The 144,179-nt window shown below is 40.0% G+C and overlaps 2 protein-coding genes across 5 annotated transcripts; one reads left to right on the top strand and one right to left on the bottom strand.

Annotated features, from left to right (window-relative positions):
* The first annotated feature begins 41,605 nt into the window (after positions 1-41,605).
* Positions 41,606-123,010, top strand: L3MBTL3 (L3MBTL histone methyl-lysine binding protein 3). Of its 4 annotated transcripts, XM_084889617.1 has the most exons (23): positions 41,606-41,770; positions 45,628-45,701; positions 66,591-66,709; positions 71,172-71,283; positions 71,651-71,725; positions 73,135-73,294; positions 74,921-75,059; positions 77,077-77,161; positions 78,699-78,790; positions 80,611-80,715; positions 81,278-81,413; positions 83,371-83,462; positions 86,043-86,194; positions 94,398-94,474; positions 98,259-98,344; positions 99,392-99,502; positions 100,735-100,849; positions 102,545-102,647; positions 105,748-105,897; positions 113,015-113,091; positions 117,423-117,592; positions 117,806-117,868; positions 122,180-123,010. In XM_084889617.1, exons 3-23 carry the CDS (start codon positions 66,608-66,610, stop codon positions 122,321-122,323), a joined length of 2,346 nt encoding a protein of 781 aa, XP_084745743.1. In that variant the 5' UTR covers positions 41,606-41,770; positions 45,628-45,701; positions 66,591-66,607; the 3' UTR covers positions 122,324-123,010. The 4 variants fall into 4 exon arrangements, with proteins under 4 accessions (XP_084745743.1, XP_084745745.1, XP_084745744.1 ...); XM_084889620.1 differs by lacking the exons at positions 41,606-41,770; positions 45,628-45,701 and having other exon boundaries at positions 66,593-66,709; positions 74,927-75,059; XM_084889619.1 differs by lacking the exons at positions 41,606-41,770; positions 45,628-45,701; positions 71,651-71,725 and having other exon boundaries at positions 66,589-66,709; positions 74,927-75,059.
* A 2,695-nt stretch (positions 123,011-125,705) lies between these two features.
* On the bottom strand, positions 125,706-143,121 carry SAMD3 (sterile alpha motif domain containing 3). Its single transcript, XM_084889641.1, has 11 exons — positions 143,043-143,121; positions 142,692-142,795; positions 141,834-142,023; positions 138,815-138,922; positions 132,001-132,186; positions 131,667-131,751; positions 130,562-130,729; positions 128,521-128,721; positions 127,415-127,586; positions 126,498-126,658; positions 125,706-126,359 (listed from the first exon to the last, which is right to left on the bottom strand). Coding segments are annotated over exons 1-11 (1,662 nt in total). The 5' UTR covers positions 143,045-143,121; the 3' UTR covers positions 125,706-126,074.
* Between the last annotated feature and the right edge of the window lie 1,058 nt (positions 143,122-144,179).

The following is a 144,179-nucleotide window of genomic DNA, read 5'->3' as shown; positions in this document are numbered from 1 at the left end:
CTCACAGCCTTTGCCCAGGGTAGTACTATGTTAAAATTTTTTACTCATTGAGATTTTCAACTTTTATAATAGCCTTGATTGCAAAGGAAATGGCCCTTCAGTGTTATCAACTGGCATTAGTATTTCATGATTAAAGTGACAAGTACGTAGCCTTTATCATACTTCAGTAAAATTTTACATTTCTGTTGTACATTTAGCCTTAAGAGGTCCTTTTTCAAAACACTTTTAGCACCTATGATATATTCATGGTTTTTCTCTTGTAATTTATTGATGTAGTGCTTATAGTGAAAGATTTCCTGGTTTTGAGTCATTCACACATTCCTGGAACAAATTTCTTGGTTGTGTAGCATTCTTTTTTATGTACTGCTGTCCCATTTGTTAATAATTTATTTAGAAAATGTGTACCTATATTTGTTAGTGAATTTGGCCTATCTGACTTTTGTTCTTGTTGCTCTGTATTAGGTGTTGGTATTAGACTTAAATTAGTTTTATAAAATAAGACTTATTATTAATTTAAGGTTAATATTATCAGTTTTTTAAATGCCACTATCATTTGAAAATTAACTGATGCTTTCTAAATGGTTGTTTTTTATCATCTTTCTAAATGCTTACAAGCACTTTTTGCTGTTCAAGTTTCTATTTTTTCTTGGTCAAATGTGATAGATGTATCAGTCAGAATAGGCTATACTCAGGTGCAGTAACAAAACACTAAATATCAGAAGCTTAATACAATAAAAGTTCTTTTCTGACTCGTATCATAGTCTGAGATAGATCAGACAGTTATCCTTCAGCTTGTAGCTTTGCCATCTAAAATATGAGTCCTCTAAAATCATTACATAAGGGCACTAGAGAAATGAGTAGATGTTTTAGGTGTCAGGCCTTAAAGTGGCTTATATCACTTGTATTCTCACTCCTCTGGACAGATCTCAGTCTCATGATCCCAACCTAACAGGAACTTTCTGTGTCCATGAAGAACTTTTCAAGTCTAGGTGAATTGTATCTCTCACTATTAAATAATATCTCATTTCTGTTTAATGTTGTTGACCTTGCTGTTATTGATATTTTCACTTCTCCAGCTGTATTTGCTTCATGTATCTTTGCCCATATTATTTTCAACATTCCTTTGCAACTTGGTTTTAGATTACTTCATTTTTAAATTGTTTTTTTTTAATATGGCAGTGATAAAAAATTTAGTGAGAATTGACATACTTTTATTTGATTCTACCCATTGATATGTTTTCTTTATATTTTACTATCTTGTTATTATTTTCTCTCTTCATTGCCTCATCCTCCTCTGTCAAATTTCTCCTCATTGCCTTTTCAAATTTGGCAATTTAGAATTTCTTCTCTCAAATTCTGCTGGTTGTTAAACCTGGAGTTAAATTTAAATTTACCTATTATAACAGAAAAATATAACAACTGTATCTAATTCCTTATACCTTATTTTTCAACTTCTCTCTTCCCATACCTGAGAATGTTTTTACCTCCTCTCTCTCCCACGTGTTCTGTTTTTCTGTTTTGTGAATCTTCATTTTTAAACTTCAGGAATTTCAATATGATAATCATCTCTAGGCAGTCAGTGGAGACATTCACAGAGCTCACCTTATTTGTCTCCTTTTCCTCAATGATCACCGCTGTTGCTCATGTATTGTCTGGCTTTCTAGTGAGTTATTTATAATAACATGGGAGAGAAAATCTAGTCCCCGCAATTCAAGCACTGCTAGAAGGGAAAGTGTGTGTCTTTTAAAAAAAATAATCTTTCCTAAGATATGGTAAAGCCTATTCATTCATACACTTGCTACTCAGGGAAATTTTATCTCATAATTTAATTTTTACTTCCAATTTGCCTCCTTCTGGGTTCCACATGTTGAATTAATTCCTTGTTGGCTTTCCTAGACCGGCCCTCTATTTTCTTTTCCTTCATTAATTCCACCTCTTAGCACTTAGCTCTGGGTTCTGATATATTTTCCCCAGTGGATTTTCCACACTACCAATTTGCTTCTCAACAGTAACTGTAGCCCACGGGGAGGGGAGTTGTTTGCCTGATTGTGGTGTTGGGTTTCCAAGGCGCCCATGCAGGTCAGGGCGCAGGTCTAAGGAGCCTCATAGGGTGCGAGGCAGAGCAGAAACTTTCTGTCATAGCAAACAGCAAAAACTCCTTTCCAGACAGGGAAGAATAAGCGGAAAGTGGGGGCGACTGTCCTTTTGGAGGCATTAACTTCTTTGTGAAATCCCAAGGTGTAGAGTCTTGTGGGCAAAGCACAGCTCTCAGTTTTGTCCTCTGAATGAGCTGAGAAAATATTGAATGTTTCTGCATAAGGAACAAATGGGTGTTGTGCAGGATATAAGTCTTCTAAAGTAAGCTAGCCCAGTAACAGGGACGGCGAGGGGTGAAGTAGAGTGGAAAACTCTCAAAGTGATGATATTTATTCACAATAGGCAAAAGGTGGAAACAACCCAAACATCCACTGTCAGATGACTAGATGAAGGAAATGCGGTAAATATATACTACAGAATATATTCAGACTTTAAAAAGAAGGCACTCGCTCTAGAATCAATGAAAAACCTATCCTCAGATGAGGATTTTTTTAAAAAAAAAAATCTGACACATGCTAACCTTGAAAACGCTATGCTAAGTGAGAAAAACAAAAAAAACAGACACAAAAGGACAAATAATGTATGATTCCATGTATACAAAGTACGTAGGATAGTCAAATTAATAGAAACAGGAAGTAGAATGGTGCTTTCTAGGAGAGGGAGTATGAGGAGTTGGTGTTTAATGGGTACAGAGTTCAGTTTAGGTTGATGAAAAAATTCTGGAGAGGGGTGATGGTGATGATTGCACAGCAGTGTGAATGTACTTAATGTCCCTAAACTATCCACCTAAAAATGATTTAAATAGGAAATTTTGCTTTGTTTATTTTACATATATACATATTTAGGGAGAATCTGGGAACTTCCTTCTGTTCAGTTTTGCTGTGAACCTAAAACTGTCTAAAAAATAGTCTGTCTTTTTTTTTTTTAAATGACAAGGAATATGCAGATGATGACCACAAAGGACAGAGATATGTGTTGGAAAAAGCCTAGGCGTGCTAAAGCAATTAACTGGGAAAAGGAACAAAGAGACGTAATTATGCAGATACATAGTCGTTCAAGGCTATTTGACATTGTTTCAAGGAGACAGTGTCAGATCCTGGTATGAATGGGAAGGAGAGCAGGATCAAAATATGTTTTCCTATTAATCTGCAGAGTTCACTGTATGTGTGTCTTTTAAAAAGTAATAGATTTCAACAATAAACAAAAACAAAAAAACTTTGAAAAGCTCCCACATTTTTTAAATTAAAAAATAAAATAAAATAAAATCATCATCCCCTCCCCGAAAAAAAGAAGTAGTTTTATTGAGATATAACTGATGTACAAAAACCTGCATATATTGAATGTGTACAATTTGATGAATATGGACATATGCATACAGCACAATCAAGGTAATAAGCATACCCATTACCTCCAAGAGTTTCTTCATGCTCCCCCACACACACCCTTTTTTCTGTGTGTGTTCAGTAAGAATACTTAATGAGTTTTACCCCCTTAATAAAAGGTTAAGTGCACAATACAGATAAGCACTATGTTGCATAGCAGATCTCGAACTTATTCATCTTGCATCACGGAAACTTCCCCATTGAACACCAACTCCCCCCTTGCCTCTCTACCCCATCCTCTGGCAACCACCTTATTACTCTGTTTCCATGAGTTTCACTACTTTAGGTACCTCATATATAACTGCAGCCATGAAATATTTGTCCTTCTATGGCTGGATTATTTCACCTAGAACAAAGTTAGGATGGCTATTGTGAAAAGCACAAATGATAAGAGTGTCCAAGGATGTGGAAAAATTACAACTCTTGGTGAGAATGTAAAATGATGCAACAACTATGAAAACAGTACAGATATTCCTCAAAAATCATAAATAGGGCTACTATATGATCCAACAATCCTATACCTGGCTATCTACCCAAAATAATTGAAATCAGAAGCTCGGAGAGACCTATGCACACCCATGTTTACTGCAGCACTGTTTATAATAAGCAAGATATGGAAAAAACACAACTGACCATTCATTGACTGATGAATGAAAAAAGAAATGTTATATATTTATCTATCTATCTATCTATCTATCTATCTATATATATATATATCTATATATCTATATATCTATATCTATAGCTATAGCTATATATATATATTATTCAGCCACACACACAAAAAGAAATTCTGCCATATGCAAAAACAGGGTGAACGTAAAGGGCATATGTTAAGTGAACTAAGTATGTCTTGACTATTAAGGCTCTGCACAATTAAGGCTCACCAGCATTAGGCATTGATTCTAATATGTGGATAGGGCGGGGGTGGGGGAACTTATCCCTCCACCCCTCTCTCCCTTCAAATCTGATCTTGGCTTTTTCACCATTTGTAGATAATGAACTCAAGTCATGTTTAGTCAACAGAGCAAATGCATTTTAGGTTAAAAAACGCACAGTTCAGTTTCCAAGCTTCTTTTAAAATTAGAGCTGCTTCCCCACCCAGATTAGGCTCCCTTGATCACAGAAGGCTTCCCCCTTTCCTGTCTTTCTCCTTTCCTTTGCCCTACTAAGCCGTAAGCTGGGAGTAAGGAGAGGTAGAAAGAGTAAGGAACAGGAAGATCCTACTAGACTGACAGTAATGTCATCAGGCATGGTGCCCGCAGATGGGGCACATTCCCAATGTTGACACTGTCTCTCTTTTAGTCCCAAAACAAAATATCACAGCCTGGGTAACTTATGAACAACAGAATTGTATTGCTCTGCTCTGGAGGTTGAAAATCCAAGATCAGGTGCCAGTATGGTCAGATGAGGGCCCATTTCCACATTGCAGACTTGTCATTGTATCCTCACATCATGAGAGGGCTAAGCAACTCTGAGGGGGTCACTTCTATAAGGGTGCTAATCCCATTCATGAGCACCCCATCCTCATGACCTGAGTACCTCCCAAAGGTCCCACCTCCTGATACCATCATATTGGGCATTAGGATTTCAACATATGAATTGGGGAGTGGGGGAACACAAACATTCTACCGTAATATCGTCCAGGGGAGTGATTTTCTAGATTCCTTGGAGACACTCTGCAATGGAGGCCTCCCTCTGCAGTCACCCAGTTAGAGGCCATGCCTCCAAGTTTACAGGCTATATGCACTCCACACCTTAGTCCCAGCACATCACCAGAACTTCCTTCCAGCCAGTGCTATTGAACCTGATTCAACAGGTCTCTGGCCAGCTTCCTCCCATGTGGCCTAAAGCCAGTCCACCAGGAACCACTCACAAACCATTGTCCGCCATCGCTGGCAAGCAGTTGTTCTCAATACAGCCCTTTCCCCTCTTGCCCTACCACCTTTAGCCGCTCCAGGCACAACTTCTTCACCAGGATTCATGCCCCAGAACTCCCGGAAGCACTGGTCAAGGTCCAGTTGGTTGAAGGGGAGGTGGGAATGCCAAGATGTATTCTCCCCTCTCACAAGGTATGATTGGGAAACCCCAGTTAGGAATCGTCTCCAAAGAAATCCTCTTTCTCTCTTTTTCTCCCTCCCCCCATCTTTAACAGAATAAAGGTTTCAATAATCAGTTTTTATAGGGCTGATCAGACAGCTTCTTTTAGAACATCAGAGATTTTGGAAACCACTGTCTTATTGTTGGTCTTTGTTACCTCAGCTAAAACTAGGACTATTTTTTAAAAAAGAAGCAAACAAAAACCTATTTGCACAATTATCTCTACATGAAGTAGGATGTTTTAGTTATATATATAAATCATTGCTGCTGTCCCCCCTAACCCCTCACCCCCCGCCCGCTATAATGTTTGTGACTTGGGAAATGTCTGAAAATTTAGAAAAGAACAGGAGGATGCTAATTACCTTGTTGCAAAAACAACCAAAACAAAAACCTCTTTCTCTCTCTGGCTTGACAAATCACTCACGAACGCCACTGTATGAGTCAGGACAAGTGTTGTATTAGTAAATACAAACATAAAAACACAATTAAGTCGTGCTTAACTAGCATTCTGAATGAGCCACTCTGCTAAATTGAATGTTCAGGTTAAGCAGCAGCCCCTTCCTGTTCCAGTGTCTGTGATTAAATATCTTCCTCAAGTTCCTTAGCTGCCATAAATTCCTCCCGGAATCAGGCAGCATAGAAATGAAATCAAATGAAAGATATGTCATTTTCCCACCTTAATAAGGCTGATAGGAAACATAATTTAATATTTGAGATTGATAGGAAATATCAGATAATCCTTCTGTCTCTGGCCTTCCTCCTCAGCTTGATTACATACCTCTGGGCCTGGGGACACCCGCATCACAGGAAGGTGAACCAGCAGGACAGGGGGGCATCATACCTGAGCAGCTAGGAATAAAGTCAAGGACGCAGTCTCTGGCCAGGTGTTGTCTTGCATGTGAAAATGGGAAGAACCCAATTTGGAACAGGAACCAGAGTCCCACCCACTTGGAGGACACCTGGATGGGGAGCATGGCAGAACAATGTACTGCCAAGTACTGCCCATTTGTTTATTCTCCCGTATTCTTCTCTTATGCTATTTCATTCAAACAGGCAGCCAGGCTTTTTCATTCTTTGAGCAGAGATTTTGGCCAAAGATGCCTATGGTTGGCAATATTTTAGTAATGCCCATTGAAGAGATTGTGCAGTGTGGCTACGGAGGAGAAGGAGAGTGGTTTGGAGAGGCTGACAGGAAGGGCAACAAGTTCTATAGATTGTGAAGAAGAAAGGGGCCTGTGGGTCTCTTGGCAGTTTCTCATGGTGGGAGAGGGGTGTGTGTGTGTACGGCAAAGAAAGGTGTTTGCACAGTATGCTTAGGGAAGTGGGACTCCAGACATGGGTTTCTAGCTTAGGCAAAGACGCTCATGCTTTCTCCAAGATTAAAATTGAACTTTTAGACAGAATGGGACTATATGAACAGGGACAGTGAATATCTTGAACAAAAACCAATACCATTTGACAACCTGATGGGCTTCCAAATGCTTCGTGTCACCTGAGACCCCAGAACCTTTGCACAAGTTGGCCTGTGAGAGTAGACAGAAAAAGAGATATTGAAATGACTAAGCCTAGCAGGATAGACCTCACAGTCATAATTAAGTGGCTTTAGAGAACTAGGAAACTTGATGCACTTTGAGTATATGGGTTAAGATTCCTTTGTTCAGTGTCTCTAAATTGAGTGAGCTCAGGGTCCATGGTAGCTTTTATTCATTGTTGAACTCTCTAGGCCTATGTTTAGCACCTAGAAGAAGCATAGTAAAATAGAAATATACAAACTCTCCATAAAAATCTGTTGTATGTGGCATTGAATAAAAGACCTATGAATTGTTTGATTCGATTCTCTCTAAAATGTTAAAAGGAAATTTCAGAAGGTTGTCATGTGAATTAAATGGAAAAAAAAATAGTCACTAGGCAGACCAGATGAGGTTCCTTTCAGTTCTTCCACGCTTCTCTTTGAGGCTTTGAAGTGCTCACTTTGTCCCGCTAGGAAGGCTTCACAGTTGTAATATAATCTCACAAGTTTCTGAAACTAAATTTGTCTGTCTTTTTCTAGGTTTCCCCTTGAAGCCATGATTACTGCCTGCAAGGTCCCGAGGTAGGTGCTGATGTCAAAGATGGGCATCTACTAGATGGCTAGTCAGTAGTCTGTAAGGTCCTGAGTATGGAATGAGATGTACCCCCAGCAGGGGCATCTTGTTCTATATGGTGAGTAAGTCCATTGAAAGCTCTGCCCTGGGGATTTTAAATATAAATTACTGGAGTCAGTGGTGAGTAATAGAGGCAGGTGTTTATCCATTCATTTATTAGAAGACACTTCGTGAGCTTCTACTATTTTCCAAATGCTCTTCTGGATGATGAGAATATAGCCTGCCTTCCTAGTATTCATATTCTGGTGGGAGAGACAAACACATATGATATTTAATTGATTTGAAGATGTGCGTTTTTTCACATTTTTAAATTTCTGAAAATGGAACACATCTTACAGTCCTGGCATCTTACAACTACGATCTTAGCCAGATGGCAGTCACAGAGTCGTTTTCCTCTGCGAACTTAGTTATATCTGTTTATAACCACAAACACAATTGAGTTATGTGCCTTGTTGGTACTATACATGTAGAGTTTCAATACTGTTTAAACTGCCTTCAAATTATGGTATTTTTATATGGCTGAAAGGGAAAAATTATTGCATAGATATCAAGGCTCAGAAATAGAGCAATGAAACATAAATTTGCTATTAGAGAAGCAAGTAATATCATTTGAAGAATGACCACAATTCCATATTTCTTGTTTAAGAGTTCTATGAAAGGAAGACACCCACAAGTAGATAAAGTGTATTACATTTTATTAGTAAGATATTGTGTAGAAAAACACTGACATTGAGTATCAGTTGACGATATATCAGAGTATTAAAATCTGAATGTAAAGATGTCTTAGGTATAATTTAATTGATTTATTTTGCTTATGGCTTCCTTTCTCAGTGAAGGACATGCTTTTTTAAAAGTACATCTAAATAAGTCTAAAAGCTCTTCCAATAAGTATAAATAAAAATTCTAAGTGATAAGAAAGATGATGTGAATTCTGTTTATCAGAGTTTCTTTTTTTCTTTCTTTTTTTTTTTTATGGATGTGTAAATAATGGCATATGTTTCAACTGTTAACATCTCAGGAGCTATATAATGTCAGTGCTAAGTGCCATAAAGAAAAATAAAGCAGATAAGGGGATAGAGAGCAATGGACAGATTATGCTATTTTTGGATGTGGTGTTCATGGGAAAGCCTTTCTTCTAAAGAGACATTTGAGCAGAAATCTGAAAGGAGCAAGAAAGTGAGCCAGGCAGTTGTCTGGGGGAGGGCTTTTCCATGTGGAAGGAACTACAAAAGGAAAGGTTCTGTGGAGAGAGTATGTGTGAAGTGTTTGAAGAATTTAAGAGTTTTCTATGGCTGCAGCATAGTGAGGAAGGGGGAGAGTGAAGGGGGAGAGGCAGCAGGGGTGCACATTATGGAAGACCTTGTAGACCATGCCAAAGACCTTGGATTTTACTCTAAAATAAATGTGGTGGAAAGTCATTGAGGTGTTTTAGCACTCTGAATATTGCATGAAGAATAGCATAGGGAGCAAGTTAGGAGAATATTGCAATAGTCTGTGAAAGACGTGATGGCAGTTTGTACTACAACATTAGTGGTAGAGCTAATTGGAGTTTGCATACATTTTGGAGGTAAAATTCATAGGATTTGCCGATAGGTTATATATGGAAATGTGACAGGAAAAAAAGAATTAAGGATGTCTCCAAGCTTTCTGTCCTGAACACTTCATTAAAAGGGATCTTACAGAAATAAGTAAGACTGAAGGAAAATTAGTATCTGTGGAAAATGATGGGGAAGGAATTTCTAGATTAAGACTTTGATTTTGGACATGTTTAAGCATCTAAGGAAAAGATAAGTACACAGTTATATATAAAAATATTGTATTTGGTCAGGGAGAGGCTAAGGCTTTAGAAACATATTTAGGCCCAGCAGTGTGGCTCAGTGGTTGAGCATCACCCTATGAACCATGAGGTTACAGTTCAATTCTAGGTCAGGGCACATGCCCAGGTTGTTGGCTCAGTCCCCAGTAGGGGGCATGCAGGAGGCAGCCATTCAATGATTCTCTCTCACCATCGATGCTTCTATCTCTCTCTTCCTCGTCAATAAAAATTAAAAATTAAAAAAATTAAGAACTTTAGCCGAAACCGGTTTGGCTCAGTGGATAGAGTGGCTGTCTGCGGACTGAAAGGTCCCAGGTTTGATTCCGGCCAAGGGCATGTACCTTGGTTGCGGGCACATCCCAGGTAGGGGGTTGTGTAGGAGGCAGCTGGTCGATGTTTCTCTCTCATTGATGTTTCTAGCTCTCTATCCCCCTCCCATCCTCTCTGTAAAAAATCAATAAAATATATTTTTTTAAAATAAATAAATAAAATAAAAAATTAAGAACTTTATAAAAACAAAACACATTAAGTAGTCCTGAGAATATGGATCGTATTCAAAGCCACTCGATGGGATGAGATCACCACAGGAGTGCGTAAAGGAGGCTAGGAGAGGCAGGCAGCCAGTGACTTCAGGGGAAATCAAGATAATTTAGAAGTTAAGTGAAGAAAGTGTTTCTTGAGATGAGACAGTGTCAAATATTGCTGAGAGGTCAATTAAAATGAGACTTGAGAATTGGCCATTGGGTTAAGCAATGTGAAGGTCATCGATGGCATTTGACACGAACAGTTTCAATGGAGAGGTAGGAACACAATCTGACTAGAGTAGATTCAAGAGAAAATGAAAGGTGAAAGGTTTATGTCTCTGTGCAGATTAGCAAATGGCACCCTTCCACTAGCCACAGCCATCATACGCACTGCCTTGTACAGGTTATGTCTGCACAACACTATATTGTAGTAACCTTAACCAGATGGCTTGTTTTCTAAAAAGTAGGTTTGGGGCAGGTATTATTTTTGCATATTTGCTTGCTTTAAGTAATGAGAGTTTTTCTAGATATGGCAATGAGAAGCAAGAATATGGACTTCCATCCTATGCCAAGACCTAGTGGTTTTGGCCCTAGCCAGTTTGACTCAGTGGATAGAGTGTTGGCCTGCAGCCTGAAGGGTCTCGAGATCGATGCCAGTCAAGGGCACATGCCTGGGTTGCGGGCTCAATCCCCAGAAGGGGGCGTGCAGGAGGCAAACAATTAATGATTCCTTCTCATCATTGATGTTTCTATCTCTTTCTCCCTCTCACTTCCTCTCTGAAATCAATAAAAGATATATATATTTTAAAGACCAAGTGGTTTGTGGAGTACAGGAGAATAAAGAGTCAGCACTTGTCAGGGCTACAGGGGAAGCTGAATCTTCATGGGAGAGTCAGGCTCTAGTGAGAAAAACAAGGTTCAGAGGAGAGTATCCAGACATAGAGTATTTAACTGATTGTAGACTATGAGTACCAGACAGTGAAATGGGTAGATGTAATTCAAAACCTTTTCAGAGCCTTTTGTGATAGATTATGTCCTATCAAAGATGCGCAGTGCTACAAAATTACTTGAATTGTCTGTACTGTGTGATTTTTTAAATTATTTTGTTATTTATTTAGGTTTATTTCTTTCTATTTACATACTAATTAATGACTTGCTTTTTTACCCTTTTAGTTTAATTTCACATTTTGAATACTTAAAATATCACTTGGTTCATTTGCCCTGTTCCCATCAACTTCTAAAGGAAACAAACTTTATAAGTTTACGGTTTATTCTTTCTATGTTTCTCTTTGCAAAAATAAGCAAATACATATATATGTCCTTATTTCTCTTCTTATAAAATAAGTAGTATTCTATGCATTTTCCATTTTTTAGTTAGCTTTATTTCATAGAGATCTGTGTATGGATCTTCCTCACTTTTCTTTGTAGGTTCATAGTTCTCCATTGTGTGGTTGTGTAATAGTTTGCTCAACCATTTCCCTGTGTATGAGCATTTAGGACATTTCAGTATTTTCCAATTGCAGATAATGCTGCAATAAAGAACATTATACTCATGCATTTATTTCTTTTTATAGGGGTAAATTCCTAGAAGTGGTATCTCTGCTTCAATGCAATACTCCCTAAGTACTTTTTTTTTTTTTTAGATATAGCTTAATTCTATGCTATAAAGCTTACATTATTTTTCATTCCCATGAGCAATATATGAGTGTCCTAGGCCAACATATAAGGCAAGTATTTTTCCATCACCTGAAAGATTAAGTCTATTAGTTTAAAAGGGAAAAAAAATGAGTCAGGAGAGGAAGGCTTCTATGGTGGTCTTCACTAAGGAATAGTGAAAAATGAAAAAAGAGATAAGGGTCAGAAATAGACCAATGTATTTGTTGAGTAAAACATAAATGTGACATTTGAAACCTATGTGGAAAAGATAGATCTTCCTTAGTTGTTGACTAAGTGGTTAATCATTTGGTGCGGGGGGGGGGGGGGCAGAGCCTGGATAAAATGTGAAAAAAAATCTTCCTAAAAATATAAAAGATATAATAAGAAAGCAAAAAATTTCAAGGCCTAAACTGAAAGAAAATAAAAACCAAGGTAGTTCTGTTAACTCAAAAATGCCTTTGCCTTTAGAGCATTTTCTGATCTTTGAAAGGTAGTTTCGTTTTAACAACTCATGGGGGGAGAGGAAAGAGATCAAAACCCATAACTCATTCAAGATAGGAGTCCTTCTTACAATCACCTGGCACCCCTATGAGCTAGCACATCAAGGTTAAAGTGAACCAAAAGTTAAAACAAAATGAAACTCTGAAGTAGATTTAAAACCCAAGTCCAGATTACTTGGAGTGGTGGTTTAGTGCAGCCTTAGTCTGGCAGTGCCCCCAAGTGTCTGACATAAGCAAGAATAAATCCTCTCTGGACAAAGGTAACTTCATTGTAGATCTCAGATTATTTTGAAAAAAATTTTACAACTATAAAATCCAACCAACAAAAAGGAGGCAAATAAGAAAATGAAAATCTATGATTGAGAACCAACAGAAGCAACAAACAGCAGAAAGAGATACCCAGATACTTCATGTATTAAATTATTAGACACAAATCTAAAGCAACAGTGTTCAGTATGTTTAAATAATTATAAAGAAACTTGAAGATATCTGTAAGGAAGAGAAAGCTATAGTAAGTGATATTGTAGGTTCAATAATGGACTAATAGAATTTCTACAAATAAAAAAAAAATAAGCAAAATTAACACTAAATAGAGACCTATCTCACACGACATACAAAAATTAGCTCAAGAAGAATTTAGACCTGCATAAAAAATTAGGTGATTTTTTTTGTAATACTTTTATAAAAACACATATGACAATATATTTGTGATTTGATAGTAGGCACAATTTCCTTAGGTCATAAGAGGCAGTAAGTATAAACTAAATATTGACCAAATTAATATTTACTACATATCAAAATACATTGTTAAGAAAATAAACAGGCAAACCACAAATGGGAACGTGTTTCCAAAGTATATAAAGGCTTCATAGTCATCATCTATAAATAACTCTTACACGTAATAATAAAAAGATAATAAACTCAATTTTTAAAATGAACAAAAGGATTTTAAAAAATAGCAGCTAAGAAAAGAGATAGATGAATGGCTAACCACTTAGAATTCTACAAAAATATTTCACACCAAAGGAAACATGTTTATGCAAATAAACTTTTATAAACATAGACATACAGATGAATGAAACAGAATATAGAATCTAGAAGGAAATTTATACATAAATGATCAGTTGATGTGTCTCCAAAAGTAGTTTCATTAAAAAAATAATCTTTTCAAAAAATAGTGTTGAAAAATTGAATATTTAAAAAATGAAACTTGATCCTTACCTTGTGCCACATACAGAAATTAACAGGTCATAGAAAAACTGAAAAGCATAAAAATTCTGAAGGAAAACATAAGTGAAAGACTTCATGATCTTTTCAATAAGCAAAGATATCATTTACAAGACAACTCACTAAATATAAAATTAAAAAACTAATTTAGAAGACTTCATCAAAATTAAAACCTTCTGATATTCACAAAACATCATTTAAATTGGTTCTAATACTGCTAAGTCTGTGTAAACCTCCTAAAACTCATCCTCCCATTAATAACAGTGATGAACTATAAACAAAATATTAAAAACAACTACCTGAATGCTCTGAAGAATAAAAGAAAAGCATGCAGATTGTGAGAGCAATCAAACTTAGAGAGTGATTGGCACAAGGGTAAGTGTACTATGGCTGGTGGGATGAGTTTACTGTGAGTTTTGCTGTTGCTGTTGTTGCTCTTTGAAGATCTCCTAAGATAAGGTCACAATCATGGAAAAGTGTGACAGCCAAGTATCCCAGGAAAGATGGAAAGTAGCCTAAGCGAGCCAGAATATGAAGAGGAATCTTGAGCAATAGAGAGCTGGGGTAAGGAATCACCTAATTTTGCTTCCTAGAACTATATATGTTGAGAACAAACCCAAAACAGTAATGGCAAAGGCTCAAAAAAAATAAATTGAGATTTGGATAACCCCTCAAAATGATAAAAGGAAGTTACCATGTGAACCCAACTAGATAATTAATTGCCTGCTAAAATAAAACTAACAATATTCTCTAGAGGATTATAAGAAAACCCAAAGTCTACATCATATGAGTCATAATGTCCAAGATATAGCACAAAATTACATGCCATATAAATAACCAAAAATATATGACCCATTCTCAGGAGCAAAAACCAATTATCAAATGTCAATTCTGAGATTATCAAGTTATTAGAGTTATCAGGCAAGGACTTTATAGTAGTTACAATTTTCAATGAGGTAAAGATCAACATATGTTTAATGAATGAAAAAGAAATCTCAGCAGAGAAATACATTGAAAAAAAAAAAAAAACAATAGCCAAATGGAAAGTTTTAGAATTAAAACACAAAAGTAATAAAATTTCACTGCCTAGTCTCAATAGCAGAATACAATTGACAGGGGGGAAAAAGTTAGTGAACTTTAAATTAGATCAATAAAAAGTTTCCAATCTAGAGAACAAAAAGGAAAAAATGATAATAAATAAATAATAGCCTTTGAGTGCTATAGAAAATATCAAAAGATCTAATATATTTGTAATTCGAATACAAGTATAAGAAACAGTAGAACAGAAAAATATATTTGAAGCAATAATGTTCAAAAACTTCCTAAATCTTCTGAAAGACATAAATTAATAGATTCAGAGAACTTCAAACAGGATAAATTCAAAGAAAATCATAGCCTGAAAACATTATGAACAAATTGTAGACAAAGATTTTTTAAACTTAAGAGAAGTCATTTTTTAAAAATTACACATTTATAGAGTAGTAATGATTTGAATGACTACAGATTAGGCCAAATGACATATAACAGTATCTTTAAAGTACTGAAAATTAAAAAAATTATTAACCCAGAATTCTATATCTAGCCAAAATATCCCACAGAATTAGGCAAGATGAAGACAGTTTTACTTAAAGGAAAGCTGAAAGGATTTTTTTTGCCAATAGTTCTATGTGGTAATAAGACCTTAGGGTCCTACTTCAGCTGTCAAAACTGATATCATATTGGGCAAATAAAACTATCCTTAGGTTCCTCACCTATAAAGCAAGAGATTTAAGTTATGTTTCTTTTCAATTCTAAGACCTATGTATAGAAAAATGTCTCAAGTCCTTTTCTGATTTTCAAAATCATTCATAACATACATTATTTCTCCCACTAATTCTGGATATGTTATTAATCAATTATAGGTCCATATGTATATAAATTTGGATTCTGAATTATTATATTAAACAGAAAATTATGCTCACTCAATATTTGCTCATTCAATATTTACTGGGGACCCTCTAGGTATGAATGACTATACTAAGTTTTAGGTATAAAGTGGTGATCAAAATAATTTTTGTCCCTGATATCATAGAATTTACTGGGTGTGGAAGGTAGGGAAAGAGTTTTCTGATTTTGAAGGAAAATAAATAATTCAATTTTGATAGATTAAGTTAGAAATATCTGAGCATATTCCAAAGGAACTGTCATGTAATATAAATTATGGAAAAACCATCAGATAGATAATATTATAAACCTAGATGTGGTGAACTTAAAGGAATTTATACAGTATGAAGAAAAGAGATCACAGAGGTCTCTATTTTCAGGAAAGTTAAATTTTAGCCATTAGGCATGGGAAGAATTGCTAAACACAGAAGTCTAAGAAGAGATGGGAAAGATGGGATGAAAATCAGAATGTAGTCTATCAGGTAAAAGGAATGGCCAAATATATCAAATACAAATTAAGTGAAAGAAGGATCCATTGAATTTGCAAAAAGTAAAGTCATTGATGTATTTTTCAAATACTGTTTTAATGGGCTGGTTGAAGCAAATTGGAAGGTGTTGCAAAGTAACAGAAGGTAAAAATGTTGAGGCTATGACTGGACAATATAATAGAGAAAACCTGTAATAGCTAGAAAGAAATATAGGTTTGACAGATTTTGTTGTTATTATTTATTTGCTTTTTAGTGTGATTTGTTTTTAAGATGAGTGCTATCAGGTCTTTACGAAGGCTGAAGATGAATAAGAGAGAAGAAAATTGATGAATAAGAGCTCTTAAATGGTAAGGAGTGGTGGAAATGGAAGAGGTGGTGTGGTCTTTGACACTTTAAGAGGCTAAAGCGGTGGAAATATGAAAATGAGATAGATTTGTACACGATGGAAAAAGGTAAAAAACAGCATGGTTGAAAGTTTAGGAGCCAGACTATAGAATAGGCTCAAATACAATTTCTTCCATCCACTGGCTTGCCCAAGTCTTGCTCTTTCTGGGACTTTAATTTCTTCATCTGTGAAATGAAAAAATATATATCCAAACATATATATATGTTTGGATATATATATAGAGAGATAGATAGATAGATAGATAGATAGATAGATAGATAGATATATGTTTGGATATATATATATAAGTTTGGAGATATATATATATATATATATATATATATATATATATATCCTATGTTATCATTTGTCTTACAAATTTTTAAATCAGTTAAAATTTATAAGGCCACTTCACAAATACCTGACACATATCAAGTACTATAGCTATTATTATGTCATTGTGGGATGATAACAAAAGTCCTATTTGATGGCTTCTATTTTCTCCATGAAATGAATATGAAAAAAAAATGTTAATCTCTCTAAACCCAAAGTCATGTAAATACACAATGAAACAACTTTTTTTCTGTTAAATTGCTAAAAGTTAAAAAACTATAATGTCCACTGTTGGTGATGGTGAGATGATTCTGGACGGTTTCTCCACATCTGGCAAAAGCATAATGTGTACATCCTCTCCAAGTGGCAATGTGGCCAGGTGAATCCCAAGATTTTATTACACGCAGAGGTCCTCAGAGGAGAAGTGTGTGCTGCAAAGAGAGGGTGGAAAGTCCTGACCCCTGAAAAAGCTAGCTAGTTAACATTTGATTCCATGCCCCTCATCCTGACTGGTGAAACTCCCGCAGCCTGTTCATTCCCTGGGTCTATACTAGGTGGTAATTGGCCTCAGGCTCCTGTTTGCAAGCTGTCTTTGTTTCTCTTTCCAACAATTCAGCTTCTCCAAAAGAAATCCACTCAAAGGGTTGGAGTCATATCCTTGGAGCACACAGTCTTATTTTGATTTCTCTCTGTTCTCTATCCCATCCCCACCCCCACTGCCTCTGGAGGCTCAAAATTCTTCTCTGTGGTGTAGAGCATTTCAGCTCTCCCAAATTTCTAATTCCAAGGTTGCATAGTAAGCCCTTCAAGGCATCCAGGAGAGCATCCTAAGATGTTCTTAGAAGGGTTACCAATGGCAAAATTTTACCCCTGCCTCAGCAAATCCACTTCTAGAACTAAAGAAAGAATCAGATGCTCATTTCAGTACTTTTTAATCACAAAAATGTTGTAAACAATTTAAATACTTGGCAAAAGGGTTAATACATTATGGTATAAGTCACATGACAGAATGTTATACAACTATTAAAATATGGTTTTTAAAAGCATTTACTAGGGGAAAATTTTGGCAATACATTTTTTAAGAATACACTGAGGTACAACAAATAAAAACAACAAAGAATGAGTAAACCCTAATCTCTCTCCCCATCAACACTTTAATAAAGAGTAATGCATATATTAGTTTAAGGTTTCAAATTTTAAATAATGCAGAAAGTTATGAAATGGAAAGTGATAAGTCAATTCCCTTCTCCCTTTCCCCCACCACTCTCTCCAAGGGAACAATTGCTTATTATACTTCCTAATTTAAAAAAGCATAAATCTGCATAAATTCACATCTATCTTGCTAAGATTTTACACAAAGGGAGCATACAATTTACATTGCTTTATACCTTTTTATTCTTATGATACATTTTAGAGATCTTTCAATATCACCATATATGTGTACGTGTGTATATATTTTAATATGGCATAGGTAATATTCTACCTTATTTCATCATATCAACATCATATCATAAACATATCCTATTTTTGGAAACTCTAGTTGCCATATTTTTCTTCCAAAAGATTGCTCCAATTTACACTCCAGTGTACAGAGTTTTTCTAAATTTTCATTGCATCTGTACTGCGTATCATTAAATTTTATGTGTATTTAACAATAAAGTCATTTAACTACCAATTAATGAGAGCCTACATGTGAACTTCAAAATCATAGTTAGAAATATTAGTAAAATGTGATTCTCAGTCTCTCCTCAATCTAATAATCCGGAGGGTAGGAGGGAGATGGAAATAAGTAACAATACAAAAAAAAAAAAGGATAGAAAACAAAAACAGAGTAAAAAAAAAAAAAAGAGGAAAATAATTGCCACATAAAACTAAAATGAAGAGTAGAGCATGGAGGAAGAAATGATTTACTTTCACTTGGAATTGTGACTTTATGACACAGTTGCCACTTTACTTGGGATTTAAAACTCGTAACATCTACTATTTGTTAATATTTAGTACTAACAGGTACCAGGCACTATGCTGATTTACTTTAAGAGCATTTTCTAATTTAATCTCCATAACAATGTGAGGTAGATAAAGATTTTCATAGACATTTTATAGGTAGGAAAGCAGGAATATGAGTGAAATTAAATGCTTAACTTCATAGCTGATACCATACACCTTCCATGTACAACTCATTTAATTGTCATACGTTCCTATAAGGTAAGCACTATTATCACCCTTTTTACAGGTGATAAAAAAAAGTAAGGCACAAAAAACAACAACGTTAGTTTTTGCTCAAGATCACCAAGGCAATCTCAGAGCTCAAGTCCTTTTTTGGTTCTGTGGGAGGAAAAGAGATGCTGAGGGGTCAGAGGAGAGCGCTGCATAAGCAGATCAGTGTGGGGGGTGGGTTGGCGGAAGCACACCGAGGGAAGGAGTTGTTCGGGACTGGACAAGGCCGGTGAACATGAGGATGAAATAAGAGAATGGGGATGAGACACTTGCAGAGGCAGAATGGCGAAGACTTGATAACTAATTGGATGCCCCAGTCAGCCTTCACATCTCTAAGCTAAAGAGTTTTACCCCTTTTAGTCCGAACCCACAAACAGCCTTTTACTCTTTCCTTTTGATTATTTTAGAGGCCTGTGTCTGGATGCTTCTGTTAAGCGTGGCGATCATTCTTGTGTAGTGTGGCCTGGAGAAGAGATGATGCTAATGAGCTTTGCAGTTCAAAAGTACTTCTCCCTCCCTCAATCAAACACAAATCATGAGGTTAGGAGAGTGCGTAATCAAGCAGGCTGCGGGAGCAATAGCACCCACCCTCCAGTAGTTTCTAACATGGAGAGCTGAGTCCAACTGACCTTTCCCAGATATCCTAGCACTTCTCTCTGCAGCATTCGACTCTGCTGATTATTCCCTCCTTGAAGTTCTCTCTGCCATGAACTTTTGCAATACTACCCTTACTGATTTTCCTCCCATCTCTTTTGACCTGCTTTTCCATAACCCTAGAATAGTATCTGTTTCTTGTCCTGCCTCTGGAAGGATCACGCACCCCAAGTTTTGCTCAGCATTCTTCCATGTTCCCTCTGTTCGCTTCCGGTACAATATCAAATAAATTTACGGTCAGGTCACAGAAATAGGAGGTTCACGGACGGCTGGAATTGCTCAGTGGTTGAGCATTTACCTATGAACCAGGGGATGATGGTTTGGTTCCCCTTTGGAGCATATGCCCAGGTTTTGGGCTTGATCCCCCAGTAGGGGGCATGTCAGAGGCAGCTATTCAATGATTCTCTTTCATTATTGATGTTTTTTATCTCTCTCTTCAATATATATATATATATATATATATATATATATATTTCAGAGAGGATATATATATATATATATATATATATATATATATATATATATATATATAAAGAGGGTCAGATCACTGCTTCTATTCAGGAGAGACTGACTCCCTAGCGTATATGCAACTTGGAATGGACCTTTGTGGCTGCCTTACCTCTGCCTTCACTCCTGTTTTATGAATGGCACAGTGACTTACCTTCCCTTTATATCTAGAGGACAGTGAGTCTATGGCTTCTCTCTCGATCCATGACATGTGCTCCAGACTCATGTATATCAGAAGCCAGGCTATCATATGCACTTAAAATGCAACCTGTCCAAAATTGTACTTACTAAAGTTTTGTTTTGCTTTGTGTTTCTTTTTGGGCTCACCCAGGGGAACAGCATCCTTATCTACTACACGGGTATACAAGTCTCAGCTCTAGCCAGCAACTCTGACTGTGCTTCTCTTAACCCCACAGCCAGCAGTCACTCAGTTCTATCAATTCTTTCTTCAGTCTCCCTAGCGATAATTTCCTGACTGCTGATCTCATGTGGGTTTTTTGTTTGTTTGTTTGTTTGTTTGTTTGTTACTGCTGCTTAAAAGAACTTTCTAAAATGCAAATCTGATTTTGTTACTACTCTGCTTAAAATCTTTTCATGGCTCCACCCTGCCACTAGGAAAAAATGCAAACATTTTAGCATACAAAGCCTTTCCTGACTTTTGCCTGCAGCCTCATTCCACATGACAAAGTTTCCCTTTCCTGTGAGCCACCCGAGGCCCCACTCCGTACCCATTGAATCAAATTCCCCGGAGGAAGAGCTCAGATAACTAATATTTAAAAAGCACTATGCCATTCTGCTGATCACACAAGATTGAGATGCGGAGCCCTCAGACACACCCATTTCACTTGTCACTTCAGAAAGCCTACCTGCAGGAAGCAGGTTGAATATATGAGAATTTACTGTGGTGTTTGGCTGCCCGTCCACCTTGCTCACTTCGGCTATACCCCCAGAGCCCAATCTTCAGGTGGCACTCTGTGCGCCTCCAGTATTTCTATACCTTGTGCCCACCCCTATTCCGCCACAGTCATTGTTATTTTCTTGTCTCGCTTCCTCACTAGAATTTGAATGCCTTGATAGTGAATACAATGTCTTGCTTTTCACTTTTTATCCCCAGATTCTAGTACAATGATAAATGTTTGTTGAATGAATTACTAGAAAATTAAAATGGATGGATCATTGTTAAACAAATAGGGTTGACAAAAGACTAGAGTTAGCATTACAGACCACTGTCAGAATTTGAATTTAAAGCTGGAGGCCCTATACCAATACGTTAAAATACAAGTAGACATGCACAGAGAGAATCATACTTTTAAGTGCAGGATCAGTCAAAGTTTTTATTTTTTATTTCTCAGTCAAAGTTTTAAATAGACTCAATAGGGTGGTGAACACACAATAGAGATGATGTATTGTAGAATTGCATAACTGAAACCTATATAATTTTATTAACCAATGTCACCTCAATAAATTCAATAAAAATGGAAAAAGTTTTAAAAACAGACACTAATGTGGGCTGATCATAACAGAAAAGGAATTTATTGAAGAGTTGCTGGAATGCTACAGAAATCACAGTAAGACTAAAAATGTTTGGGAAACAGAAACAAAGGAAGGTCACAGAGCTAGCCTGGCTAAGCAAGGGAGGCGGCAGGTCCCCACCTGTCCCCACCAGCACAGGCCACCGAGTCTGCTGTTGAGACTGTTTGTAACGACTGTTGCTGCAGCTACTGCCGCTAGTATGAATGCGCCACTGACCCTGGTTCTATGCCTCGTGCACTCCGGATTCAAAGCCGAGTGATTCAATGACTGGCCAAGTCCAGGCCTCGGTGTGTGAGACATGGAGACTGGGAAAGCACTCTTCTGCACTGCTCAGCACCTGTGTGCACATGGAACAAGGGCGCTGCTTTTGAAAATTCCTCCAATAAAGGCAGACGTATTTAGGATGTTACTATGCCAAAGGTGGAGTCACCAGAAATCCCAGAGGGCCATTTTAAATGTTTTTGATGGGACACAGTGGCCCCACATGCAGAAGCACCGAATCTGTGGGTGTGCACCGTATGCCCAGACACATATCCAGTTGGTTTGATGAAGAAGTATTTCTCCTATGACTGGGCCACACTCCTGGGGGCCCTGGGTACTGGCCAAGTACTGGGCATATAAGGCATTGGTTGGCTTCCCTTGGATTGCCCTCCTTAAGTCTAACTGAAGCTCAAAGATCACAAAGTTTTTATTATTTTTTAAATATTTTATTTATTTTATACAGAGAGGAAGGGAGAGGGATAGAGAGCTAGAAACATCGATGAGAGAAACATCAACCAGCTGCCTCCTGCACACCCCTCACCGGGGATGTGCCCGCAACCAAGGTACATGCCCGCAACCAAGGTGCATGCCCTTGACCGGAATCAAACCTGGGACCCTTCAGTCTGCAGGCCAATGCTCTATCTACTGAGCCAAACTGGTTTTGGCAAGTTTTTATTTTTTAAAATATATTTTTTATTGATTTCAGAGAGGAAGAGAGATAGAAACATCAATGATGACAAAGCATCATTTATTGGCTGCCTCCTGCATGCCCCTTACTAGGGATTAAGCCACAACCTAGGCATGTATGTGCCCTAACCAATATTCAAATGGTGACCTCGTGGTTCATAGATCAGTGCTCGACCACTGAGCCATCCTGGCTGAGCCACAAAGTTTTTATGTTGGAACATTTCTTGTGATGGACTAGTATGTTATCTTGCAGAGCAGTGTGTCTGTATGGTTGTCTGAGCTCCTGTCTCTCATTAACAATGTGAAAGCAAAACAGAGCTCCCTTCCTCTGTAGTTCTCAAGTTTGCCTGTGCTAATCACAACCTTCAAGCGAGATGTGGACCTGTCAGGATGCTGAGCCCCTTCAATTTGGGAAAGCACCTTTAATTGTCAGTGATTCTTTCCCCTCCACTGAGGAGTTAGCCTTGGCTGGAATGAGCTGCCTCGATGAAGAAAAACAGGTCAGCTGCACTGGAATCCTCTTTAGGCCCAAATGGTATTTACAAAGATATTGGAAAGTTAATTTAGATCAGAGATGTCAAGATCTGAGCCTTTAGTGTGAAATCAGCCCACAGGCACATTTTCTTTGGCCAACATAGTGTTTGTCTACATACAAAGACAGCATACTGGTATCATTAAAAGAAGTTATCTTCCAATTAGTTGCTTATTTTTTAAAAATGAGGAAATATCCCATAACAACCCAGATTTCACCTTTTTATAAAGTGAGCAATATGAGCCCTAGCTGGTTTGACTCAGTGGATAAAGCATAACCTGCGGACTGAAGGGTCCTGGGTTTGATTCTGTACCTTGGTTTTGGGCTCCTCCTTGGCCTGGGCTGGTCAAGGCAGATAGAGGAGGCAACCAATCGATCTGTTTCTTTCACATCAATATTTCTCTGTCTTTCCCTCTCTCTTCCACTCTCACTAAAAAGTAATGGAAAAATATCCCCAGGGGAGTATGTATAAACAAACAAACAAACAAACAAATAAATTTATAATAATAAAAGCATAATATGCTAATTAGACTGGAGGTCCTTCTGGAGGACCTTCCAGATGAAGCCAGGGTCCTGGGTGCCAGAGAGAAGCCAGTGTCAGCAGCCAGGGGAAGGTAGGCCTAATTCTTGCATGGATTTCGTGCATCGGGCACCTAGTAAATAAATGAGAATCAAATGAGCGATATGAGCTTCATGCCAAATGCAATTTCCCATGGTAACTTCAGATCCAGGAGAGCCAAGGAACGGGTTTCCTGTTGACACGACTTGCGTTCTCCAGTTCGCAGGGTCCCCACCAGTTACTATCCTTCCCTCACAGAGGCCAGCTGTCAGTTCCCATGTATTGTCACACGCAAACTTTTGTTTTCCTTATGGGAGAATCAGGAGGAACATGACATAATTCCTATGTTCTACCTCTATCATAAGTGAAAATATGCAAGATAAATTGAGAGAACAATGGCTTTCCTTTTCTTAGCCTGCTTTATGCATTGACATTACCTGCTGGGAGCCTCTGGGCTTCTGAGTTTGTGACTGTTGCTTTAGTCTAGATGACAGAAGGGCAGGCTGGGTCAGGTAGGCCATGATTAGGATGCAGGTTAACATGATGTTTAGTGTATGGAAAAGGGACTCTCCTGCTGTGTGGCCACTACTTAACCTTTGTCCTGTAGATTTATTGCTTCGGAGTAGGAATGGGACTATTGGGGAAAGAAAAGTCAGTGGCAATCGGGATCTATTGAGAGTTCTTAATTTTTGCGATTTATGGTTTATTCTTCATGCCTGAAATGTACCAATTAGTAGTGCTTTTTTTGTTTTTAATATATTTTTATTGATTTCAGAGAGGAAAGGAGAAGAAGAGAGAGATAGAAACATCAGTGATGAGAAAGAATCATTGATCAACTGCCTCCTGCAAGCCCCACAGCGGGGATGGAGCCCACAACTCGGCCATATGCCCTGACCAGGAATCGAACCGTGACTGCCTGGTTCATTGATCACAGCTCAACCACTGAGCCATGCCAGCTGGGCCCAATTAGTAGTTTGAGTGTAAGCCTAACCAGTGACTCCAGGCTAAGCCTCCTTGTGAGCCTCAATTCCAAAATCATCTGAGTGCTGTACCAGCCACTCCTTTGCGACTATGCAGCCATGCAGAATACTGTCCTTTTATGAGTTCAAGTTGTCACCTCACTTTTCTTGGTCCAGCTTTTACTTTTCTTACGCTCTTTAAGATCATTTTGAATTTTATTTTGGAATAGTTAATATATTCCCTTCATTCAAATTCAAAAAGTAAAAAGCATATGTAGTGAAACATCTTCCGTCCACACCTGCCCCCTATTGAAGTGCTCTTCATTGAAGGCAAATAGTATTACCCATTTCTAATATATTCCTCTAGAAATTGTCCATGCCAATGTTTATCAAAGTGTGATCTGTGGATCTGTGGGGGTTCCCCAAGATGCTTTGAAAGGGTCTATGACAGCGTTTTTCAACCGCTGTTCCACGGCACACTAGTGTGCCGCGAGATGTTGCCTGGTGTGCCGTAGGTGCAGACAAGACAAGAATTTTATAATTTTTCACTATTTTGTTTACTTAATATTTCATAATAAAGTAATTATAAAATACTTTCTTTGTGTTTATTTGATTCCTATTCAAGAGAATTACTTTATATATAGTCAATATAGGCACAGAGTTAAATTTTTTAACATTTTCTAATGGTGGTGTGCCTCGTGATTTTTTTCATGAAACAAGTGTGCCTTTGCCCAAAAAAGGTTGAAAAACACTGGTCTATGAGATCAAAACTAGTTTCCCAATGATAGTGAGACATGGCTTGCCTATTTGCACTGGTCATTCAGAAATAGGGGTGGATAAAACCACTGGCATCTTGACATGAATCAAGACAGTGGCATATTGTATTCTTTCTGGCCACGTGCTCATGGATAAAAGCATTAGTTTCACTTAAGAATGTCCTCCACGAAGCAGGAAAATCTAATAATTACTCTTGAGTACCTTTTTAATATTCTCTCTGACGCGCAGGGAAGTACATATTAAGCACTTTGCTGCACACCAAAGAACCAGGTTGTCTCGAGGAAACACACTTGAGTGGTTGTTGAAACACAACGAGCTGCATTTTTCATAGAGCACCGTTTTTTCTTGAGAGAATGACAGAGTATGGTAATTCGTATGAACGTTTGGCAAACACTTTCTTAAAAATGAACAAAGCTGCCTGTTACTTCAAGGAAAACAATGACAGTATGAGCCACAAACTATAAAATTTGAGCTTTTAAGTGAAAATTAGAATTTTGGAAGACATATATCCATTACTGTGAGCTCAATAGCTTCCCCAAATCTAGAAACCCCCTGATGAAATTGGTGGTGATACAGCAAATAATTTTTTTTTAATATTGTGAAATGACATGTTAACATTTAAAAAGATTTGTATAACTCAGTAGACCAATATTTCACAAATGACCAATGCATGACCTTAAAAAGTCATGCATGGGTAGAAGAAACATTCAAAGTGGAAGGCAGACCAGTGGGTTTCAATGTAACATGGTATATAAATAGTTCTTTGGTATAGTTTTAAAAACTATGTTGAAATTAAAACTTAAGAAATGACTAGTTGTCAAAAACAAACAAACAAATAAATAGAAACTACTAGTTGTCAACTTTTGGTATAATATTAAAGAAAAATAGCTATAATTTTCTGAAAAGGCTTTTAAAATATTTCTGTTTTCCAGCCTCTTATATGTGTGAAACCAGATTTTCTTCTGATACTTCTACCAGAACATATCACAATAGATTGAATGCAGATGCATATATTAGATTTCCAAATGTTTTCTTTTAAGTCAGATATTCAAGATATTTGCATAAATATATACCTCTTAATTTTTTATTTAGGAAAATCTAAGTGTTTTTTTTTTTTTCCCCATAAAAATGTTATTTAAGTTAACATGAATGTGTTTATCTTTGCTGTGTCCTCACATGAGTCTCTGTCAAGGCACTACCAGGGGTCCTCAAACTTTTTAAAGTGGGGGCCAGATCACGGTCCCTCAGAGAGCTGGAGGGCCGGACTATATGAACTACTAATTCCTACTGTAACACCTCGGCTGCGCTCACTGCCCAAAAAACCTGGCGGGCCGGATCAGACTCCTCTGCGGGCCGCATGTGGCCCGCGGGCCGTAGTTTGAAGACCCCTGCACTAACCCATTCCTAAGGGCTCTGCCCTCAAGGTCCAATCACTTCCCAAAGGTCCCACCTCCTAGTACTATTATATTGGGGGTTAGGTCTGCACAGACAAAATTTAGAGGACACAAACATTCAGTTCATGATAGTATATTTATGTCTTCTCCTTTTCTTATACAAACACTCTGTACACTGATCCTGCACTTTGCTTTCTTGACAACATGTTTTCAGAAACATTCCATATCAGGATATATAGACTTTCCTTATTCTTTTTATGGCTACATATTATCTTCTTCTATGAATCTGCCACAATTTTGAAAATTAGGCCATATTGATGAATGTTTTATTTTATTCTTACAGACAAGGCCGTGGTGAATAACCTTGTACATATGTCATATCCCACATGTATGTGAAGGTCTTTAGGACAGTAATAGAAATGCTAGTCAAAGATTTAACTGTGCTCTATCCAGTTTGGTTCAGTGGATAGAGTATCAGTCTGTGGACTGAAGGATCCCAGGTTCGATTCCAGTCAAGGGCACATGCCAGGGTTTCCGACTTAATCCCCAGTTAGGGGCATGCAAGAGGCAGCTAATTAACGATTCACTCTCATCATTGATGTTTCTATTTCTCCCTTCCTCTCTGAAATAAATTTTAAAAAATAAAAATAAAATAAAAATCAATTAAAACAAAAATATTTAACTGCACTTACAATTTTAATATATGTTGCAAAATGTATAAGCTTCTGCTTTTTTATATTTTTTTCTTCTCCCCTCTCCTAAACTCATGTTTTTTTTTAAAAAAAAATAATAATTATCTATTACAACTTTTCACATATAACTACATCAATGTTGTATGTAAGTTGTGGTCAGGTGAATATAGCACAGTTGAATGGTATGTCCATAAACACAAACCTTACATGTTTGGGGCAAAAATTGATTTTTTTTAACGTGTAGAATTTTTAAAAATATATTTTTATTGATTTCAGAGTGGAATGGAGAGGGAAGAGAGATAGAAACATCAAAGATGAGAGAGAATCATTGCTTGGCTGCTTCTGGCACTCCCCCCAACTGGGGACCGAACCTGCAAGCTGGGCATGTGCCCTTGACCAGAATCAAACCTGGGGTCCTTCAGTCTGCAGGCCAACGCTCTTTCCATTGAGCCTAACCAGCTAGAGCCAAAAATTGATTTTTTAAAGATAAAATTTAACCTGTAAAGTTTACTATAATATATAACTGTACTATGGATTGTCCATAAATGTCCTATATCATGAATGCAATTTGGGAGAGTCATACATTTTTCTCATTTGTTTGGTATGGAGTTGAAATGATTTGGCAACTTCCGCCAGAGGCCCTGAGCAGCTGGCACTGACTGCACCAGTGAACACAAAGTCCCGACATTTGTAAATTCTTACTTCACAGTGGCCAGTGGAGGAGATGGTGCTCGTCATTACACTTCAGAGCCAGGTGTGGGTGGATTCCAGGCAAAGACTGTCACAGATAAGCAAGATCCGTTTTGGAGCTCTTGCGTAGACTCTGCAGGTAAGTGCTTGTGTTTCATAGACAGGAGCTGGTGATTTAGTGAAGCACCTGTGTGTATGGGGATGGATGTTTTTTTAAGTCTTAACATTTTCAAATAATTAAAAGAAATGAGAAGCTTCGGTTACTTTCTCTCTGTTCCCAGATAACAACCACTGTTTTTTGGAGGGAGGGGGGTCTCTATTGATCTGTTGCTCCTTGCAGGCTGTCCCATCTCTTCCATTCTCTCTTCATAGACCAACTAAAACGTCAGCTCCTTGGGAAAAGCTCACAAGTCTGCCTTAAACTCAACAAAATTACTTCCCTTCATATTCTAACAGCACTTTGTACTTTCTCCACCATAGCATACATTACAATCCATTATATAATAAAAGCCTAATATGCAAATTGTTCAACCACTCGCTATGACATGAGATAGCCACCAGGGGGCAGTGCAAAACATGGTGGGCATTGAGGATATGGCATTGGCAGTGGGCAGCAGTGGAGGTGCTGCTGGCCCTGATGGGCCTCGAGGAGAGCAAGACCATGGCGGAATGGTGGAGCAGGTGAGCGGTGGCATCAGGCCAAGGCGAGTGTGAGCAGGGGCTCAAATCACCCAGCTGATTGCCTCCCAGATGTTGACCAGTGGTGGGGGCAGGGGCAAGGCCACCGCCCAGCTCCCACGTACTGAGGGAGCCAGGTGGGGTGCCAGGCGGGGCTGCAGAGCTGTGAGGCTGAGGGTGCTAGCTGGGGCTGCGAGGCTGGGGTTCCAATTCCCTCAGGCCACCCTGGGAACCCCCACCCATGCACTAATTTGTACACTGGGCCTCTAGTGTCTTATAATTGCCTATTTATTGACAATATCTGTTACATTTTACATCCTAAGGAGAATGATAATGTGTCTTATTCAATGCTTTATTCCCAGAACCTAATACAGTGCCTGGAATATTTAGTAGGTACTCAATAAATATGGGTTGAAATAGTGAACGAATAGAAGGACAAATTTAGCTGGAATATGATCTCTGGGTATATGGAAACTTAAAAGTCCCAAATCTCTCAGCAACTACTTTAAACAGTGCTATTTTTAATATCACTTGAGTTACTGCTTCATATAAAATTTCTAATGATACAAATACACATTATATTTCCAATGTGGAAATATACTATGGCTTGATGCTGTATAGAATGCTATTTTCTCTACTTCTTTAGTGATATTAGTGCTAGTTATCTTTCCGGCCATCAATGGCATCTTCAGCCTAAGAAGAACTAAAAGGACTCGCCAAGGAATGATATGACAAATCACATAAGAAAGTAGCAGTCAATAAACTGTGAAAGGATGTTTTCGATGGCATTACTCAGGATGAAACTATTTCTCTACATTTTGACCAAAATTAATTTATTTTCCTTGGTTTCCAAACAGCCTTAGTTCAACCAAAGAAAACAGAATCTCAAGGTGTGGAGTAACTTATCATCTGTTAATTCTGAAAAAAAGCTTACTGTGTGTCACTGACAATGAGCAAGGATCTAGGGAGGAGAAACTCACATAAAAGTCCCCTGTGCTCCCTCACCTCCTCATGTTTCTGTAAGGCCAAGTCCTGTTTATTTCCTTAGAGAAGACTTCTCCAGAACCCCCTTCCATTGACGTCCGAATTCATTATTCCCTCTTCCATGAACCCCTTTACTATTATCCCATATATTATCATAACTTTGTGATTGTTCTGTGTCTTCTACTAGAAATTGAGTTTCTTAGGGGCCCACACTGGGGGTTTTTTTCAAGCCATCGCACACAGTCACTGCAGTAAGCCAGTGCCCCGTGGATGTTTGTCAAATGCCTTAGTATCCCTGCAGTGACTTGCCCCTATTGCTGATAAGGTGTGTGATGTAGAGAACTAAGGCATTTGGAACAGGCGAAAAGAGGAAGCTAGACAAACTCTTAAAAAATGAAGTTTTGGAGAGTACAAGAAGATTTTAGATGAAGAAGATACAAATTATTGAAAGAATATCGTGACTTAGTGTAAGCACTGGTGATAGGCCAGTTCGAATCTTGACATTACCATTTTAAAAGTTTGTTAATGGGTAGATGGCTTAACCTCTATAAACCTCAGTTTATTCATTTGTAAGATGGGGGTAATAAGAGTAGCTATTTGTGTTAGGCAAAATTACAAGTTCCTCTCAAAAGCCTCCCCCTAGTTGCTTCTCCTTGACTATGGGAGAGACCTGTGATGTAATTTTACTTTGGTGATTAGATTATGCTATATGATAAAAGGGGAGGGATATCTTCAGATTTGATTAAGGCTATGAATCACATCCTTTGATTTAATCATAGGGAGGTTTTTGTTTCTTTGTTTGTTTTTTTACCTGGGTGAGCCTGACCTAATCAGGTAAGTCCTTGAAAAGAGGTCAGGGTTTCTCTGAAGAGATACACTCAAAGTGAGATTTTCCTGCTGGGCTTGCAGAAGCAAACCGCCATGTTGTGAGAAGCCTATGCTTAGGGTCGTGTGGCAAGACCTGCAGGGGCCTTTAAGAGCTAGTATAGGCAAACCCACCTGACAGCCAGCAAGAAAGAGAGACTTCAGTTCTATAACCACAGGGAGCAGAATTCTGCCAAAAATCACGTGTGCTTGGGAGAGGACTCAGAACCTCAGGTGAGACCTTAGCCCTGGCCAACTCCTTGACTGCAGCCCTGGGGCACCCTGAGCTGAGGACAAATAAACGTGTGATGTTTTCAACGGCAACATTTGTGATCATTTATTATTTAACAATAGAAAACAAATATACTACCTCATTAGGAAGATTTTTTTTAGGTTATAAGAAACTGACTCTGGCTAATGTTAGATTATTTTAAGGCAAAATTCACTGGAACAAAATTTACTACATCGAAGATAAATGCTCAGGGGATAACAGACACCAGAAACATCTTTAGGGGATTTGAGAGAGGGAACTTTGAAATAAGCTACCTACAGCCACCATACTCCTGTCACTTGGCCCACGAGTCAGATACTAATTGCCTCACTGCCATCACATACCCGTTTTTTGATGTCAGGAAGCTTTAGAATTGACAGGCTCCCAAGACTACATAGAATGAGGCTGGGAGCTCCTTCAAGGGAAAGCATGGTGCTGCTAATGGAAGAAGAGAAAGGAATATGGGGGCAATCACAAGCAAGATGTCCACCTTGCTACCTCATAGGGTTGTTAAGAAGACCTGAGATAATATGAATGACATGTTTAGCACAATTCTTAGCATACAGTAATGCCAATTTTAACCGTGATTATTAAGCACCACGGGGCCTAGATCTCATCTAGAGAGTAAAGACTTCTAAAAATGAAGAGAAAAATCCCATCCTGATGAGGAAAAAGTTTTTCCTTGCACTTAGGAAGACAGCTTCAGCTCCTGTGGCTACCTAGATTATTTATATCTAAAGGTTCACCAGAGGATGGAAAGTTGTACATTCCTAAGTGCTGTTTGTGCTGATTATTGCCATGTACTGAAAACCAAACCAGCTATGAGACACGCTCTTCCAAACTCCAGTAGGTCAGATCGCGGAAGACACCAGCTGTGGGTGGCTAGACCTCTTCTCCCAAAACTCTTCATGGTGGCTCACAGCTCTGGTTGTAAATATTCAGACATGTCCACGCCCATCCATCCATGTTTAAATCACAGCTCCAAATGTAAAATTTTAGAAAATTAATTCAGATATGAGATGATAGCCACATTTACTAAAAATCATAAGTAGAATCCCAAACAGCTAGAGTAACAGGTATTGAATGACGGAGTTGTATTTTTGAACTGGGGCTTCCCATTGATTTTTGTTTTGTTTTGTTTTGTTTTGTTTTGTTTTGTTTTGTCGGTACGGTGATGGAGAATGCTATTGGTCAGTACACCCACTTGGAGGAAGGCCTATGTATGAGGTGGTGAAATTTCTGGCCCAGAACATCATTGATGGCTGACTTTAGCTTCCATTATATCCTGTTCTACTCTACAAGTATTTATTGAGCTCCCATTATGTGCAATGAACTGTATTAAGTGCTATGATAGATAGAAATAAATGAATAGATCAGACAGAGCTCCTGACCTTAGGGTATTTTATTATCTCTATAGAGAGACAAACGTTTACAGGGACCACACACCCTATAGGGCAGGATATGACAAGTGCTAAAAGAGCTACAGAGGTAGAAGAAGGCTTTAAATTTCCAGTGTAACCACCTGAGTTTTTCATGTAGCGATAGAACTAAAGCTTCTCTTTCCAGTGGGACAGGCAGCACTTACTTATCGAGTTGTGTATTCCTAGTGCCTAGCATAGTCCTAGTATTTAATTTATGTAACAAAATGTGAGTTAGAAAAAAATTAAATTATGCTAGTGTACAGCTCAGTGACATTTAGCGAATTGACATTGTAAAACCATTACCACCATCGTCTCCAGAACTTTTTGCATCTTGCAAAACTGAAACGCTTCACCAATAAAACAATAACTCCCCCATTTTTCTCTCCCAGCCCCCCCACCCCCCCAGTTCCTGGCAACCACTGTTCTACTTCTATCTCCTTGAATTTGATGACATACATCATATAAGTGGAGTCTTAGAATATTTGTGATTGGCTTCTTTCACTCCCCATAATGTCTTCAAGGCCTCTCCATGTTATAGCAGCTATCAGAATCTCCTTCCTTTTATAAGGCTGGGCAATATTCTGGTGTATGTATATCCTGCGTTATGTGTGGCAGGAAGAGGAAGCTGTAGTTAAATCAGTGACAGAGAGCATGGGTGACATTATACACTGAGATGAAGCGTGCAGAGGAAAGAAGCAGGCAAAAACAATCATCACTATTTATCAAGCTCTTATGTGTTAGGTACCTTCCAGGCATTTTCCTATTTAATCTTGATAATGGCCCAGAGAAGCAGGGGTTACTATACATGGGAGGAAATTCAGTTAGATTAAATTACTAATATATATTTAAGTGGTAGAAATGGAATTCCAGCCCAGGTCCAACCCCAAAGTTCAAACTTTTTTTTTAGTCACCACATTATTTCATTATCTTTAAACACATGGAAAACCCCATGTGGATTCATCTCTCAACAACTTGGAAATATAAGTCTGAAGCTCTGTAGAATGTTCATGAATGTTTTCCTCTCCTATCTATAGGGGCAAATTGTTTAAACAGAGATAAGTTCAAATGATGGGGAGGGAGACCACGAGTTCACACAGGTCATCTAAAGACAGAAGAGAAGGTCAGAACTTAATTTCAGGAACACTTAAATTTATCAACGGGGAGGAGAAAGCGGGACTAGGTCTGAGAGACAATAGAATAACCACAATTGTAGATGGACAAAGAAGTTTCGTGAGAGGAAGGAGTTAGTCAATACTCAGATGCTTCTACCGTGTTTCCCTGAAAATAAGACATCCTCCGAAAATAAGACCTACTTACAGGTTTCCTTCTGAGTGAAATATAAGGCATCCCCCTGAAAATAAGCCCCCCCCCCCAGGCTAAACATGAGAGATTTGGTCCACTGATTCTGAAAGAAATGGAGTCACAAGAAATTTACCAGGAAATTCAGGAATTGGATTGTTATGATGATGTTCCAGAAGATGATGACATGATTATCATTGAATAATTGAGTAAATTCTTGATACTGTAGGATTCACAGTTTGTCTTGTTTGTGTTGACAACTACCATACTACCGTACCATATACAGGTAACAAATTTCCTTTATTTTCATTTAACAATAAATGTGTACCGTATTCTTCTTCATGGAAAAATAAGACATCCCCTGAAAATAAGACCTAGCGCATCTTTAGGAGCAAAAATTAATATAAGACACTGTCTTATTTTCAGGGAAACAGGGTAGAATCTTAAATAGGAAATGGATTGTGGTCACCAGATTTGGCATTTATAATATCACTGGAGACTACAGAGAGGAAAGCATATATAGCAATGTCCATAATTGAAAAATGATTAGGATGTAGGGAAATGAAAAAAAAAAATAAATGTAAACTACTGGTTCAGAAAGTTGGGCACCAACAAAAAGGAGAAATTATAATATATAGTATTTGAAAGGGTGTGGAATTGACCTTTTTTTTTTTTTTTTTTAGTACTGGGAAGATATGAGCATGTTTTGGGAGAATAATGAAAATTCATGGAGGAATAGAAAGAATATGTGATTGAGAGCACATTTAAAGGGACAGCTTGTCAAAGAAGTAGAGATATTTGCCCCTACAGATAGGAGAGGAAAAGAGAGAGATTCGGCAGATTAAGGAAAGGGTTGAAGGAGCTTGTATTGGGAGAGAGGAAACCTAGAGTGGGTCTGCCCTTGAGATAAGTAAAGCTTGTTGGGCAGTGGAAGAGAAGAAGCCAACTAGAGTGAAATGAATAGATTATTCAGTTTATTGTGGCCTCCTCTGAGGAATGTCTTAATCTGTAGTAAAGCCAACCATTTGGATGAGTCAAACAGTTTCAGGCTTTCCTGAAATTCCAGATACTTGATTGAATTTGGGTATTTCCCAAATCTCTTTTTTCCTCTTATAGCTAGATTGCTCTTGACTGATTGCATCAATGGTATACTGATTTTAACCTGTTTCATTCTTTGCTACCTATGAATTTTAAGGGAACACATGCAGAAACTCTCAACATACAGTACAAGGGAAGAACTACTTTCTCAAAGCCTCTCATAGGAAAATACTGGGAAACTGCTGAGATATAGTAAAATGTTTCAATACTGAATGTCAAAATTTTACTCTTGAAAGACCAAATCCATTGAGAAACCTCAGTTTGAAAACCTTTCTATTGATTCTAGTTTCTGAAATAGGATCAAGTGAAAGGCTTAGCTAGTAAAATTTAAAAGTAACAGATCATCTTCTCAAACACTGACACTACTTTCAACATTCTTCATGAACAAAGTCACGTTCCAGATTTCTTTTATGTGTAGTTACACTCACTGTATTTATGTGCCAAATTCTATTCCAGATATAGCTATTGATGATCAGAACCATGTCTCTGTTAACTCCCTTATGAAAGATAATGCAGGAATGTTATAACAAACATTTAGTTAACAACTGAGAAGGCTTTGAAGATGTAAAAGTATAATATATATGCTAAAAAAAAAAAAAGAGAGAGAGAGAGAATATATTTTGGCCCACCCAGTGATTGAGCATCAGACCTTGCACTGGAAGGTCGCCCATTTGATTCCCAGACAGGGCACATGCCCAGGTTACAGGCTTGATCCCCAGCAGGGGGTGTGCAGGAGGCAGCAGAATGGTCATCAATGTTTCTCTCTCTAAAAAAAACAACAAAAAACAATAAAAACATATTTAAAAAAATAATATATTCTGGATAGCAGGCTTCTTTAAAATAGGATCTATGAATTCCATTAGCACTCTCTGTTTACATATTTTTAGGAGGATGTGGCCCATGAGTATGCCTGTGACACAACACCTGTGACCTAGTAACCAGCTGGGAAGAAGGCAAGTAAAGGAGCAGATGCAGTAATTCACAATAATTCTCGGTGCTAGGAATAGTGCAGGGAACCAAACAGGCAAAAATCCTGGCTCACGTGGTAACATGTATTGATTAATAACCATGTGCCCGGGATTAGTCTTGTATTAATCCATTAAATCCTCGTCACAACCCCCATAAGCCAGGTACTGTTAATATCCCCACTTTACAGATATACAAACTGAGGTAAGACAGATTCAGCAATTTGGCCAAGATCTTAGGTTAGCAATTAGTGGAGATGGGATTAGATTCTTAGTGTCTGGCCTGCATGCTCCACTAATGAGAATAAAGAGACAGGGCAAAGGATGACTAAATTGGCTCTGACTTCCTTCCCTTTAATTTTGTAAGGCTAAAAAGAACAAGTCATACACACTGCTGTTGCTTGGTGTCTTTTATCTACTTGATTTAAAAAAAAGAGAGAGAGACTAATTTCCATAGGGATGGAGAGTCTTTATGGGGATAGTCAGACATTGTAGTCATGCAGGCAGTCTTCACGGTGACCACGAATGGCCAGGCCTTTCCAACACTAGAAGAGGAAGTCATGCAGAGCCCAGTGCAGCTCTGGCACGTTCTTTACCTGGCTGGCTAACGTCTCTGTTCTACCTTGTGATTTCTACTTATGCAATTTCTAATGCCTAATAGCTAACGAACCTGCACTCTACCTTTTCCTCTCTTAGTTTTTGTAATGCCTAGCAACTAATTTTATCTTCAGTATTGCCCGTTCATGGGGCCAAGCATGAGCGTATGACTGGTCCATTTCATCATTTTTGTTTATATGGGGAAGCATTCCCTACTGATTCATAGGCCACCCCATGCTATTTGATTCAGTCCTTGAATTAAATGCCCACTCCTGGACCAATCACCTCTGACCAGGTTAAATGGAAAGAACATTCCAGAACCAGGCTCTAAGGATGTCATTTATTTAGTAACAAGGCCTCTGGATTTAGGCTTTAAATGAATAAGTCTTGCCCAGCTGGCATGGCTAAGTGGTTGATCATTGACTTATGAACCAGGATGTTGCTGGTTTGATTCCCAGTCAGGGCACATGCCTCGGTTGTGGGCTTGATCCCCAGAGTGGGGCGTGCAGGAGGCAGCCAATCAATGATTTTCCCTCATCATTGATGTATCTATCATTCTCTCTCTTCCTCTCTGAAATCAATAAAAATATATTTATAAAAAATGAATGAGTAAGTCTTTTGTGGAAAATTATAAATTGTCTTTTTTTTTTTTTAAGTTAAGAGTTTGTTTTTGGTCTGGTGTTATTCTACTCTTTTGAAAATGTCTGTCATGTCTACTGCCATACCACCCTGAACGCGCCCGATCTCGTCTGAAAATGTCTGTCATATTTCTAGCTTTACCTTTGCACCTAAACAAAATGATAACAAATATTCACATCTACCCAAAAGCTCTTTATATATTAACTAGAGGCCCAGTGCATGAATTTGTACACATTGAAAATAAATTAATTAAAAGAAATATTTTAGAGGCCAGGGAGGTTGCCTCCAGGGCGTGTTTGGCCTGTCTTGCCTAGTCCCAATCAGCCGGACCACAGCAGCAAGCTAACTTACCAGGTACAGTGTCTGCCCCTGGTGGTCAGTGCACATTATAGCTACCGTTCGACCAGTAGGTCAGACATGTAGCATATTAGGCTTTTATATATATAGATTTCCTTAAAGATGTTGACAACATGGTACACATCATAATCCTTTCCTTATCTGATGAATAATACACCCCTTTCCTTCCACCCTCCGCATTTCAATTACATTCACTATCATAAGCTCTGTGCTAAGATTTTATGCAGATGTGTCACAGAAATATAACCAGGATTCAAATGCGGGTACCTATATGAACATTTCTGTGTTATCTAGAATATTAACAAAGGAAATCAAACTCAGTTCTTATCATATTCATTATATAAATCTTAGCCAAACCAGTGTTAATGTCATTTTTATACTTGGAAAACCATGGAGTGCACAATTTTGCAGGCTGAAAAAAAAACACAAGAACTTGACTCATACTTAAAAGTAAGGTATCCTTTCCAAGGGCGCTTTCAAGTATTATTCACTTAGAAAATTCTACGGAAAGATTCAAGTTTACCTGAAGACATGTGACCACTAGCACATATTACAGCGTGGGGGCCTGGGGTGAGGAGAGCAGCTTGCGGCTATGGAACAGATCAGAACTAACTAGCCATTAGGGAACGGAACCCATGACCTACATCTCATTAGTACCAGGTTTAAACCAACTGAATGAGCTATAAACGGGTAACATTTTGATACCTAGCAGATGGATGAATTTTCGCTCCTTACTTAAAATTCCTTCCTTGATTCCGTATTATTTGTACTAAACTGTGATAGTGTCCATTCTGTAGGAAGGGTGGGAAGAGACATGGGTTTCAAAGAGACCTCAGAAATCAATCACCCTGTTTTCTTAGCCTAATTCACGAGAGAACTGAAGCCCTGAAATGCGAGGTGACCTTCTTAATGTTCCCAGTGGGTGGTGGCAGAATTGGATTAGAAAGCAAATGTCTTGGACTTCACTCCTAGGCACTTCCAGTTTGTGAGGGGCTGGCTCCTGGAAGAGGCCATCCTTGAATGAATGCAGAACCAGCTTCTAGTGTTAGGAAAAGGGAGTTTCGGTTTCTTAATGGAAGTTCACGCAGAGTGGGGGTTTCAGGAGGGAGCACCCTATGAGAGAGGTTCCGAATAATCTTCATCCGGGAGGTGGTGAGACACCTCCAAGGGCCTCGGAAGACTGAGTGCGGCGATTTGTCTCAAACATCTCCATGTAAATTGATTCTGGCTTCAGAATATTTAGGAATGCAGTAACCTGATGTCATTTTGAGGGGAACAGTTTGGGTGTAAATACGCAAACACAAAAGAAAGGGAAGCAGTGAGCTAGAACCTTCCCTGGGATGTCCAGGCAGTTACAGACCTGGCCTGAAGGGTGGATTTGGTATGTAGTAAGTGAGATAGGGTGGAGCAAGGTGGGATGAGAAGAGGGGAGAATGGTGAGATCCACTGGTACCAGAAAGAAGGGGTTTATCATGAATTACTAACCAGTGAGTGAACGGTGGGAGGGTGAAGGAACATCAAAGAAGTTTCTGCTGGTATGGAACCATTTAGGGAACCGATGGAGAAAGGTCCTGTGAACAGTGACAGTCCGTATGAAGAATGCCAGTGTTATCTGAATTTGATGCTGCATTCTGCCTGTCTCAGGTGGTGGCACCAAAGAATTCTTTGTAGAAAAAAATTGGTAGCAGCTTTAAAGTCATTATTCTTATACATGAAATACCTTCAAAATATTTACTCTGCTGAGCCATATCTTGGGAACCACTGAGATGAAATCTTTGAGGTTTTACTGATGATCTCTTGAGGAGAAAGACAATGTATTATAGAGAGCCTCAATTCATCCTCATTTTTTTGTCAGTGAACTTCAATAAGTACACAGGTCCGAGGCAAAGCCTTGTTCTCCAAATCCTTGGACTTTCTTTAATTGGGTCACCTTCCCAGAAGAAAGGTGGAACCACATACCCTGGACATTTGTCCTTCAAATCAGCTTAGCTATGACTTTTTCTAGAAATTGCCATAGGTGTCCCTCAATTGTACTTGTTCTGCATTACCCCTAGGACAGTGGTCGGCAAACTCATTAGTCAACAGAGCCAAATATCAACAATACAAGGACTGAAATTTCTTTTGAGAGCCAAATTTAAAATATATATATATGTATTATTGAATTTTTACAGAGAGGAAGGAAGAGGGATAGAGAGATAGAAACGTCGATGAGAGAGAAACATCCACCAGCTGCCTCTTGCACACCCCCTACCGGGGATGTGCCCGCAGCCAAGGTACATGCCCTTGACCGGAATCGAACCCAGGACCCTTCAGTCCCCAAGCCAACGCTCTATCCATTGAACTAAACCGGTTTTGGCGAGAGCTAAATTTTTTTAAACTTAAACTTCTTCCAATGCCACTTCTTCAAAATAGACTCACCCAGGCCGTGGTCTTTTGTGGAAGAGCCACACTCAAGGGGCCAAAAAGCCACATGTGGCTCGCGAGCCACAGTTTGTCGACCACGACCCTAGGACAACATTTACACTCCTAGGACGCAAGGCCCAGCTTACTAGACAGTCTCTCTTCCCAGACTAAATTCCTTCTGACCTAGTTTTCATCTTCTGTTCGTTCCCCAGCATCTTGCAGAGTGCTTAGCACAAGGTAGGCCATTAATGTAAGTTCCCAGACCATTAAAGCAACATCTTTGAAAATATATGTGAAATTGACATATCATCCAAAAATTATCTACTGAGAATGAGTCTGAAATGGATTTTTAGAAAGAGGAATTTAAAGTTAATTTTCGTTTCTTTTGGGGCAAGGTCTTAGTTTTGCAACGGCTTTCTTTCCTCCTCCTGTAGTCTGCTGTTGGCCATTTCGGTGCTTATTATTAGTCAAGGGTCAGGGAGAAAAGAGGAGAAGCTGAAATTTAGATTAATTATGCTGTTTGAGGGCAGCTCTGAAGAAGGTTGGATGTGGTGGGTGAATGCAAGAGTTAACTGGCGGTATGAGATTACCTATGGCTCTCCCCGCTCGACACCCCTAAAAACCAGTGGTTTCCAAACATAGGAGCATATTTTATAAACTGATTTCAGCCTCACAGCATTTGTTCTTTTGTTCTTCGGTCCATGTCAAGCTATATGTCTTGATTTTTGATTCAGAGAATTCAGTCACTCCATCAACAGAAGAAATAGTTGGGTGGTCTGCTGCTCTAGGTAATTTCATGGTCCTAAGGAAAGAATTTAACAGTTTATTTTCTGAAACTGGTTCAAGGAACACTCCTTAAGTGGAAAGAAAAAATTCAATCAAGAATAGTAATATGACTTACATTTTGGAGAAGGATTTTTAATACAGAATTTCCATCTGTGATACATTTAAATCCTAGGCCTCAGGCGGCAATTTCAGAAAAGGGCTCCTTTACCCTTTATTAGATACAAAATAAATAGTCCGCTCCGAAGGGGGTGGGGCCTTTGCCTGACTTTCTTACTCCTGCAACATGTAAGAAGAGTTGGTCCCGCCATTCCTGAAATCACACGGGCTACTTACAGAAGTCCCCATTACTGACATTAAAGTGGTTATCACAACTTCCATCACTTGGATTATTTTTGTAACTACGTATACTTAGTGAAGAAGGAGAATGACCAGCTGCCCAAAAGGAAGCCTATAGCCCATAAGGGGGAAGCTAGTCAATACCGAAACACAACACTCTCTCTCTCTCTCTCTTGATCTGGTTTAGACGCCTTAACAAAGACAGGTTTTGCTTTTTTAGGACCCGCTCAGCCATCTTGACCGAATACATGAAGAGGTAGTCCTCGACCTGCTTCCTGCCAAGGTACTTCCACACTCATTTCTTGACTTGATGTCCTGGATCCCAGCCCGTTTTACAACAGAGGCCTTACGCTGTCAGTAGCGATCACCCCTTCAGGAACGGAAAGAACACGCGTTTCACACGCGCGCACATCATTATGCATTCTTCCAGTCCCGAAGTGGGGGGATGGGAGGGGGGGGCGCTTCCACTGCGTAAAAACTTAAAACTTTATTTCCTTTTTTTTTTTTTTTCATGACCTGTAGCATGCCTGTAGCCTTTTGGGGAGTGTTGTTTAGGTAGGACCAAGGCCTACTCTTTCATGGCTGAGCGCCTGCATGTAACAGTACGCGGTGGATTCGCTGCTCCGAGAATTGCCTTTTGCAAAAAAGAAAAAAAGAGAGAGAAAAAAAAGTAAAAGTGGGAAATAGACAAAGAAATCGACAAGCTGAGCTCTCCTATTTGTTTTTGTTGTTGTTGACTGCTCTCGAACCAGCTCCCAGCCGGCGGCCGGGCTCGGGAAGAGATGCACCTGAAACGGTGTCCGCGGGCGGCTGCATTGGCTGTGCAGCTTGCAGCGGCGCGGGCGCAGCGGCAGGAACAGGGAAGCGGGCGAGCCCGGGCGGCGGCGGCGGCGGCGGCACCAGCGCAGTTCCCCTCTCCCCGGCCCTGGCTCCACGCGCACATGCGCACTGCGCCCGCAGCCCTGGACCATTTGTCAGGACTACACTCGTGAGACGGAGAGAGAAAAAAAAGAGAGAGAGAGAGAAATTTTGGGGGTAAGCAGCGGCCGATCGGATCTTAATCTCTCATTCATCTCGAAGGTGTGCCCGGGCCAAAGGCATCCGTTTGTTTTTTTCCGGGCGAGGATGAAAGTTAAGCGACCTTACGGGGAGAGAAGGAAGCGCACCCTCGTCTTGTGAAACGGAGCCGGGGCGGGGAGAGGAGGACGGGCGGCGAAGGGGTTTCTCCCCCGCGTCCCCGCGCCCCTGGGAAAGCGGAGAAAACTTCATCCCGGGGGCAAAGTGGGCAAGTGGCGCGGAGGACGGCTGGCGGGGGGCGCGGGGGGGCAGTCTCCGGGGCATCTCACTCTGGAAGTAGTGAGTGCGAGTGCGAAAGAGGAACAAAAGAGAGAGAAAAGAGAAAGGAAAAAAAAAAATGGGGGGAGGAGAGACTTGTATTTTTTTTTTTTTTCCTCCTTTGCGCGCACACGGGGAAGGGTGTGTGGGGCCGTGCGGAAGGGGAGCCGGGGCGAGGCGGCCGCGCCGGGCTCTCGCCCGCGCGCAGGCGGCGGCGGCGGCGGCGGGATGCGTGGGGACCCCCTCCCCTGCGCCCCCCACCCCCACCCGCACCGCGGAGCTTGTCACTTGGGTCGCTTTCATGACACCCGGCGCGGGGTGGGTGGGGGGAGCGCGGCGGCGGCGCCGGGCTCCGCTGGGGTGCGTGCCCGAGTGGGCGCCGCGGAGCCGCAGCCCGGGCAGCGAGCGCGGGCCGCCGGGGCGGGGGGCGCCGGCCGCGGAGGGAGGCGAGGGAGGGAGGGGAGCGGCGGGGAGGGGGGCGCGGGGGCGGCCGGGGCGGCCGATCGGGGCGGCGGGAGGCAGGCGCGATCCCCGCGCGCCGCCCCTGCGGCCCCCTCCGCCCGTGTGGCCTTTGTGCCGGGCGCGCACCGGGGAGCGGAGCGGGCGGCGGCGCGAGAAGTCCAAGTCGGGGAGACCGAGGCAGCGGGCGCGGAGGCGGCCCCTCTCCCCCCGCGCCCGGGCCGCGGGGAGCGGACTGGTTGAATGTGCGGGCGCGCCTGCCCGGCGGGTGCCGTGTATGTGGAGTGTGTGCGAGTGTGTGAGTGTGTGCGAGTCTGTGTGTGAGTGTGAGTGTGCGCGCGCGGCGCACAGGCCTCCCCGCTCCCGCCGCGCACACGCACTCACACGCGCGCACACACTCGCCCGCGGACCCGCGGCGGGGCTCCCGGCGGCCGAGAGTTTTTGCGTTTTTTCCTCCTCGCCAGCCTCCCCGCCCAGCGCCCGACCAGACTGTGTGAGAATTTCCTATAGATCGGCTCCAATTTCCGCCATTTTGGGAAAGTTGCACAAAAATAAACCCTCCTCCGGTTTATTTCTGCCCGAGGCAGGAAAGTGCTGCTGGGGCGAGCGAGGCGGCGCGGGCCCGGCGCGGGCGGTCCGTGCGCGGGGGGCGGCGGGGGTGCGGGCCGGGCCGGGAGCCCCGGAGCCCGCGCCGTCGCGGCGATCGGATGGCCCCGCGCCGCTGCCGCTGCCGCTGCCGCGCCCGCCGGGCCGGGTGCGGGCGGGCGTCGGGGGGAGGGCGGCGGTGGCGGCGGCGGCCGCGGGCGGTACGGGGCCGGCGCTGGGCTGCCTTTCCTGCAACTTGTTTACGCCGCCCTCCTCCCGGGGAGGCGAAGCGGGGTCCGAGGCGGGGCCGCCGCCCGCCCTGCGCCGCGGCGCGCGGTGCCTTTCCGGGATAATGGGCTTCGCACACTCGCGTCCCGGGCCCGGCGGGCCGTCCTCGCGCGCGGCGGGCGGCGGGGGGGGGGGGGGGGGGGGTAGAGGCCGGCGGGGGAGGGTAAGAGCCCGGGGGTGGGGGTGGGGGTGGGGATCGGGAAGCGCAGGAGCCGGGGCATCCGCCGCGCGCCCGGTGAGCGGGCTTGGGGGGCGCGGGGGAAACTCGGGGAGTCCTAGCGGCGGGGTGGCAGGGCACGGTGGCACGGGCACAGGCGGGGGGGTGGAGGGGAAGCGGGGAGGGCGCGCAACTTTTGTGCCGGTGGCAAAAACTTTATAATCGCCTTAAATAAGGAAAAAGAGGCCTTATAACCCCCCCACCACCACCACCCTCCACCCTTTCTGGCCCAAGCACGCCCTTAGCGCGACCGTGAGAGAAAGTTTGCGAGCGGGCGGTTCGCTCCCCACGGAGGCCCGGGCGGGGGATCGGCGGGTCCGTGTGCGCTCGGGGAGACCTGGGGGGACCGAGCCGCCCTCCGGGGTCGCGCCGACCTGGGCCGTACCCCACCCTTCCAGCGGGGAGACGGGGAGGTGAGCGTCGCTTCGGTTTCCCTCCCAGCCCCCCCCCTCCCTCTCTCCCCACCGCTTCCTTTTCCTCCCCTCCCCGCCGATTTTTTTAAAATTTTTTTTTTTTTTTTTTTTTTTTTTGAGGGGGACCCAAAAAACGGAGAGTCTCTTTCCTTATGCAACTTCCTCGGGCGCTGATCGCTCGGCCCTTCCCCCCCTCCCTGCATCCCTGGGCCGAGCCTTCACCAGAAAAAAAAAATGCATTAGAGATCATTCAAAGTGCACAGAAACAAACATAGATTTTTTTTTTTAATTGTTCTAAGTTGTAAGTGAAGGGAAACATGAGAAATAAGAATTGGGGGTTCGGGGAGACGGGGGGGGGGGGGGGGGGCGGTGGGGCGAGCGCGTCGAATTTGAATGTTGGTTTTCCCAGGGCATTCATTGTCTGTAACGTCGTGATCGGTGTTGGGGAGCCCGGGAGTCTCCGTGCTGGCGAGCTCGATCGCGTAGATTTTTTTTGCGCAAGTTTTTTTTTTTTTTTTTTTTTTAGAAAAACACTGACTCGTATAGAGGAGCATTTCTCCGGAAAGTTTCAAGTGCAGCAAAATAGCGAGCGAGCAAAACTGGCCAAGGGGAGACCTCTAGTGGTTAAGCGCATCTCTAAGTTCTCAAGGCCGGGAGCAAAGTTTGGCCTTTACTTGTAGCTGCGCAGTCCCCATTCCGACGTGGAAGTAATTAGAGGACCTGCGCGGAGCAGCCAGATGTCCAGGGAAAGGATGCTGATCAGAAAGTTTTAGTAAACCCGAGAGCGCCTGAGTTCTACCCTGCCACATCACCCCTCGTTATATGTATGGGAAATACACTTCGCTCTTATTCTTGGGATTTTCTGAGCTTCAGCCCTCCCTGGATTAGAAAATAGTTGTTTCCCATAGCTCTCGTTGTCTATACATTTGACCAACTTTTAATCAGGAGACAGCGGATAATTCCATCTTGCCGATCTGTGTTTGAAAGTTTGAAACAATGAATAAAGACCCTTGGTTTAAATTTGCCTTGTATATGAGCTGATCATTTTTTAGTCTCTAATAAATAGAATCGGAGGCCGGTATTTAGTATCCTAACCATACGTTATAATGTAATGTAGTCGTAAAATAAGTAGTTCTAAGTGTAATTTTGTTTCACTGGATAAGACCTTTCTGGGTGCTTTGTATCAATATAATATTACTTAAACAAATAAATGGACAAATGTACTTACACAGTATCTGTTCTTTTGCCAATGTATCTTTAGTAAGGCAATTTTAATTTTAAAGGTAAAAGCAATGGGAGAAATAAAGTTGAGTCATATAATCCCTTTAACCTTCACCCTTTGTCATACAATGGAAGGGGCCTTAATGGGGGACTTAATGGGCCTTAAAGAGGGGATGCTCCGAATGATAAAATCCATTTCACCTCATCCAGGACTAGTTTATTTTAACACACTGGGTGGTATTGTGTGACATTATGTAGTAAGTCAGTGACTCAAACTTTAAACATTTAAATTGTGGATGGTGGATTTCAAGGCTTCTTCTTTTATGACAGTGCTTTGATTTTTTTTACTTTTCCTCTCTTTGAACCAATGCTAGACTTTCCAGAGAAGCCTTGCGGGTGGACAGCGATCATAAAGACCAACAGATAATTATTTCTTCACTGCCACTAGGTAAGATTTGCTTGTTGAAACAAATTGCTTGACATATTTACAAATGTTAAAGACTGCATTTGGAAATCAGGAAGAAGGAGCATGTGGGGATAAGGTTGGCTAGAAAAACCATCATTTTATGGTTTTTTTGAGTGCATGAAAGTCTTGGTACTGTGATTGAAGCTGGAATAAAACATTGGGAAAAGTTATGAGATTGTCTTGAATAATCTTGGGCTGGCTCTCTTTTATTGAATTTGTTGGGGTGACATCTATATATATAAAAGCCTGATATGCAAAGTATCTCCTCTGGAGTTCGAATGACCAGGTGTTCAATCGCTCGCTGTAACATGTGCTGACCACTAGGGGGGCGGTGTGGAACAAAGGAAGGCCCCAAGCTGGCAGCTGCTTGGAACCCTACCTGTGCATTGGTCCTCTAGTTGGTTAATAAAATTATATAGATACCATGTGTGTACAATTCTGTAGAACATCATCTGTATATTATATTTTATATTCACCATCCCAAGGAAAGTCTCCTTCCATCACCATTTATGTCCCCTTCTACCTCCCCTGTACCCTCTTTCTTTCCAGTAATCACCATACTGTTGTCTGTGCTTGTGAGTCTTGGTTTTGTGTGTGCATGCTTTTTGTTCGGTGTTTTGCAACTTAATCCTTTCACCTTTTTCACCCAGCCCTGCAACCCCCTTCAACTTGACAGCTGTCAGTCTGTTCTTTATTAGTTCTTGCCAGATTCCTTTTTGTAATACTTATGCAAGGATATGTAGATATGTTTATTGATTTTAGAGAGAGGAAGGGAGAGAGAAACATCAGTTTGGTTGCCTTCTGCACACACCCTGACTGGGGATGGAACCCACAATCTAGATATGTGCCCTGACTGGAAATTGAACCCACAGCCTTTTGGTATGTGGGATGACTCTCCAACCAAGTGGTCAGGGCTCTTATCAGATTCCTTTAAAAAAAAAAAAAATATATATATATATATATATATATATATATATATATTTATATATATATATATATATATGTTTTTATTGGTTGCAGAGAGAAAGGGAGCGAGAGAAACATCGATGAGAGAGAAATATTGACCAGCTGCCTTCTGCAATCCCCACCATCCCAGCATGTGCTCTGACCTGGAATTGAAGCATGACCTGGTTCATATGTCCATGCTCAGCCACTCAGGCACACCGGCCAGGCCCTTCTTTTGAGTATTAGAAGAGTTTATGATGTTGTTTGGCAAAAACAAAATAAAAAACTAGCCTCACCTTTTATGAGCAGGACTGTTAATCCTCATGGCCACCTTACAGCTGGGGTGGATGTGGTCCATATCAGCGGTCCCCAACCTTTCTGACCTCATGGACCACCACTGGTTGGCGACCGCTGGTCTGTATGTCAAAACTGAATAATTACCAATTTAAAAATTATTGGTAACAGGAGTTTATTGTCATTTTCTGCTTGACTCATCTTGAATACTGTTATCTGCAAAACAGATAGATGTGGTCCGCGTTACATCATCCAGCAGTGACAATGGGTCAAGATCAACTATAAGAACACCATGCAGACAGAAATAGAGTTCAGGCAGAGTAAATGGGTCTCCTTGGATGGGGACTATTGTGTTGAGACACGCCGAGTGGAAGGCTGATTATTTCTCTCCATTTGAGAACTCATTGGGGCTGCAGATAAAGTGTCAGAACGGGAATCAGAAGACAGTTTAATAACTGAATACTGTGTAAGTCCCTTTACTTCTTTCAGCCTACCTTTCCCCATCTGGAAACTCGGAGCACTAGAGCTTGCCTTGCTTCCTCTGTTGAAAGGATCAAATAAAACAAAGTTTGGAGAACTGTGTAGAATTGATTCAGATGTTTGGTACTCATTTTACCTTAGCCATGCTTGTGAAGGGCAGAAGGTAGTTGTTTAGGGCAGGACAGAGTGATTTAATTCCTGGTTAAAATTATTAGGTTGGTTTCTGGTGTGTATATTATATGGACTTGTCACAGTACTTCCAGAAGGTATTTCTTTTCTTCAGGAAAAAAAGTAGTTTGTCTTTTACAGTACTGGCGCGGTGAGAGAAGGGACCACGCTTTATCATGGTGCTGAACACCAAGTGAAATTTATTTATCCCAAACGAGTCATTTAATAGGAAGGAGTACATGAAATGAATACTTCAAACTTAAAACAATGCCTAATTGTGGAAATGGTAGGTGACAAAAGTAGAAGGGTTGGTGTGAGGGGAATTTATATCCTGTAATTAATATTTTTAGTTGCTTGAGTCTGTTGGGAAATGAGAATGAGAAAATAGGTAACCAGGATAGTAGGTATATAGACTATCGGGCCCAGGAAGCAGGTCCTATAAATATGGATTTAGGCAGCCCATGTAGGGCTCCCCCACTCCCTATGTTTTCTAGACCTCGTTGCTACTTTTTTCTAGTATTACCAACTATCTTTTAGGCAGAAAAAAATGTCGTGAGTACTATCATTATTTTCCACTTGATGATACTGAATTCTACATACCCTGACAAGTTTTAGTTCATCTCTCTTTTCTTATAGATTATCTAATCAGTGTTCCAAGAATCTAAAAAACCCAATAGTGCAGAAAAGAAGAAAGACATGTCCTATTTAATTAGTCCTTAAAGACTAATAGATGGCTGTTTCTTCAATAATTTCGACTGGTTTGTTTGATAGATTATTTCTAAGAAATATATATTTCAACCAAGGCTATTTATAGTAAATATTAGTGGCCTGATCGCCCCTAACTGCCTCTGTCTCGTCCCCACCACCATGGCCTTGTCCAGAATGATGTCCAGAAGGTCTCCCAGTCTAATTAGCATATTGCCCTTTTATCAGTGTAGATAGTATATAAAATTTACAAGAAAAGTTATTTTATGTGGTATAGGGCAGGACTATCTTTGGAGTCCCAAGGATGGGAAACCTGAATGACCCCCCCGGCAGTGTTTCTATTAGTTGCTCAGTTTTTACTGAGTTCTTGCAGTGCCAAACATGAAAGGACTAGGTGTTTGCCCTTGAGGAATTCCCTAGACCCTTACCCGAGGAGTTGACACAACTCTGAGCTCTGCTAATGTGAGTCTAACAGCTGCACTTTGTGCCAGTAGAAAAGAATAAGGGCTATAGCTCTCTAGGGAGCCAGTGAGCTAGGAAACATGGATTCCCCAGTTAACTAATGCAGAACCTTGATATATAATTGTATACACGTAGCACAATATGTTACATTTCTGCTTTCATGCCGAGTCTTCAGAAATGAGTAAGAATCTCTTTACTGGCTGTCAAGGATTGCCTGAATTGTAAATCTAGCGAGGGTTATGAGTTTGGACTGATTGTTTTCTCCTTTGCCTAATATGTTCACCAAAGGTGACTCTGGTGAAGATCTGCTCTACAACTTCCCCTACTTGCTACTATCAAATGCTTTGGGGGGACAGTGTATTTAAAGTAAACTATCTGTCTGGAAGACATGTGTTAAAGAGATCTATATATTCACCAGAGGCCCAGTATGCGGATTTGTGCACCAGTGGGGTCCCTCACCTGGTCTGTGCCCTCTCGCAATCCAGGACTTCTCGGGGGATATCAGAGGCCTGGTGCATGGATTCGGCCCGATCACTGCAGGCCAGGCCGAAGGACCCCACTGGTGCATAAATCTATGCACAGGGCTTATAGTATGCATATAGGATCTTTGGTTAATCTCTTCCCACCCTCCCCTATATCCCTTTCTCTCTGAGATTCATCAGTCTGTCCATGTTTCCATGTCTGTGTATTGAGCATCTGCCCCCTGGTGTTCAGTGCACGTCGTAGCTATTGGTTGAATAGCCCAATGGTCGAATGGTCATTGGGTTGCTTAGGCTTTTATATATATAGATATGTGCGTTTATTTACATATGATATCTTGAAGTTCAGAGCATCCTGAAGATGTATTTTATAAAGGTTTCATTATCTAATGGGAATAATCTCAAGTTACCTCTTTACTCTTTACTAAATGAAACCACTTTACTGATGTGAGATTATGAATTAGTTTGTAGTCACTGCAGCATCAGGTATGCAGCAGGTGGATGAAAGCAAAACACCAGCAAAGGGTGCCCTTGAAATATAACTGAGTTTGGTTTATGAAATCGAATTGGGAAAGCCCTGTAAGAATTCCCTATTTAAAAGGAAAGAGAGTGTTTTGGCAGAAAGAACAAGGGCTTTTGAGAGGAACTTGAGTAAAGTTGGGTGGTCTAATGAGCCTCAGTTTCTTCCTCAGAAGTGGACTTAGAATTAATGACTCGGATAGTGAAGGAAGAATTACGTGTGCATTATACGGTGCCTTCTCTATGATTATTCTTTTTGTAAGACAGTGTTTTGTGTTAGCCAAAAATATTTATTGAGCATCTATTTTGTGTGTTTGTTGGGGAGTGCGTCAAGTAACCAACACTCAGGACAGTGTTGAATGAATGTGCTTTGCTTCAATGTATTCATAATCTAGTCCAGGAGACAACCTAAGCCCAGGGAGTGTTCATTTATGAAACACAGCCGTGGCTCAGTGCTGGCTGGTGGTAGAGATAAGTGCAGTAGGTGCTATAGCGGTGCAGCTGGATGTGAAGTTAAATATGTTTCTGAAGCGGGGACTTGGGACGTGGGGTGTCCTCTGCAGAACACTGAAATGCTGAGATATTTGGTGTAATTGTATATCGAATGCCTTCTGATTGTCAAATACAAAGCTGGGTACTTTATATTTATTTACCCAACAAATACTGAGTGCCTTCTGTATGCCCAGGCACTGTTCTAGGCACTGGATATTGTCTCAAATACTTCCATTAACCTTGGGCATTTGGCATTATTCTTTCTCTTTTAGAGCAAACTGGTCTTCAGAGATACTTAGTAACTTGTCTGAGTTCATATCATGCAGTTTGAAAAGGGTGGGACCAAGAAAAATGATACTGGTTTATGATTTCTCTCCTCTCCTAAGGTAGTTTATTCATGGAGTGGGGTTAGAGGAAGAGAATAATTAGATTAAACAGGTGGGTCGTGATGGTTTTGCATGGATTAGTGACATGATTGCCAGACTAGCTCTTCACCATCACCACTTTGTACACCGCATCATTTTATTGATTGTTCTTAACAATCCACTGGCTGAAGGAGCAGTAAACATCCAAATATCCTGGTTTTTTGAGACCTGGAATATCTCAGACTTTCTTTTTTTTTTTTTTCTTTTTCTTTTTTTTAAAATATATATTTTATTGATTTTGTACAGAGAGGAAGGGAGAGAGATAGAGAGTCAGAAACATCGATGAGAAAGAGTCATCGATCAGCTGCCTCTTGCACACCCCCTACTGGGATATGCCCGCAACCAAGGTACATGCCCTTGACCGGAATCGAACCCGGGACCTTGCAGTCCCCAAGCAGACGCTCTATCCACTGAGCCAAACCGGTTTCGGCATATCTCAGACTTTCAGATACTTTGACTTGGCTATTGGTTTCATTTTGGATGATCCCTGAGCTAATGTGTAAAGCTAATGTGTAATAGGCAAGGTTGGGTTTTATTGTTACTCCTTCTCCTTTTGAGTTGCTTCTCCTTCTCCTGCCTCTTCTTTTCTATGTCACAAGTGCACAGCACCCTCTGTCGTCCAAATTCCACTCTAAAGAGCATCTTCATTCTTCCCAAAGGTTTAAGCAAAAACAAAACAAAACAAAAAGCCCCCATAGACGCAGATACTGGAGTGATGATTATCAGAGGGAAAGGAGGAGGGTAAAGAAGGGCTAAATGGTGGTGGACGGAGACTTGACAATACAATATACAGATGATGTATTACAGAATTGTTCACCTGAAACCTATATGATTTTATTAACCAATAAATTCAATACAAATTTTAAAAAATTGGATCAGCAAGAGAATACCCAAGATGGCATGGCTCAGAAAGTATCTCCCAGCACATTCCAAAACGCACCTTGGAAAGATTTAGCTCTGTTCATTCTGTAGAGTGTATTTAGTTCAACATCTGGCTGTTGCTGGGACCCAAAAGGATTTTGTTATGTGTTTAGGTTTCTTATTTTCAAAATGGTAATTCCTAGAATATTTCTAAGAAAACTCATTATCAGATTAATGAATGTCTCTTATATATTGATGTACTAAGATGAACAGTAGAGAACAGGTATAAGAAAAATATAATGGGAAGAAATCGCTATCTCTTCCTTTTCCTTTTTATTTAAAAAAAAATTTAAACCAAGAATTGGGAAAACACCAATTATTGATTCATACTGAAAAGAACACCTTGGTCTACCTCATGGCCTTGAAATGATCACAGACTGTTAACAAAACATTCAGATTAGGTCTGCTAAATCCTGGGTTTATTTTTTCAAAAGCTTTCATTTGTTTTTGTGTTTTTTTGTTTGTTTGTTTTTTGTAAGAGACCTGATAAGGCAGTAGAGTTAGTTATCAAAAAATGTAAATCAATCAATAAATAAAAAGAATGGGACCTCAGTTTCCCAAACTGAATTCTAAAGATAACAGCATTTACTCAGAAGCCAGGATTATAAAAGGAATGAAAATGAGGAATAGAAATAAGGGGAGAAGCTGGGGATGGGGTGACAGGTGGGGGAATTTACAGTGCTAGAATAAAAATTTAGAAATGAAAGCTGGGACTGTGACTAAGAATATATTCATCAGGCCCTAGCCAGTTTGGCTCAGTGGATAGAGCACCGGCCTGTGGACTAAAAGGTCCTGGATTTGATTCCTGTCAAGGGCACGCATATGGGTTGCAGGCACAATCTTCCCCGTAGGGGGCGTGCAGGAGTCAGCCAATGATTCTGTCTCATCTTTGATGTTATCTCTCACTTTCCCTTCCTCTCTGAAATCAACAAAAATATATTTTAAAAATATATTCATCAGCAGTGTTAAACTTGTTAACCAGAAGAGTATTTCCATGTTTACAAATGAAGGGAAGAGTCTCTTGATCCGTTGGGTGGTTCTGTGTTGCAATGGGAGTTGCACAAATCTGTGGTACCATACAGCCTTAGTCTGACTTAGGATGCCATTGCATGCATTGATTACAGGATAGACTATTTTTCCTTAATTGAAGCTCTTTTTATCTAATAAGGTGTTTTGTTTTGGTTTTTTTTTTGGTTTTTTTTTTTTTTTTTTTTTGAGCATTTGTTAAGTTCCAGGCCCTTTTAAGATTAGACCAGAGTTTTATGTTGTGTGTAATTTTATGGAATTAAACTAGGTCAGTTACTAGATCATTTTGACTAGGATTGTTCAGGCACCAAAATCAGTTGATTTTTTTCCTCCCCATCTGTTACATAGATTGAACCCTGAACTGTGAATTGAAATTCCTAAGTGGACACTCTGGTCTGGTTATTAAATGATGGGTTTGTGGTCTTATTTAGTGGATTTGAGGCCTAGCTGTTCAATCTGTTGATAAGGAGTTTAGCTACAAGTGGTTATCAAGATAAGCCCGAAGACATGACTTCAGTGAGAAAAACAAAAATCTGGTCACATTTACTTTATTACATGCAAAAGAGAAATCAAGTGTAAATCTTTTTATTTTAGCTCTATGTTCAATGAAAGTATGAAGCTGAATAAGAAAAAAAATACTACTACTCTTAACATTTAAAATTTATGAAGTAAAATAAGAAAAAAGAATAAGGTTCTACCTCTAGGTGTGTGTTTTAAATTTCAGTTCAGGCATATTTCGCATAAGCATTGAAATATCTGTGTCAGACAGGTTCTTGTTCTTTTAATGCCCTTTGAAATCCCTCTAATGGTGTAAAATTTCTATCATTATCCTGTTAGAGTAGTATGTTGATGACATGATAGTACTTTTCAGACTACTTCTGTTTTAAATTGAGCTATCTTTATAGCTGTACATTGAAAATGAACTTCAAATAAAAGCATTTGATGAGAATGCATTAAATATGCCGAAGGCCTGTTTAATGTCAGTTTGTGATTTCATTTTCTATGTACTGTACTTTTTTTTTTTCTCAAAAGGCATTTTTTATTTTCTGTTCCTCCTTTAAAGGAAGTATGTAGGTTAGGCCACAGAATCTCAAATATTTCATCCTTCATACAGTAACAAACGCAAGGGCATGAAGTTGAGATTTTGTAAAGGTTATCTTCAGTGACTAACCCTGTGCCTATAATCTCCCTGGCAGAAAAGGTAACAAATCATATAAGTAGAGTTATAAATATGGTTGTTCTCATTAAAATATAACCACTAGATATAGCCAAGGAGTGTTTTTGAGAAAGTATCAATAAGAAGGAGCCATCATAATAGCTGATTCCATATTTAAAGGAAGCATAGATTATTTGCCTTTTGAGGTTGTCTACTATGTATTTAAGGATAGATGTAGACAGAAGACTAAATATTCTCAAAGGTTTGTTCTTGGCTCTTGATGGTACTAAGATTTCAGTTCTCACATCTGAATGATCGAGAATTTGCCTACCTAAAATCTATGAACTTGGGCCCTCGGGACAGAATCTCACATCTCTCCACACTGATCTCCATTCCAGTGTGTCTGCTCTTCAGAGTTCTTATCAGTCAGGGGGAGTAGAATATCAAAGCTGGTATCTGTCATGCTTGATTTGAAAGGAACATTTTTCTTTGTAGCAATGTGTGTTTGTTGAGAGATGCTTCAAGTGTGAGTTTAGATTTTTCTCTCATCCTATTGAATAAGCCCGTTTTAAGAGATTTGAATTTAACTTCTTTTGATGTGTTCTCCACTGACACTTAAGTAAGTAGTGTTTTTGGAACACTTAAATAAGGAGTGTTTTTGGAGCGGTAATGTTGTGCTTCTGCCAAAGAGGTAAATAAACACTTAGCAGCTTAGTTGGTGGATAGAATTTTCACTGAAGAATAAGTGATAGATGAACAAATGAAGGTTTTTTCCCCCCTGATTCTCCCTCTGCGATCCCCCTTCGTAGGGAACTAGCCTTGTATTTCCCTCCTTCTCTTTTATTTATTCATTTGAAACATTTTTGATGCTTATTATAGATATTCTGGAAGGATAAAGAAATGAGGTCTCTTTTCTCCAAAGCCTCTCAGATGATCATGATACAGTGTAATACATATTATAATGGAGTATAGAATCTCTCTTTGCAGCCCTTCTTTTCTGGCGATTCATGTACATGCATTCGAGTACTCATACAGAGAGACTCTGAGGAGTCATTCTAGTCCCCTTTGGGGAGGATCCATACCTTTCATCTCTTTTTCCTGCTGACCTCTTGCTGTAATCTCCCACTGTGCTTTCTGTTTGCCTCTGCACCAGCTTTTTTAAAAGCAGGTTTTGGAACCAAAGTTGATAACGTGGGGAAGAAAGCTTTTATGCCTGCTCAGCAAAAATGTCACAGCGAGGTTATCCGTGGCCCAGTGTTGGGTTGTTATTCAGATATTAATGTCTCCCTAAGTTTGTTAAAATGTTCTTTCTAAGAGCTTGGCAAAAATGAGTAGTTACTGACTTGACATCAGTTTTCCAAATTCATTTTGAAATTTTACACGTCTGTGAAATCCCAGAATCTTACCATCGTTCCCTTAACCCCCCTGCTTTCCCTGCCTTTATCTCTGGACTCTGGGTTCCTGAGAAATCACATGGGCTTGTGGTGCAGAAGTATTGGCTTTTGCACAGTCATCATTCCTCTGCTCTGGCTGCTTCAGACATCTGGTAAACCAGGGCCTGGAGGGAATGTGGACACTGGAGAGCAGCTTATTTCTTTGCTTCAGAGTAACTGTAGCTCTCGTGGACTGAGTGTCCACTATGTGCAAAGCACTCTAACATGGATAATTTCTTAAAAATTAAATCTCTATGAAGTAGATACTCCTATTTTTCAACTGAAGGAGCTAATACTCAAGAGAGGTTAGGTATCTTGCCCAGGGTAATGTGCCTAGTAAATTGTGAAGCCAGGATTAAACTCAAGCACTCAGACTTCTGGAGCCTGTGCTTTTCACTGTTACTGTAGATTGGCTCCTACAGTGATCAAAGTGCATGTTGGGCACTGTGGTATAGTCTGCGGGGCACTGTCTTGGGAGGTAAAACGTCTGTTTTGGCTGGATGACCTCATTTTTCTCACCTGTAAAATTAGGGTAAGAATACTTATCAGTCTTAAGCAGTAGTTGTGAGGGTCAGATAAGCTGGTATGGGTGAGGTCCTTTAAATGACGGAGTATGGAAGGAACCCTTCTCTCCAGGATGTCTGTGCCCCTTGAATGTGTGTTAGGCTTATAGCCTTTGTCTGGCTATCCCTATGTGGTCTCGTTTGTGGGCATGTGACTTCTTTCTTTACCGGCTGGTGCCTCTCTGGTATCATGCATAAGAGGCCATCGGAGAGTAAATTAAATAGTCCTAGACAGCCGGGACCAGTTTGGCTCAGTGGATAGAGCGTCGGCCTGCGGACTAAAAGGTCCTGGGTTCGATTCCGGTCAAGGGCATCCACCTTGGTTTCGGGCACATCCCCAGTAGGGGGTGTGCAAGAGGCAGCTGATTGACGATTCTCTCTCATCGATGTTTCTAACTCTCTATCCCTCTCTCTTCCTCTCTGTGAAAAATCAATAAAATATATATATTTTTAAAAATAGTCCTAGACAGACCATGGCCATATATTTCTCAGGATCATATATTTCTCTGGCCTGGACTTAAAGGACGACAGGCCCTGAGGTCATTCCCCAGTATCAGAAGCTGCAGATCTCCACACTGGGCTGTGGGCTGGGAGCTCGGCCAGAAGGGAGCATCCCTGGAGTTGAACCTGACCTGAAAGTGAATAAGTTATCTCCTGTAAAACACTGCCAGCTTTTATGTTCTTTCCTGAATGTTTTCTCCATAGCTCAGCACTTCCCAAAAGCGGGCTTGCATGGAACTCGATGCCCTGCGATGGCAGTCACAAGGCTGAGCAACTGTGGGAAACTGGCTTAGGTGGCAGCACCTCACAGCCTGATGCACGGCTGCCGATGCTCGCTGTGCATCGCCCAGAGACCCCGGGGGGGGGTTACAGATCCCTTTTACCTTCAAGCTTTTCATCATGGCATGGAATAAAAGGTCCCCTAGAAGGTAACTTTTGAGGAGCAGACTTTGGGACTTGCTGCCCTAGCCTTTTCTCTCGCCTTCATTAAATGCCCCAGCCTGCAGTGTGTGGTGGGGCCTGCGTGGTGGCCAGCCCTCTCCCTACAGGCAGGTCCTGGTGCATTTCTTCAGACGTCTTGTTCTGGTGGGAAAGCTAGCAGTCTTTTCTGGAGCCAGGTGAATAAATATGAGGGGCGATTAACAGAAGGCCCACTTCTATGAAGTGGTGATGATGTTGTGATGTAGATTTGAACCCAGGGAGCCTACTACAAGAGATGCTATTGAAACAAAATGAAATGAAAGTTAACATTTTAATGACTGCTTAGTATGTATTAGGCACCTGCTTATCTCATCTAATCGAATCCTCATCATTGCCCAGTGAAGAAAAGTTATTCTCCACACTTTACAGATGGGGAAATGGAAACTCCAAGAGATTAACTGGTTTGAAGTCACAGAGTAGGCCACTGTCAAACTCTGCAAAGCAAAATGAGCAGGAGCAAAGGAAGGAAGTGTCTCAGGAAAGGGTGAGGGATGGAGAGAGGAACTTGTGAGCGTGTGGCCGGTTTGAGGATGACCCATGAAGCACCTGATTTGCTCTTGTGAAGGATGACAAGGAGTGGAGGCAGTTTTATGTGTCACATTAAGAAGGGTGCAGGTTTTCGCCCAGCCTGTGTGCCTCAGAGGTTCAGCGTTGACCAGGAGGTCACTGATCAATTCCATGTTAGGACACATGCCTGAATTTCGGGCTTAGCCCCCAGTAGGAGGCATGCAGGAGGCAGCAATTATGTTTCTACTCTCTCCCTCTCCCTTCCCTCTCTCTAAAGTCAATAAAAACATGTTTAAAAAAATAAGGGTGCAGGCATTTTAGGAGAGATTGCTGATGAATGACTTTTAGGACTTTAGAGTATATCTCAATGTGCCAGATATAGCATTTGATTAGTAACTGACGAAGTGGACCAAAAGCCAGTTGAGGGTATTAGAGTGGGCATCAGAGCCAGGGGCAGCCGCCCCACAGGGGAGGTGGCTTTTCTTGTTGCTGCATTATGCCCTCCTGCATAGGTGTCGTTGTTGTTATCTGCTTCATGATAATGATTTTAGGTTTGGCATTCCCGAGTCCCTCTTAACAAAATGTGCATTGCCCTCTTAACCAAAACCTGGTAAGTTTAGTCCATTGACACCAGACCCAGGTATGTCAGACTGTCATCTGAATGACAGAATTTTAATCTGATTCTCAGGTTAAATGGGTAATCTGTTTTTTAAGGCGATGTCTGTACCCATTTTACAACCACTCGTGGCCACATCTCTACCTTATTTTTTTTTTTTCCAGATGCACCTGTTAACTGTAATACTATAAAATGCAGCTCTCAAAAAGCAGTTGTAAAATTAAAACTATTTAACTGGTCTTAGTGAATGTTAACTAGCTGTATGAAATATATAATCTCTGAAAACAATGGTTTGAGCAGGAATGGCCAGGCCTCAGTTACGACCCTCTCTTAGTAGTAATCTTCAGTTCTCACCTTCTCTGCAGATCCAGACTTCTGATTTGTAGGCAGGGACCGTCTCTCACATTCGGTTCGAGCATCCTAGATGGGGTTGCTTATCTTCCTGGGGACTGTCATCTCCTCTTCAGCTCCGCTCCAGGCAGGCTGTTGGTCTTGAATGTGCCGTTGGAGCTCAGCACAGGGGGGCGGGGGGGAGTCCGCACCCTCACGGAGCCCCGTTTCATCCACTCCTGACGGAAAGGAGTGAAGGGATTGTATAAGGGGCAGATTATGAAGGACACACAAACTCTGTTATCTCTGATCAGACCAACACAGTAGGCTCTTGACATTTATAAGGGACATATCACAAGACCATCTCCAATTCTCAACTTGAAAACATTCGTTGTAGCACAAAATTCCTTCTTGCAGATTACTGAAGTGTAACTGAAAAATGTAAATGATCTCTCTAGACCTTGACTACTTATCTCACTCGATGAGCAATTTTTGTACTGTCTGGAGCACTTATTGAAACAAATTCACACATCCTTTCTACTTATTTCCCTTTGGAGCATTTGGTAGTTTTGTTCACACAAATGTGTCTGAGTCATCATTGCATTTGACATTTCAGCCTTTAATTTATCCGAAACTTCAGTTTTGTGGCCTGGACCTATCACTTTCATAAACATTTCCATATTCCCCTCATTCTGTCATCACGGCCAGCATCAACTAGCAGTTAATTTTGTTTGTTTCATTTCTTAACAAGAAAAATGTCTTTATCACTTTGTTGACAGTGGCCATAGCACTGAGACTAAGCACTCTGACTCAGGGCAAAGCTGGACCTTGGCCGGTCCAGGCCACTTGCTCTTGCGTCTCAGCTGTGTGTGATGCCGAATCATGTCTCTGCAAAATGACAAATGACTCAATGTCCCTGGAATTTCAAATGTCACTCAGGAGTGGTAGAAACTATAAATGGTGAGCAAATGCCAACGATCTGCTGTATATATTTTTCCCATACCTGAGCTGTGGAGAACTGAACCCTGCCCATCCTCTTCTTACTGATCTGTGGAGCGGATGCATCTGCATGTACAGTTGAATACTTATTAGCAAATTACCCAGGAGCTTTCGGGAAGCTCCTGGGTAATTTGATTTCTCTTACTGACTTCTAAGCTGTAGCTTCAGTTGTTGGCTTCAATAACAAACGTGGGAAGACATGCCTTTTTATAACATAAACTGTTTTATATAAATATGAAGCAGGATTTTAAAACTTTTTTTAATTAAAAAAATGTTTTTTTAACATTCAACAGATACAAAAGCATGTAGAGGAAGAAGGTTCTCCCCAGGACTGTCTTTCAGCAAACCACTGTCCCTTTCTGGAAGCAGCTAGTGTTACTGGTTTCTGACAGTCCTTGCAGATAGTTTATGCCGGTGGTCGGCAAACCTCGGCTCTCGAGCCACATGCGGCTCTTTGACTCCATGAGTGTGGCTCTTCACAAAACACCACATGTGGGTGCACACGTACAGTGTGATTGAAACTTCGTGGCCCATGCACAGACCAGCAAGGGGGGGGGGGGGCGGGCAGTTGGGGGCAAGCAGGCCCTCAGTGGGGGTCAATTAGAGGTGATCAGGACAGTGGTGGGGGGCAGTGTGGAGTGAACAGGCCAGCAGGAGGCCAGTTGGGGGCAAGCAGGCCGGCCGGCAGAGTGGTTAGGGGCAACCAGGTAGGCAGGCAGGCAGGTGAGCGGTTAGGAACCATCAGTCCCAGATTGCGACACGGATGTCAGATTGCCAGTTTAGGCCGGATCTCTGTAAACCGGCAGTAGGACATCCTTGGAGGGGGTCCCAGATTGGAAAGGGTGCAGGCCAGGCTGAGGAACTCTCCCCCCACCCCATGCATGAATTTTGTGCACCAGGCCACTAGTTAAAACATAAAGCAGCATTTCTAAATACTAAAAAAAACTCCTTACCTCTTAGAAACATGGTTGGTTGGAGTGAAAGGACTTTGTATGTTTGTACACACTTTTGGAGGATGAAAACTAGGGAGAAAGACTTAGGGTAACATAGAAGTAGCTCCTGTTAAAATAATATCAGTTGTTGGCTATTCTGTGTGAGTAAGAGATTGTGGAAAAACACCTAATCTATCCTAGCTATTCATACTAATTGTGATAGTGAAAGTAGCCAGTGGCTTCAAAATTAGATCGTGGGAAAGACAACATATTAAATATTTTCATGCTCCAGTACTTTACACAAAATGTCCGCACACCTTCGAATAAAACAGTGGATGGAAACAGTTTTTATAAATTTTAGATACATGTCTTAAGGGCAGAGAACACTGTGTAACATTATCATTGTTTGATAGAGCAAAGGCTTATTCTAAATACTTCCTAAACCATGTAATGCAGGTTTTATACAGGATAAGCTTTCAGATTTCTTCCACTTTTTGTTCCTCTTCCTAGGCAACAGGATTTTGCCGTAGTGAATTTTATACACATAGGTTTTAAAGTTAGAAAAGATGTAAAATCTACCTGTGTTGTATAAGTGTCTTAATGCTGTTTTGTCAATAGCATGTATTTAAAACATTTTTTTAAAATATATTCTATTGAGTTTTTACAGAGAGGAAGAGAGGGATAAAAAGCTAAAAACATTGATGAGAGAGAAACATCGATCAGCTGCCTCCTGCACATTCCCCACTGGGGATATGTCTGCAACCAAGGTACATGCCCTTGACCGGAACCGAACCTGGGACCTTTCAGTCCGCAAACCGACGCTCTATCCACTGAGCCAAACCGGTTTCGGCAAGAGCATGTATTTTTTAAAAGGGTATGTGTTGCACTGACACACATAATTCAAGAACTTTGGTGCTAGCAGACTGGTTTCTGGATTTGCCATGTTCTAAGGAATAACGTAAGGAAAAGTTGGTTTTGCCAGATTCTCAAGAGGGGACAGGATTCTACAAAGGTCAGGTAATGCCTGAGAACCATAGGCTGAGGTGGAATCAAGCCGACCAGGGTTGAAGTCCTGGCCGTACCACCAACTATGGTTTTGGCTGAGTTAGTGAATCTTTCTGAGACTCACTTTCTTCAATGTACACTAAACGCATAATATAATACAACCTAGCTTTTTGTGGGAAATACGTGAATTAATGGATGTAAATTGCCTGTTGCTTTGATTCTTTTTCTGGAAGAATGTCAGAGGTTTAATTAATAAATGAGAAAGTGTATGTATTATATCTGGCATGGGCTATCTGGTGATTTGATGTTGTTATAATTATAGAGAAAGAACAAGTTTTACCCAGGTTAGCCACCAGGGGGAAATTACTCTGTCACTTGGTCTGTCAGAAAGAAGTTGCCATTCTTCCTCACTTAACAGGGAAGTCAGTTTTGTTCCTGATCTTTATCTGTTTAATGAGGTAGAGAATCTGAGTGCAGGTTAATTCACTTTACTTTTTTGCTGTTTACTTTTATTTTTGTTAATCGTCACCTGAGGATATTTTTCCCATTGATTTTTTAAAGAGAGAGTGGAAGGGAGGTGTGTGTGGGGAAGAGAAATATTGATGTGAGAGGGACTCATCAATCGGTTTCCTTCCACACATACTCCATCAGGGGCTGGTGCGCAGGAGGCAGCCAATCAGTGATTCTACCTCATCATTGATGTTTCTGTCTCTTCCTCTCCCTTTCTCTCTTAAATCAATAAAATAGTATGCAATACTTAAAAAAAAAAAATACACACTGTCATTATTCTCTGAAAAAGCAATAGTATTTCTCCAATGTCATCAAATAGCCACCTGGCATTCATGTTTCCTCCTCTCCTTATAATCTTATTTTTCGAAAAATAGTTGACATCAGAGATCAAACAATATCTATGATTTGTGATATTGTCATTAATATCTCTTAAATTTCTTTTCATCTAAATTTCAAATTTCCTCTTTCAAATATTTTGTTCATTCCTTGCCAGTTTGTGTGGGTGTGTGTGTGTGTGTGTGTGTGTAAAATAAAACAAGTTTTTATCCTATATGCTAGGATAATTGAAAATCTCAAAGTGCCATTATTTGTGTAGATTACAGTTAATCAATATTTACTATATTACAAATTAAATACATAATTTAAACTATTTACTTATTTAAAAACAACAATAGGCCCTGACCAGTTTGGCTCAGTGGATAGAGCGTCAGCCTGTGGACTGAAGGGTCCCAGGTTCAATTCTGATCAAGGGCATGTACCTTGGTTGCGGGCACATCCCCAGTAGGAAGTGTGCAGGAGGCAACTGAATCGATGTTTCTCTCTCATCAATTTTTCTGTTTCTTTATCCCTCTCCTTCTCTCTTCCTCTCTATTAAAAAAAAATCAATAAAATATATTAAAAAACACACACACAATAGTAAACCCATTACATTAGTGTATGTAAGCAGTTTTAATGAAACAAACATAGTTTCAAAATTAAAAGCACACTAAATAAGTACTACTGTTTTGCATTTTTGTAAATCTCTTTAATGTCTCTGGCTTGATAGAAGATGGGTGGATTCTGATATTTGCTTCTGCATTCGATCTATTGCAGTATGCTATTTTGGTTGAAATTTTTGGGGTTGGAAAAGGGAGGTGTATTTTCATTTAATGGTGGATATTCTTCTGTGACATTTCACCAAAACTTGACAGGTGGTAGCTCCTTTTTTTAATCCTCCCTCTAGGATATGTTTAGGGAGAGCAAGGGAGGGGTTGGTGAGAAAAAAAGAGAGATTTTGAGAGGAACATTGATCAGTTCCCTCCTCTATGTGCTCGGACGGGGGTTCAGATCCACAACCTACAGCCTTTTGGTGGACGAGATGATGCTCCAGCCATTCAAGCCACCTGCCTGGGCAACAAGCCGTAGTTTCTTAAATGTCAGTTGCAATGTGCAGTTTGAAGCTCTGTTGATCAGTTTTTAATACTTTGTTACTTTAGAATCTATTGGTCTATCTTGCACTTTGAATGGATTCTTTACCCGTGCATAATTTTGTAACATTAAGCATTGGTCATTTGGAAAATAACTGCTTCGCCCCGTTGTGCAGAGCTTCCAAATGTTGACAATATTTTATTGTGAAATATTTTAAAATCGTATTCATGAATATTACCACCCATCTTCATAGAAAACTCTTTAGCTGTTGGGAAGTTTCAAGCTTCTTGGTGGTGGATAAACGCTTTTCAAAAATTCTGATTTTCCCTTGAATGCTCAAATGGTATCATTAGCTACAAAGGCTGTCAGCATTTTTCTTGATGTGACAGGCTCACTTCATTTATTTTTGACAAAATATTTGCCAAATATTCAAACCTGAGTAAACATGGTTTTGGAAATAAAAAAAAAAAAAAAAAAAAAAAAAAAAATGGCTCTCTTTCCATGGAAAACAAAATAGTTTATGCAGCTTGTATCTCAAACAGTTCACAGGCTCTTTTCCTTGAGGCAACCACAGTGCTTTGGCACGCCCAACCACTTTGTGGTACTTATCATCACACAGAATATTAAAAGACTAGAGGCCCGAGGCATGAAATTCGTGCACTCAAAGTGGGGGTCCCTCAGCCCGGACTGTACCTTCTCGCAGTCTGGGAGCCCTCGAGGGATGTCCAACTGTTGGCTTAGGCCCACTCCCCAGAGTAGAGCCATCAGTAAGCCATCAGTCAGACTTCCTTAGTGCTGCCCCGTAGAGTCAGGAGAGGCTCCCACCACTGTTGCTGCACTAGCCAGCCAAGAGCCCAGCTTCTGGCTGAGTGGTGCTCTCCTTGCAGGAGGACACTGACCACTAAGGGGCAGCTCCTGCATTGAGCATCTGCCCCCTGGTAGTCAGTGCATGTCATAGCAACCGGCCATTTGTTGTTTGGCTGATTTGCATATTAGTCTTTTATTATATAGTATGTATATTCAGGTTTCAAGACAAATATTTCATCAAGGATTGTCTTTAGTGAAACTGACATTTGTTTACTGTGAAAGCAGGATGGTGAAGACAACAGTGGCCGCAGCTTTGCCCACTAATGCTTTTGTTCCATGAGTGCAAATGTCAACAGAGTGAGGGAGGCAATAACGCTTAGTATTTTTATGAAAACGGTGTTGACTTCTTGGACCTTTGTAAAGGGTCTCAGGGCACCCCAGGGTCTGTGGCCTGTGCTTTGAGAAATGTTACTAAAGAGTTTCTGACAGTCCCAATATTGCTTCTGATATTTTTTTGGTGTGATTTAACGTGTTCCTTTGTTCCTGGTATTTTCTGTAAATAAACTTGATCAGATTAGGTTCGATTTTGTTTTTTCCTGGCAATACTCCTTCATATATGGTTTCTTAGAGACATTAATTTGTTACATGTTGCAAATGGTTATGTTTCATTTCTGACATTCCTTTGTTTATTAGCAGGAATTCTTTCTGAAGGAAAATTTCTTCTCACCCAACTATCGGTTACCCTGAGATATGGTTTGCATGGGTCTCATGATACAGGCAGGGTCAATCCTTGTTTATTTTCCCAGATAGTGACTTGGTTACCATCTATCCCCCTCCCCCCCCAAAGGTGGCCAGTAAAGTGTTCTAGGTTTGCTTTCTGTTTGGTTTTGAATATCATTATGAATTCGTGGATTTAAACTTATTTGACGTGTTTCAATTCAACACAACTAGGATCTTTTCCTGGGCCTGCAGGAACCTCTTCAGTTGCTCCTGAGTTCTTCCGATCTGACCTCTGTTGTCCTTGATAGTTTCCTTGTTTTTTTTGTTTGACGTGTTCTAGGCTCTTCTTGCACATTTTTTGCCGGAAATCACCTCCTTCTCCAGGAAGACCTCACAGAAGTGGTATTTAGAGACCACAGTTGGAGCTCTGGGCTGCTCGTTACTGTTGATGGGTGATTGTTTCTAGACTTTTAGTGGACAAAGCTACAAAAATGCATATTTTTTAAAGATAAAATGCATCACAAATTCATACTAAAACTATTCATTCAGATTTAGGACTCATTGATCTTTCCCATTGCTTGTCAATGACCTCAATATAACTTGTTTTATCCCATACTACACCGAAAACAGTCTCAAAGGACGATATAATGCTGCCAATAACTATGATTATGAAAAAAGTTATTTTGCAGCTTTTTAGAAAATGAAAATTAAGCATTATCCTAGTTTAGCTAACTGAATTGGTTACCTTAACACAGCGTTATTGGTGTTTACTGTACATGTTGAGACTTTTTTTTTTCTATTTCCAGGAATATCAAATTGGCAGATATTTCACCTATATTAAATCAATTTACTGAAAGAGTCGATCATACTGTGCATTCATTATATTCATTCCTCGCTCTTTTTTATTATCCAAATGGTTCCTTTTTGTTTATTAACATTTTCTATTCTTTATTCATACCTACTCTCTTTTCAATGTTTCAAAACAAAAAACTATTTAGAAGGCAAGGAATTATTTCCTACTAGAGGCCCGGTGCATGAAAATTCATGTACTGGAGTGTGTGAGAGCCTGGCCTGCTCTCACATCCAGGAGTCCTCAGGGGTGGGAGGCAACCCAGTGATCGGGGCAAGGTGATGCCCCATCACATCTCTGCTACTGCCACTGCTGGCAGCGCAAGCCTTGGCCAGCCCTGGTTACCTAAGCTTCAGGGTGGCCCTGGGCCGGTGGAAAACTGCCATCTGAGGCTTGCCTGTGCCTTGGGCCCGCCCTGGGCGGCTGCAGGGCTGAGGGCAGGTCCAGCCACAGCATGCGCCTGCTGCCATCCAGCGGGGCTGAGGGGATTGTGTGGTGCCATCTTGTGGCTATGGGCGCTACCATATTTTTGACGGTGTGATGGTCAATTTGCATATTCCCTCTTTATAAGATAGGGTGGCATCATGATTCTTTGGTGTGTTTTTTCCCCAAAATATATTTTTATTGATTTCAGAGAGGGAGGGAGAGGGAGAGAAAGATAAAAACATCAGTTATGAAAGAGAATCATTGCTTGGCTTCCTCTTGCATGCCCCACACTGGGGATTGAGCCCACAACCCAGGTATGTGCCCTTGACCGGAATTGAACCTGGCACCCTTCAGTCCCCAGGCCGAGGCTCTATCCACTCAGCCAAACTGGCTAGGGCATGATTCTTTGTTTCAAGTGAGTTTGCTATGAAACAATGGATTTCTTTTTAAGAATAGAAATACTTACCATGACACTTTATAACTTAGAAATTTTGTTACTATCTTTCTGCTATAACTTACCATGGATTACATTATACAATAGTGTTGATATTTTCTGTAGTAGTTATTTCTAGATCTGTGGATATGAGATGTTATGATCAAGAAAATTATGTAAATAAGGGAAATTAAAGTAATGACCACTGAAATAAAAACTGATTTATATGTGGAATTCCCCCCCGCCCCTCTCTCTTTCTCTCTTTTTTTTTTTCCTTCAGGTTAAAAAAAATAAATCATGACTGAATCTGCCTCTAGCACAAGTGGTCAAGAATTTGACGTATTCAGTGTTATGGACTGGAAAGATGGAGTAGGTACATTGCCAGGAAGTGACTTAAAGGTAAGCTATCTTTATTACGTACAATTTTATGTAATTATAAAAATTAAAGCTGAATATGTATGCAAACTAAGAACTGAAAACATTAAGCACAATGCTGTATGCTTTATGTGATACTCAGACCTCTACAGTAAACTCTCACGGCAATTGGACATGATTGTGGTTTGGCAGAAGCCTTGGTCACTTGGGGTGGAGACTAAGGAGTGTTTCGACAGCCATGTGTTCATTTTGCAGATAGTGAGTTACAGCTTCGAGGAGGATCAACTCAGGTTTGACTCTCATGATGACCAACAAATGTGGCAGTGGTCGGTGAGAAAACCTGGCTTCTATTTTGTAGCAATGGGCTTTATAAATTTAAGTAAACCCACTCCCTGGTCCCTAGTTTTCTCATTTAAAAACTGGATAATGTTAAAATATTGAATAAACAGAATTATTTACCTCCCTTAAATTATTTACACTGTAAGTACGGATTTTATATAATCACTTGTTCAAAAGGACTGGTTCCCCTGTACACCAGGCTGCTTTTTGTGGATGAGAACTCTCTTCAGAGAGTGATCCCTTCATGTGCCTCTTTTCTAGGTGCTCACCCTGCCCCTTTCCCCCCTACCCCCAGGCCCACTCAGGGACCACATCTGCTGCCCCGTGAATCAGGGTTATGCAAGCATCCAACTGGGAAGTCAGCCGCCCTCACCCCTCATTTCAAATTTGCTTTTGGTCTGATCCTATCTTTGGGACCTTGAACCTGTCTGTGGCCTTTTGGACTTTGTGTTTGTACTTGGTCACTCAGGTGTTTGAACTTCCAATCTCTCTAACAGGCTGTTAGTTGGCCTACCTCTCTAATGCTTGGTGTTCTGTAGTGTCCTGAATAGAATTTCCTGCCCCCTAATGTTGGCTTCTTATAATCCAATCCCTTTTAGCTGCCAAGCCTGCCCTATTTCATTCTCACGGGTGAGATTTGGTTCTGTTATTTAAGGAAACATACTTAGATTGTAGTTGGGTTAGGTGAGGTTTACTGAAATCTGAAGAGGAGATTTGGTTTTAGTTTTAGTCTGTGTGACTTTGAACAAGTCAGCTGGTCTCCTTTGGCCAGTTTCCTTTTTGGTAAAATGAGGGATTAAACAAACACTAAAGATTTTATCTACTCTTAGCATTCTTCATCTGTTCATCTGGATTAGATAGATTGGAAGTAGAGTCCTGGGATTTTTGAGAAAAAAGGAACTGTGTTTCAGACTCTGAAAACGTCAGCCACATATTAGCTACCTGAACCTTGTCAAGTTATTTAAATTCCCTGTTTCCGAATCTTTATCTATGAATGGAAATATGGGATCTTTGTCATAAGGTGGTTATGAGGTGGTTGAAAAAGAAATCTATATAATAAAAGCATAATATGCTAATTAGACTGGGCAGCCAACCAACCTTCTGGACATCATTCTGGAAGTCCTTCCAGACGAACCTGCGGTGACAGGAGCTGAGGCAGAGGTGGTCAGGGACGATGAGGCAGGCAGGCAGGCGAGTGGTTAGGAGCCAGTGGTCCCAGGTTGCAAGAGGATGCAGGCCAGGCTGAGGGACAACCCCCCACCCCCCGTGCACAAATTTCATGCACCAGGCCTCTACTGTATACATAAAAGACTTAAATTGTAATGTTATAAATGTTTGGTGCTATTTCTCCCATTTTGTAACTGTCCGATAAATATAAATTAACATTAACACATAATAAAAGTGAAAATTGCTTTCCTGGATTGAATGATAAAGTTTATGCCTGTTGTTTTTTGGTTTTTTGTTTGTGTGTGTGTGTGTGTGTGTGTGTGTGTGTTTTTAAAAATTTTTTCATTAGAATTGATATTGTATCATTTTATGTCATTAATTAATAATCATTATAAGGCTTGTTTTTTCTACTCTTGCCCAGTAGATGGTACTGTCAGCTTTATTTTGAAATATTCTGTTTTCAGACTTGATCATTTAAAATTAATTTCCCCCCAAAAAAGTTAAGTTATTCTTTAGGTCTTTTTCGTCCAGTTAACTTTTTGGGATTTCTTAGACTGGCATTTGTAGGTGAACACACTAGGCAGAGTGTACACATTATCTAGAAATTTGTGTCTGCACTATGTAGTAAGGAGAAGATTACTTTCACTTTCCTAAACTAATTCAACTTGTTCAGTCTGAAAAGCATTGAATGATTGTGGACTGTGTGCAGAAAATAATTTAAGGTGCTGTCTTCACCTGGTGGAAAGATATGATTTTTCTGACTTGAGTCTGAATGTAGTTTGGTAAAAATACACACTCTACTGGCATGTTGATCAAATTGAGTGTTTGGGTTTGGAAATGGAAGGCCTTTTTAAAATACTATTTATTTGCATGCTCATATATATTTCTGTGAAAAAATAGCTAAAATTTTTAAGCAAAAACTGTTTTTTTTTAAATTACATACATGTTATTTTCAAAACTTGAATGTCAAGAGCAAAACTCTGACTATTAAATAATAACAACAATGCCAATGCAAAACAACAAAATGAGAAATCAGAATTATGGACATATTAATATTTTTAGCTATTAAATGAGTCTCTTTTGTTGCTGGAGTCCTTGGACTTGCTGCACAAGATTTTGCAGAAGACTGGAAGCTAAAATAAGATGCTAGCATGAGCAGGAACATGATTAAAGAAGTAGCTTCCACTTCAGTCTTTAATTTCTTCAGATTAATCCATGTTGGCACCTCAGTCCCTTGCGTAGCTTTCAGTTTTCTTCTCCCACTTTTAAGCAAAAAGTTTTATTATCCCTTTGCATTTTAGTTTTCATGCTCTTCATCACTTGTTAAAATAAGAAGATCCCTAAAGTCATTCTGTTTTATTGGAAAACAGAAGGAATACAGAAAACTTTGAACTTCATGAATGAGAGTAAATCTAGCTGTTTCAAAGAGGATGGGGCCCCTTCAGCCTTTAAAACACACACACACACACACACACACAAAAAAAAAAAACAAAAAAAAAAAACACTCTTCAACTAGGCTATTACAGAAACATACTATTTGAAGCTTCAAATGCCCTTTTTTTTTTTTTTAATATTTATTAAATTGATTAAGATGACGTTGATCAACATGAATAGATAGGCTCCATGTGTGAGTTTTTATGTTACATGGTGCAAAAGCCCTTACTTTGTAGTGGTACAATTGGCCTGGAGCTAGGAGACTTGTTCATAGATACTGCCATCTGTTTTGGAAGACTAGGGGGGATGTAATGGAGAATTCAGAGTAGTGAAAGAAAGGAAATATACCCTTGGTTCCACCTTCCTCCTTCACATCTTGGGATATAATGACATGGATATGCCAGTAATAATTTCTGTCACAAAGATACTCCTTTTCCCCGAACTAGGTGAGATCAATTTATTCCTGGGAAAGCAGTAATTTTGATTATAAAATAAACTGTAATATAAGAAAATAAGTGTTAGCAAAAAACTGGAGGCCCGGTGCATGAATTCGTGCACATGTGGGGTCCAGCCGGCCCACCCCAATTGAGACCGGGTTGGGACTGGGCCAACCAGGGAGAGAGGCTGGGGGAGGTTGGCTGGCCAGCCCTGCCCTGATTGGGAAATGTTAGCAGGCCGCAGTGCATGTCATAGCAACTGGTCATTCCGATTGTTCTAGTCATTTGGTATATATATATGGTGTTTAAATTGCAGGCCATATAAGTGAGCTGGCTACTCTATAGGATGGTGCAGGAGGGTTGGTTGTTTATATCTTTAAGAAGTGCCTTGCTGTTTTCTTCTATGCTTCTTCTCCAAATTCCAAAATTAGTAAAATGCAAAGGGTTTAATATTGGTAGAAGGCTTATCTACACTAATAAAAGAAAAAGATACTAATTGACCATACCTTCGCAACACCCACCAGCCATTCAGGAATGAGTATGCAAATTAACCCAATAAAGAGGGCGGGTTAATTTGTATACGTAGGCACCAGGTGGCTGGGGGCTGGATGCTTGCATCATTACCATGGCGATAATGCAGGTGTTCCACACCTACCCAGCTGCTCAGGACCTCTGGGCAATGTGGGAAGGCAGTACTGGAGCAGAAAGAGGCGGGGCCAGAGCAGAAAGGCAGTGCTGGCAGCCAGGGAAAGGAAAGCCCATTCTTGCATGAATCTTTGTGCATTGGGCTTCTAGTTTAGATATAATAAAAGCATAATATGCTAATTAGACCAGATATTCTTTCAGAGGACCTTCCGGACGAATTCGGGGCTGTGACGGAAGCTTAGGTCCCAGGTGCTAGAGGGAAGCCAGTGCCAGCAGTTGGGGGAAAAAAGGCCTACTCTTGCATGATTTTCGTGAATCCGGCCTTTAGTCTAGATAAAATTGCTTTAATTAATTTTTAACACACAATTTATTTTTCCTTAAAGACTATATGGGCCAGCCCTTAAATGACTGTTTTCTGAACACTTTTGTAAATTTTGCCTCTTTGTCTACCATGTTGTCACTAGTTTCGAGTAAATGAATTTGGAGCCCTGGAAGTTATAACAGATGAGAGTGAGATGGAAAGTGTTAAAAAGGCAACAGCTACCACAACTTGGATGGTGCCAACTGCTCAAGAAGGTAAGAATGGGTACTCTGTATTGCCATTTCTTTCTTTTGAAAGTTTTAAAATAAGAATATCTAAGGTTTTATTGTAGGCTGGAACCTTGAAAATTCTGGGTGATCTTCATGTCACTAGTGCTTAGGTAAATTTCTGTAACAAAGCAGATGTGGAACTAGCTTTTATATTTTAAAAATAACCATTAACTGTCTTCTCTCCTAATGCCAGATCTGTCATAGCACCAGGTTAATTGGAAATTATCCAGTAAATCCATGTAATAGCCTGCCCAGGTGATTTAGCCAAAAGCCTGACACTTTTTTTTCTCATCTGCTCCGATGGTTGTAACTAACACCTATATGCTGATGACTCCTAAATCTATATCTCCAGCCCCGACCTCTCCCCCGAGCTCCAGGCCCGTATTTCCACCTGCCTACTGGACATCTCCACCCGGATGTCCCACAGGTACCTCAAACGCCACATGTCTGAAATGCGACTCATTTTCTATTTCTTTCTCCCCTCCCCCCAAACCTGCTTTTTCTTCTGTAACACATGGTTCAACTACCCAGTTTAAGCAAGAAATCTAGGAGTCATCCTGAGTGTGTTTTCCCCCAGCCCCATAGCCTGTTACTTAATCCTCTTGGTTTTTTATTTCCTAAATATGTCTCAGATCTGGCCTTTTCTATCTATTGTCACTGCCACTGGCTTAATTTAGGTCCTTACCAACTATTGCCTGAACTAATGCAGACATCTCTGAAGAATCATTCTGCTTCTAATTCCGCCCAGTTTACCCTGTACACTGAACTTAGAGGAACTTGTGTAGATTGCCTCTCTGACACTTCACCATTCCTTTTTATCTCTAGCAAAACATACAGAGATCTGGGTGGCCTGCACCCACCTGCGTGCTTTATCTCTTTGCTTTCTGTTCTGTTCTTTGTACTTTGTGTTCTGGCAGTGCCAGAGGCACTGAGCTACCTGTAATTCTGCCAAGCACATCCTGTGGCTTCATGCATCCTTGCCTTTGCTCATGCTGTTTCTTCTGGCTGGGATGCTGCTTCTCACTTTGTCCAGTTGGTAAATTCCTCTTTGGCTTTTAAAACCCTGTTGGGGTTTTCTATCAGAAGATCCTCCCCTGACCTCACCCCAGGCCGACTAACTCACGTCTTCCCCTGTACTACTTCTGGAACCTGTTTGTGCTTCAGTTACTGCATGTGTCCCTTCTTATTACAAATAACGGTTCTCTTGCTCGCCCTCTCTTCTAGACTCTGAGCTCTCTTGGGCAAGGGCTGTACTGTCATTTCCAGTGCCTAGCTTAAATTGGTGCCTGATAAATGTTTGCCGAATGAATGATTAGCCTAACGATTCAGGCGACAGGAAATGTGCTTTCCTGAACGATTTGGATAATTGTGATTTGGGAGATCTGCCGCATTAAAAGTAAAACAGAGACATTGATTTAACAAATTTAGTAAAACAAAACATCAAAATGTAATAAACATGAAATAACATGGATAACCCTTTTTTAATTTTGTCAAAGACACACCTATAAAATAAGATTGTAAAGATTGACGGTTTAATTTTCTGAATTTAGTGACTGATGAAATTTTCTTCATTTTACTTCAAACACTAGGGAAAAAGGTTTGGACAGGCTTTTTTGTTTTGCAGAATTGTTTTGTTATGTAAATGATTTGAGTGATTTCAGCCAAGCTCATCCATCCTCTTCTCTCTCCCAAATCCTAGAGTTTGATCATTCATTCATTCAACAAACATTCTTTTATTGTGTTGCTAACAAAATTATTAGAAGAAAAAGTTTAAGTGTATTTTGGAATGTGTTCTGCCATGGTTTTAAATTTTTTTCTCTTCTTTCCATCTTCTAGTTTTTTCAGAGAAGTCTGGGATGCCCTTCAGGTTGAAGGAGCCAGTAAAAGTAGAAGGGCTTTCATTCTGTGAGAACTGTTGTCAGTATGGCAACGTAGATGAATGTCTTTCTGGAGGAAACTATTGCAGCCAGAATTGTACTCGGCATATCAAAGACAAGTAGGTTTTTGTTGCATTCCATCTGCAGAATGGGTTTTAGAGGCCATGGTCATGGCTCTCTGACATCCATCACCCTTTCATGCCCTTCTTTTTTCCAAGACATTTCCTGTGGAAACAATGGATTTCCATCTCAATACTCGGCCTGGTGTCCTCGGTCATGTCCGATCTGAGTTTTATTGCCTGTGTTTCACCTGCAGTACAACTTCTGCCTCCTTCTTTAGCCATTTGTTTACAGGAATTTGATAGTTTCTCAACTCAGAGTATTTAAAGTTCTCTGGGTCACATACATATTTTGATGATGCTGATGCTTATTGAAACGCAATTTTGTTTATTTTTGGAGGGTTCTTAGGTAACTCAGCTAAAACTCTAGAAATGGAATAAAGCTGATTCAAATCAACTGAATGAAGACCATAGTGAGTAACATAATGAGTTATGTTACTGATGATTTAGGGGAAGACTAAGAAATACGAGAAATGCCCAGCCGGTGTGGCTTAATGGTTGAGTGTTGACCTATGAACCTGGAGGACACGGGTTCGATTCCCAGTCAGGGCATATGCCTTGGTTGCGGACTCAATCCCCATTGTGGACCATGCAGGCAGCAGCCAATCAATAATTCTCTCTCATCATTGATATTTCTATCTCTCTCTCCCTCTCCCTTCCTGTTTGAAAGAAATAAACTCAATAAAAATATTTAAAAAAAATAAATATGAGAAAGTGACATCAGCTGTGACTGACAGTGGTGTGACTTTGTCATTTGGGGATTATCTGACAGAATTCAGCTTATTACCAAAAAGATGTATTTCTTGCATATAACTGTATGCCATAAATAAATGACTTGACATTTATATTTCACTGGAGTTTCCCATGTATCTTAATTAGCACAGTCTTGTGAATTGTCTGTTTTTGTTCGCCAACTGATATTTTACAAAGTTACACTTGGCCTTTTTCATTTGGACTTGTTATTCTTAATAATGGATAAATCTTAGTTTTAAAGTAGACCTGAAAACTGAAATATCTTTGAATAATTGATTCTTTTCTTTTTTTAAATTGATTTCAGATAGGGAGAGCAAGAGCGAAAGCGAGAGAGAGAGAGAGAGAGAGAGAGAGAGAGAGAGAGAGAGAGAGAGAGAGAGAGAAACATCAATGATAAGAGAGAATCATTAATTGTCTGCCTCCTGCACACTCCTTACTGGGGATCTAGCCCACAACCGGTCATGTGCTTTTGACCGAAATCGAACCCAGGACCTAATAGTTGGCAGGCCGACGCTCTATCCACTGAGCCAAAGCAGCCAGGGCAATAACTGATTCTTTTATTAGTACGGGTGGCAGATGTGAAAGACAAATTATTTTAAACTTGTGAGAATCTGTTTCACATATAACAGTAGTACTGGTTCCCTTTTGAAATTAACATAGGAGCTAATTTCCATTTTCTAGCCTTGACAGTGTCACAATACATGATAATGGTTTGGCATGTTCCTTATCTATGCTAGTCTAATGTCTACACATTTATCCTGGTGATTAAATATTTTTCCTTTGGAGGGTGATGTTTTAAAAGAATTCGCATTGATACTCACCATGTAGATGTTTGATAGGTATTGTTTCCTGTCATTATTTTGGGTTTACAAGCAGCAGAGATCAGAAGGAGGAAAGGGACCTAGGAGAAGACAATGAGGAAGAAGACCCTAAGTGCAGTCGGAAGAAGAAACCAAAGCTATCTCTGAAAGCAGACTCCAAGGAGGATGCAGAAGAGAGAGATGATGAAATGGTTAGTATCTCTTAGGGGAATACAGAGGTGTTTCCTAAGTGGGTCGCATTATGGTCAAAGGCACTAGCTCTGCAGCTAGTTACTGACTTCAGATGCTGTTTCAGCAGTTCTCTGTGTTACCATCAGCACGTTATCTACCTACCTTCTCTTTGTTGCTGTCCTAATCTCAAAATGGGAATTGTAAATAATAGTACCCCTTTCTTAGGGTGAAGAAATAGGAATTCCTGTGCTTATTGCTGGAAAGAGACAACAGTAGACCTTTAGTTTTGACAATGAACTGTTAGTTTCTTTCAATAGCAAGATCCCAGGCCCATTTTGGTAAATTGCAGACAGATCTCATCAAAACTATGTGAATAGAAAGAAAATGGCACATCAGTATCAGGTATATTTAGGGAATATTAATTCAGAGTATTCTAATTAAAACATAAATATCGCATCCCTCAAGCATATATTAATGGTTCTTAGGAAAAAAGAACTTGAAGGTCTTGAGGCATTTTCCTTAAGATCAACATTGAATAACCTTTATTTGCTAGTCACTATTCTAGGAGCTGAGAATGAGGGATGAACAACACAGCAGCAGGACAGGTGTCTACTCTCGGGGACATTACATTCTTACTAAGGGAACATGTAATAAAATAAACAAGAGAAATGCCAGCCTGTGATGCGTGCTTTGCTGAGAATTACAATAGGGCTTGAGGATTGGTCATTTTGAGTTGGGTTGTCAAGGAGGCCTCTCAGAGAAGGTGGCATGAACAATGTGATCTGAATCCTAAAAGAGGAGTCAGCTTGGTGAAGTTAGGAGTGAGGAAAAGCTTAAGGAAAAGTTCCTACAATAATGTGGAGCATGTTTTGTTTGAGGAAATAAAAGAAGACAATACAGTTGAGAGTGGAGTCAGATGAAGCTAAAGAGGTCCAGGCCATGGAGGGCTTTATGGTAAACCAGAGTGATGGGTTTTCATTGTGTTCTGGGTGTGATGGGATGTGATGGGAAGCCATTGGAATGTTAAAGGCAAGAAGACACTGTGATATTATTTATATTTTAAAATGATCACTCTTGCCGAAACCGGTTTGGCTCAATGGATAGAGCATTAGCCTGCGGACTCAAGGGTCCCGGGTTCGATTCTGGTCAAAGGCATGTACCTTGGTTGCGGGCACATCCCCACTGGGGGGTGTGCAGGAGGCAGCTGATCGATGTTCCTCTCACATCGATGTCTCTAATTTTCTATCCCTCTCCCTTCCTCTCTGTAAAAAATCAATAAAATATATATTTTTTAAAATGATCACTCTAGCTTTGCCAGGTGAGAGCAAAAGTGGAATGAGGGAAACCAGTTAGGATTTTATTGTAGTAGACGAGCTAAGAGGGCTGTGTAGGTAGGTTTGTTGGTGTGTGAAGGAAAGAGAAGAATCAGGGCTAGCTCTTAGGCTTTTGGCTTGAACCATTGACTGGATAATGATGCCATTTACTGAAGACTGGAAAGCAAGGCTGGAGTATGAAATCTGGAGTTACTTGGGCATCAGGAGTTTGAGATGCTTATGAGACATCCATGTGAAGATCCAGTAGGCAGGTGTATGCATGAGTGCGGAATATGGACCGGGGATATCTGGTAGGAAGATGACCTTTAAAACTTAGGGAAGAGATTACATAGAGACCAGAAGAGGGCTGGTTTGGAGGAGACACTAGCAAAGGGACTAAGAAGAGAGGCCGGGGAGGTGTGAGGAATATTAGAACAGAGGATCCCAGGAGCTAAGAGAAGTAAGTGTTTCAAGTAGGCAGGAGCAGGATCCCTGCTATTCTACAGAGTTATTCTTGGAAATACTTATATTTTGTGATGACCTTAGGCCAAAAGCAGCATAGCTCTCAAATTACATATATCCTTTCTTTCCTTAAAACTTAGGAAGTGAAATTGAAGAAAAGTACAAAACAAATAATGCTTTCTGATAGCTCTGTAACTTTTTATTGGTGCCAGTTTTACAAACTTTGAGGAAAAAAAATCATAGTTTTCCTCTCTTATTGTAGGAAAACAAACAAGATGGAAGAATCCTGAGGGCTTCACAGAGAGCCCGAAGGAAAAGACGCGCGGATTCAGCTGTGTTAAAGCAGGGTGAGTCGATGAAGAAAAGGCTTTCCTTGTAACTTTATGAAACTTAAAATATTCCAGGCGGGTAGATGTTTTAGTCTTAGTTGTAATGCACATTAGGGCAGCCAAGGTATTACTTTGGGATTTCTCAAATTAAATTTTATCCAATAAAGATTATAGTTTTGAAGAAGTCGGTAAGGGAAACATGGAACTTGGTAACGTTTGAATAGTGTCTGGGCAGACACGAGAAAACCTTACTTTATTTGAGCATCAGTAGGTTTCATCTTTTTCTGCACTTTTGTTAACACCTATGTTCTTGTTCATTTCTTAAGAGTGTGAGTGTTAAGTTTTTAATGTTTTCTCTCAAACCAGAGCCTCCTAGTATGGAACCTTGTTTTTTTTTTCTTTCCCCATTGTTCTTCTAGTAACACTTTATCCTCATGAGGAATCCAGTCCTCAGGCCCTTCCCTTTAGTACTTGAGCGGATGAACTCCCATCTTGTTCGGCATGGACCTCACTTCATTTCCCTACTGGGCTTTATCCCCCTGACCTGCCATGTCGGGTCACTCCACTTGCACAGCTCCATTTCCGCCCCGCCCAGTCATGTTGTCCCTACACATCAGGACTATGACCCCAAGGCTCCTCTTCTGGGATGGATGCATTCCTTGCCTGTTCATCTTTTAAGCCTTGAAAGAAAAGCGTTTGAAACATTTCAACCTGCCTCAAGCACACAGCCTAACTTTTACCATTGGGGGAGATGGCTTCTAGTTTATGTCACCGAGATGAAAGGGAATAAATTCTCAGTTACTCAGCACTTTGCCTCGAAGATGTCGTTAATATCTCTCTCCCTTCACCTTCGTTTTTATTCTCAGGGCCCTGTCTCCTGTGGGACCTTGATCCTTTAGTCATTTATTTTTACTCCTTAGCAGTTCAGACTTTTTTTCTCTTCCTGAGCTCCACCTTAGCTGGTTCAGATCTCATCTTTAAAATACCTTTCCCCCAATTTTGTGACCTATCCAGCTATTGCATTTTCCTTTTAGTTTCCATTATTTGTCAAGTTAATCCCAAATAAAATTGATTTTAGCTGGCACCATATCTTTACCACATATATTCTTTTGCTGCTCAAAATCTGTCCCTCACTGAATTGATTTTCTTCCCTTTCACCCTAATTAGTAGCCATTCCCTAACCACTCAGTGCACTGGCCATTTTTAGTTTTCAACTTCTAGTCCTCTTAGTTTTGGAGCATCCTGCCCCTGAAGCACCTGCTTCCTGTAGCTTCCACGGTACCCTTCCTTTGTGGCTTTCTACTGCGTCTTCTTTCTTTGCTTTGAGTTCTTCTGAGTCTTCCTTCTACCCTCATCGCTGCAGATAACACTGCAGTTCACTGCGTGGCTCCCATTTCCTTGGAAGAGGAGCCAAGGGAGGAGACTGAGAACCAGCTGTGGTAGGAAGAGAAGAGCCAGGCCTCGTGAGCAGTTAGGGAAGTGAGCGTTCACAGTGCACATCTGTGAACGCTTTAGACTTGGAGATTCTCTCATTTTAATCTCACTTGCCTTTCAGGTTTGCCTCCCAAAGGAAAGAAGGCCTGGTGCTGGGCATCCTACCTGGAAGAGGAGAAGGCCGTGGCCGTGCCAACGAAGCTCTTCAAGGAGGTGCGGCCCCTCTGGAGCGGCTGCACTGTCTGGCGTCAGCACTCCCATGTTCACTGTCTGTTTAGCACCTGTGACTTGGGATGGTTTCTCAAGCATGTTGTTTTGCATGTGTGTGCTTATGTGGAGGGGTACCTGCAGGGCCAGCTAGCGTTAATACATGACACCACCCTCTCTCCCAAGCTGTGTGCGTAGGCACACCGCTACACACATGCTCTTTTCTCTCAGCACTTACCCAGCTTTCACTCCATTTTAAGAGGTATTTTTGCTACTGCTAAAAAAACGAGTAGATAAAAGAAAAACTGGCGTGAAATTTCATGTCAACATGATAGCTTCGGGAGAATAGAATGAGTTACTGAGATTTACGTAATATCACAACAAAAATGTAAAAATGAATTACTATATTTTATTAACTACAGCGAAGATACGGTATCATAAGTAATTCAAAATCAGTTAAAGGTATAGTTCTAGCTAGGAGCTGCTGCACCTGGGCTAACGGGTCAACAAACTTTTCCTGTAAAGGGCCAGAGAGCAAGCATTTTAGGCTTTGTGGGCACCTGGGCTCAGGCGCTCCAGCTCAGCTCTGTAGCTGTCTGGAAAGCAGCCATAAACAGAATAGAGGTGAATGAATATAGCTATATTCCAGTAAAACTTCACTTACAGATGGTGGCCTAGATTTGACCCGTAGAATATAGTTTGTTGACTCTTGGCTTAAATTATATAATATTAAATCACACTATATAATAAATCTGCCATCAATACATTGTTAAATATGTAGGAACTTATGGATTTTTTAAAAAGTATGACAAGTAAATATTAGGATGAGTTCTCTACAGTAACATTTAATTTACTAGTAAGCAGTATTCTATATAATTATTTACTGTAACTTTGTTCCTTTGAGGAATAACCTTTTTACATTCAAAAAAAAAAATTATGTATAGGCCTGGCCAGCGTGGATCAGTGGTTGAGATAAGCAATGCATGCAAATCCAAATCCTCTCCTCCTCTTAAACCAAATGATAACATATGTCACTCATATTGTTGTTTGGACTTTGCTTTTTTGTTAACTTAATTTGGAAATTATTCCATCTCAGTTCATTCTTTCCTTTATCATCCTGTGATATTAATGCATAAAATGCAGTCTTACATCTGTTCCATAGTAATTTAAGCTGCCCCCTATGGATTGACATGTGACATATATTAACATACACGACACACACATATATGATATATATGTCAACCTTTATGGGGCACCTTAAATTATTATAGATTAGACATAAAAGGAATACTATATGTACATATGGAAGATAGATACACAAATCTTTTGCCATGTAAATGTCTTAATGAATAATTGTGTACACCTGCCATTTTGCACATGTGGTTATCTCTGTTGGATAATTTCCTAGAATTAAAATTGCTGAGCTGGAGAGAGTGCTCTTTTTTAATAGATATCATGAGGTTGCAATTTACTATACATCCTTACTAGTGATGTGTGTGTGCATCTTTTTCCCTGGAGTCTTGCCAACAGTTTTTTTATCATTACCAACCTGACAGGTGAAATACATTTTTTGTGTAATTTTTATATGACTTTTATTAGAGTGAGGTTGAGCATCTTTTCTAATATGTAAAACATTTAAATTTTCTTTCCTGTGACCTCTTTGTAGTCTTTATCCATTTTCCATTGGATCATGAGGTGATCCTTGTCTTAATTTTTACAAGCTATTTATTTGGTTAAAGACTTTATTTAAGAATGGTAATTACTCATAATTTTGATGAGTCATTCAGGATAAAAATACTAAAACTGCTGTCATTTTTTCATTGTAGTATCAATCCTTTCCATATAACAAAAATGGGTTTAAAGTTGGCATGAAATTAGAAGGCGTGGACCCTGAGCATCAGTCCGTGTACTGCGTCCTCACAGTGGCTGAGGTAAGCTTTATTTTTAAAATAAAATGGTGACTGTGGAGTTTTCATAATGGGAAAAGATGCTTTGAAGATATGCAAAGCTCAGGCTGCTCCCAGGTCATTACCTGAGAAAGAGGATCTGTGGACTTCTCTGGGTCTGCACCAACCTTGGTCTGGCAGGATACCACCGTGTGCGGCGCTTCGTGAAGGACAAGCAGCCGGCACGCAGTGTGCAGCGGGGCAGGTGCTCTGGGACTGCAGGAGCCGTGTGGCTGTGCTGGGCCGGCTGCTTCCATGCCAGCCCCCCACGGTGATGCACGAATGAGAGGGGATGTGTACATGTGGGAAAAGTGTTTTTCATCTCATATCCATCCATGCTCCTGAGTAACCAGGGATGAAGCCAGAACACTGCAGCCCAGCCTTTCCCATGTACATAAGAGCCTTGGCCTTTGGATTTTGTCAGGTGTTTGCTGCTGTTAATGAGGGTGCTTTGATGAACAGAAGCGGTATCATGCTGGATGTCCATGCACACCGCATTCTGCATGTATTTTTTGTTTTTTAATTCATCAAACGTCACCTATTCCAGGTTTGTGGATACCGGATAAAGCTGCACTTTGACGGGTATCCTGATTGCTATGACTTCTGGGTTAATGCAGACGCTCTGGATATTCACCCAGTTGGGTGGTGTGAGAAAACTGGCCATAAGCTGCACCCTCCCAAAGGTATTGTCACTTTTTGGTTTCATATTTTAAATTCTATAAAAACATTTTTACCTGTTGATTTGGAATTTTTAAGAATTCAAGCTCTATAATTCAGATAGGTCTAAATTCAAGCTTGATGAACAAATACATTCATTAGAGTGAAAGGAAAAAAAAGTAGAATCCTATTCAAGAGAATAAACTATGTCCTTGTCCTTATTTGCATATAAAATAACATTTGCAAGATACTTAATTTTGACTTTGAGTACAAAAAAATTTTAGCTAAAGATTGCCATTTCAAATATATATATATATATATATATATATATATTTGAAAAAGCTGATTTGAAAAATTACTTCTAACTTGTTTGCAAAATTAAGTTTACTTATTCATATTTTAATGTATAAGAAATTTTAAGAAATCATGCATTGAATATATAGATGACAATATTTATCAGATTGGAAAAGACAATATAACACTAAAAATTGGTTTAGACGGTGGTTGAACTAATAGTAATTTTTTTTATTATTGAGTTCTTTACAGTCTGCCAATAATTTTGCCTGTTTCATGTTTACATAAAGATCCGAGAACAACAGATACCATCTTTCAGTCCATTTCTATGTTTAATAATGGCATATTTCCTTCCTTTTTCAGCTATTGCAATAGTAGTGTTAACATGATACAAAAGATCCCTGTTACTAGTTTGATATTTTGGACCTGTCTCACAGTTATTGTTTTTTAATAGTATCCTTTGGTTGTAAGTGAAAAATTGATGGCAGGATGGTATTTTCAAATAGCTGAGGGATTAAACAAAAACATACAGAAAAAAATGAGGGTAAAAAAGAAAATCTGTAAGTCTTTATATGAATTGACTGCTTATATATGGTGACTTATTAGCTGTTCGTTTCATGATTTTTAATGGGAGTAGCAGAGAACGGATAAGATAAAATGCTAAATTTCCTTTCTGTAAGGAAAGGTTGGCTTTATCAACATTAAGCATGAAATTGTGAAAATTAAGGCAAGGACATTTTCATTATTCTAATTTACCAACATGCTTACTTCATAAATCTTCAATTATCAGTCCTGTGGTGATAGGCCAAAAAGATTTAATCTGTTGTATTACTATTTTTCCAGCTTCCCATTAGTTCTTACAAGTTAGTCTCCCGAAATAGAATAGGTAAGGGAAAAATAAAGAATTTGACTACTCCAGGTCACTACCCTACTGTTCTACCTAAATATTGATAGAAATGCCCCGGTAATTAAAGAAGCGTACCTAAGTATAATATGTATTTACTTCCTTACACCTTTTCGTTATATCCATTACTATTTATTCAGAATTGAAAAGAAAATAGTATAATTTGTTGTAAATAAACACAACCTGTGTATGAAAATGCATAGTTGTGAATTATGATTTAAATTTTTTCTGTTTAAAAAAACCACTTGGCCCTGCCAGTGTGGCTCAGTGGTAGAGTATCAACCTATGAACCAGGAGGTCACAGTACCATTTCTGGTCTGGGCACTTGCCTGGGTTATGGGTTCGATTCCCAGGACAGCCGATTGGTGATTCTCTCTCATCAATGTTTCTGTCTCTTTCTCCCTCTCCCTTTCTCTCTGAAGTCAATAAAAGTGTATTTTAAAAACAATCACTTGATCTGATTTTCACATGTTTGAATTACAGATAAAAGTGGGATGGGCCCCAGCTGGTTTGGTTCAGTGAATAGAGCATCGGCCTGTGGACTGAAGGGGCCGAGATTCAATTCCAGTCAAGGGCACATGCTCAGATTGCAGGCTCAGTTCCCAGTAGGGGGCGTGCAGGAGGCAGCCAATCAATGATTGCCTCTCAAAGTTGATGTTTCTATTTCTTTCTCCCTTCCTACTTGAAATCAATAAAAAAATATTTTTTTTAAAAAGTGAGAATGGAAAACTAAGTGTGAAATATTTTGCTATGTCACTAAGTCTGTTTATATGTTCTTGCTCTAGGTTATAAAGAAGAAGAATTTAATTGGCAGACTTACCTGAAGACATGTAAAGCTCAGGCTGCTCCTAAGTCATTATTTGAGAATCAGAATATAGTAAGTACATCCAAAATACTTTTTCTTTAAAAAAAAAAAAAAAAAAAAAAAGTGGCTGTAGGATAAATTCCAAATGAGAGCAAGAAACTATAACAAATTTTATTGCTTTGGTAAATAGAGTACTCTTACCTTAATTAAACTTTAAAATTAGCTTAAAATCTTCCTAAGTAAACTTCTTTTTTATAGCCATATCATGGTTGTCTTTTTTTATTGAATAGTAGCAGGCAACCTAGTACAAAATGCAGGTGTAATTTACAGTTAAGGTGCATAAAACAGTAAATAGATGGGATACTTTATTGTTACTGTCATCTGCTCAGGGTACTGCAGCAGTGGGATTCACATGGTGAGACGAACGGAGCCCTATTTGGATTTGTATGCTAGAGACTGTGATTCGCCTTCACCCTAGCTTCTAGCTTTATTTTCAGTGTAACGGCAGCACCATCCGATGTGTGTGTGTGCTTTTTCCTCCTTGACCTGTATTACTGCTTCCCATTACATTTGACATCTCTGAGGAGGCCTGATACCTTACATTCTTCTTCCTGGCCCAAGTTCTGATCAAATTGGAAATAACAGAGAGCAATCAGGTAGAAAACCAAAATATTGTCTTTGTAACTGGTAAGGGTTCAATTGCATGCCCTATCTCTGCTATCAAATGAGCTTCTTGGTTCTTAGCCCTAGAATTAAAGAGATTTACTGGCCCTTCCTGCCCCACCACCCAAACCCAGGAGCATTGGACCAGGGCATACACACCCTCCCACACTTAGAGTGTGACCTGTTCCTTCTTGCAGATCCATTAGTCAGGTAACAGCAGTGAGAATGTGGAAAGAGGCAGTAATGTTTCCATAACATTCCCTCCAAATGAAAAGATACATGAGGATTAGAGACGTTCTTCCCACCCCCCGTCCAAATGTCCTCCATTTGGGAAATGATTTTAACCTGTTGTTTTCAGCATCAATGGAATGGCTACAAGATTCTCTGATCAAACTAAACATAAGCCTGGTCGAATTAGAGAACTGAAGGGTGCGTGTAATAGAAATCAAATGAGCCACGTTAATATTTTAAAGCAGCTTAATTGAGAGGATAGCTTAATTGCCGGAATGTAAATTCTGCATTGTTAAGAGGTATTTTCGGTCAAGACAAGGGCAGTTAGGTGGAAACCCCAGTGGCCTGCTCTCACTACTCCCAAGTTTCCTCTACCCTGCCTGCTTCTCTGATGAAGACTTCAGTTGGGGATTTGATTAACTGCTTTGAACCGTCTTCTTAAATTCTGTGCTTTGCTAGCACACAACTTAATCTTGGGTTATGTGATTGGTATCTAAGAAGCAATTAATTTTTGTAGTTTCCTCTACCTTAGAATACTCAAATATTTATGGTCAGATCTCTGATAGATAATTTCAGGACTTAAAAGTATGCTACAAAGTATCTTTGTAGCATTTAGTGACTGCTTCTTCAATTCAGCCAGGACTAAATTCTAACATTTTCAGGTACCGGGTCATCTACAGTTTGTAATGACAGTGGTGTATTTATACTAAAAAGAGAGACAGCATCTATTTTGCTTAAAATAATTAAGATAGTATCAGTATTTTTGAGTCTAGACAGAAGGATTTTATTGTTATTTATTTTTAATTATATTTTTATTGATTTCAAAGAGGGGGGGGGAAAGAGAGAGAGGGAGAGAAACATTAATGATGAGAGAGAATCATTGACTGGCTGCCTCCTGCATGCCCCATAATAGAGATCAAGCCTGCAACCCCGGCATGTGCCCTGACCTGGAATTGAACTGTAACCTCCTGGTTCAAAGGTCAACGCTGAACCATTGAGCCACACTGGCCGGGCAGAGGATTTTATTTTTAGATGGTCAGAAGGATTGTGATAGGCATAATTGATGCCCAAGTACACTTCCTGAGAATACTATTTTCCCTCACAAAAGATTATAAGGAAAGTTTACATTTTACTGCCCTTTAAGCACTAAACTTTATTGATTTTTTTATTATCTTGGGTCCATGTCCCAGATGGCTAATAATTTGTGGATTTCCTTATATTACAAACTATTGAATAAATAGCTATATACATATGAACAGCCAGTTCATTTATGAAGATGACCTACTTTCAGTACTCTTTTGAGAAATCTTTTCAGAAGTGGGAGTGAATGTGTACTGACTCATACACATTTTTAACTTACTAAGTGCGTATTTTGTGTGAAATAACTTTCATTGTTGACTCTATAATCAAGAAAGAGAAAAACAGAAAGGGAACTTACTTGGTGAATCAGACTTGCCTAACTAATATAATCGTCTAAGGTACCAAAACACACGTTAATATTAATTAAACTCTGAGAGGCTGAGGGTGTTTTAGTTTTGAGTTCCCCATAGTTAATTGGGACAGTTAATTGGGTGTAGCAACAGGACATTTTTCTTTCTGCTCCTGTTGGAAAGTGACCCTGCTGTAAAGCTGGTGGTTGAGTCTTAAATGGTGTGGAGACAGCTGGTGGATGCCAGGCCTTCACCCAGAGGTGCAGGGAGGGTGCGGGCTCACCGATGAGGGTGTGCTTATCTCTAATTAAATCTGTGTGTTTCATAGACCGTGATCCCATCAGGCTTCCGAGTTGGAATGAAGCTTGAAGCTGTAGACAAAAAGAACCCTGCATTTATCTGTGTTGCTACGGTAACAGATATGGTGGACAATCGTTTCCTGGTACATTTTGACAACTGGGATGAGAGCTATGACTATTGGTGAGCCATTTTTCCATTGCAGTGTGTGTGCTTCTTCTAATTTAGTGTTTATCCAGGTAAACCAGGTACATGGTTTAAAAACAATTGCAATCAAAGTCTGAACAGAAAATAATATGCTGCCCCACTCTTATCTACTTCAGATCTTTAAACTTTTCCTGTACCCTACAGCATGTATTTCTAAATAACACCCTTCAATTCTACTTTATGATTTGTCTTTTAGTTGGCTTTCTGCTGTGGAAGTGCGGTTTGCACACGCCATCCCAACAAATGCTCACACGTGACCTACATAGACTCACAGCTTCCTCCTTCAGGCTTGGGTGTCATCCCTTATTTTTTAGAAAACTATTTTCATCTATCTCTCATATTTTTATGTCTGTAGCTAATTTAACCATTTACAATAACTGAATACAAATATAGTAGTTGAGGAATATTGTTTTTAATCCTTATTGTGTTTGGATATACTACATAATGTAGCAGGAGCAACATATTATAAAATTATAATTATAAAATAAGTAGTGGCCTGGTGCACAAAATTTGTGCACATTAAAAGGGGATTAATTAGAGGAAATATTTTAATATTGCTATTTGCCTTTTTTCTGTAATAGAAGTGTCAGAGATGAAAGAACATTAGTAAAATGTATATGAAAATCGCCCTCCTATCAGAGTCTGGGGCACACCGAGGGACCCAGAGTCAAGTCCCTGCCACCACCCACACGTGCTTCAAAAACACAGGAGACCCAGACCCGGGTGGCCCCACCCCCATCAAGCCCCTCTGGGTGGCCTCAGGTCCCCCGTCAAGCCCCACCAAGCAGGGGGCGCAACCTCAGGTCCCCCAGCCCAATGCTGAGGCAGGGGGCGCAGCCTGAGGTCTCCTGGCCAGGCACCTGTGTGGGTGGCATAACGTAAGATCTCCCAGCCTGGGACCAGGGTAGGGGGCCACAGCCTGAGGTCCCCCATCAAACCACTCAGGGCAAGGGACGCGGTCTGAGGTCCCTCTCCCTGGCCAGGCGCCATTCAGCCCCAGGGCCCTGCTGTTCAGTTGAGACTTTACTGTGTCTCAGCTAATTTGCATATTCCTCTATTATATAGATAGATTATATAGATAGGTAGATTATAATAAAGTCATTATATTTTGATTAAGTAATTGAAGTAATGATTTTCCATATCCAATTCATGTTTGTTGATCATTATAATTCAGTTTCCTGATGAAAGGCATTTCTGAAGTCTTTAGTTCCTTCTAGAGAAAACTTGAAATGATAAAATTTTAGAGAAGTGATAGATATCTCGGATTCTTAGATACTCATCAATTTTACTGCATTAGTTTTAAAAAGAGATAGTGAAAGTCATTTGCTATTCGATTTAAAAATCCTTTTTATTATATGTTACATATGCTTTCTATAGAATTTTTAAGATATAGATAATTGTGCGTTTACATCACAGAATCAATTACTTTTGAACATCTGGTGTGTTTTTCCGCAGATTTTTTTCTGCAAAGCATAATAATTTTTCCTCAGTGGATACCTTTTCATTCAGTTTGCAATGAAAACCTTTGTTGAAATATGGACCATTTCAAGCATGTACAAAAGTAGAGTAATAGAGTGACCCTCCTGCCACCATTACACAGCACCAGCACTTACCAATTTATATCCACTCATGTCTTCTCTGCATTCTTACTCCTAAAATCTCAATTCCAGGATTGTTCTGAAGCAACTTCCAGATATCATAACATGTCATCTGTGAATATTTCATTATGTAACTTCTAAAGATAGATTCTTCTTTTCTAAATATATAATGCTATAAATGCTATCATGTTACTAAATGCAAGCATTCCCCCCAATTGTGTTGGGCTTTATTTTAGTTTGATGGTTCTGGGTTCAAATGAGGTGTATACTATGTGATTTCTTGGATTTGCCTCTTTGATCTTTTTTAAAAAAAACATGTTTTTATTGATTTTAGAGAGAGAGGTAGGGAGAGGGGGGGAGAGAGAAACAGCAATCAGCTGCCTCCTACTGGTGATGGAGCCTGCAACATGTGCATATACCCTGGCCAGGAATCAAACCAGCAACCTTCGATATAGGTTTTGGCACTCAACCACACCAGCAGGGCCTCTTGATCTTTTCTCATGTATAGATTCTAATCCTCTGTATCTTTTCCTTCTCCTTATAACTATTACTGAAGAAGCCAGGTTGTTTATCCTATTGAGTCTCCCACAGTCTGAGTTTGCTGATTGAATCCTTGTCATGTTGCTTACCATGTTTTTCTGTTCTTCATATTCCCTTTAAATTGGTGGTTTTGTTTCACTTAAAATTATCTGTATTGATCTTCAGTGAGTGAATGGGTGAGAAACTGTAAATTTAGAAATAATGTCAGTCTGTCCCTTCTGGGTCATATACGTGTCTCCCCACCTGTGTTTGATGTGCTGTGATGATGAAAGTACCAATGTGATGACGAGGGTCTAGTCCTTTGCTTACTAAATGAAACTTTAAAGCAATTATTAGAGGGATTGAGCAAAAAATAAAAAATAAGAGAACTCATTGTCATGGACAACAGTGTGGTGATTGCAGGGGTAAGGCGTGGGTGGAGGTGGAAGAGGACAGAGAGGATAATGATGATGGAAAAAATAAGATGATTTGTTGAAATGAGAGCTTTTTGTTTTTGAAGTTCTGATTCATTTAGGGAGAATGGTTTTGTTTTTAGGTTTTGCCTGAATGCTGAGTTATTTTTGTGGTCTTATAAGTATTACAGGGTTTTTAAAGTGTAAGTTTATTTGATATAAGATCTATTCAATATACTCCTGGATAATAGTGATGAGGAAGTCTAGAAGAATTTGTCACAGTCACTTTTCTTTGATGCCTAGAGAGTAGAAGAAATCTGAGTCCTTTTTTAGAAAGAGAAGAGAAAACAGAGTGATCTCTTGTAGCTCTGATTTTGTACTTTTTTTTTTTTTAAATATATTTTATTGATTTTATACAGAGAGGAATGGAGAGAGATAGAGAGTTAGAAACATCGATGAGAGAGAGTCATCGATCAGCTGCCTCTTGCACACCCCCTACTTGGGATATGCCCACAACCAAGGTACATGCCCTTGACCGGAATCGAACCTGGGACCCTTTAGTCCCCAAGCCGACGCTCTATCCATTGAGCCAAACCGGTCTTGGCTGATTTTGTACTTTTAAGAGCACAAAATAATCATTTTTAGGATGGAATGTACTCTGAAAATTTACTTATACTTTTAACTGTTTATATGAAATTATATTTTGTTAATTATCAGAAAAAGAATACAGTGTTCTCTTCATCAATATGCAATTGAGGCATATTGAAAATTGCTTAAGATCGCTGGAATTTCTCCAGCCTTATTAAATACTAGAGGCCTGGTGCAATTAAATACTACAGTCTGGGAGCCCTCAAGGGCGGGAGGCGACCTGGTGATCAGGGGAATGCAATGTCCCCATCACACCTCTGCTGCTGCCACTGCTGGCAGCACAAGCCTTGGCCAGCCCTGGTTACCTGAGCCTTGGGTGACCCTGGGCAGCTGGGCAGCCGCCATCTGAGGCTTGCCTGCACCTCGGGCAGGCCCTGGGGGGCTGGGGGACTGAGGGGATGGGGACTCCGGAGGCAGGTGTGCGGAGTGGCCAGAAAGAGGGGAGCTATCCAGACTGTGGACAGTTAGGGACACCAGCCTAACCTTAAGATAAGATAAACTCTCTTCCCTCTCAGCCTGGAGAAAATGAAGAAATTAAAGGAAAACACACTAGGGTAATGAGATGGCATCTTTATATTTTCCTATTGGGATTTTTAGTTTTGGGGTGGTTTGTTTTTTTGTTGTTTGTTTATATATTTGTTTTAGAGAGAGTGTAAGGGAGAGGCAGAGAGAAACATCAATGTGAGAGAGACACATGGATTGGTTGCCTGCTGCATGCGCCCCGACCAAGGCCAGGGATTGAGCCTGCAGCTGAGGTACATGCCCTTGCCCAGAATCAAACTGGGGACCCTTAAGTCCACACGCCAACACTCTATGGCTTACCCCTGGGTTTCTGTTTAATTCTGTACAGATTCTAGGGCCCAATCGAGTTTTAAGAAGGAAATGCATAATACTGAAAACAACTGGTGTGGGGAATGGGATTGGAAATGAATTGGGGATCAAAGGAGGACTCGCTGACTCAGCCTCATGAGGTCCAGGGGTTGGTAGTAAGACGGAGTGATGGAGGCTCTGCAGAGTCAGCACATGTGGGAGCCAGGAAAGTGTGGCACCAGAAAGTAAACTGACAGGCTCGTGCTCTGGGTTTAGGGAGTGGGAGAGTCAAGTGTCCTGTGTTTCTTCAAGAAGCTAAACCATTATTGCTTGGAATGAGGACTTTGATGTTTTCCTTATGTAAGTGTCTTGAAACTGTTTTTGTCTCTCTGCCTAGATCTATGGAGGCCAGTGCTGGTGTGCACTGGTTTTATTTAGCTTTTGGCTGTGCCCGATAAAACCAGGGTCTTTTTCTTTCCAACATGAGGACTTGGTGAAATCATTTAACCTCTTTCTGTTTCCATAAAATAAGGATCTTAATGTCTGCTCACTCTATCCTTAGAGTATAAACATGGGTTTTTTCATAAATTATTATTTCCATTATTATCTGCCAGTCTGGGTCTGATTGGATCTTAGCAGTCTTCATTCTTGATTAATTTGCACTTACATGTGAAATGGACTTCAAAATTTTTTTGAAGTGGATTTCTTTAATGATATACTTAACACCCTTCCCCCCCAAAAAAAAACAAAAAAAAGGAAGGAAGGAAGGAAGGAAGGAAGGAAGGAAGGAAGGAAGGAGAGATACAGCAATTGAAAATTTGGCAAACTTTTTTTACATTAGCTGTTTTTCACTGTATTTCTTCTTGGTTACATTTCTGCTTTTGGACACTAGATGGGACTAAGATGACTTGTGTTACAATAGTAGCAGAAAGGATTCTGAATGAAGTCTTGTCTGCTTATGGAGAGAGTTTAAGTAAACTAGTAACACATAGGGCTGTTTTCATTTTCTTTGTGACATGAAATTATGGCTTCCTTGTTTATGTTAAATGGTGACTTTGATCAATATTTAGGTAACATTAAAACCTTATTATATAAGATTCAGGTAGTTTAGGAATATATGGCCAAAACATACCACAGTATTTTTCTTATTTGCAACTTACAAAGAAACCTAATAGAAAAATCAAAAGAATTAGTAATGTCTAATGCTCTTACTTTAATCACCATGAGCCTGGCAGATAATTATAAAAAGTCCTTGATAATTACATTGGGAAGAAAAAGTTAAACAAATGTTACATATTTATTTTGTTCTTGTTTCTTTTCTCATTTTAAATGAGCCCTATATTAATTAACAGCTGACCCTAAAATAAAAAGCTTCGTAAAATAAAGGTAATGTATCATTACTAATAATAGCCAAATGATTATCTTGGAAAAAAGAATAGTATAGCTGGAAATAGTGCTCCACAGCTTTGTCTATACAGTTTATAACAATGCATCTAAAGGAATTGTGTAATTAAAATACACTTTATGAAAATATGTATTGTGAGGGATGTCTCAGTTGCTGTAGGAACTTGTAGGCCTAACAGTGCTTGTTTTCCTCTCACATTTCTAAATATATCTGTAACCCTCATGTATAGATTAAGAAAAATAATACTATTCCCTGGTGGATAGCTCCAGTTGGTAGGAGTGTCATCCGTACACCAAAGGGTTGCAGGTTTGATCCCCGTTGGGGACACGAATGGGAGGTAGCAGATTGGTATTTCTCACATCAGATGCCCACCCCCCCTTCCTCCTTCTCTCTCTCTCTCTCTCTCTCTCTCTCTCTCTCTCTCTCTAGTAATCAATAAACATATCCTTGGGTGTAAGGATTAAAATATAAATAGTGTGGGGGAGGATGGGTAGGAGATAAGTAAATAAAGAAAGAAAAGAATAAGCTTTGATTATACAATTAAAGAGATTTTCTACTAAAATAATTTTGAGAAAAATCAGCATTTAGTTGGGTTTACATAAACGCACCTTCGGTTACTCTTCACGGTTCACTCAGAAAGGTTGATTTGCAAAGTGGTGCCTATATGTTAATGTAATTCACTTAAATTCTTTCTTAGAAAGTTCTTTATTTTTATTGCTTGGAAGACTTTTATTCTCCAGAAACTCCAACCACCATTACCTTCTTGTCTTTCTATCTTCTAGTTCCCCGTCTAGAGGACTGGGTTGAGATGTTCTGATCTTTCAGGGTGGACTCAACAGATCTGGTTTATAAAGCCAGACTGGAGTCTTTGGCATCCTTAGATCCACATTTCCTAGATTGTGTTCTGCAGAACATTGCTGTTCCACACGATGCTAACGGTTGCCCACCAAAGTTGCATTTCACAGTGAAATATCTTTAGGAAATGCTGGGTTAAGTCATTTGAAACTGGTTTGTTTATAACATAACGTCACAGTCCAATATGCTAATGATATGTTATATAAATTTCTAAGAGGGAGATGTAGTATTTTCCTGAAGTATTTTGACTTTGATTTTTTTTTTAACTTCATTATGCCTATTATCTTTGAGAATATAGATGGGAAATGTTCTACCAATTTTTAAAAGAAGATATTGTGATATGCTTCTATATAACTATCTATTTTGTAATACTACTAGAAGCCCAGTGTACAAATTTGTGCACCAGTGAGGTCCCTAGTTCCGGCCTGAGGGATTGGACTGAAACTGGCTCTCCGACATCCCCTGAGGAGTACCAGATTGCAAGAGGGCGTAGGCTGAGGGGCACCATCAGTGCATAATCAGGGCCAGCAAGGGACATGGGAGGTTGGTCAGCCAGGGAAGGACCGTGGAAGGGTTCCTGGGCATGTCTGGCCCATCTCACTCAGTCCCAGATGGCTGGACCCCAGCAGCAAGCTAACCTGCCAGTTGGAGTGTCTGACCTCTGGTAGTCAGTGCACATCATAGCAAACCGTTGTGTGGCCTTAGCATATCATATCATTTTATGCTTTGGTTGGTTGAACAGACGATGGACACTTAGCATATTATTATGTAGGATTATAGCTACTTCCGTGAATATTGTGTTAGCCTAGTAAGATCCCAACTCTGGTTGCATCCAATTTTCTGCCTGCTGTATGCCTGTGCCTAGGCAATTGAGTATAACTGGAGATAGAGGCGCACACACACACCATACTGATTGGTTTGACTTCACCTTCAAGACCGCTAACCTCAGGTGGGCCCTTAGTTCTGCCCTATAATTCTACGACAAATCCTTATCCAGTCTCCCAGACCACTAAATTTCACTTCTATCTTTCCCCCCTCAGATTCCTCACACCCCCTTACCTATTCTCTTTCTCAGCTGGTAATCTTGCTTCCTATTGCATTGAGAAAAAAGACACAGATGGGATGTTCGGTGCTTCCAATATCTTGTCTGCTGGGTACCTTCCTGATCAGTGCCCACAGACAGGCCCTTCTCTGTTTCTGGGCGATGCTTCACTGCCCTCACGCGTAGGATCCCCCTCCTTCCCTGAGTCGGTTGTTCTGCATCAGTAGGTCACACTTGTCTATTGAATTATTCCTACAGTACCCGAGTGGAGCAGGGATTTTTATTTCCACAGCTATTGTAGCCTCAGCACCTTGGATGGTGCCCTGATCATGGTGGTCTATTTCTTGAATAAATAGAGTAATATTTCCCATCCTTTCAAAAAACATGTTATTTTGAAGTCATTCTAGTAGTAAACTTCAAGTTTGTAAAATAGAACAGAGCATTTCCATTTGTGCTTTGCCAGCTTCCCCTAAATATTTCCCAACATAAGAAACAAAAAACAAGCTTCCCTTTTGCTATCCAGTGTCTCATAGCTCCGCTTCCTTTAAGAACAGAACTCCTAAAGCCCATTTTCTGTACCAGCGGGTTTCCATCTTTTCTTCCTCTTTTTACACCCCCTCTAGTAAGACTTTTGCCCTTTCCTAGCCCCGGTTCCCCTAAAACGGCTCTTACCAGGGACCCTACTATATAAAAGGCCTTTACATGCAGTGACCAGTTCTTGGTATTAATATATTAGGTGAGTGAAAGATCCTTTGGTTTAGCAATTTCCCCCCAAATAAGATCTATTGTAATAAATGGTTCACGGTCTCTAATTACTGTTTTTCTACTTTTGCTAGTACTTGACAATTTATCCCGATAGTTACAATTTTTAAATTTATATAATCCACAGGTGTGAAGCATCCAGCCCACACATTCATCCTGTTGGTTGGTGTAAAGAACATAGAAGAGCCCTCATCACTCCTCCAGGTTTGTGTCTACTGTACGTCTTATATTGTTCTCATGGATCAGAAGTCGGGAAACGTTTTCTGAAAAGGGCCAGATAGTAACTGTGTCTGACTTTGTAGGCCGTACAGTCTCTCTCACAACTATTCAGTTGAGATGAAACACAGAGGCAGCCACAGACAGCATGTAAATGAATGAGCATGGTTGTGCTGCAGTAAAACTTGATTCGCAAAAAGAGGCCACCCGCCTGCAGGCAATAGTGTGCTGACACTCGGTAATCTGAAAGTATAGAAGTGTGCCTTAGTCTCCAGATTCCCCATCTTTGTCTTGTTTGGAAAAACAGCAAGTTCTGTTTTAAAAGATCTTTCATTCCTCAAATGGAAATTCATTTCTAGCTAGACTTTAAATTAATACACATGTAAATATGTTGTCTAACCATAGAAGTGAATTGTCTAAGACAGTGGTCGGAAAACCGCAGCTTGCAAGCCACATGCGGCTCTTTGGTCCCTTGAGTGTGGCTCTTCCACAAAATACCACATGCGGGCGCGCACATACAGTGCGATTGAAACTTCCTGGCCCATGCGCAGAAGTCGGTTTTCGGCCCGGGCGAGTCTATTTTGAAGAAGTGGCGTTAGAACACTCAAGGGGCCAAAGAGCTGCATGTGGCTCTCGAGCTGCAGTTTGCCGACCCCTCGTCTAAGGCTTTGACGAGCCTGGAGAGATGGACATATGGGCAGCCTTTGTGGGTGGGGCCTGGACCATCCGGTGTCAAGGTCCATCCTGTGAAAAAGCACAATGTGCACGTCGAAGTGGGATTCGTTTTTTCCCCTTAGATGAGAACTCACGCATTCACTTTTCCTTTTTCCGTTGTGACCCCTGGTTCTGAACGTAGGTTTCACAGCTTCATGGTGGGGATTAACACCTCTCTGCCCCCTGGAGTGGTCAGGTACCTCAGCTGTCTGCCTCCGGCCTAGAGCCCTCTCGGCTCACTCTCTCTGTCTTGTACAGGGAACAGTGTGACTGCTGATACGCAGTCTTCTTTGTCAATTTGTGTTTGTCTTCATGTGTAAGGAACCGATTCTGTGGCTTCACCATCATAATTAAGGCCTTGAGTTTCTGAGCATCCCTGTGTAAGGTGCCATGGCTGCCGCCTCTATGAAAAGACAGGGTCATAGCTCCCAGCTGTCCCTCGGCTGCAGAGGTTGCATGTGAGTGATGAAGGCTCCGTTATCTCAGGGAAAGGATGGCTCCTGGGTTTGCTGGGAGCTGCTGGGTGGATAGCGCCCGCAGCATGGAAATAGCAGAGGCTCAGCTTGGAGCTTCAGATACTTGTCTCGCTCCATCCTAACAGCTGGCTCCATCTTTAGGCTTGTCTCCAGTTCCTCCTTACTGTATCTCACTGAGTGTCTGGACATTTCTTCTCGGGACCATCCATTCCTGTGACGGGGCAGGCGAGTCCTTCCCACTTCCTGAGTTTTCTCATGTGTGAAGGAACAGAAGCCTCCGTCCTTCACTGGTTTACCAAACCGTTTTTTGAAGGTGAAAGGATATTTACATAAATCATAAAGTGTTAAAGCTAGGTATTAGTAGTTTTATGGCCCGAAGGTGGTGCTGGCGGAAAGACTTCTAGTCAGTTCTCCTGTGTCCTGTGACTCATGTAATATTAGGAGCAGGTGAGTAATGATCACCACCGTCACCATCCAAATTGCTTGTGAGGATTCCTTTATTTTTATTTATTTACTAGTAGCCCTGTGCACGGATTCGTGCACCAGTAGCTCACTGCCACCCTCCAGTTGCTCTCTGTCCACTGCCCTGCCCTCCTGTGGCTCCCCCTCCCCACGACCCCCTCAGAGCTTGCTGCCCTGCCTCCTCCTATAGCTCTCCACCGCCTGTTTGTAGCCAGTAGCTTGCTGCTACCCTCCCGTAGCTCCCCCCCCTTCTGCCCTGCCCTCTGTAGCTCCCTCTGCACCCCCACACCCCCTCCTACCTTGCTGCCCTGCTCTCTTGTAGCTTGCTGCCCCACCCTCCTGCTGATCTGTGATTTATAGCAAAAAGATCAACCATTGCATTTAGTTGTTGTATCCCTTGACTTTCATAACTGCAGTGTGTGTGAAGATTGCAGGTTAGTCTCTTCGTTCTGTAGAGTGTTACTTCATTTGGGTTTGCTTGGTGTTTCCTCGTGGTTAGACCCAGGTTATGCGTTTTTGGCAGGGAAATCATAGAAACCAGGCTGTGTTCTCCTTACATCCTTTCAGGTGGCACATGATGTCAATTTGTCTCATTACTGGTTGATTTTACCATTAATTGATTGAGATCATATTTTCTAGATTTTTCCATCAATGTAGTTTATGGAGAGATGCTTTGAGAGTCTATAAATATCCTGTTTTTCACTCCTATGTCACTCACTGATTTTAGCATCTATTGATATTTCTAGTATGAATTATTATCCTGAAAGTTGCTAAATGGTAATTTTTCTTATTTTATTACTTCTTGTATATATGAGTTGATATTCTTACGCCAAGAATAGCTTTCTTGCCTTCCCATTTATGCACTTAACTTATTGATATTGGTGTGGACCCATAGATTACTAATGCCACCAGTGGGTTATAATTCATTACTAGCATTATTTTCATGTCCAGATTTTCTCAGATTTGGCCAGTAGGAGACACTTTAAACTGGTTTCCATATCCTTTTAAGAACATCCTACTTTCTGGCTCAATTAGGCTAATATTGTGCCTTCCCTGACCCAACCCTGAAGTCAACCATTTCTCCCGGTCTGCATGGTCCTTTCTACTAGAGAAGGATATTTAAAAAGTAAGATCTGGACTCTAGATGTGTTCATTACTGTTGGGGTATTGCTGCTTCCATCTTCTCAGTAGACGTAGGAAATATGTAAATATTTAAAAATTTATTCATCTTTATTTTTATGTCATTTATACATATTAAAAACCATGAATTGTTATTATTAACTCTAATTGATATTTCACAATACTGAATTTATTCTGGTTTTCCACTTTGCGTAATTATACCTCTCGTTTTAGTCCATGAGAAATCTGGCTTCTGTTATTTATAATATGTTTACTGGTGTTTTCAGTCCCCTTTATGTTTCCCACCCTACTGGACTATCGTTAATTCCTGCTCAGGGCTACCTTTCATTGCTGCCTGGGGCTGCCTAATGGAATTTGGACTCTGGAGAAAGTACAGGGGGCAGGAGGGTAGAAGGGTGGGTCCTTTTAGACATGGTATGATATTTTGTCCTGTTTATTTTGTCTAACAATATGATGATATGTCTGGAATATTTCACATATTATAATAGTATTTATAAATCTGCCTCGTTCTTTTTAATAAATTCTTTTATATGTACTATACAGCTTTTTGCATAGTTCTGTAGTGATGGTCATTTAACTGATTTACATTTTCACATCTACCATGGTCTTTGTAATACATATATGAGAATTTCCTGGAGTATTAGAAATAAAGTTGCTAGATTAAAGGTATTTATGTTTGTGTGTTAATGTGTTTTTGTATGTGTCTTGTGTTATAATACTATTCTTACCCGAGACAGTAAATTGTACATATACATATAAAATTTTCATTTAAAAGTTAATAGGGAAATCATGATCAAGATGAAAGCAATTTTATTACTATAAATAGTTCTGAATGTGGAGCTAGTTTAAAATTACTATGTGTAATTAAAACATAACTTCCTGTATTATAGTGATAGCATTTCATAATATTATAGGTCAGTTTGTGGTTCTCACTATCATTTTGGTTAAACTTAATAGGATTTAATTTTTTTAACTCTTAGGTTATTCAAATGTGAAACATTTTTCTTGGGATAAATATTTAGAAGAAACCAATTCTTTACCTGCTCCTGCAAGAGCTTTCAAAGTGGTGAGAGAATATTTTATACTGTTTGATTAATTTGTGTTGGTGATAATGTTTATTCATTGAAATTTAAGAACAGAAAGAGATAGTACTGATGAATTGGAATAGGAATGGGAGGAAAACAGAAGGCCAGAATGGTGTTTCTGAATTTTTATAGTTTTGAAAGTCAAAATTGTTACTATGGTTTTTGTTGTTGGCATCTAAAAATTACTTCCATTTTGTACTTTAAAGCTCCTTGGAAAATAATTCTGGTTGAGTTGGTATGTAGTCAGTCGTTTGTACAACAAACATCTCTTTTTTAGTTATTCTTTTTTAATTGATATCACACAGAGGAGGGAGGGGGAAGAAAGAGAGAAATATAGATGTTAGAGAGAAACATTGATAGGTTGCCTCTTGCAAATGCCCTGACTGGGGGTCAAACCTACAACCAGGGAATGTTCCCTGATCGGTGATCGAACCTGTCATCCCTTTTAGTCTGTGTGTAGGAGGATACTCCAACCTACTGAGCCGCACTGGCCAGGGCCGGCTAGGTATCCTGAAAGACCGAGCAGGACAGGGCATTGTTTTCTAAAGTAAATTATGTCTAATCATTCCTTTTAATTTGTTTATGGCAAGCTGAGGTGCTATTTTTATTTTGTTGCTATAAATTAGCATGTTTACTTACCAAAATACAAGATCATCTTCTTTTATAATATTATTCTCATTCTTGTTCCTACTACAGTGATTCTATCTTGTATGTTTTGATTGCTAATTTTCTTCTTTAAAAGATCTTAAACTTTTTGCTTTCATTACCACCTTTAATCTTCATGTCTTAATTCTGGCATTTTAATGTTCTCTTAAAAAATAGACTAGGTTTGGACACGTGACGTGGGATTGTGTTTGTTATAAAGGAGGGTGAGGTCCAAAGCCATTCTTGAAACTTGAGGGTTTGAAAGACTGGTTTTCTGAATGGCTCATCTTTTTTAATCCTATTTTTTTATTCTATTTTTTGTGACAGAGAGCCTACCTTCTCTTCCTTTTAATTTCACTGTATAAAATTTTCTTTTGTGGCAGAAACCTCCACATGGATTCCAGAAAAAAATGAAGCTGGAGGTCATAGACAAAAGAAATCCCATGTTCATTAGAGTGGCCACAGTTGCAGACACAGATGATCACCGAATAAAAGTGAGTGCTTTCAGATGTGGTTTTGCTTTGCCTTTTGTTGCAAGATGTCTTGGATGGAAACTTCAACAGATCTTTAATTTGTGAAGTCCTACAATTAAATTAGTAAAACCACAGGACTAGGCAAATTAAGTGTCTGTGCATCTTCATAAGTCAGTATTTACCCAGTTTTTTTCTTTAATCTATGTAAATTTTTTCTTTAATTATGACTAGCTTTTAATGTCATATCTTCTTTCTCCAAACACGCACTCAATATAATAAATCATAATTGAGAGAAGATTTCTTACATAGATAATAGAGACATTTCCTCTGAATAGAATAACTCACTATCTAGTAGTATGCTCTTTTTTAAAAAAAATTGAAGGCTAATGTTATTTGATGGGGTATGTTAGATGTAGACTTTTCAGAAGGATAAGACTGCAAGAGGGCACAGGCCAGGCTGAGGGACGCCCCCAACCCCAAGTGCACAAATCTTATGTACCAGGCCTCTAATTAATAAGTAATGATACAAGAATCAACTCTGTTTCATGTACTCACAACTATAAACCTACTTTTTGCCCCATTGTGTATACAGCCTGTCAGTATATTTTTCACCCTATGAGATAAAAAATATGTAATACTACAAGATATGCAGCCAATTCTTAGTGACCATGCCTGAAAGACCACCAGCCCTTTTACCTGGTGCCTAGTAAAGATGGTAGCACTGACCGCTCTGTAAAACCTCTTTGGGAGATCTTGTAATTATTTATGAGGGGAAAAAATAGCTAAAAATGCATTTGATGTGTAAAGTGGGTATTGTTAATAGAGCATTGCATTTTTAAAAAGTATTTTTAACATTATTTTAGGAGATTTGACATGTATACAAAAGGTTCTCCTGCCTCTCCACTCTCCCCTACCACTTCGCTTTTCTGATTGATGCATTACTTTAGTAATTTATTGGGCATTTGGTGTTGCTTCTATGAAGATGTTAATTATTCAGGTTGCTTATTGGGAGGTACATGTAACATACCTGTAGAAGTATTTCAAAATAAGTGCCTTTGGCAAGGTATTTATAGATGGTCAGATAAGTTAAAGATAGGTCGGTCAGAAGTGCTCCTTTTCTCATAGTGTGGATGAAGTAATTTAAATAATTGAAACAATTTATTTGGTATTAAACCTACTATATAAGTTAGAAGAGAAGGACTGTGATTACGATGGGCAGACCTGAATTGCTGAATTTCTTATTTGTTGTCCAGGTTCACTTTGATGGCTGGAATAGTTGCTACGATTACTGGATAGATGCAGATTCTCCTGATATTCACCCCGTGGGCTGGTGTTCAAAAACCGGGCACCCTCTTCAGCCTCCTTTGAGTAAGAAACCCAAGGATAACAAAAACTGTTTCCATTTCCTTCTAGAATGCTTAATATTCTCTTTTCCTCATCATTCTCTTTTCTTTGTAATCGCTCACATGGAGCACAATATGATAATTAATAAATAATTATGCTATACAATTCTTCTCTATGTAATTCTTTCCTCTCTTACTACATTTTTAATTGCTCGGAGCAAAAAATATATAAAGAAAAATTTAATATCTGAAAAAGTAAAGTGAGTATAGCATTCTTTTACTTTTATTTAGAAGTGGTCATCACCTTTTAAAATTAGTTCTGAATTTTTGGAAGGCAGTTTGTTAGACTATCAAAATTTAATGTATAATTGTCAGTATGCTAATAGTGAGTTTATAATATAGTTTTGCAAAATGTTGTCATTGGGAGAAACTGGACAAAGTGTATAAGGGACCTCCCTCTGGCCCTGGTCTGTGTGGCTCAGTTGGTTGGGCATTTTCCTGTCCACCAAAAGGTCGCCAGCACAGTTCCCTATCAGGGCACATGCTCAGGTTACAGGTTCAGTCCCCAGTCAGTATGCATACAGGAGGCAACTGATCAGTGTTTCTCTCCCCCCTCCCCTCTCTTTTTCTCTCTCTCTAAAATCAATAAAAACATTTTTTAAAGGGACCTCTCATACTTATGACTGCATGCAAATCTATAATTATCTCAGTGAACATTACAGTTTTTATTTATTTTTAATATATTTTTATTGATTTCAGAGAGGAAGGGAGAGGGAAAGAGAGAGAAACATCAATGATGAGAGAGAATCATTGATCAGCTGCCTCCTGCACGCTCCCCCCCCCCCCCCCCCCCCCACTGGGGATGAGCCCGCAACCTGGGTGTGTGCTCAAACCTGGGACCTTTCATTCTGCAGGCCAACACTATCCACTGAGCCAAATTGGCTAAGGCAACATTACAGTTTTGTGGGGTTTTTTTAAAATTATTTTTTAAGACACGGTATTGTTTACAGTATATTTAATATAACAAGACTTGGAAACAAATATTGGTTAAATAAACTGGTACACTCATACAGCAGATACTATGCAACAGTCAAGACTATTATTATTTGAAAAATCTTCCAACTGCAGACTAGAAGTAAACATATAATAACAAAAAATGTTTGCAAGATTTTTCAAAGAAAAGAAATGGGGGGAAATAGTTATAGAGATAAAGGACCATTGAACAGACTGTCAAAACTATAGCGGGAAGGCAAGGGAGGTTGGGGGGGAGGTATAGCTTGACTGGGATCTGTAACTGTTCTTTTGTCTCCAGTGTGTTTAAAGTTTTCAGTGTACGATTAATATGTTATGTTATTTACTTAAAAAAAAAATGTTTAGAATCTTCTCATAAATTCAGATTAGGTATCTCTGGAATTTGTCACATTTGAAAGGGTTTTGGATGAAAGTTTACTGTTTCACTATTGAAGAAAGAAAAAATAGTGTGAACAAAGTCATGGGGGGACCACCTTTAGAAATAGAGACTTTCAAAACATTTTTATTTCTATAGGATCCCTCTCTCTCTCTCTCTCTCTCTCTCTCTCTCTCTCTCTCTCTCTCTCTCTCTCTCCTCTCTCTCTTTTAATCATGTGTGCTGATTTATGTGCTAATTACAAATTGGATTTTTCCACTCTTACAACCTGATTAACTTTATGCTCCTCCTTTCCTTTTTGCTTTGTCATAGATCCCTTAGAGTTAATGGAAGCTTCAGAACAAGGTGGATGCTCAACCCCAGGATGTAAAGGGATTGGTCATTTTAAGAGAGCGAGACACCTGGGCCCGCAGAGGTATGGGGTGCTGTGGCTCACGTGGGGATTCCTTACATGGTCAGATAGGGGGTGTTATATTATATGTACAAGATAATGGTTTTCATGTATACTGAATAGATGTGAACTAATTTTAAATTCAGATCCATAGGAATTGTGGTTACCATGGTGATCCTATAAAAACGCAGAGTGTATCTGCAGTTAAATCTTCCTGGGAGAGAATGTATTCACAGTTAAAAATAGATTTACTCTAGTTATTTGGCTTTTATGACTAGCGTAGACACTTAGCTTCTGAAACAGTTATTTGGGGTTGAACATTAATAATGAGAAGAAGGTAGATCCTGTTGTTTGTTTGGTAGAACAAACTATGTGATTGGGTGACACAATTAATTGAATACAAAGAGGTAATATTGTTGTAGATTAGCTAAGATCACAGAAAGCACAAATATAGTCAAACATGAGAATGTGTTGATCAAAAAAGCATTTTTCTATATTTTCCTGTTATCTCTCATTAATTAAAAAAGAAACCAAATTTATACATTTGAAATTGAATGTATTATTTAGGCAAGTTGGAGTCTTTTTTAGATTTTTAAAGTTTTTACTGAATACCGAGAAATTTTCTGTAAAAAGAATTGTGGGTTTTTTTTACAGAACAAAAGTATTATCTGTGTAGGTGTGTGTTAAAGAAACTGTTCTACCTGCATGTTAATTGGATTGCCCAGTAAGAAAAACGGTTCCTTGTTTATGTAGATTGTGCAGGTTGTGAATCCAGGTCTTTAAAATATCTAAAGATTGCACTGGCTGTTTCTCTGAGAGTTAATAGGAATTGTAAAATTGATGAGATTACTTTCTTCTTTATATAGTTTCCTCTTTCTTTCATTTCTACCACCTCCCTACAATGCTGCTTATCTTCCTTTTGCAAACCTCCTCCCGAGTTATTTTTATAAGGTTCGGGATGTTCTAGAGTAAAAAGTCTGAGCATAGAAAGGGTGATGATTCTGCTTGCAAATATCCATTTAGAAACCCTTTTTGTTGTTTGTGTGATTGCAATCCAAAAGTTACATGATTAATTTAAGCTGAGTTAAAAATACTGCATCTTAGAAGTTATTTACTGTTGCAAAGTAGACTGGATTATTTTCAGACATTATGTAAGTCAAAATGCCAGAAATAACTCATTAGCATGCTGAATTTCCATTAGATATTTATAAATTCTTTTGTTCAATAAATATTTTTGAGCAGCAATTTTTCCCCTTAATATCTAACACTTATTGAACATTAATTTACTTTGTGAGATATTGCACTGATTGTTTTATATATATATTGGATGACCTTCAAATGATCCTAAAACACAGAACTGTTACTTTCTCTGAATTTTTGAAGAGGCCACTGTGGCGCTTAGAGGTGCACTGACTTGCCTAACTGACAGCTAGTTGAGGAGGGAGTTGGGAGTAGCAGTCAGTGTAATTCAAGGATCTGTGCTCTTGGCCACTGTTTTCTCACTGCCTGTGAAGGCCCTGCTCCATGAATGAGTCCCAGACACAACCCTCAAATATCTCATGGATGAATGGAACTGTATGTAAGCTGTCCATAATTAAAATAGAGACATAAAATGGTAACTAAATATTGAGACTTCGACACATGTCCCTAGGAAGGAAAAGACATTTTGTTGCGCTGCAGTAGAAAAAATTTAAAAAGATTTATTTTTGGTCTTCTGGTAAGAAAACCCACCTTATTATGGCAATGTCCAGGATCTATTTAGAAGTGCTTTTGGTCCGAACCACGAGTTTTGCCTGTCACTGCCAGGTCTATGGTGGAGAGTCGTTCCCCTACTACCGCCCCTGGCCCTTTGGCCATTCCCAGGACCTCCTTTCCCTAACTGTACTGGCCTTCCACTGGCCACATCCCCTTCATATGGAAGACTTTATTGAGACATGTAATAAGGCAATATTTCAGTGTAATTAGAACCATAGTGGATAATTACTTACTTTTTTTTGGAAGAGAAGAAGTAGACCTTATGCCTTAAAAGACATGCATTGGTAAAGAAGCTGTGTTTAGGGCATAACCAGTATGTCTGTGCGTTCAGTCTGCCTAGAGCCTCAGGGAGGAGGATGCAGTTCAGAGAACTAGTGGGATTTAGCTCCTGCCCAAGGCCGATCTTCCTTGTCCTCAGCCCCTTCCACTGGCTTTTCTTAGTCTCCTGACTCTGATCTCCTATTCAAAACACTCGGAGCTCTTTATCTGGCAGGATATTAATTTTTAACAGACACAGACTATTTTCCATTTCATTAGTAGACTTGTGGAGTGGCTGCTGCATCGTGGATATGCTCTGAAAGGCTCATTTCACTGGTACTTATTTTTGTCCTTGCTGAGAATGCTGTGTTTAAGGAAACATAATGAGAAAAATTCTCTTTGGATTAATTTACTGAGAAACTGCATAAATCAAAACATGCATTCTTTGCTTAGATAACAAAGAAAGTTTCTCTCTCTTAGCAAGAATAATCAATTGTATGAACAGGCAAGGAAAGGCCTATGTTTTGACTAGCATTTGTTGTTGGCTTCTCTGAAAATTATAATAGTTGGGTTTGATCAAAGACGCGTTTGAAATAGAACATGTATCTCAACAGTGGGATTTAGAATGTAGTGTTTTTAACGGCCGGAATCAACACGATCCGTAAAAGAGTTGGATGTGGATACAGTATTCTCCTCTCCGGGCGGATTCGGTAGCCAGATGGCCTGATTAGCATTGGCTGCGTCGTGGTGTTTTCCCTTTGCTGATTCATTCATTTGGTCCACTGAGAGGTTAGAGAATGGGAGGAGTTTAAAGGAGAACTAAAGTCATATGAAAGTCCATATTCTACATCTAGTGCCTGGTCTCCTTTCATCATCATATAGCTGACCCCCTTTACCTTCTTCATCCTCCCCTCGAGCTCCGCAAACAAACCAAACAAATTATGTTTTAAAGACAACTTTTTCATACTGTTTAATCATACATATACACATATATAAATACATTCAACTTGTTCAGCTAAACTTTGGAATTTTCTATTCTGTAGCCTGCCATTTCAGTTGAAATAAGTGTTTTCTAATGGGAATGTTCTATTCTTTTTCTTTTGACATTTAGTGCTGCCAACTGTCCCTATTCAGAAATCAATTTAAACAAAGACCGCATCTTTCCAGATCGCTTAAGTGGGGAGATGCCTCCGGCTAGTCCATCATTTCCGAGAAATAAAAGGACAGACACAAATGAAATCTCCTCATCTCCTGAAATCAGGTAATTTATGTGATGATATTAATTTATGTGATGATATTATGTGATGATATAAGAGGACTTGTTTAGAAGTCCTCTGATAGGAAGTCCTCTGCCTTACATGTTTCATGTTCTATGGTAATACTTTTGTGTACATCATTGAAAATTCACCGATTAAATGTGAAAGGGTGGTGGGGATCAGCACTGGAACTTCTTTTTTAATTAAGGAAACTATTCATATAGGCATATTTAAGTCAGGCAGGATTTCTTATTTCTTATTCTTTTAGTGGTACTTGGATGATGTTGAATGAATTGGTCAATATTTATATAGAACTAGCTATTATTGCAAAGATGGCAAACTCCTTGTGAACATTATTTCTTTTTAATGTTCATTATATACCAAGTGCTTACATATACCTTATTTCATGTACCTTAACATGTTAATTGTACTATAAGCTCAGTCATTTAGTTTTGATTTCACTTCTAGAATTGAGTCTGGCTGCGTTAGTCTCAGTGGATTATATTAGGTAAAAGACTAAGCTTTGTGTGACGTATCTTTAAGTATGTGGTCTGTGCCTTATGTTACCTGAGGACACTACTAAAAGAAACAGCAGATAAATAGAAAGATGCTCCATCGTGCTTACGTTTGGGGGTTTCTTTTATGGAGCATTTTAAAATCTAAAGCACATAGTTCTTTATTTTCATATTGTACTACTTCCGTTCTCATGAAGAATGAGTGGATATTTGAATTACTGCATCTGGTTCTGAATTCGCAACGGTGTTATGGAGTAATGGCATCTCCAGCATCAGTATCCTTCTGCCCTATGCATGGGCTAACTTCTTTGATTATTAATAACAGTGATGATTTTTTTAATCCTCCAAACCATGACTAATATAACCTGAACTCATTTACCTAACCCAGTACCCTAAAATGAGGATATACTAGTATCACTTGAAGAAATTTACCCTAAGACAAATAAAAGTACTAACTCACAGAATGGTAATTAGAGGTACGGAGTTCATTGACTCCCTATGTGGGAAGAATACCTAGAGTTTTAGATTTTTCAAAAGCGATGATATTGTTTTAAAAATCAGCAAAATTCTCCAAAAGGCCGGTAGTACCAACTTTGCTAACCGTCTGGACTCCAGGCCGGATTTCTGGGGCCAGAGTCTCCTTAGAGCAGACGTAGATGACACTTACAGTAATTTATCTGTCACGGCAGTGCCAGGATAAAAAACAACACATTGGCGTATTTCTCATTCTGGTGACAGCCCAGCATCGGAGATGGGTGAATGGGATGGCACAGCCAGCGCCGTCAGCATGCAGTCCACATCCCCTGGCCCCTCACTCCCACTGTGGCACACAGCTGCTGACTTGCACCTGTCTCACCTGGGCCGCTCTCCTGCAGGAAGAGCCTGGGTCTGGCCGTGTTGCCCACTGTGCGGCAGGGCAGACGTGCAGGGGGATTGGTGTGTCCTGCCTTCCCTGGCAGCCTCCCTCTCTGGTGAGGGGAACTGCTGTGTAAGTAGCCCAGCTCCCTCACCCCGTGTGGGAAGGCTGAGATGTGTGTTACACAGACTCCCAAGGTTTCCCTAGCGGCCTGTGCTCCTGCTGTCCAGGGGGTAGCCAATATGGCAGGGAAGCTGTCACTGCTGTCCCTTGTCTCCCTTCCTCCCCCCCTCCCCACACACACAACCTCCCACAAGGCTATTCCTCACCTCCCAAGTAAACCCCTTGCAAGCAAATCTTTGCTTCAGGGTCAACTTCTGGTGGTACAAACGGTCTCTTGCTGAGTCAAAGGGCATTAAAAAAAAAAAAAAAAAAATCCCAATTTTAGCAAATTATTTAGAAAGATGCAAAGAAAAGGTATTACTCCTGAGTGGGAAATTACATCCACGTGAGCAATGCTGATGGGAAAAGAAGACGGAAGTAATCTGATATTACGAGAATCACCTCGTTTGAGAGCTCTATTCAAAGTGTAACCTGAAAACAGCAAAGAAACAGGCAGCATTACTTGAAGGGCCGCCTCACAGGCCATCTGCTCAAGACAGACTCAAGACTTCCCCAGCAGCGGGCCCCAAACTTGGCTTCACACCAGATTCCCTGAGGCCTCACAAAATTCAGATTTGGCAGCCTGGCCCACCGGAATCTTCCAGGTGGAGCCTGTGAGTCTGCATTTTAAAAAGTGATTTGGGAGTAAATTAGGGTCTTAGAATTTATACCCTAATTCTGGATGTGGCTCCTGCCTAACTCTCCTGCTTCCTCTCTACCAGGCTTGTTTTTTAAACAATTCTGCAGCCCCAGCATCTTTTCTCTCTGCCTACAACCATCTCCTACTAGCTCGTCTCTCATCTTGCCGGCTTCAGGTTAACTCACTTCCTCAGGGACGCTTCATCGGCTCCTCCAGACTGGAGCTCAGGCCCCTCATTCCTCGCTTTCCTGTCTCATACGAGACACCATTGACGGTTTTCCACTCGCCTTCCCAGGAGACATGTCTTACATAACGTCAAGGCCACTGCTCTATAACCATCTTTTTGTTCAACTTTGTAAGATCTCCAGGCTAGATATTTGAGGGGGGATTATTAAATGATGTAATAATTTCCCCAAATATATGTCTGCACCCTTTTATAAGTTGGAGCAGTGCTCCCCAAACTGTTGTTAACTCCTGGCCCATGTAGAAAATGGCACCAGAGAAATAACGTTGATAAGGCGCACCAAGGAAAAGGATGGGGCTGCCTCTGGGAGGGCACCCCCAGCATCTGAGGATTGGGCATTCTGGTGGGAAGCTCCGCCCACGTTAAGATGGCTCCACCCTGAGTGCTTGGATCTCTTTTCCTGCAGTGACTTATCAAATGGATGGTCAGGCTGTGCGTGAATTCCCAGTGCGCACTTAGTTAGGGATGCGAGTGCGCAGGCTTTCCAGCCACGGGCTCATCAATCAGATGCGGAAGGAGGCGGTGCTCGCCTGGTGCTGTCACCGAGGTGCTCTCACTTCTGCCCCCACAGCACCCCTGGCGGCCACCTGGTGGAGGAGCCTTCCTGGGGCCTGGTAACCTTAAGTCAGTTTGTTTTGCATCAGAATCACCAGATGCTTGTCAAAAGGCAACTCTCCTGGTGCCTTCTCCAGAGACACTGATTCAGGAACTGTATGGTGCACCCCAGCTCATGTCTAACAAGCACCCCCAGGTGATGGATGCAAGTGATCTATAACCCGGGCTTCGAGAACCGTTATGGAGTATAAATACCTTATGGAGTAATAATTCACAATGTGTTTCCCGTTGAAGAACATCATCATGTATCCCACACAGTCTTATTCTCATGAAACCTATTCTGCAGCTGTTTGTAATTATGTTTCTATATTAGGTGCTAACTCTAGTAAAAGCGACTTAATGTTTTAAGCTCAGAGTTAATGTTTTAACCACAGAAACGCAATAAAGCATTTAACAAATACCTGCTAAATGCTTGTGTTACCTTGCAAAGCAAGTAAGTACCCAGTGCTGAGTGCAATGAAAAAATTCAGCCTGTTCAGTTCATTATAGGTCATTAAGACGGGCTTTCATGTTGTAGGACCTGTGTTACCACTCTGGGAATTACATAAAGCAGCTGTAGAAATTGTAGCTATCGCTCTGATTTATGTTTTCAGGATGACTCAGATTTGTCACTCACACCAAGAACGAGTCTGTACCCTCAAGAAGGACTCTATTAAACAGATAGGAAACAAGCTAACATAAAAGATGAACTATAAGCATATACAAATTTATTTACTTTTCAAAAACTATAACATCGAGTAGAATACATTTAGAGCCAACCGTGTTAATGAATTTCAAAAGGTAATTATGAATCTTCAGGAACTTTTTTTTTTTTTTTTTTTTGCTTCAAAAGATTTTCTGAGCCCGAGGGATTGACACTGCTGATTAGAGGAAGTCATTTCAATGAGTCATCATTCCCTGCATGCTATAAAGTCTCTTCCCCCTTTTTGACACTTGGCTACCAGATATGGGTTAGGAGCTGTGAACTTTTTAAAATATTTCAGCCCTCGGGAGTCTCATATTTATGCAGTTATTTGTGTACACCAAAGAGAAGCTTAGTTTTAGTAAAAACACTCAGTCCTGATACCAGTGGCTGTGGCACCAAGGCAGCATTGACAGTGAGAGGAAGAGACCATTGCACGTTGTTGCATGCCTGTGAAGTCCTGGGACAATGTAACAGGTTCTTGTTTTGTCTCCTCCAATAGCACTGATGGCTGACCCAGGACACTCTTATATACAGTGGAAAAGCAGGGACTTTTCTACAACAACGTGGAAACAATGCAGTCCCGTTTTTTATACCTGGTCCTTATTTCCCAGATCTCACTTTATCGCTTTCCATTTTATGGGGATTGATTAGCTTCATGGCTGGACTAGGTTTTCTGGAATGCATTTCTTGCAACTTGATAATATCCACTGTATTTTCTTATTATATTCCTTTTCTTCGATAACAGGTTCTTATGCTAAATTATAATTTGATAGGCTTATTAATCACAATGTTATATTTTTAGTCATTAAGTAAATAGTAAATCATATTTACCTCTCCTGGGCCACGTTTTATTAAAATTAGTGCAAATGTATCATCTCAAAAGGAATTTAATTTTATTTTTTAAAATATATATTTTATTGATTTTTTACAGAGAGGAAGGGAGAGAGACAGAGAGCCAGAAACGTCGGTGAGAGAGAAACATCGACCAGCCGCCTCCTGCACACCCCCCACCGGGGATGTGCCCGCAACCAAGGCATATGCCCTTGACCGGAATCGAACTTGGGACCATTCAGTCCGCAGACCGACGCTCTATCACTGAGCCAAACCGGTTTCGTCAGGAATTTAATTTTAAAAACTCTATTCGGCTGTTATCCATAGACATAAATTTTTTCTTTTGTTATTGTTGTTAATCCCCCACCGTAGTATTTTTTCCAATTAATTTTTAGACAGAGTGGAAGGGAGAGGGAGAGACACAAAGAAAGAAGCATTGATGTGACACATCGATTGGTTGCTTCCTGCGCTGATCCCTGATAGGGCTGCAACTGAGGTATGTGCCTTTGATCAGAATTGAACCCACGTCCTTTCAGTCCACAGGCCAACACTCTATCCACTGAGCCAAAGTGGGCAGGGCCATAGACATAAAAGTTTTAATCCCCACTGGTTTAGCTGTTTTTTGTGAATCCTTTTGAAGATGGCATCCTCCTTGTCATGAAGCTGTTCAAGCATGGTCCCTTCTTCATTTGCACCAGGTGTTTTAGGAACAAGTCAAGTACTCTTTTACAATTCCTTTAACATATAACCCTGAGGTTCTCATTCTCCGAGTTTCTGCCTGTGAGTGATATCAGCCGAGAAATTAAGTGGGGGAGAGAGGAATGCTAGGGACATGCAAGGATATATTCTTTTCACGTTCAAAACAGAAACTCCTATGTTTTTTTACATTCACTCTGTCTCCCATTTGTTACTGGGGAGTACAGGTGCTTTTCAGCTCCAATAAAGCCCCATGATATTAGAATAAACTGTCTGCAAAGAGAAAGGTGGGCTTATTTTAAGCCAAACTAATAATGGATTTAGAGACCTTGGCTTAAATCTCTACAGTGAAGCAAAATCATTGATTGTTTCATTATTCTTTTTAAATGGAACTGATTGAATCATAATTGCTAGGGATTGCTGTTAAATAGGAAATAAGTAAACTTGAGGAAATACAGTTGTTTGCATTTAGATGCCATCCTGTTATTACGTATTTACTCTTCTAATGTTTGTTTGGCTCATATTTACCACAAAGCGTAATTAGAGTAAGATAGTAAGACATCTAAAGCCTGACACATAATTACAGAGGGGAAGAGAATGCTGACTCATAAAGAATACATTTTCCCATTTGAGTGGAATCGACTGTCTTAATTAAAAGCCTGAAGAGTACTCTTGAGTAAGATTTTAGCTATGATTATATTTCAATTCAAGCAAAAAAAAAAAATAAAAAAATAAAAAAAGTTGAAGTAAGCTGGTTCTGGAAAATTCTAAAATTCCTATATTTCAGGCACTTTTCTTGGTGCTTAGTTGCATTAGCTCATTTAATCTTCATAATGCTTTCCTGGGGTAGGCGTTATTATTACTTCCCCATTCTAAACATAGAACCTCTCTTGTTTACAGGTTGCACAGCATCGTGTTAAATTTCTATTCCAAATGGAGAGTAAATGAGTGCCTTTATAATGAAGACCACAAAACTCCTTTAAATTTTGTTGGCATATTTGGTTTCAAATGTATTTGCCCTTTCCTTGAAATTTACTAGGGGCCTATTTGTAAGCTAACACCACCTATGAAACAATAGAACATCATGAATAGGATGTTATAAAGCACCACAGTGTGTAGGCCAGCACCATCACCTGGGTAGTCCCAGGCAACTTGAAAGTGGGATTTGGTTTGAACTCAGAATGGAATAGATTAGGTGGGAAAATGTTAAATATCTGAAATGTAGCTTTAAAGAAAATAAATAGTGTGTGCCTGGTTCTCTTTAAAGCCATTTTTGTCCCTGACTTAACGGCAGAGCTATGAAGTAAGATTGTAATATGTCCATTCCATTTTATAGCATCCTTGTCAGGCTTAGATTAGCATGAGATCATACCTGGTCAGAAAGAATGGGATCAGGTCAGCCTCTGCATTTGAACTGATGAAGCCAGGCAAAGCTTCCTCGAATTTTGATTCTCCTGAGCCAATCTCAGCCTCAATCCCAAATCTTGGCACTGAGTATATATAGTAAATTGATTAAATGGTATGGACATTAAAAGCATATTCTATCTTTTAATTGTCTTACCAAACAATACAAGTAAAATTCCTCATGAATGCATGTCTCAATTTGAAGTTGAATTATTCAATAGCTACATTTCCCAGAATAATTCATCTTAATATCATTCTTAGCTTTAAAATTTCTTTTCTGAACAATAAATGAAAATTGATCATGAGGAAATGGACATTTAGGTGTTATTAGCATTAATTGCTTCTTAGTAGAACTAAAAATTCTTTCTAACATTTAAAGGGCACCTTTTGTTTTTAAATTAAGAAAAAACAATTGCTGAGATGCGATGCTGAACAAACTATTGAAAAGATTCTGTGTGTGTTTTATTTCTTCAGAGATCAGCATGCTGATGTCAGAGAAGAATTCGAAGAGAGAACAGAAAGTGAAGTAAGGCCGTCACATGAAGCCAGAGGTAGTCATAGTTGTCTCCTATTATGGATGGGTATTACTAGTCAGACTCAACAATCAAAATCCCGGCTTTGGCAGTCCTTTTATATTAAAGATAAACTTTATTTGGTTGGTTTGTTCCATTATCATAGGCAGTAAAGTTTACAAATACAGCCTTAGCAGGTTTGACTCAATGAATAGAATATCGGCCTGCAGACCGAAAGGTCCCGGGTTTGATTCCAGGAAGCATCCACATCGATATTTCTCTCAGCCTTTCTCCATTGTCTCTAAAAATCAGTAGAAAAATATTCTCAGGTGAAGATTTTAAAAATAAAAGTATAAATATAGTATATAGTTCATAATTCTGTAGATTGACCTGCGACCTATAGTTCCAATCTCTTTCACATATGTTCCATATTATATGTAAAGTTTGGATAGGGCATTCTGTTTGGTTCTTGTCCATACATTTTCTTTGGTATTGTTGATGTCACTTGCTTCACATATTTTAAACTCATCTAAGGGTGTCTAATGAATTCCAAATAGAATTAATATGGTCTTAATACCACAAATGAAAATTTCTTGAATGTTTTAAGCTGTATTGGAGAAAATAATGGGTCCTAACAACTTTGTCAAAAAAAAAAAAATATATTACAATGGTTTGGCTAAGTAATAAAGTCATAATGACTGTTAGCCATAATATAGATTCTATTTATAAATTATACATAGCTATATAATTATTATTTGTTTTTATAAGAAATTGTTTAAGATTTTATTATTATGACTAGAGTCCTGGTACATGAAATTCATGCACAGGAGGGTGTATCCCTCAGCCCACTCTGCACCCTCTCCAATCTGGGACCCCTTGAGGGATGTCCCAGTGGAATCGGGCCTAAACGGGCAGTCGAACATCCCTCACACAATCCAGGACTGCTGGCTCCCAATCGCTCCCCTGTCTGCCAGCCTTATCTATGCCTAACTGCTCCCTTGCCAGCCCGATTACCCCAAACTGCCCTCCTCTGCAGGCCTGGTCTCTCCCAACTGCCCTCGCCTGCAGGCCTGATCGCCCCCAACTGCCCTCCCCTGCCGACCATCTTGTGGTGGCCAACTTGTGTCCACATGGGGGTGGCCATCTTTATTTTTATTTTTAAAAAAATAATAAAAACTAACTGGTGCATGTTTGTATCTTTGGCTCAAAATAGACATTCAGTAAAACAGGATGAGAACTTAAAACCGACTATATGAGATTCATTGAAAGGACTGTGATGGGGTTTTTAAAAACATTTGAAGAATTGACATGTTTCATGTGGAGAAGATACTTTTTCTATATGAGCTCAGGTGTTGGAGTGATGGTCAATTTGCATATTACTCTTTTATTATTTAAGATATTAATGATTATCCTGTGGGACTTTGCTTTTCATGTGCATTTTTGGGATCAGATTATTAAATAAGATTTGGAAATGTTACCTAATGGCTGTTTGCCTGTAGTGACCTATCCCATAAGTGATGGTATGATTTCATATCTGATTTTCATAAAAGCAGCCATTTACATGAATTTAAAGGTTCGGTTGCTGCCGTATTTGATGTAGCACTGTATATAAACCCTGCAGATGGTCAGGGTTCGAATTCCTGCTCTGCCACCTGCTGGACTTTTCACTGACCACTTCTCAGTTCTTCCTTTTCCTAATGGTGGTGACTTCTCATGGGTTACTATGGGGATTAAGTGCAACAACATTGTAACTTGCTTAGAATGGTGCCTGGCATACAGGGAGTGCTACACAAGTATTCGATCATTTTGAATGTTTCTGGTACTTGGAAAGGAGGAAAAACCAGTAATTTATGATGGCTTTATAATCAGGATATATTGGATTCTTAGAGAAAAGCTTCATTCTGTCTTTGTGAATGGTGGGTTGGAGCACAGCCTCCATTCTCATCGCAACTGTATCATTTACTAGTGTACGGCTGCTCTGGGCAGAGTTTTTAAGGAATGATAATGTCGTAGCACTAGAAAGGAACTGTGAAGAATACAGGAAATAGAATAAAAGTAGAATGGAGCCCGATGGAGTGAACAGGGGCAAGTGTTAATGGAGTACTATAAACAGTTATGAAACAGAGTGCATGGCTTTGGAAAAGACTGCCTTTTATGTGGCAAACAATTAGAATATAAGTTATAAAGTAGCTCTACTGTCCTCTAGTGTGGAACTGGAAATCTTACCGTGTCATGTCTGTCCCCCAAAGGATTTACCAATATTGCATTTTAAATAATTGCTAAACTCTTGGGAATATATGAAATTAAAGGATGTTTTTAAGTTAGACCCTATATTTATGCTTAATAAAAATATCTCCTTTAGATGTTTTTCAATTAAAAATAATAATAAAAACAAACTGGTACAAGTTTGTATCTTTGGCTCAGAATAGACATTCAATATAACAGGATGAGAACTTAAAACCAATTATATGAGATTCATTGAAAGGACTGTGGTGGGGTTTTTTTAAAAACATTTGAAGAATTGACATGTTTCATGTGGAGAAGATATATTTTTCTATAAGAGCTCACCCAGGTAGAACCAGGGCCAGTGGGTGTTAGTTCCAGTAAGATAGATTTCCCTTTTTCTTTTCAGCATAGGGACTTGGTAACATTCAGAGCAATTCAAAATTTAGGCTTGTTTAAGATAAAACTTATAAAAGAACTACAACAGACCAGTGGGAAATAATGTTTTTAAAAATGTACAACAGAAAACATCAGATGCATAGGGATAAATTTAACAAAAGATGGTCATGAAAAATGACAAAACATTGAGAAGATATATTAAAGGAAACCCAAAGAAATGGGGGGGTATGCATTGATCTTGGATTGGGAGACTCAATATTATGAAGATGTTATTCCTCACCAACCTGATCTATACTTAGTGGTAATTTTAATCTAAACCCTTGCAATTTTTTTTTACAAGCTGATCCTAAAATGTATATGGAAATGCAAAGGACTAAGGATAGTCAAGGCAATGTTGAAGAAGACCTAGATCACAGATCTCAGCACACTTATAAAGTGATAGTGATTGAAATCTGTGGACTGGTGTGAAGACCCAGCGGAGCAGAGCAGAGTCTGGGAAGCGGCCCTGCAGGGGTGTGATTGATTGAAAGGGAACAGAGGGAGGCTCTAGCAGGGCGGCTTTATGCTTTCTTGTTCCGGGCATCTTCACTTCGTGGAAATGCTTTATGCTGTCTGCTCATGATTTGCATGCCTTTCTGTAAATCTTACTCTTCAAGGAAAAGACCTTGAAAGATTCTTTTTAAAAAAATATATATATATATATATTTTATTGATTTATTCACAGAGAGGAAGAGAGAGGGATAGAGAGTTAGAAACATCGATGAGAATCAATCATCGATCAGCTGCCTCTTGCACACCCCCTTCTGGGGATGTGCCCGCAACCAGGTACATGCCCTTGTCTGGAATCGAACCCGGGACCTTTCAGTCCGCAGGCCGATGCTCTATCTACTGAGCCAAACCGGTCCCAGCTTGAAATATTCTTAAAGATGCAAAATAGCTTAAAATATTCTCAGAGATTGAAAAAAGCCTTTAGCTAACCATTTGGCAAAGATTTGTGGTGGAATTGAATGATCGCTGTAGCTGAGCTAGTGTGCGGGGGAGAGAGTGTGTGGAAAAGGCCCTTTTCTGCTCAGGGGCTTTAAGTAAGCAGTTGCCAGAAAAGACTTCTGTTCCAAAGGATTGTAAGGAGACCATTATTGACAAACTAAGAGTTTCACGGACATAAATTCATTTGCTAAAAAATGGGTATTTTAGGAGAGCAGCAGTAAACTAAGCTTGGATTCAGAAGACCTAGCAGATAAGCAGAATATTCTGCACTTTAATTTTGATGTCCTCAAAGGAAGACTGACAAAAGCATTTGTCTTTCTGTTATTTTTGTTGCCATAATTTCATATCCATTTCAAAACATGGTAAATTGGCTGTTTAAAAAGCCAATGTGATTAACACGGAAAGAACAGACCAAGGCTGAGATAAGAGAACACAGTGGCCAGACCTGAACACCCAAAGTGGCAAGAAAAACAAATACAGTTTCCTAAGTTCAGAATTACGAGTTCTAAGGCAAATATCATACCTGAAACACGGAATGTTATAAGGACACGTCTTCAGTGGGTGATGTAGCAAAGATGTAAGTTGAATTTAATAAATTCTACTTAATTTAGCAAAGATGTAAGCTCACTTTCAGGTGAGCTTCAGTAAAGGCAAAGGAGAGTATAATTACTCGGACTGTATGTTGAAAGGAACATATGAATTAACTAGAGCCTCACCCTCAGCTTTTCAGAGAGTGATTTTCCATTTGTTCCCATCGACAGGTGCCCGAGAAGAACCCAGTGTACCGCAGGCACAGCGTCGGTCGGCTGTCTTTCTGTCCTTTAAGTCCCCAATCCCATGTCTGCCCTTGCGCTGGGAGCAGCAAAGCAAGCTTCTGCCAACTGTGGCCGGAATCCCTGCCAGTAAAGTTTCCAAGTGGAGCACAGATGAGGTATACTTTATTTCCTTTGTCTTCCAGGGACCAGATATGGGAGTACCCCTGACTTAATGAATGGACACGTGAATGGGGTGTGCTGCCTTTTTTCCTGAAAGATCAGAAATTATTCCTAGAGAAGCAATTAAGCATATAGGTACAACAATTTGAACCTGAGCATTTAAAATTCCAACCTCTTTTTAAACTGGAGTTTTGGTCTTATTTTGACAGGTATCAGAATTCATACAGAGCTTACCTGGGTGTGAAGAGCATGGAAAGGTATTTAAAGATGAAGTAAGTGTCCCACTAAATTGCAGCCTGTAACTTCACGGGATCAGAGCACTGACATGCAGTTGGAGGGTGAAATGTTTTACATCGTCAGAGGAGGAAAGAGATGGATTATGTTGAAATTGGCAAGTCGATAGAGAGTTGTCTAACAAGCAGCATTAATCAGTTGTATAAAAATGTCTTTGTATAAGCTTAGGTGTAAAGGAAATATTTGTGCCACTTTATAGTGCCCCAAAGCTGTAGCATTAGACTCATTACTTAAAAAAAAAAAAAAAAAAATGAACACAAAAACTTAATAACATGCATTTATATAGTTTATGGTACGGAAAGAAACAATAAAAAATGGCAAAACTTTTTATTTTTAACTAGACCCGGTGCATGAAAATTCAAGCACTGGAAGGGGGGTCGTTCAGCCCAGCCTGCCCCCCTCACAGTCCGAGAGCCCTCAGGGCAGGAGGCAACCTGGCAATCAGGGAAAGGTGACACCTCATCACATCTCTGCTGCTGCCACTGCCTGCAGCCAAGCCTCAGCCAGCCCTGGGTACCTGCGCCTCAGGCCAGCCCCGGCCGCTGCCCGAGGTTTGCCTACTCCTTGGGCCAGCCCTGGGTGGTTGAGGTGCTGAGGAGCCTAGGGGACTCTGGAGGCAGGCACACGGAACTGAGGGGACTGGGCACTGCCATCTTGTGGCTGTGGGCATTGCCATCTTTGAGGGCATGGCAGTCAATTAGCATATTCCCTCTACTGGGTGTATTTTATTTTTATTGTTGTTGTTGTTAATCCTCACCCGAGGATATTTTTCCATTGGTTTTTAGAGAGAGTGGAAGGGATGGGAAGAGAGAGAGAAACATCAATGTGAGAGAGACACTGTTGGGTTGCCTCCCACACTTGCCCTGACCAGGGTCAGGGATTGAGACTACAACCGAGGTACATGCTCTTCACTGGAATTAAACTTCAGTTCCTGGCTCACACTCTGTCCACTGAGCCAAACCAGCTAGGGCACTGTTGGGTGTGTTTTTTGTTGTTGTTTTTTTAAAACATAGGGATTCTAGCTCGCTCTCTCTTTACCTCCATCACTTCCACTCTGGTCTGAGCCACCATCATCTCCCACCTGGATTAAGACAGTACTTTCTACTCAGTTTCCCTGCTTCTATTTTTGCTCCTCTACAGTCTCTTCCCAGCATAGCCAAATCATGTCACTCCTCCATACCTATCCTTTCAGTAGTAAGTCAGAAGAAAAAGCAAAGTCCTTACCAGGGCCTACGATCTGACACCCAGTGCCTTCTCACAGCTCCTGGCCAAATTTTCTGCTCTGGCCCTTGCTTACATTTTCCATACACTGTCCCTTGCTGTCCCTCAGATTATCCAGGCACACCCAGCTCTTCCCTGGACCTGCTGTGCTTTTCCTCCAGACGTTCCCATGGCTCACTCCCTCTGTTCCGATGTCACCTTCTCTGTTAGTCCTTTCCTGACCATCCTGCTTCACATTGCCACCTGCCCCACACATCCATTTCTGCCCCGACTGCCCACTCATCTCCTCTGACCACCTTTTAGAATTAATTACTATTAATTCATTTCTTATTAATTAATTGTGCTTACAGTCTTCCACTACTCAAGTGTAAACTCCTCTACAGGGAGTTTTTATTTGCTTACTTGCTTGTTTTTGTGTGTTTTTTTCTTTACTGTATGTCCAAGAAGAGTATTTGTAACATAATAGATGCTTAGTTAGTTTTTAATGAGTGGATATACTCATTTTTTTACACTCTGGGAAAACATTCAAAGAGCATGCTGCTGTGGTGTGCAGAGGGAAAGCACTGAGTGCATGGTGGGAAGAGCAATGGAATGGAAGGTGGGAGCCCCCGAACTCCAAATCCTCCTCCTTAGTTTTGGGCCTTTAGCAAGATACTTAATCTCTGCAGCTGGATCAGCCTGGATGTATTAAAAAGCAACAACTGGAAAATAAATGCCATAATACATGGCAGTGATTCCTGTTCTTAGAAAGTACTTTCTCAGTTAAGTTTGCCTTCTCCCAACCGAGGCCTGTCCTTATGGCCACGCATGAGAGCGGCTGTATATAATAGACTGGTATTAGCTTCCGGTGATTTTTTTCCCTTTTCAGTGTAACCTTAAAAATAATAATCTACCAAAACTTTATTCCACTCCAGCTTTCAGATCACAGCCTAACTGCCCTCTGAATGATCCTATTCATAAGTCATCCATCATGTTAAACTCTTACGCAGTCTCAGAAGGAGACTCCGTAGAGCCCAAGGTTATAATAAAACAGTTCAGTCTTTGCAGGGAGTTCTTCGGGAAAGGGGTGCCAGCTGACACTTTGATTCAGGATTTGGAAGATTTCTCTCACATCGTTCATTCTGCTAAGGTCTGCCGTGGTTAAGTGAAGTGTTACTACACCTGCCTCTCTGCTTGGCTCTGCTTTATCAGAGGGCTGTCATAACAGAAGCTAATGACCAGAGCAAATGACTCAAAACACATTAGGACATTTCTCAGCCCTGCCACTTAATAGGTCTTACCCTCAGCATTTAACATTAGAATGTCTTTCCTTCTCCTTTAAGACAGTTAACTGTTTCCTTGCCAGAAAGTAGCAACTTTTCCCACATAATTGTTCATTGATGTGATAAATAATGAATATAGCTCTTACTAGTACTGATTAAGTATACAGACAGTTTAGATTTACAAGTGTTTTTATTTTATTTTCGAGGATAGAAGAAAATCTTCAGAAACAGCTACTTAGTTATACCAACCAGCCTTTATTTAATGGTCTGCTTACAGAATTTAGAGTAGTAGTTGTTTGTTAGGGCTGCTAAAACGAAGTGCTATGAGCCTGTAGCTTTAACAGCAGAGATGTGCTGTTGCCCGATTCTGGAGGCTGGGAGTCTTTGATAAGTAGGTGTCGTCTTCCCAGGGCTGTGAGGAAAGGACCTGCTCCCAGCCTCTGTGCTTTGACTGTAGATGGTGTTGTCTTCAACCATCTCCTTCTCTATGTCCAAATCGTCTGTCTCTATCCAAATGTCCCATTTTTATAAGGACACCTGTCATCTTGGATTAGGAGCCCAGTCGAATCTAGTATGACCTCATCTTAACTAACTCCATCTACAATGACCCCGTTTCCAAACAAGATCACATTCTGACCCTGGATAGTGTGGCTCAGTTGGTTGAGTGTAATCCTATTCACCAAAAGTTTGCCAGTTTGATTCCCAGTCAGGACATAGCTCCAGGTTGCGGGTTTGAGAACCAATCAGTATTTCTCTCTCATATTGATGTTTTTCTCTTCCTCTCTCTCTTTCTCTCTCCCTTTCTCCAATCAATAAAAACCTTTTTTTTTAAGAGTACATTCTGAGGTTACTGGGAGTTGGGACTTCAACATGAATTTGGGAAGGACACAATTCAACCCATAATGGTACATCACTGTCAATGTTTCCAGTGTGCTCTAAGGCAGAGAACAAATGTGTGATTTACTTTTTGTACAAAATAGGAAAACTGAAAAAGAAGTGAATTGATTTCTTTTAAGATGGTGGAACAAGTCACATAAAAAGACTCCACTCCTTTGCTCTGCCCACTAAAGTAGACATCATCTTCATAGAATTGTATCTTTGAACCTCAAAGTACGCTATTCTGTTAGTCTTAGAGAAGATGCAGACTGAGAAAGGGGGTTTCTCATGGTTACCCAAGTAGAGGAAGAACCAGTATAGATTCTACAACTCTTAACACCAATCTCATGTTCTTCCAGTTACACTCTCAATTGCCCTTATTACTAACTGCTTTTCTTTTGTATGTGAAGAATAATTATGGCCACTCTAGAAATGCTATTTTTCTGTGTTTTTTTTTCTTCATGGTGGAAGACTAATTTTTAAAATAATTATTAGCATGTGGCTGATATGTTTGTCTGAAGCCTTTGATTATAGCCACAAATATCTGTGTACCTATTTTCATCCCTAATTTTAGACTAACACCTGTGATGATAGGAACTGAATTTGATGATAGGAACTGAACACACTTTACCAAATTCTTCATAAGTCAGCACCTCTGAGTAATCACTGGAAGGTATGGGCACCTTCCCTTTTTCTGGGAGCCAATTTCTCAGATGAATGAGTTTTCACTCTACCCCCGGTCCACATTTGCTGTGTTGTTGTAGATAAGAAAGATCCATTTACCACGAAATGTTTGTTCACCTGAGCTCTCCTTGTCTGTGCCGTTTTAGTGTTGCTGTATATAAGACAGCCGATAATTTAAACTTGATTATTCCCCACAACACAATATCCAATTAACTCACCTTCTTTTGTCTTTTACTCCCATTTCAGCAAATTGATGGAGAAGCATTTCTGCTTATGACACAAACAGACATTGTTAAAATCATGAGCATTAAGCTGGGCCCGGCTCTCAAAATTTTCAATTCTATCCTGATGTTCAAAGCTGCAGAGAAGAACTCTCACAATGAACTTTGAAGATGGTGAATTTTGGATACCATCAGCTTTCTGCTTTAAAGCTCATGTTTTATTCAAAGCACAAGGACCGTTCTAACTCCTCAGTGAGAAGTCTCCAAAACTCAGAAGAGCAATGTGATCAGATTATTTATATTCCTCCAGAGACAATGTATATGAATTCCTAAGAAAGTGCTTGAGCTTTTAACCAGGTACTGTCTAACAACAGTCATCCTTTGGTTCTGTTCACTGAGCTAAATTTATCTTTGTAAATCTTTTTGAGTCTGGGGGTAGGGAGGGGGTGGGAGGAGAAGGGGGGCTTCATTAATTATTTATGGACAATGGGGGGCAGAGTATGACTTTTTGGCATTTTGTAAACATTGATGAATTCTCTTTCATGTACACTGTTTCTTTTTCAATACTTTCAGGAATCTTTTTTATATAATCAAATTTCAACCTAAACCAAAATAGTGTCTAAACCTGGCTAAGTTCAGCCAGCGGGACGGTTGGTTATCTGTATTGTTAATTCTGTGCCATATTTTGAATTGCAACATTATGCTAAGTATAACTTTGCAAGTCATGATATTGCCTAACTGCTTGTTATCGTTGGGGCCGAATCGTTGCAAAAAAAATCACTTTTCCTTAAATCTATGTTTTTGTTTTTGCTTTTGCACGTATTATGAAATATTAAACAAATTAATTTCACCAGCATCTTTACTATAATTACCAAAAATCATGTATATAAGTAATGGAATTGAAAAAATAAAATATATAAGCATAAATAACTTAGGGGGATGCCCTGTGTGCTGGGCTCTTGTAGAGTCCAATGTCATGGAATATGCAGTTACATGGGGGGAGGGGAGGGTTGTAAGGATCTGAAACTATTTATGAGATTATCGTGAGCTTCTCTCTAATTGTCATTGAGGTGCTTTTCAGAGATCGGTGAAGGGCTTGTTCTGTCCATAGAAACACTAATCCCTAAGCAGCTCTGTCCCTGATCTTGCCGTGTCCTCCAAACCCGAAGGTGCTCCTTCAGGGTTGGCTGTAGAGAGAGGCGTGTTGAATTGACCGAGGAGGCAAGGTGTGAGGGAGCAACACCAGCAAAGATTCTCAGTGCTCACAGACCAGGGAGGCGACTTCCCAAAACAATCACTCGAGACCCTCCATGCTGGAGAGAGCTCGCCTCGCTGTGTGAGCATACGGATGCACTTTAAATGAAAGCCCTTTGATTACCTACACCGCGGTAGCTGGTAGCGTTTCTTTTGCAAGAATGCATTGCCAACAGAAAGGTAAATTATTTTGTCAGCCTTTGGATGTAATTTCAGGACTGAACATGAATTCAAGGTCTATCTTAAAAGTAGAAAGTAGCTTTGCAGCATGCTGTCTGAATTCTGAGGAAGTTGCACCCCTCTTCAATTGCTCTTTTTTTTTTTTTTTTTTTTCCTGGTGTAGAATTTCCTTTCCTATCTCCCTCTTCCCCTCCCCAGTGGAGGTCTGTTAGCAGTCTTTTGCCTATGTCATCATTCCAGGTAAAAACAGGGTCATGATATCTAGTGTTCCTTTCTTTCTTTGCATGAATCTGCTTCAACAAGTTTTGCTTTGTTAGTTTTCGTTTCCCTTTTTTATGTTTTGTTCAGAATTTGTACATTCAAATTGCACTTGTTATATCTGACATGAATGAAATAAAATCTTAATTGCAGATACTTCTGTACATATGTGTGATTTTTAAGAAAACTTACCAAGTAGGAGAACAGGAACAACATCAACCTGGGACGGTGTCACACGGGTACCCACTAGCTGTGTAAAGACTGCAGGATTGAGAATTGTTTGTCCAACTATGTCCCAGCCGGTGTGAAGAGCAGCAAAGAATTCAAAACTGAAATATACATAGCCCATGAACACAGACAATGTTGTGAGGAAAGCCTGGGGTGGGACAGGGGCTGAGTGGAAGGGGCAAAGGAGGGGGCAATGGGACATCTGTAATATTGCCAATAATAAAAGGAAAATTCTATTGTTATGTCAAGTAGGATTCACACCCATTGGGGATTTTTTTCTTTTTCTTTCTGGTTTAAAGCCTATAAAGCAAAAGACTTTAAAATCTCACTGGATTCTAAGCAGCACGTTATGTTAGAAGCAAGGCACTGAGCATCCTGAGAGTGGAGCAGTGTACCTCATGAAGGGGGAAACCATTCCCCTTTCCCCTTGGGGATACACTCTCAGTCTTCACCAAGGAAGTGGGGGTCATGATGGCAGAGAAGATTCTGGAAGGAGAGAAGCAGGCTAGGGGTAAGACACCAGGGAGGGATGGGGAATGTGGAACTGGATGGGATCTTTTCCACCTAAAGTCATTTTCAGACATTTCAGGGAACATTGTGCAAACCCCTGGCTGCCATTCTGCAACTTTTTGATTCTGGAGAGTCAGCCCATGGGTTTGGTCAGTCTCGTGGTCAGCAAACGTAGCTAGTGAGCCACATGCAGCTCTTTGGCCCCTTGAGTGTGGCTCTTCCACAAAATATCACGACCTGGGCGAGTCTATTTTGAAGAATTGGCATTAGAAGAAGTTTACGTTTAAAAAATGTGGCTCTCAAAAGAAATTTCAATCGTTGTACTGTTGATATTTGGCTCTGTTGACTAATGAGTTTGCCGACCACTGGGTTAGTCCATCAACATTGGATATTTACCAAGTGGCCAGGCACTGGACATAGAAGCACCATCAAAAGAGATGATAAAGCTTATGTGAATCTGCATCTTTGGAGCCAAACTTCACCACAGTTCCCATAGACCCACCACCATCCCTTTGCCCAGCTTAAAGGAACAAAGAGGCTTTTCTTCAACTTCAGCCATAGAGATCGCAGACCTCCAAAGGAAAGGAAGCTTTAAGAACTTGGGAAATTAATTTGCAAAAAGAGAAATAAAACCGATCATGAAACTTAAAAAGTGTGTGGGGGGGGGAGGGGTAATGAGGAAAATAGAGGAAAGTTCATAAGGCACAGAGGCATATTCTAGTGAAAGGGAGAAATGGAAACTGGAATAGGAGTTAATTTGTGGGAAAGTGACATGTGCCAAGTACTTCTTCCTGTCGATTCCCGTGCAAGTCATTAGTACACGGTCATTGTAGAGGGGGGCAGCTTCTCCTTCATTGTCTTATCTCACTGGCTTACCATTTTAATGAACAGTCAAGAGAAATGTTTCCAACCAATGGTCAGATCAAGCAGGCAGCCCACAGCCCCCAAATGTGCAGCTCCTGGGCATTAAGACTTTCAAAGGTGGGCCCATCAAGGTAAGAGCAAGGTCATACCCTGAACCAAACACTTAGCAAATATGAAGTGTAGTGCCTTTTAAAAACGAATGCACCCATAATAGTGCAACTTGGACCATGGAATTTCTCAAATCAAATAAAAATAAGTAGCTCTTTAATTAAGGATTATTTTATTACAGAATTTCAATATCTGGGATTAAAGACAAAAAGCAGTGAGCCCTGGCCAAGTGGCTCAGTTGGTTGGAGTGTCATCCTGTATATCAAAAGGTTGAAGGTTCGATCCCCAGTCAGAGGCAACCAATTAATGTTTCTCATATTGATATTTATCTCCCTTCCTCTGTCTAAAAATCAATAAAAATATGTCCTCTGGTAAGGATTTAAAAAATGCATTGAAATTCATTTACATCTTTGAGACAAAATGATTTTCTAATTATCTACCACGACTCTAATTCAAACAGTTTTTTTTAAGTTTCGGCTGTCCCAGAGATCAATTCTAATGCAATATTTAGCATGCTATTAAGTGACCAGATGTTGAAACCCTAATTCCTTTTCCTTTTCTTTCTTAGAAGGAAAGTAGGGACTGTGCATATCAAAAATCTGTGTCTCCAGGAAGTTGAGGGTGTGGGACAATCGACTTGGACACTGGATCCCAAATACATGAAAGGCAGCTACTAGAGCAGCCAAGGCCGTAACACAGTCATCCACTTTTGTGAGTCTTTCTTTTTCTAAATACAGAGAAAATTCACAGACATCAAAGTTGAAAGGGTTTTTAACTTCTAACACAGGAGTGGACACATGCACCTGAAAAAGAAAAAAGAAAAAAAGGGAGGGGGGGGGGGGAACACGTGTAAAATAGCTAAATAATACAAGGTGTCTGGATTTATTATAATAAATGAGCTTGTTGCAAATTAGCATATTTGTAAAAGTGACAAAACATACTTCCAAACAGACCACCATCCTGCTTTCAAATATGAAGATGTGAAATGTCAAACCAGCGATCACTGATACAGTGCATACCTTCTCATTCACAATGACAAAAAGGCTGGGATCATCCCCAAACACATCTGGGAGGAGTAAACATGTGGCCGTCATCTTCATATCTGTCAAAGCAAACATGCTTACAGTCCAAGTAAAATGAGCTTTTCCTAACTGTTGTAGCAAAGCCAGTATAAAGCACCTTGATTTTTAAAAGATTGTTACCATCTACAGAGAACAAACACACCTTCTTAGATGGGTGTTTCGCAGCCATTTCTTCCCACTTTTTTTTTATTAAGATATTATATGTGTACATATCTTACCTTTGCCCCACCACCCCACTCCCATACATGCCCTCATCCCCAGTGTTTTGCGTCCATTGGTTATGCTTATATTCATGCATATAAGTCCTTCGGTTGATCTCTTATCTCCAGCATCTCTCCCTAACCTTCCCGCTGTTTGATGCTTTACTTCTTTTGTATCTATCTTTTTGTTCATCAGTTTATAATGTTCTTTATTATCCACAAATGAGTGAGATCATGTGTTATTTTTCTTTTTTCACAGCCATTTTTAACCAACAAGCCCATCTAATAAACATTCAAGGTCTCCTGTTCTGTCCCCCAAATCTCTGTCTTTTTATCAAGATCCACCTTGTGATCCAGATTATGAAATGATCAGATTACTGGTTCCCTAAATATACTTTTATAGGATCAAGTGTCCTTTTTGTATTTACACCCCAACACCTCCTATTTGAGAAATTCTTTTTCTCTCCCATATGTTGTTTCACTAAATTTTACTCATTATAAAAACAGAACTTTTCTAACCATCCTGAATCATACAGATGACTCAGACCAGCTAGCCCTACCCCCAGGCTTACTAACATTTCAACATGTGTTCATCTGTGTGCTGTTTCATTTTTTCTTGCAGCGCAATGTTGATTGGATGGTCCACCACTGAAAAAGAAGTCAGTATATTGTCTGAGTAGGATTCCAAAATGTGCCTTGTTTTCTTATAAATATCTATTCTTGTAAGAAGTTGAAATTCTTTGAACATCTGAAAGAAGAAAATGATATGAGATCACTAGAAAAGCTAACGGAAGGGAAGTAAATAACTCTTTAGGATTATTTTAAACTTGGAATGTAGTTTAAAGTATATACCAGATATGTGAGTAGCTTTAGTAGAGTAGAGATTTAGGACATAGAAGGAGGAAAAAATGAAAGTCTGAAGTGAGCAGAAAAGATAAATAATGAACATAGCAACCTTCGACTGGTAGAATTAAAACTTTGGATGCAGACTCAATGAAATGGGTATTTATTCATATTTTAGCTATTTAGGTTACCTAACTAAGATTAAGATTCTAGGATCTAACATTGCTTTAGGTAAAAACTACATTGTTAAGTTTTGACAGTGTCCAACAAGAGGCAAAAGGAAGAAAACTTAGATTTTAAGAGGCAACCCTTGAAAAATAGCAAAACTTAGTGTTGTAAGGGATCCTAGAGAAAGAGAGCTTTGGAGACTGTAAGATCAGATAGAAATAAACTGTGACAAGATATTTGAGTATAAGGTGGAAGCAAAACCAGTTTATCTTTACGGAACCCCCTGTTCTTAAAGCCACTGGCCAAGTGCTTCCCCTCAGAGACTTCCACCAACACTGTCCTCCTCCCCACTTCTTGTTGACAGGGAACTCGAAATCCGAAGGCAGCCACTGCATGTCATTAGAAATAGATCCCAGAGCTGATCAATGATTCTCTCTCATCAATGTTTCTAACTCTCTATCCCTCTCTCTTCCTCTCTGTAAAGAATATATATATATAAAGGAAATAGGTCCCAGAAATTTTCACCAGATGGTCCTAGTTGTAGCCAGTGGGGCCTCACACACTCTATTGAGATTCACACTTGCTGCCTAGTCCTGTTTCCACTTCAAGAAGAAAGAGACAAATCAATTTGGACACTAGAATCAGAGAGTATTATACGCGAATGAAGATACCTGATAAGGGCACTTCAGGAAAGGAAACATCTTAAGGATGTCCTTCAGAGGCTTTCTGCTACCAATCAACTTCCTTCTTATTTGCAAAGTCTGGCTCATCCTCTTATCGATTTCTCTCCAGTCCTTGACTGTTTTCACATATTCTTGCTGGAACCAGCTAATATGTTCAACTACTTCAGAATCTAAACAAACAGCTTCTTCCTGAAAAATATTTTTACAACATCAATGTGTTGCATACTTAACATTTTAATTTTAACCTTCATGAAATTTGAATTATAAGCTGTATCGCACTCATTTTTTATTTTATGTATTATAAATAATAATAATGCACTCATAAGATGTGTATCATCGTGCGTAATTACACTTGGCATTGAACATGGTTAGTAAATTGACAGTCTAACTGTGAACAAATCAGATAGCCAATTACTGTGAAATTATCTGCTCTCTTGACAGAGCTATGAGTAACTTCATTTTCTACATACACTTTTACATGGAAGTCTAGATTGTCCAGAAGGTTCACACTTAACAGGAATGCTTATTTCTACGCATGCAATTTTAGAAGACAAAATATTAAGAGATTAAAAGGTGCTAAATTAAGGTTTGTTATTGTTTGCATTTTTTTCTTCTTAAATGCTTTTTTATAGTTGCAAGACCATATCATGTAATCCAAATTCAAAATAATCAGAGCTGGTACTCTGTGTTGCTAAATCACTGCACTGTCAATTATATTCACTGTACATTTGGGTACACTGGCTGGGGTGGATTGGGGTGGCTAAGAATTGACATATTCTCATTAAAAATCGAAGACAGCGGTGGTGAAATGTTAGGATTTACCTATTCAGGTTGGCTCGAGTTGGAAATAGAATTGAGGGAGCATGAGATTTAGCTTCCACAGCTGGTAGTTTGGACATCCTCCCTAAGAGGTTCGATCTACTGTATTAGCGGGGGACATTTCTGTTTCTGAGGATATTTGGGTGCTGTGAGACAGTTAAAGAATATTGGCTTTTAGATAACTATCCTGTTTCCCCTAAAATAAGACAGTGTCTTATATTAATTTTTGCTCCCAAAGATGCACTAGGTCTTATTTTCAGGGGATCTTATTTTTCCATGAAGAAGAATACGGTACACATTTATTGTTACATGTAAATAAAGGAAATTTATTACCTGTATACGGTACGGTAGTACGGTAGTTGTCAACACAAACCAGACAAACTATGAATCCTATAGTATCAAGAATGTACTCATTTATTCAATGACAATCATGTCATCATCTTCTGGAACATCATCATAACAATCCAATACCTGAATTTCCTAGTGAATTTCTTGTGACTCCATTTCTTTCAGAATCAGTGGACCAAATCTCTCATGTTTAGCCTATGGAGGGCCTTATTTTCGGGGGATGCCTTATATTTCACTCAGAAGGAAACCTGTAAGTAGGTCTTATTTTCGGAGGATATCTTATTTTCGGGGAAACACGGTAGCACCCATGTGGACATTATGCATAGCAAACCTGCTACTGAGCTAGGGACCTCCAGGCCCTTGCTGGGTCCTCAGCCTGGCATTCCTCACAGTCACCTGGGTGGCATGGGATTCCTTCTGGATAAAGTTATAGAGTTTTGTATCCATGCATGTGGATTACTTTCCTCCTGACACCTTGACACTACAGGTACCTAACCCTCCAACGTATTAAAATCTTTCTGTAGCGATAAGAACAGCAAGAACACAAGATGCATTTTAAGATACAATCCAGAAGATATTCAAGGATCCAGAATGTTAATGTTTTTCTAGTTTCTTTGAAGGTTGGAAAAGAATAAACATGAGATGTTCAATAACAAACTCTGGTCAAAATGGGTTCAGAAGATCTTTTTTGGAACTATTGTCATCGCATTATTTGCTATGCAAAACACAGATTTTCTTGCTTTCTGACCACACCAAAAGGATATCTTATTTTGTTTTAATGATTTCAAATGTTATTGCTTATTAGCCCCGAATCAATCAACCAATCAATGATTTGTCAGAACAGTTCAAGATTCAATCTTACTTTTATTTGGGCAATTTGCATTTCATCAAATCTGATATCAGCAGGAGATTTCCTTCTCTGGCCTCTTCGATGTCCAAATTTACACTTATTTCTCATCACCTGTTCATCATTTTCTATGGGTCTTCTCACATATTTAAAGCGATCTTTCAGGGCTCGTTTCCATAGAAACTGTGTAAAATAACAAAACAGAACCGTTGCTCTTCAAGGAGATTTAAATAATACCACATAAACAATAAAACTTTTTACTAATCTATCACCTTTGGGCTTCAAACCTTTTCACATCACAGTAATAGAAACATTAACTCTATCCTTCCATTTACCCACACAACAATCTTATGATATTGCTATAAAAATTACAGTCCCTAAACTAAAAATATTTTTCCAGTAATGTATAGCTATTGAGTAAATATGCTCGCTATTGATTTTAGATTCTTTAATTCCTAAAATTGTATAATTTTCATCTTATCTTCTGTCTTCATAAAGTACCACACTTTTTAAAAAAAATTATTTTTCAATTGCAGTTTACATTCAATATTACTTTGTATTAGTTTCAGGTGCACAACATAGTAGTCAGACAATCATATACTAATAACAAATGTGCCACTCTGATGGGGGATATTGAAAATGGGGGAGAATATGCATGTATGGGGACAATGGGGTAGGGTACATGGAGGGAGATAATTGCACCATCCTCTCAATTTTGCTGTGAACCAAAAAATAAAGTCCATTTTTAAAAAAATAAAGGAACACAAAGAGAGAGAGAAAGTATCAAAAAGGGGAAAGAGAGGGAGGGAGAGAGAGCACAACTAATTAAAGGGGAATGAGACATAAAATTACTAAACAGTGCAAGGCTATTATTATTATTATTATTATTTATTTCTATTGATTTCAGAGAGGAAAGGAGAGAAAGAGAGATAGAAACATCAATGATGAGAGACAATCATTGATCAGCTACCTCTTGCACGCCCCCTACTTGGGATGGAGCTTATGGGACTTGAACCAGGATTCTTCAGTCTGCAGACCCATGCTCTATAAACTGAGTCAAACCAGCTAGGACAAGGCTATTATTTTTACGTGGGCTGAGATTAACAAAACAGTCACTTACAAAGCCACAGCCGTCCTCATCCAGGAAAGGGTGGGCCTGCAGCAAGGCGTTGACCACATCATTATACTGCTGGGTGCTGGGGTACCTGCTCAGGGCAACAGGACATGTTTCATGCCAAGCTGCCCAATTCCTGCCTTTACAATGAGTCTAAATCACACTCCCTTTCCTTCAAATCTTTCCATGTAACAACGGAGACATTCAAATATCGGGCAATGTTAGCCTTACGACTAATATGCTATCCAAAATCTGAAAAGCGTTGGTTCCCGGTAACTTCTATTTTACTCTGATAATAGACCCTCTCCCAAAGCAACCAGCCGGCCCTGTAATTACTCACAGTGAGCCTTTCAGATACTTGGTCATGTCGGCCTGGAGAAACTCAATGATCCTTATCCTCATGCTGTGGTTGGGACACTTCTGCTCTGCTAACATGCATCTGACGTCATAGGGAAACTCTGGTAACACATAGGACTTCGTCCCCTGCAAGGCTTTATTCCTTGCTAGAACATGTTTCACACTTCTTCTGTTAAATAAAAGCACACAGAGTGAGATCTTATTTCAAACATACCTAAATTATTAATCTTCTTTATCCCAAGAACTTCTGATATATAGCATTCCCTGATACCTAAATATATGGAAGTCATCAATCTGTCTTCCATCCATTCATCTACCCACAAATGTTTGAAGGCTCATTAGGTATCTCTGTTTTCCTTTCCTTTGCACACATAACTACTTGTAAGTTTGGGAGGGGGAAGTCATAATAATACAGGCTTTGAATAAAGCCTGAGTTGGGAAGAATGTTATTCCATCTATCTTGAAAAAAAAAAAATAGTATGTAGCACATAGCTCAAACCTGAACAAGCAAAAAGAGTAAGTTGCAATTCAGCAGTAAGGCAAAAATATGTCTTAGCAGCTAAGAAAATTCCTCTAATTAATTTATCCTGCTGCTGTTTATAGCGAAATATAAGATCAACTTAATTTAGTTGGTCTTGGCTATTTTAAAGGTAAACTTAAGTTCTAAGTAAAAAAACAAGTATCAAAGCCTGGCTGGTGTGGCTCAGTGGTTGAGCATCAACCTATGAACCAGGTGGTCACGATTCAATTCCTGGTCAGGGCAAATACCAGGGTTGAAGTCCCAGTGTCCCATAGGGGACCAGCAGGAAGTAGCCGATCAATGACTCTCTCTTATCATTGATGTTTCTATCTCTCTCTCCTCCTCCCTTCCTCTCTGAAATCAATGAAAATATATATATTTTTAAAAAATATTAGGTACTCTGATTTCATTCAGATGCAAGTTTCTACCAAACGTTACAGAAAACTATAGCTACAGAAGGCAGATCAGCAGTTGCCTGGGGCTGGGGGTGGGGGAGGAGATGGGTTGCAAAAGGGAGCAAGGGAATTTTTTAGGGTAATGGACATGTTCCAAAATGGGTTGTGACCAGGGGTGCACAACCAGATAAATCTACTAAAATTAACTGAGCTGTGCACTTTAAATGGGTGAATTTTATGTTACATAAATGACACCTCAATAAGGCTGTTTATACAATTAACTATCAGAACCCCTTTAAAACTTTAAAGTTAGTGACTGATCATTAAGTGTGTAAAAGAAGACTCAATAGTACCATTTCCAAGTCAGAGGTACCCAGAGGCACTAAGTAGCTTTCAGTCCACTTCACACGCAAGAGTGATTGGAATGAAAGTAAAGGAATAAAGGCAAAGTACAAGTCAAAAACAGAAAGAGTTCCCAAATTAGCCTGAGTGGGTCAATTTTCTGGCACTACCATGGAAGCCTTAGTAGTCCTGGGAAAATACCCATGAAAATACTGAGGTCAGGTTCCTTTAGAACGTTAGGTGATATTTCATAAGAATGCATGCGATACAAGGAAACATGGGGAATAAAGAAAAGAGGAGAAAGCACCCTCCTCTCTTGTTATGACAAGCTCCCTCCTTTATTTCCTCTTCGGCAGTCACTGTACCACAATATGTGCTAGCTGAAACAAGCACACCAACAATTTAACACCGGATTCAATACAGCAACAGGTAATTTCCAGCTTTAATCTGTGCTTCAACCCGAATTATTTCCCAGGATGTTACTCTCTCATTTCATTCATTCATTCTGTCAATATTTATTGCCATTGACTATATGGAAATTACTCTTCTGCAATCCCTCTTTCCATTCTCATTAGCACTGACATATTTTGTTTAGTTCCCCAGGTGAATCTAATGGGATAGTCCATGTTGTCCTGCTTGCTGGAAGAGCACAGAGCCTCCTCACCTCTCTAACAGCATCTCCCAGCATTTCCAGCCACTCTGTTTTCTCTGCTGCAATCTCTCCCTTCCCAACAGTACTTACTCCAAACAGGATCCCCTGTGTTTTTTCAGGTGTCTGTACATTTGCATTTGCTGGTCGTTTGCTATGAATGTCATTCTTTCCTGCCCCATTTTCCTTCAGTGAATTTCTAACCACCTTTCAAAATCCTCCCTCAGTTTTTGTGAAGCTTTTTCCCAGAGACCTTCTCCAAATGCACTTTCCTAAATGTCTTATTTCTCCCTCTTCTATGCTATTTCTGTGCCCGTGAATTTCTATTTCTGCATACTTGCTTAATATTGCCATTACTACCTTACATACCTGTCTTGTCTACCAGACTCTGAGTTCCCCTAGGCAAGGACTAAATTGCATCCCCTGCCTGCCACTGTCTAATACCTAGCTCATGGTTTATATTCAGTAACTTTTAGGCTGAACAAAATGGGTAAAGTAGATTAGAGATCAAGCTCACGTTGGATCTCTCTAAAGACTTCATATGACATTTATTAGAAATGGACAGGAGTCAGAGAATTATTTATTAGTAATGCCAGCCCAATTGCCCCGACTCTACAAGTCCTGCCTGTCTGGGTCCAAAGATATCCTGCACTGAACAAATTATCAGTGCTGTCTTAGGAAGCCAATATTCCTCACTTCCTTTGGGTCTCTATTCAAACATCCTCTTGTCAAAGTCGAAGGGAATATATTTAATTCAATTAAGATAAGACTAACAGAAATACTTTCTATTTCTGTTGGTCTCATCTTAATTGAAATACTTCCTATTTCTGTCCCTTCATGTGATAAAAGTTTGTTGATCACCTACTCTGTGCCAGGAATTGCAGAGGTGAATCAGACTGGTGCCTCAGACTGGTTTCTCAGAGTAGGTTCCTCACTACGGCAGCCCTTCCCCCTCCCTCCAGAGAACTGGACCTCTGAAGGACATAATGTGTAGGAAATAAAAAGAGGAATCCTACATCTAACTGGAATGGGTACTAATGGAGTCGTAACTGGGCTGGTGCATTTCTTAGAATCTTCTCTTTATTTTGTGCTGGATAAGATGCTCACATGACTGCGGTGCCCTCACCTGAGCTGTGTGTGGGATAGTGCCTACATACAATCCATCACGTGTTGACCACTGACATTTGCCTTACTGAGTATAGGCATGTGAGTGAGGTCATTCTCCCACATTCTACAGCAGTAGCCAGACTGCCCCCTCCAATTCATCATTAAAACAGTTTTTAAATATGCATGAAACCATGACTAATTGTATAATTATGCCCAAAGGCAGAAGCAAAACACCTGCACACATTTAAAGTTCAAATGAAGTGTTTTTTAAAGTAACATTTAAGAAATATCTACCTATTTATCTGATTCATGTTTTACTTGGTACTAAAAAAGAAGTAAAGTTTAAATAGTGTAGATGGAGAACAAAAATATCACTGCAAAAAAATATATATTTTCCCTACGGATCACTAATACATGTTGAGTATGGGACATTGCAATTCTTCCATCAAGAAAGGGCACTTAAGCTCAGCTGGCACGGCTCAGTGATTGAGCATTCACCTACAAGCCAGGTGGTCATGGTTCAATTTCAGGTCAGGTCACATGTCTGGCTTTCAGGCTCGGTCCCCAGTAGGACACATTCAGGAGGCAGCCAATCGATGATTCTCTCTCATTATTGATGTTTCTATCTCTCTCTCCCTCTCCCTTCCTCTCTGAAATCAATAAAAATATAGGAAAGAAGGAAAGAAGGAAGGAAGAGAGGGAGGAAGGGAGGGAGGGAGAAAGGGAACATATGAAAAAAAATTACAAGCAAAATGACTGCCATCTTGTATGAACTTTAATATGTTATCTCATTTGGACTTCAAGAACTCCATAGGCCAGTTTTGATCCTATATTGTGCATAGGCCACCTGGAAGGCATTTTGGAGGAATCAGGATTCCAACCCAGGGGTGTGAGACCCCAAAGCCAGCTCTTGATCCATCATTCCTTTCTGCCCCCGAAGAGCAGTTGGTTTTGTAAAAGCCCTGTAGCCAAATACCATCAACTTTCCAGCCTATTATGTGTGAGTGACTTATAAACTCCTGGAGTTTAACTCTGCTAAAAAGTTAGCATATTTAGTTTGAATTGTATCAAAAGATCTAAAAAGAAATAGAGACTAAAATATTTATCCTACCCCATGAACTATTCATTTTTTTCACTGGCTCACATATTCTCAGTTCAATTTAAAAACTCCTGCTTAGCCTCTGGGTGTCAGGGACTGCGCTAAATCTGTGTTTACAGTGACAAAAAAAAGGACCTGGTCTTTGTCTCTGATGTGCTTTCAGTCTAAGGAGGGACGACAAACTTTAAAGTCACCAATGTCATCATCGAGTTTTACGAGTAAAGCAAAGATACTGTACATGGGAGACCGGGCTCCTTGCCTGGCCTGGAACACCGATGGAGGGGTTCCTGAAAGAGAGATTTTGAGCAGAACCTTCAAGGATGAGCAAGAAAGGCAGCAACAGGGCAAGGCAGTCATATGCCAGCCAGTCTGAGGGGGACAGAGCAGCCCTGAGGACTAGGATAAATCCATCCTCAGAGAGAAGCAAGGGAATGAGGTGGACAAGAGAAGCAGGACAGAGACTGGGATGGCTGTCACATGGTGGCTCCATCAGAAGAGGAACAGCTCTACCCCTGGCTTCTCCTGGTGCCGGAAAATACTTTTCCTATAACCAACTCCCCTTGCCTTAAATTAGAGTGGGTCTGTGGTTCTCACACCCAAATATATTATAGGAGGTCAATTTTAGACATGCTTAACTCTGAAGTGCTCATGGACAGAGATGGGCAGCAGGGGGTCAAACGGATTACGGGAGAATTTATGGTTAGACAGATATGGCAGTATTCGGCTCTGGTTTTGAAACCTTCCACTTTCTCTCCATGTCTAAGCCAGTCCTATTTTCGCCTCCCCTCAGTACTAGTAGGTGCTGTGAAGACAGAACCACCACGAAACACGAGGCTGCTCCCGTGACTCTATGAAACCACAGCAATAATATCCTGCCCTGCTGGTGTCACAAGACCACAATGAGGATGGACTATCATCCGAGGGCTTAGAAAAGAGAACAGACTTCTACATGAATAGAAGGCTGCACCCCCATCTCCCACTGGCAGCAAGTGGGGAGAAGAAAGAAGTCCTAAGGAAGGAGGAAGCGCTACTTGGAGCAGTGCTGTGCAGATGGGTACTCAGAATGAGTGCCTTCCACGTGCTTCCACTGAGCTAGCACTGGGCAGGCATTCTCTATATCAATGCTCACAAGAGGACCATGAGGAAAGCATCATTATTCTTTCCACCTTGCAGATGAGACTACTGATTCACAGTGGCTCTAGGGACAGATCACTGGGACTAATTATTGTTTTCCTGTCTCTGCTTAGACCTGAACACTGACAGAGGGGACTGGCTACTTTTGGAGGCTTTGTGGTGAAAGGGGTGCTTGAGAACCACATTCCTGGGTCCGATTCTCTAGGTCTATAGTTGTCCTTTGTTCCAATGTAGCCCATGTATTGAAATATTACACCATCTAAGTCCAGTGTAGGAATACAGTAGTATCTCCTTATCTGCATAAGATCCTTTCCAAGACTCCTAGTGGATGCCTGGGACCATGGGTAGTAGTAAGGAACCATTTATATAGATTCTGTTTATTTTTCTATAACTATGATTAAGTTAAATTTGTAAATTGGGCATAGTAAGAGATCAAAAACAATAACTAATAACCAGATAGAACAATCCTATACAATAAAAGACTAATATACAAATTGACAAAACAGCAGAACAACCAGTTGCTATGATATGCACTGACCACCAGGGGGCAGATACTCAACACAGGAGCTGCCCCCTGGTGGTCAGTGCGCTCCCTCAGGGGGAAGCACTGCTCAGCTAGAAGCTGCACTCATGGCTGGCGAGCACAACGGCGGTGGTGGGAGCCCTTTCCTGCCTCTGCCAACAGTACCAAGGATGTCCAATTTCTGGCATAAGCCCGCTCCTCACAGGAGTGGGCCTAAGCCACCAGTCAGATATCCCCGAGAGCTTCCAGACTGAGAGAGGGTGCAGGCCTGGCTGAGGAAACCTCCCCCCCGCCCCCTCGCCCAAGTGCATGAATTCATGAGCTGAGCCTCTAGTTATAACAATAAAATAAGAGTTATCTGAACAGATACAATATTGCCAGTTAATCTAAAAACTGAGATAGGTACTAAGTCACTAAGGAAGAGATAGACAGTTGGACGCTAGACATAAGGATAATTTACATCCCAGGAGGGATGGAGTGGGATAGTGCAATATTTCATTATACTACCGGAAACACTGTACAATTTAAACTTATGAATTGTTTATATCAGCAATGTTCCATTTAATATTTTGAATAGTAACTGAAAACATGGAAATGAAAGCTGTGCTTACGAGGGGACTACTATATAAGGAAGTGTTTACCAAAGCACTTCCATTAAGGATAGTCAAGTTATACCAACAGCTTACAACATTCAAAACAAAAACAAAGACTCCTCAAATGACACATTCTATCTATAGGACATTATTTTGTGGCTACTGCCTATCACCCTGGACAGTTTACAACAGATAAATCCCCCTTTCCCCTTAACAATGTATACTTGAAAGATGAATATAATTCTCAAAACTTCATTTTTCCAACACAAAGATCAGAAAATTTAACCTTCATTTTTTGCCAAATACCTGCATCATTCTATAAAAAAAAATTCCCTTAAGGAAAACAAAAATTTCACTTATGTGAAGTCTTATTAAAAAAAAAAAAAGGCAAATATTATCATTTGGCTTTAGATGTTTAGAAGTCGGTAATCCCACCTCTGTTTCAGTACTCTTTGGTCAATTAGTCTATTAGCAAGGTTTTCAGCTGGATAGAAAGTTGGCGTCTGCTCCCCATGGTCGGCTGGACTGGAGGACGGTTTATCCCTGTTACCAAGAAAGAAAAGGTGGGTGAGGGACTAGTCAACAGGAGCCTCAACCATTGACATCACAGAAACTGTGAAAGTAGGCGGTAGCCCATAGTTAACCTAGAATCTGTGTCTACTCCCAAGACCCACATTAGTCAAGACTAAGACAACTAAAAGAAGGACCCTCTGGGGTCATCTCACTTAGTAGTTCATATATACCAGGAGACAGACTGATGCCAGTTCACGATGCTATTTTCACCAATCAGTCATATTTATAATGGTGGCAAGATAATATTTTCCTTTAAAATGATGGTGATAATAAAATGTTCCTTTCTCGGTTAATATTCTTATTTGGCAAAAAAAAAAGGAGAAGAAGAAGGGGAGAAGAAAAGAGGGAGGGGGGAGGGGAGGAGGGGGGGTAGAATTATAATGACTATGTCAGCTCCCTTCTCCACTCCCTGCCATTTTAGGGGACCTTTAATTATCTGTGAGATCTCATAATGGTAGAACCACAATCCACTAACTCCCTCAAGTTTTAACAAGGAGAAATGCAACTACAGCCCAGAGGGAAGGAAACTTGCTCTCCACCACAAGCTACTCAACAGCAGTGCCAGTAGTTGATCCCAGTTTTTCAACTTTCCGTCCAGTGATTTTTCTTCCAGCTTCAACAAGAGCAACAACCAAAAAGCAGCTGCAAATATTCCTATCTAGCATAAATTCCTATCATTTGCCTAAGTCTGAGTAGGATGCTAAAGTCCAGATGTGGCCTACAAATCCTTTTCAAAATAACATACCAGGCACCCATGAGCCATTAAGTGAAATATGCGCTCAAGTTGAAACCCTGATCTTGAATCCCTCATCTTGAATGTCATTAATAGACTCTTTAGAAGGAGTCTGATGCATCATTTATTCTATCTGCTTCATTTTACAGTTGAAAGAAAAGTCAAGCAACTCTCCAAGGCTATATGGGTAGCTAATAACAGAACAGGTGTTTGAAATCAAGTGTTTTCATAACCAGCTACAGGGTTCTTTCTGCTACACCAAGTTTCCCACCTTTGTTAAGCCCTTCTCAAGAGGTTTTAATTAAATTGCATATTTTTGTACTTCTTTCTATTATGATTCCTACATGTTAATATATTTGTCATGTGACAATATATTTGACAATAAGCAAATGAGCCAACAAACATTTTAACCAACTATAACTAATAAGCCCCACTGCAACTGTGGTTTTGCACCAGAGTAATTTGACCTGAATACAAGACAACACAATCCTTAAAGTAAATCACCAACTTACTGGGTAGAGTGAAAAAGCTCCCACTCCTAAATCCCTGGACAACCAGTGTTCCACGTCTTGGCTCCATTCAAATAAAAGCTTTCTTAACTAGATTAGCAATGCTTAATATTTAACACAAGACTATTTCGGTCCAGGATAAGAAGAGATTTTTTTTCCTCAAAAATGTATGATACTCCTACCATCCGTGTGAATAACAGGGAGGTAGGTACTGAATGACTTTTCACAGCCCACGGAAGAAGCAGCAGGAACGTCAATATTTAGCAATCAATCCAATTCAGTGGTAGAACCAGGAATGAAGCCGAGATTTCCTGGCAGTCCAGTTAGTTCTCATTTACTAGAGAACATTATCCACGGATTTGCAGTGGAAAGAAACAAGGCTGTCTGTTTACTTCCAAGTTGTGCTTAAGGCCATATCAAGATTCCAGTCAGCTGAAGAGAACTTCCAGCTCAAAGTCCAACTCATCCAAGAATGCTGGGAATTTACTTTGAGCTCTGTTTGAGGTTCTCACCCTCCCATTGCTGGGAAGGAGTGAAAACATGCAATGGGGCTTCATCAAAAGTCACCTATGAAGAATGTGCTTTTGCACAGTTATGTCAAAACAATGTCGAATCTTCAGACTAACCACAGACCATTTCTTCATGCCTACCAATCCCCTTCCATGTCCCAAATGTCCAAATGCTCTAGGAATCAAATTACTTAAATGAGGTCTCTCTAACTTTATATTGCTTATCAGAGAGCAAGACACAAATATCTGTTATTACAGTTATAATCTGAAAAAAACTGAAGTAAACACATAGATTGGATTTCAGCAAACATCACTGTCCTATTTTTAAAATGAATGCATACCTGGTTTGCAGCAATTATTTAACATTAAAAACCTTGCAAAAAAAAAAAAATGTCTCAAAAATGGAAAAACCTAATCAGAATGCCTGAAATATTCCTGGGGCATAGATCTGTACAACGAACATTTTAATTTTAAAGTTCCTTTTATCATTCCCTTTCCTTGCAAAAGTCAGTGATAAAAAAAAAAAAAAACAGACAAATGAAAACATCCCTATACCTCAAAGCCACCATAAATTTTCTACATGATTTTTGTGGGATGCTATTATAGCCTTCAGCATTCCAAGAATACTCTTGAGCAACTAGAAATCCTTGTAGCAAAAGTCTTTAGCCAATTATTGCGAAGGCCTCTAGCAAATTATATGTAAAGGCTCTAGAGGAGAATATAAATTAGCCACTGAAAGGAATCCTTGGCAAATAAACACATACATAAATAAGTAAAGCAAAGGAGCAGCAGAAATACCTTTCCCAAACCCTGATTTTAAGACCTGAGGGACAGCGATCCATTTCTACTCACATTGTATGTATGTTTCAACTGCTTGTTACAGAGTTTTCTATATAGGAACTCCTGGCTTATAGGGCAACCCTAACCATTGGAGTCAGTGTTTAAAAAGTGGTGAATTAAAAAAAATATATATATATATATATCTTGATTAATAAAACTTTGCAAAAAGTGTCCTTTATGCGGATGTTAGGAATACTGTACACACAAGCTAGTGGGAAATGGTCACAATTTTCAAAGAGTTTTAAACCCAAATGTCATGCATCGAAAATGAGGAATTCAGGCAGACTTACTGTGGGGCTGCTGCTGCTCGCAGGACCAGAGCTGATGCTCCAGGGATTCCTGGGGACTCCAGTCCTTGATGCCTCTGCTTATATTTTTTAATTAAATCCATCAGAACCGCCTGGTGTCCAATTTTTTTTACCAGTTGCTGAACCATCCGATCATTAAGTGCTAGAAGAGCGGCCCCACTTACTTCTTCCTCTGGGAAAAAGAAAAAAAAAAGAGAGAGAGAGAGAGGGTCTACATGCCTGCCTGGAAAAGCACAACATTCTGAGCAAAAAAATAATAAAATAAAATAAAATTATTTCTGGTGTTACAAGAACCATCGACACTTGTCCTCTGGTGTTATAAAACGCTCTGTGTTTATAAAGATAGAACACAATTCCAAACTTTACCTAAGAAAGTACTAGAACATGGAGTCACAATAAACTCATATTCCTTCCACATTATTACCTTCCCACTTCTGATTCTTTCTTACAGGCATTATTTTTATAAGGAAAAAAAAAAACACCTTTTCAGGAAATTATTACCAATAGCACCTGCCACACAACAGTTCAATACTTGTAAATCCAGCACTGCACAAAATGCCTGCTGCATTATTTAAGGACAAAAGTGGCATTAAATAATATCAAGTAGGTGCGTTATATAACTCTTAAGACTGTTTTATTTGACTTCTTTTTGAAATAGTACAGTCTCCTGTGAATACTAGGTCAAGTGCAAACAGTCAGAAAATGAAAGGTCCCGGCAGCAGCAAGTCCACATCCCACTCACGGGCATTAGGCAACAAAAGCAATTACCAACCACAAAGGACACCCAGTATCTAGGCTGCTCAATTAACGTTTTAAAAAAAAAAAGTGTAAGCAACTCACCTTGAAACCTATGAACTAGCTCTCCTAAGTTTTTCTCCACCAGCCAACTGCAGACCTGGTCAACGGACCAAGTTTCCATTGCTGTATCCTGTAAATAAATACACCTATAGAATAAAAGATCAGAGAAGGATTCTTTTAGTTTTTCTTTCTGATTGCTGTTTTGTTTTGTCTTATTTTAATTTTGTTTTTAACCAACTGGCTCTCTAATTTCAGCTCCTTCCTTTGGGAGAGTCTTAATTCTAACCGTTCAAATTACTATTTTCTGAATATATCTAACAGGTGCTAATAAAACACAAATTCTCTTTAAAAAATGAGACCAATTTGAACCTATTTCCTAGTCTCATTGCTCACATTTCTCCACCTTCTCCTACTTTTTTCCACAGGCATCCCTCAGCTGTACTAACAGGCAGCCAGACTACTATGGTACCCAACCCTCTACCATTAACACCCAGGGTTCTTCACAAAGAGAAGGAAGGTGTGAAATTCACCACTACTAGGCTCATCAGGAAGTGGTTGACATTTACAAAAGGGGTGGGCTGGGGAGGAAGGGAGGAAGGATAAGAAAAAGCCTGACAGAAATACTTAGTAAACCAAGACTGGTTAACCCCTTGTAGCTCCCCAGCTAGCAGAGACAGCTTATAGCCGCTTTGGATTGCTGTGGGATGTGAGCAAGAGAAGGAAGGAAGTAGGAGCCAATTTCTCAGGAGAACCTGAATATTTCTTTCCTTTCTTCCATTCAGCTCTAGAACATTATTAAACACCATGATGATTGTTAAGATAACCAGGGAAAATTAAGATGATTGAGAAAACATTTTTTAAAAATTTAGTTGGGTAGACTCAAAATGAGAAAATTAATATTAGTGTACTAATAATCATAAGTGAAACAAGTGCATACAGAGTTGAAACTAATACTTAACTATTCGGGTATGTTTGCATGCCACTATTCTTCTGTAATCACTTAGAAAAATTAAAACAAGTATCCCAATTTCAATAATTTTTTTCTACTTCCCTTAGGCAGCTCATTCTCTTTAATTTTTTATCTTTCAATCCAAATTACTTTTAATGCACTGGGGAGAAACAGAAAAGAAACCAAAGCATTTTAATATTACTTTCTATTTCACCTTTCAATCAAAATGCTATGCTACAGATTTACTTGTACATACAGACAGGAGAAAGCTACTCTTAAGAAAATGGAATGGTAAGGAAAGAAAAGGTTTTTATTAGCTCCTATCCTTAAATTTTATTGCTAGAAGTTCTCTCAGTTCACATTGTACAATATTTTTCATTTCTGTGTATTTGAATTTCCACATCAGAGAGTGAAGGGAAGACATTTACCTTTTGTACCTGACAACCTGAAATGGTAGCAGCCTTCAAAATCACTTCCTAGAAAACGAGCCTGCTTCAGAGTAATGAGCCACATTCTCCTAAGTGTTCACAAACGCCACGTTGCAGAATTGAAAACAAGGGTTAAATACAGAAGAACGCCTC

The sequence above is a fragment of the Pipistrellus hanaki genome, assembly GCF_964339955.1.
Source record: "Pipistrellus hanaki genome assembly, chromosome: 7".
Classification (NCBI taxonomy): domain Eukaryota; kingdom Metazoa; phylum Chordata; class Mammalia; order Chiroptera; family Vespertilionidae; genus Pipistrellus; species Pipistrellus hanaki.
This window is presented reverse-complemented; position numbering and strand designations above follow the sequence as displayed.

What these genes read in the sequence shown, in the direction of transcription:
- L3MBTL3 (XM_084889617.1), top strand. Translation starts at nt 66,608, where the DNA reads ATGACTGAATCTGCCTCTAGCACAAGTGGTCAAGAATTTGACGTATTC. An exon ending in GGTGCCAACTGCTCAAGAAG is followed by an intron (nt 71,284 to 71,650) that starts GTAAGAATGGGT and finishes CTATATCTCCAG; the next exon opens with CCCCGACCTCTCCCCCGAGC. An exon ending in AGACACCTGGGCCCGCAGAG is followed by an intron (nt 102,648 to 105,747) that starts GTATGGGGTGCT and finishes TTTGACATTTAG; the next exon opens with TGCTGCCAACTGTCCCTATT.
- SAMD3 (XM_084889641.1), bottom strand. An exon ending in AAGTATCTGAAAGGCTCACT is followed by an intron (nt 131,752 to 132,000) that starts GTGAGTAATTAC and finishes TGCCCTGAGCAG; the next exon opens with GTACCCCAGCACCCAGCAGT. An exon ending in AGATGAACACATGTTGAAAT is followed by an intron (nt 126,659 to 127,414) that starts GTTAGTAAGCCT and finishes TTGCTTTGACAG; the next exon opens with ATATGAAGATGACGGCCACA.